This window comes from Cryptomeria japonica, chromosome 5, assembly GCF_030272615.1.
Source record: "Cryptomeria japonica chromosome 5, Sugi_1.0, whole genome shotgun sequence".
In the NCBI taxonomy this organism is placed as follows: domain Eukaryota; kingdom Viridiplantae; phylum Streptophyta; class Pinopsida; order Cupressales; family Cupressaceae; genus Cryptomeria; species Cryptomeria japonica.
Window position 1 is genome coordinate 357,667,053 of NC_081409.1, and position 144,179 is coordinate 357,811,231.

The 144,179-nt window shown below is 38.3% G+C and overlaps 2 protein-coding genes across 2 annotated transcripts; one reads left to right on the forward strand and one right to left on the reverse strand.

Moving 5' to 3' along the window:
- Window positions 1-11,548: 11,548 nt before the first annotated feature.
- Window positions 11,549-11,974, forward strand: LOC131035848 (uncharacterized). The gene has a single exon (XM_057967597.2). It carries the CDS (start codon window positions 11,549-11,551, stop codon window positions 11,972-11,974), a length of 426 nt encoding a protein of 141 aa, XP_057823580.2.
- A 19,369-nt stretch (window positions 11,975-31,343) lies between these two features.
- Window positions 31,344-117,861, reverse strand: LOC131034422 (uncharacterized). Its single transcript, XM_057965904.2, has 3 exons — window positions 116,935-117,861; window positions 32,055-32,327; window positions 31,344-31,844 (listed from the first exon to the last, which is right to left on the reverse strand). Exons 1-3 carry the CDS (start codon window positions 117,553-117,555, stop codon window positions 31,569-31,571), a joined length of 1,170 nt encoding a protein of 389 aa, XP_057821887.2. The 5' UTR covers window positions 117,556-117,861; the 3' UTR covers window positions 31,344-31,568.
- Window positions 117,862-144,179: the final 26,318 nt, after the last annotated feature.

The window sequence follows — 144,179 nt, forward strand, 5'->3', positions numbered from 1 at the left end:
ACTTTCTATTTTTAGAAAGTTCTTATTTTTTAGGGATTTCACCTCTCGGATTGGTCTAGCTTTGCCAAATATCAAACTTACTATTTTTAGTAGTTTCTATTTTTAGTAAGTTTCTATTTTTAGTGTCTTTGCATCCTATTTTGCCCTAATCCTAACATTTCAAAGTACTTACTATTTATAGTAAGTCTATTCCTGGCAGGTTCATCATCAGGCAAGACACCCGACACTAAAGACTGAGCACTCCTAAACATTTCTAAATCCAAAAAACGTGAATAAGCGGGCTAACTGATCGAAAAAATGGCTAAGTGTGGACTCCCCTTCCAGAAGTGGAAAGCATTGAAAATATTCCATGTCTGACAATGAAAAAATCACCTTGATCCAAAATGGTATCCTGATCCGGAAATGTGCAAAAATGGTTAAGTCTGGATAAGAAACCAAGCAAGAATTCATAGGCTAGTGAAATCATGCTAAGGGTGGGGAGGCGCTAAAATGAGGCCATGGAGGAATTTTCCTCTATGGCAATTCTTCCTTGGCATTATGGTTTTGGCACCCAAGAGACAAGGCGGGCACTAGAATGGGGTGGTTGAGGATTTTTCTTCCATCCCCAAATTTCCTTCACCCAAGTGATTTAGCGCCCAAAAGGAAGGGAGAGCGCTCAAGAGACGGTGTGGAGGAATTTCCCACCGCACCAATTTTTCCTCCACCATGCTTGTTTGGAAACTAAGTCTACTTGAGGGCGCTAGGAGGGGGAGTCATGGAAAACTCGTCAAGGTCGGAATTCATTCACTCCTTAGAAATGGCGTTGAGGTTGGAAGAGCTAGGAAAGGGGGGTCATGGAAAAGCAAGAAATTCAAGAAATTCCTCCACCATAGCATTTCAACGCCCAAGTCAGGTGTGTAGTGCCCAAAAGGGAGTGTCATGGAAAAAGTGTTCAAAGGAAAAATTCCTCCATTGCAACATTTTAGCACCCAAGGCCAATTCAGGGTGCCAAACAAACGGGGTAATGGAATTCTATCCACAAGCATAAATTCCTCCACTTAGTAATTTTCACGCCCAAACATGTTGTGGAGCACTAGGAAGAGGTTAGGAAGGAATTCCTTCCGGACATGAATTCCTCTATCACATGAATTCCATGCTCAAGATTGAAGGTTGAATTCCAAGGCATGGAAATTTGAAGTCAAGGAATTTTCCTTCCAAAGAAAATTCCTCCACATGCGCATTCCAACGCCCAAGATTGAAGGTTGAATTCCAAGGCATGGAAATTTGAAGTCAAGGAATTTTCCTTCCAAAGAAAACTCCTCCACAGGGTCATTCCAACGCCTAAGATTGAAGGTTGAATTCCAAGGCATGGAAATTTGAAGTCAAGGATACGAATGAGAAAGGAAAATCCCCTCGAGAAAAAATTCAAAAAATCCTCTTTCAAGCATGAAAATTTGTCCAAATTTCGAGGTGATGATAAAATTGGCCAAGGGAGAGAATTTTCTCCCTCCTAGACCCCAGAATTCAAATTTTAAAAATTCCTAAAAAATAGGAAATGTGGAAAATTGAAAAAAAAATATCCTTCAAGACAAGATGAACTCAAAAACACGGAAAAACTCCTTCAGGATAGAAAATTCTCTCTCCAAAATTTCCAGGCATTCAGGAATTCTTCAGAAGTGAAAAGATTGTTACAAGGCAGGAAAATCTTCCAAAGTATCTTTTGTGAACCCGGAATTGAAATATTCTTGTAAAGGATGAATTGGTGACAAGCAAGGAGAATAATCTTCCAAAGTATCTTTTGTGAACCCGGAATTGAAAGATTCTTGTAAAGGATGAATTGGCGACAAGCAAGGAGAATATTTCGCATTGATGAAGCACAACCCGGAAAATTATAAAGTGCCTATGACAACGGAATTCATTTGCATGGTGAGAATCTTTTGGCTACATGACGTACTGGACCATTCATGGTGGGAATATTTGACTAAGTGGCAGCTGGGTCAACGTATGCTGAAGTAATGGAGCATCTTTTGCATGTAGTCGTATTTAGGAGATAATGGACATTTATAGCAACATGGGCGATTTTTGCATGGAAGAATAGTCATTGCATGTTGGGCGAATTTTAGTGAAGAGTTGGATACCAATTGTAATACGCTGGAATTAATTGTATATGGGCATAATGGGAATTTATTGTTGATTCCCACTTGCATCATGTGTGGGGAATCCTTTAGGGGAAAACCCTAATTAGGGTTTTGCATATAGCCAAGGCATGAAGTGTTACAAGTGTGGTTGTCGTTGCACCAAAAGATCGACTTGTTAATGCCTGATACAGCCACTAGACTTATAGAATCCACAAGAGGTGGTTAAGCCATGTCACAAATTCGAGCGTTGTGTTGCATAGCACAAGGAGACCAGGGTGCACACCTTGCAACAATCCCCCCTAGTGCAAGCGAGGGGTTTGAACCTGTGACCAAGCTCTGATACCACTTGCTACAAGTGTGGTTGTCATTGTAGATGATCATGTAGAGGTGAATGTTCTAGCAAATACCAAAAATGAGGATGCAGTGGATGAGGGTGAAGTAGATGCAGGAAAAGCAGATGAGGTTGAGGATATTCAAAATCCTCCAGTTGAAGCAGAAACAGAGAAGGATGCAGAGAAGAAGAAGGTTGAGGTAAAACAAGAACCCATTCTGGAAGTAAGACACACTACAGGGGTAGTGAAGGGCAATCAAACAATAGATGATCTGGAATTTGTGCAAGGACCAATCAACCTTGCCTCTTTGTCGCCTATCCAAAAGCTTCAACTAGCATCATTTGCTCAAGCTAAAGCCAGTGAAGATCTCTTAAAGTCTCATACTGAATACAGTAAGCTTCTTACTCTGGCATCTAGTGTTCTAGAAAAACTTATGCCCACATTTCAGAAGGATACATCAGACACCCCATTCGGTCAGTTGAAGAGTTTAATCAACTCTGTGGACGGTCCCTTTGAGTCTTTTGAGAAATCTGCTGAAATGAAGGTTTGGAATGAGTTCAATGCAAAAAGGCTCTTGACACTAAAGAGGATGATAATTGATGATAGAGCCTCATTAGATGCTTGTGTTAAGATTGTTCAAGATGCAGTATCTAAATGAGGAAATATTTACAAATAATGCTTATCATTGTCTAAGTTCATTGAGGACATAGAGAAAAAGTATAAGGAGCATGAGGATGAGCTCGCCCGAATATCTCAGTCGGTTGATCCACTGTCAGTCTCTATGAGTAGACATAAGGATCAAGTAATATCATTACTTGAGAAGGTCAGGAGTTTGGGCTATGACAAGGAAAGAATAATTGGCAGAGTTAGTGAACTTTAGAGTCATATTACTCCTAAGTTGGACACTATGTTTAGTGCCTTGACAGATGCTAAGGATGCTCAAGCCAGCAATGAACCAACAGATCTGAAAGCAACAGAGACGCAAGCATATTTGTTCAGTGGGCTTATAACAATTTTAGAATGCCTCAAGAAGGATTGGGATAGCCACTTGGATTCATTGAAGAATACTTCTGCAGATATCTTTAAATTTTTGTAAGGATTGTGTGTATATATGTATATAGCATTTTGACTTGAATTTTGATCCCTACCTTTGCCATTGATGCCAAAGGGGGAGTGTAGAGGAGTGAAAAATGTTGATCTAAGGGGGGGTCTTTGATTTTTGGAGTATTGCAGTATATAGTATTTTGGTTTTGGTTCTGACACTGTCATTTTTCACTAAGTGTTGTCATCAATGCCAAAGGGGGAGATTGTTGGTAAGAGACACTACATAGACGATCAGATGTTGTCATTGATGGCAACTGATATCAAATATTCCATCCACAGTTCATAATTTGTTCATACCGAAAGTGTGATTGAGTTTTAGTAAGGTCCGGTGAGATATAACGGTGTATCCAACAATATGCAGTATTTTCATTGGCGGTTCATTTTGGTTGAATGTTTTATGTTGTAGATCTCGGAGAAGCATTTTGGATGTGTAATCTACTATATTACAGGTTTGTTGCCTTTGGTGATGATTCTTGAGTAAGTTGGAAGATCCGGTGTGCAAGTTTTTGGTTAGAACGGTGTTCATCATTGTGTGGATCTTCTGGATCGATTTTAGTGATCATTTGTGTGTTTGAGGATGTTTAGCCGACATGTGGGAAGCGTCTAGACACTTTTTTTTGGCCTGCATATGCATTTGAGTTCAGATTAAGCCGCCTTGGTATACACATTTCATTTGTGTATGATGCGTTTTTGGCCGACCTGAAGAAGACATAATTTGATGTTGCGGATAAAAGAGCGATTGATATGATCATTTTTTATATCAATGGTTGTGTGAAAAGTGGTATCAAATCTTGGTCACAGTTTCAAACCCATCACTTGTGCTGGGGGGGAGGGGGGGGGGATTGTTGCAAGGTGTGCACCCTTGGTTTCCTTGTGTTGTGCAGCGCAATGCTTGGGTTTGTGACATGGATTCTATAAGTCTAGTGGTTGTATCGGGCATTAACAGGTCGATCTTTTGGTGCGACGGCAACCACACTTGGAACATGAAGCATGTATAAAGGGGTGACCCCCCTCATTTGTAAAGGAGGAGAGATTACTTTTTTGAGATTGTTGCGATAAGTTGTTGAAGCAATTAACTCAATACATTGTTCAATTTGATGGTGTATATTTTTGTTGTTTTATGACTTGCATGGTCTCGCTCTCTTCACTTAGAGTAGATTTTCTTTCAATTGTTAGATGAACGAGATTTGATAAGATTGCTTGCAGTTAAACCATTGCCCATACCTTTTGTTAGTAGCCGATTGTTATTAACTTTGCAAGGTTAGCCTGAGCCTTTTTGTGTAAACTTAATTTTGATCATCGGGTGGACATTATTCTATGATGGTGTTCATTGGTTGTATGAAAAACTCTTGCACAACCTTTGAATATTTCACCATCTTTGTGTAGTTGTACGAAGATTGGCGAAGCAAAGTGCGGTTTGGTTTCACCCAAGAAATCATTGTCTCCTTGTTCTTAGATTTAGATTAGAATTCCCTAAACCCTTTTCTATTTATTTTCTGCATATTTTAAACTCAAAAATCCTAAAAAAGAGCTTGTCATTGATAAATAATCCATGATCGAATTCCTTGAAAGATATGAATTGTTTAAACTTCTTCATGTGTGCATAAGTCCCCTTGGATTACCAACAATCACATCAGCCGACTGAGTCATGCCCATTGCATATAGGAACCTTGGAGTTGATTATTTGAACTTACTACAATCCTACTTTTATCAAGAGAGAGTGAAGCAACTTTATTCTGTGTTAGGCACTGTCATAAAGAAAACATGTTAACAAGAATTGGCACTAGAAGGAGGTCGCATTAAAGAACTTTCATTGAAGAAGAAACCATTTTTTCAAGGAAGAATTATTTAGATGACTCGAAATGGTGTTGCCAGCTAGACGTGAGCATCATGTCCTGCGGCCTGGTTTGGGATTTCACGATCATTAAGAAGATATCATTTCTGGACTAGCTGATCTTACCTCGAAATTGAGCACAAGCCAAACTCAATACAATGAAGATTGTGTTGTGCTACGAGAGGAATGAGAGAAAGTCATAGAGATTGGAGTAGCAATTGAAAGAGACCTCCTTAATCAAAGATTTCTACTTGCTCCACTTTCTTCGTGACGATGATGAATTGAGAAGATGAATTAGAAGATACACGACGGATTGCATTAACTCATTCTCACTTGATAAGCATCAAAGAATTTTGAGGTCCACTCTAGGAATGAGGGAATTACAAGAGTCGAATATTTACTCCTAAGTCAAGACGTGGGAAGAAGGAGGCTTCAACAAGTCAGGATTCACCGAGTGTAGAGGATCTTACTCGTCAATTTCAAACTCCACCACCTCAACGACCAGTGCAAGGAATAGCTCATGCAAGAACAAGGACTTGTTCAAATAGCAACACCAATAGTCGTTCAACAACAACCAATTCAAGCAATGGCTTGGCGTCTAGCAAATGCTTCTCCTCTCGGAGCTTTCATTGCTTATCATGATATGCCTAAGAACCCGAAACATTTTTGTCCCACATTCTATGTTAATGATGTTAATCACACTGCAGAAGAACATATCAAACTATTTGAGGATACTCTCCAGAACAGAGATATCAAAATGAGGATGTTGCCTACAAGTTCTTTCCATATTCATTGGGTGAAGCATTCTAATGGTATATCAATCTGCCCGTAGATTCAATTAGAATCTAGAAACAAATGCAAGATGCATTCTTGTAAAAGTTCAGGTTGTATATTTCTCCAGCAAAGATATATCGGTAGTTCATTGAGGTAAGAAGGCAGGAACGCGAGCCGATTGGCACCTTCAATAATTGATTCCAGAGGGCCTACTCTAGGTTGCGCACACAATATGATGTACAAATAATGAAGCAACCAAAGAAATCTATTATGCAACTTTGGATTGTTTCACTTTCATGTTTGTTCAGTAGGCCAATCCAAACGATTTGAAGGTGGCCTACAATGAAGCTGTTAAAATTGGCCTACGATCACCAGCAACTGCCATAGTGACACCATCTACTTACTTTGGACAAGTTGGCGCAACAAATTATGTTCCTGCTGTCAATTTGGTTCCTGCTCCTACAAATCAATTGGTGCCTCATCCGGGAGCCCCAATGTCACAAGTACAACCACCACAACCAATCTACCTGCAGAACACAACCACTTCATCTAGAACTCAAGAAGAAAAGGATGAGATGGAGGAAATGATTGAGCAAGTTAAGAAGCTATCAACTGAGGTGACTTACCTCGAAAATCAGAACAACCAAATGCAGAGCATGCAGAGGAATTATCAGGCATATCAAGGTGCTAATAGAGGATATCAAAATAATCCTCCTAACCATCAGGAAAACCATCAAGGACATAGTTCTAGACATCAAGACAATAGCTATGGTTTTAAAAATAATAATAATAGTCAAGGATTCCACAAGAGAATGTGGAACACAACACCAAATAATGGGGGTGTGCCTTCCCCGCTGGATAATCCATCACCCTTCGATAACAGGCTAACAGACAAAGTGTTCCTTGCAGAAGCTGCCTTGTCAAGTCGGTGCAGACTTCACAATACAAACCAGTACTCTGAGCTACAATGTCATTAATTCCAAGTAGTTGTTGATATCTTCAGACAGAAAATGAAGAGTTCTGAACTTCCTAAAAATCCTCCAACATTGGGATATGAGATAGTCTCAACGCAAAGATATGATCAAGCCTTAATTATAGAGGATTTCATACTCCCGCCCAAGTTTCAAGATTATATGCCACCATAGGGAAATCAGAGATTCCCACCAGCATCGACAAATGGCCCTGTGGAGGCACCTTATCAAGACCCATCAACAATTTCTCCTTATGAGCCTCTAGTAAAAGATGGATATGTTTCCCCTCCACTAAACAACAGTGTCCTAGTGGAAGCAATAGGTGAGGTTCAAGCATTCCAACGGTTAATTGGAAACGTTGCTCAAAGGCATACTAGAGAAATTATCGAAATCAAGAGCCATTGACTTCATCCATTCCCCTGAATAATTTATTGATGCCTTTGAATCCTAATGCCAATAATGTTCCAAGTCTTCTGAGGGATTCGTCTAAGTATAGACAACAAGTTGTCCCCCAGAATGAAAGAGGACCATCATCCGCTCAGCAAGCAAAAAGGAGACAGCAAGATAATCCTCCTAGAGAGGAACTGAAAAGGTTAAGCTCTTATGTTTTGAAAGAGTTCAAGAAAATTAAAGTGAGCTTACCTCTGTTTGAATTAATGAAGGTTCCTGAGATCAAGGACACCTTATTAGGGAGCTTAACTGAGATTCTCGTGACAAGGAGTATTCCACAAGTACATTGAATATTCAAAGGAATGCACCTAATAACTCTCAACCTAGTCCGACAAAAAATACAAATGTTGTTCAGGATTGGTAGCAAGTGTCCTTCGATGTGTTTGATGCTTTGCAACAGCCTCAAAGCTTTATATGGATGGTGAAAAATTTGTCGGATGCTCTGAAAGAACAGTGCTGCAACAATGGAACGTGCTCCACATAATGGTCCTGTGACAAAGAAAGAAGAAACAATTCACAGAATTAGTGAACCTATGAAACTAGCTTCTACCAATGTCATTCAAGCACAAGCTAGAAACCAGGAAGCTCAGCAAGGAACGAAAAGCCAGGAAATCAATGATACTGGTGATCAAAGAAGAAATCCTGCAATCTTTTACCAAGGAAGAGATGAAACTGCTCCTTTCTTGGTTTCTATCAATATTTTTGCCAAGCTCCTACATAACTGCCTAATAGATTCTAGTGCTCCAACTAATGTAATTCCATTGGGTGTATGTAAAAAGTTGGGATTGATGCCTATCCAAACCAACAAGGTGGTCACCTAACTGGATAAGATAGAAGTACCAATTGTTGGGGAACTAAATAATATCCACATGCAGTTGGTTGTTGACCCAAGGATGCAAAGTTGTATTGACATTTTAATTGTATATATTCTAGATGGGTACGGTATGCTCTTGAGCAGAGATTGGTTAAGAAAGATGGATGGATACATTTCCATTGACTTTTCTCACATGTTGTTGGCCTGGAAAGGAGTCCCTAATCAGATAAAGATTGAGAGCACATCTAGACTCCAACTGATGATCACCAAATATGGCGAAGGGAATGAAATCTTGTTCTTGGAGAATGATTTGGGTACATACAGGCCCAAGGTAGAAGAAGTCTTGATGTTGCATGGTTCAACAAAGGGGGAGCAAATAAAAGAAACACCTGACTCCACCAAGATAGTCATTGAAGATGATCCGGAGGTGCAACCAGGTGGAGGTGAAGATATGTTTCAAAGTTTTAGAGATTTTGTCTTGAAAAGTGTGAAGCAAGATATTGAATTGGGTAGAGGCACCTACGTTGGTGATTTGATGTTACCCAACTAGTGCATAATTCATAATGCTTTTCACTCATAATTTACATGTGGGATGTGCAAGATTTCTATTGAGCATGTTACTAAGATGGTTCCACAAGACCCATCAATGGAGAATGTTGCAAAAACTAGTAATGTTGGAAACATTCTTGAAGAGATAGTGACAGATACTGAACATAGAAAAGGGAGATTTCTCAAGAAGAAAAGAAGAAAGAATTCATTCAGCCATCTAAGGCTCAAATAACTAATCAAGTGTGGACCTTAAGGTTTCATGGATCAAAACCTAAGAGTGGAAATGGAGCTAGTATTGAACGAATTAGTCCAACTGGAGAGGCCTACTTGGTTGCTTATAGACTGCAGTTTCCTTGCACGAACAATGTTGCGGAATATGAATCATTAGTCCATGGATTGCTTCTAGCTATCTTGAAAGGTGTGAAGACTCTGCATGTAATTGGAGATTCAAAAATTGTTGTGTGGCAAGTGAGGAAGTTATATGTTTGTCAAGACAAAAGAGTATGTCGCTACAAAAATAGAGTATGGGATCTTATTGAAAGCTTTGATGCATTCAACATCAAGCCAGTATACAGATCGAGTAACTAGACAGGGAATGCACTGGCACAAGCGGCTAGTTCACTGGAACCTCTTGCTATGGAAGGCTTACAGAGATTCACTTTGACTTCAGTTCCCTTTGTACCCAATAATGTTACAAATTTTCAAGTGTGAATATGATAAGCACATTTTGGACTTCGTCACAAATTTAGATGTGTTTGCCATGAAGATTATTGATGAAGAACTTAAAGAAGCTGAGTTTGATGTCGAAGGGATCATGAACTTTAAAACAAATACCATTCCCCAAGGAATGATAGAGCTAGAAAGAATCTTTGGTCCTGATAGAATGAGCAGAAATCAAACCACATAGGGAAGCGAATGTGAAGCAGTGAACCTGGGGAAAGATGGGCAAGTAAAGAACGTTTTTATTGGGAAGGTTTCCACCCCAAAAGATAAGAAAGGAATTCTAAAGAACATGAAAGAGTTCTTTGATGTCATTGCGTGGGGATATGAATATTTAAAGACTTATGACACTTCCCTCTTCACACATACAATTCCATTGAAGCAAGGAAGCAAACCTTTTCGACAGAGGCAGAGGCCAATGAATCCATTGCTAGAGCCGCTGATATATGAAGAGGTGAAAAAATTGCTCTCGGCAAGGATCGTCTTTCCAATTAGGCACTTGACGTGGGTCACCAACTTAGTTCCGGTGTGAAAGAAGAACAAAGAAATAAGGTTGTGTGTAGACTTCCAGAACTTGAACCGAGCTTCAGAGAAAGACAATTACCCTCTGCCATCCTTGGATGAGGTATTACAAATTGTCAATGGTTCACAGATGATATTGTTCCTAGATAGTTACTACGGGTATATATAATCAGGTCATGGTGGAAGAAGAAGATTGATTAAAGACTACCTTTACCACCAAATGGGGCACTTTCACCTACAGGAGAATGCCATTCGGCCTCATCAATGCTGGAGCCACCTTCCAAAGGGTGATGGGCATTGTATTTCGAGACTTGGTTGGAAAATGCATAATAATTTATATGGATGATTTCACTGTATTTTCCAAGAAAAGAGAAGATCACATTAACGATTTGAGGAAGATCTTCCAAAGGTGTAGAAGGTACGGGATATCTTTAAATCCCAAGAAATGCATGTTTGGTGTTACCAAGGGAAATCTTCTTGGGCATGTTATTTCAAAGAAGGGAATCTCCATTGATCCTAAGCGCATAGAAGCCATCTCCAAGATTGGCTTGCCAGCCAGTCTGAAATCATTCTTTGGCAAGATTAACTTTGTGAGGAAGTTTATTACTGGATTTGTTGAGATCGTGAAACCCTTGAATGATATGTTAAAGAAGGGAACAAAGATTGAGTGGACAGCTCCAACAAGGCGGGCATTCAAAGAGATAAAGCAAGCTATTGTAAATGCCCCAATCCTTGTCACCCCCGATTATTCAAGGCCCTTGTACTTGTACTTCTTTGCTTCAGAGCATACCTGTGCAACAATTCTCACCCAAAGAAGAGATGAAAAGGATGAGCATCCTATTGCATTTATGAGCGCACCACTAAAGGATGTAGAGTTGAGGTATCCCAATGTTGAGAAGTAGGCATATGCTTTAGTAAAGGCTATTAATAAATTCACACATTATCTCTTGAGAAGCAAGGTGTTTGCAATTGTTCCCGATGCGGTTGTGAAAACATTGTTGATGCAGAATGAACTGGGCAAGAGAAGAGGCAAGTGGTTCACCACGATCCAAGAATATGGCATAGAGATACAGCCAATGAAGATAGTTTGTGGTCAAGCTTTAGCTCAGACGATTGCCATGACTGGACTCAGGCTAGTGCAACAAATGTATATCTTAGAAGAAGTATCTCCAGAAGAATGGTATGATGACATTGTGTATTATTTGTTGAATCGTAGATGCCCTCACCATTTGAGCCTCGTATAGAAGAGAGCCTTGAGAATGAAAAGGCAGAAATATATGCTTCAAGGGGTCATTTTGTATAGAAAGAACCATGAGGGGATCTACCTGAGATGTGTTGGGAAGGAAGAAGCTAAGCAAATCATGGAACACTTCCACAACAAGTTTGAAACAAGTCATGGAGGTGGTCTAGCAACTGCACACCAGATTGCAAGAGCAAGATATTATTGGCTAGCATTGTTTAAAGATGCATATGAACATGTGAAGGCATGCCATACATGTCAGGCGGCTGTTATTCATGAAAAGAAACATGCTATGCCACTTCAACCTGGCATTGAAGTGAGGTTGCTTTCTCAATGGGGACTGGATTTCATAGGGATGATCAATCCACCTTCTTATACTCAACATAAATACATCCTTACTGCCATTGATTACTGCACGATATGGTCGGAAGTCCAAGCTTTGAAACTGTGCACAACAGATGTAGTAATCAAGTTTCTGGAAGAGAATATCATTAAAAGGTTACGCGTGCGACAATGGCCCTGCATTCTCATTTATGAAATTTTCTAACTGGGCCTTTGAATGTGGAATCACACTAAAGTTCTTTTTGAATTATTACCCACGGGGTAATGGACTGGCTGAATCAACAAATAAAAATTCTTTGAGCGCGATCAAGAAGTTGTTGGATAAGAATCCTAAGGATTGGCACATGCAGTTGAGGTTTGGTCTTTGGGCAGACAGGACAAGAATGAAGAATTCCTTTGGAACGTCTCCTTACCACTTGGTCTATGGACAAGATCCAGTCTTTTTAGTTCAATTGAGGATCCTGACTTTGCAATTTCTACAGGAATACTTGGATGGCAAAGACAAAGTCCAGACATGTCTCTCCCAGTTGTTGCATCTTGAAGAGAAGCGAGATCAAGCATTGGAAAATTTTGTGAAGCATCAAGGAGTGGTCAAACATTGGTTTCACAAACATGCTAAGATCAAGTGTTTCAGGATTTTTGACTTGGTTTTATATTGGGATAAGGCTCATGAAAGAAGAGGTGATCACGAGAAGTTGGACAAATCGTGGATGCACCCTTATCAGATTTCTGAAACCCTTGGGGATAATGCATTCAAGATGAAGACATTAGCAGGGGAGGATATTCCATTAATGCTCATAAATGGACAATTCCTCAAGCATTATTTCCAGTCGTAGGTTTCCCTCTGGGACCTACTTTGTATTATATTAGATTAGTTTTCCTTTTGGTTTCCCTTTGTTTGTTTTCCATTGTTTTTGGGGTTTTCCCCTTCCTCTTTAGGGTTTTGGTTTGTTTTCATTTTGCTTTGCATTGGGTTTTGGGTTTGGTTTTTGGTTTTCGTCCTTCGGTGCTGGTTTCCCTTGAGCTTGTTCGTTCAAGTGGTTTTGCTTAAGTTTAGGGTTTTGAGTGGCCTGAAATGTTTGGAGTCTCGGTTTGTGAGTGGGTGATGATATTCTCCTTTGCACAAGTTTGTTTGTATTCCACTTATGTTATGTCTTGACACAGGAAACTTGAGATTGTCACGCTTTACACGCCTAATAAATTGCTCTGATTCATTTAGATTTCTTTGGAGAAGTTATGATTGGTGAAAACTTTACATCTTGCTTCAGCGCCATTGAAATCTCCAAACCCATAGTAGGCTTCAGTGCTTACAAGCAAAAGGAATTGACGAAAATAAAATGCAATATCAAAATAATGAAAAGATAAAAGAAATGAAAAGAAATATCAAATTATTGGCTTTGGGAAAAAGCGGATAACTCCATCGAGGGCTATGGATGCCTGGCCGGTAGTGGAGCAATATATGTGGAATTTCATAGACAACCTTGTCGAAGCTATGGACACCTAACTAGTAGCGAGGCAATGTCTCAAATGCTTTTGAAGTATAGATACCATTAGCTTGCCATAACTGATTCTAGGAGTTTTGATGGTCTTATGAGATGGAATTAATTCATATGCACACACTTGAACAATCTCGAATGAAAGCGCTTTTATCCGGGTCCTAGCCCTGAAGTGTTTTTCAACACTTCACTCATGGAGTCACCAAATGGTGTGACCTAATCACTTATCACCACATTCCAAATGGGAACCCCCTACTTTTTAGGCCCTCTCAGTCTTTTGGCTTTTGTTTGTTGGGTCTTTTCACGGCAATCTTGTCAGTCTCCTCATTTTGCAAGTGCTTGAGGGTAAATGTGATCAAGTTTGCAGCTCGTTTGAGCAAATTTGACTAAGTTTGGATAATGTTTTGTTTGTTTTAGGGTTTCATCCTTTAGACTTGGGTTTGAGGCCTTTCCTTTAGGGTTTTGGAAGAATTGAACGTTGCATTGTAATCATGACCCTTTAAGGAACCCACCAGTGAAATTTAAGTGAATTTTGAGCAACATTCTATTTTCAGAAAGTTCCTACCTTTTAGGGATTTCACTGCATCCCAGATTGGTCTAATTTTACCAATCAAACTTACTATTTTAGCAGTTTTTATTTTTAGTAAGTTTCAATTTTTAGTGTCTCTACATCCTGTTTTGCCCTAATCCTCACATTTCTAAATCCGAAAAATGTGAATAAGCAGAGGTTAACTGATCGAAAAATGGTTGTGTGGACTCCCCTTCTAGACGTGGAAAGCACTAAAAATCTTCTAAGTCTAGCAATGAAAAAATAACCTTGATCTAAAATGGCATCCTGATCTGCAAGTGTGCAAAAATGGCTAAAGTCTAGACAAGAAACCAAGCAATAATTCCTAGGCAGTGAAATCATGCTAAGGGTGGGAAGGTGCTAAAATGAGGCCATGGAGGAATTTTCCTCCGTGGCAATTCTTCCTTGGCATTATGGTTTTGGTGCCCAAGAGACAAGGCGAGCGCTAGAATGGGGTGGTGGAGGATTTTTCCTCCACCCCCAAATTTCCTTCACCCAAGTGATTCAGCGCCCAAAAGGAAGGGAGAGCGCTCAAGAGACACCAATTTTTCCTCCACCACACTTATTTGGCGCCCAAGTCCAATTCAAGGCACTAGGAGGGGGGTCATGGAAAACTCGTCAACGTCAAAATTCTTTCACTCCTTCGAAATGGCGCCTAGGTTGGAAGAAGAGTGCATGGAAAGGGGGGTCAAGGAAAAGAAACAAATTCAAGAAATTCCTCCACATTCTCACCAATTTTTCCTCCACCACGCTTATTTGGCACCCAAGTCCAATTCAAGGCACTAGGAGGGGGGTCATGGAAAACTCGTCAACGTCAAAATTCTTTCACTCCTTGGAAATGGCGCCTAGGTTGGAAGAAGAGTGCATGGAAAGGGGGGTCAAGGAAAAGAAACAAATTCAAGAAATTCCTCCACCCTAGCATTTCAGCACCCAAGTCAGGTGTGTAGCGCCCAAAAGGGGGTGTCATGGAAAAATTGTTCAAAGGAAAAATTCCTCCACTGTAGTGTTTTAGCACCCAAGGCCAATTCAGGGTGCCAAACAGAGGGGGTAATGGAATTCTATCCACAAGAATTAAATTCCTCCACTTGGTAATTTTCATGCCCAAACATGTTGTGGAGCACTAGGGAGAGGAGGTTAGCACGGGGGCTTCACTTAGTGAAGCTGGGTTATAGCACGTGCATTCATACTATACTAAAGAATCCCCCTATTTTCAAAAATTATTACCTTAAACTCCTTTTTTGTCACCTCCTCCCAATACACAACCTAAATTAAAAGCCCCCTTATTTTCGCCAAATAATGTATTTTTTCAAAGCTTGAATTAAAAAATCCCCTATTTTCATTGATAGGCAATATTGTTGGTGTAAATAATTATTCATCATGGATATTATTACACTTTACTTAAGTTTACTTAGGAAATGCATTTCATAGTAGTTTGGGTATGAGAAACTTGGGTGTTTGTGCCACATTGGGATAGTGTGTGTAGGAGAATTTCCAACTTTTATGGTGTTGATCTTGTTACTACTTTATCATATCCACTTATTGTGGAGTGATAATTCCACCTTCGGTGGGTGATCCACCTCATGTGGAATATTATATTGTTTCTCCTACCTACCCACACCTATTTCCTACCTACCCTGGTTTCTTATTGAGCCACATGTCATGTTTGTGTGCTCACATATCCATATAGCCTTGCCTATATAAGGAGGCTCATATTCATTGTATGTAATGCTTAATGATCCAGTTGATCATATTTTTCATCTTGATAGAATACAGTTTATTTCTATCATCTATTTTGTTCTCTCTTATTTGTGCTTTCCATTGCCTCTTGATCTTGGCAAAATCTCACATGGTATCAGAGCCATTAGAGTGTCATTGGTTTGCCAATTGAGAGAAATTTGATGTTATTTAGGGTTTGCATTTTGGATCTTTCTATTGTAGGTTATTATTCAAGCTTGATGGATCAAATCCGAGGTTACCATTGGATTGAGAAGGTCCAAGAAAGTCAGTTTTGCCTTTTGTTTCATCCAAAGTGGACTTCGGAGGCCAAATCTAGAGGCATTTGAAGTTTGACGCTGGGGCGGAAATTTTTCAGAAATTATAATTTTGCAGGCAATTTTCAAATAGCGATATCTCACTCATCCGGACTCGTTTCTACGAGCAATTTTTTTTGTTTTGGGGTAGAATTTCATGATCTGTACAGTGGTGCAGAGTTTTTCTAATTTTCGGATACAGGTTTTTCGGAAATCGTGAAATCCCAATTTTTACAACTTTGGAGGCTTCATTTGGGCTCATATGCACTCCTTTTCAGGTGCCATTTTTTTTGAAAGTGCATATTTTTTCATCTACTTTCATAATCTGCCATCTGTTTGCAGTGATTTTAAGTAGAAATAGTACTTTCAGTATTTGGTCATTTTTGGCATATTTAGTACTTGCATTTTGCTTGGATCTCAGTTTAGATCACTAGCAGTATTTGTTGAAGTCTTTTAGATCTCATTTTGAGAAGTTGTAAATTGAAAGCAGAAGTCCACTTTGCCTTTTTTCGCAAGTGGCCCATTATATATGCACTAAGTATAAAGTGCCAAAATCACCATTTTGGGGGGTTTCTTGATTGAGTGAATTTGGGGGGTGTCTCTTGTGCTTTTGTACTCTTGTGTTCCTTCCTTTTTGCTGCTATGGGTTCTTCTAAGTTTCCCCTCTTAACTCCTCATAATTATGCTACTTGGAAAATTGATGCATGGAGTAAACTTATGGAAAAAGGACTAACTCATTACATTGATGGAACTATTGTTGCTCTCGCTAATCCTTAGGTTGATCCAGTTGGTCACTTGGATTGGCTCACTAAAAATATCATGGCAATTGGTACCTTAAGAAAGTATGTATCAAAGGATCTCATTTTTCATATTGAGAAGTGTACTCTAATCAAGAATGCTTGGCAAAAGTTTCAAGACTTGTATGGTCAAGTTGATGAGATTAAGGGATATCAAATTGATAATGATCTCACCATGTTGGATCCCAAGAACTTTGATACTATACAAGATTATGTCACTAAGGCAAATGAGTTGAGGGCACAACTCAAAGATTGTGGCATTGATAAGAAGGATACTCAATTGATATTCAACTTGATAGGCAAGCTTCCACAAGATTATGCAGCATTTGTTTCTAGTTTCCAAACCCATAGGATGACAATGGGTTCAAGCTACACAATGCCTACATTTGATGCTTTCAATGAAATGTTGATGATGGAACAAACTAAGTTGATAAGCATGGGCATTCTTAAGGCTTCTAAGTCTCAAGCATTAGTGGCAAATCAAGGGAACAAAGGAAATCAAGGAAAGGACAACTCAAACAAGAAGAAATGGCAATCAAAGCCTAAGGACAAAGCACCATCTTCTCCACAAAAAGGAGATTCATCCTCTTCTAAGAGGGATAACTCACCAAAGAGGGAGAGAAAGTTTGGTCATGAGGAGCATCGTTGCCATTCTAAGAAGATTGATGAGCTCACACATATCATCAAAAAGCATAACATTGATTTGCCTAATGTCTACAAGAAGGATGATTCATCAACTTCCACTTCCTCACATTCAAAAGGAAAAGGGCAAGCATTCATGGCTTCTACAAGTCGGAACACTCACTCTTTTGGGACAAGAAAAGGAAAAGCTCTATGTGCTACTATCAGTCATGATTGAGAGAGATGGCTACTAGATTCAGGGGCTTCTCATCATATGGCATCTTCGTAGTCTATGTTCTCTACATTTGAGCCTTGCACCATGCCGCAGATATTGATGGTTAATCATACATACATGGATGTGATTGGGAAAGGATCTATTGACATCGGGGATAACTCCTTCAATAATGTGTTGTGTGTACCCCACTTGACAAACAATCTCCTTTCTATCTATCAAATCACACATGGCACAACTAAGAGAGTTGTGGAGTTCACACCTGAGTCAGTTTTCATTAGAGACTTGGAGACTAGAGCTATCATTGCGACTGGGGTGGGTGATCATGCATCTCGATTATACTCCTTTTCAGATTTTGTTGATGATGATGATTTCACATTTGATGATTCTACACATGATGATCACACTTCTTGTGATGGTTCAGTTTTTTAGGAGAACTTTGGGCACTTGAACATGGGGATTCTCACATGTGAACCCGTTCTTGAGTCTTGTATTTCATCTCCTCATACTGATATCACATCACCTATTGCACCTGATGATGCGGATAGTGCGACAGTTTTGCCTTCATGTGATTCAGTGCAGCAGGATATTCATTGTCTTCCAGCTTTAGATTCATGCGATGATTACTTAACAGACATTGCAGGTTTATTTATGGAATCCTACATTGCATATTTGGGAGACATCATTGATGACATTCATCTTCTCTTTGATGAAGGTGATCCTTCTTCGATTGTTGCGAGGGAACACTCTGACCCTCTTGTTCATTCTCTACATGATCATTCTTTCAAGGTTGACATGATTGTGGATACTTATGTACAACAGTTGGAGGAGGTCTCTTTATTTTTTGAGGAGACATGTGAGTCTTTGGGACATGTTCTACATCCATCTCCACTAGATCTTGGAGTGCCTTTTTCAACAGTGTGACACAGTTTACCACCTTTGGAGGGGGTATCTTTCAGCATTGACATGGGGACACTTGAGCGTTTTTCAGAGATTCCTTTCATCATGAGTTTTCTTCATACATCTTCCCTTCATGATTGGGGAGACTTCATGGATACACCTTTGGTTTTGTTTCTTCCTAAGGGGAGGAATATTGTTCGATGTTCATGGAACAGTTTCTTCATACATCGAGCTTCTATCATTGGTGCAGATTCCACATTGAGGGGGGGCTTCCTAGCTTCTCTCCTTCTCTCATACGGGGGGGACTTTTTCCTCACATGGGGTTTTGTTCCTCACATTCTTCTATGAGAGTTCTCTTGTACGTTTTTCATCTCTTTTTTGGGGGAGGGTTTTTTCCCATTGGGTTTTTCTCTCTTTCCCCACTTTGTGAGAGATTTCATTGCATTGGTTTTCATGCATTTGCATTTGTACATGGGCACCTAACATGGCCTAGTAGTTGGGACCCATCTTGCATTGCTTAGTTGCATTGTAGACTTAAGTGCATTCCCCTAAGTTGCACTTAAGGGGGGGTGTTGGTATAAATAATTATTCATCATGGATATTATTACACTTTACTTAAGTTTACTTAGGAAATGCATTTCATAGTAGTTTGGGTATGAGACACTTGGGTGCTTGTGCCACATTGGGATAGTGTGTGTAGGAGAATTTCCACCTTTTATGGTGTTGATCTTGTTACTACTTTATCATATCCACTTATTGTGGAGTGATAATTCCACCTTTGGTGGGTGATCCACCTCATGTGGAATATTATATTGTTTTTTCTACCTACCCACACCTATTTCCTACCTACCCTGGTTTCTTATTGAGCCACATGTCATGTTTGTGTGCTCACATATCCATAGAGCCTTGCCTATATAAGGAGGCTCATATTCATTGTACGTAATGCTTAATGATCCAGTTGATCATATTTTTCATCTTGATAGAATACAGTTTATTTCTATCATCTATTTTGTTCTCTCTTATTTGTGCTTTCCATTGCCTCTTGATCTTGGCAAAATCTCACAAATATATTGTACCCTCATTTTTGGGATACTAAACCCCCCAATATGAATGCACGTGATATAATATTGCCTAACCAGTGAAGCACCCATGGAGGTTAGTAAGGAATTCTTCCAAACATGAATTCCACACCCAAGGTTGAAGGACGAATTCCAAGGCATGGAAATTTGAAGTCAAGAAATTTCCCTTCCAAAGAAAATTCCTCCACAAGGTCATTCTAGCGTCCAAGATTGAAGGTTGAATTCCAAAGCATGAAAATTTGAAGTCAAGGAATTAAAGAAAATTCCTCCATGAGGTCATTCCAACGCCCAAGTTTGAAGGTCAAATTCCAAGGCATGGAAATTTGAAGTCAAGGAAAATTCCTCCACAAGGTCATTCCAACGCCCAAGATTGAAGGTTCAATTCCAAGGCATGGAAATTTTAAGTTGAGGAATTTTCCTTCCAAAGAAAATTCCTCCACAAGGTCATTCTAGCACCCAAGATTGAAGTTTGAATTCCAAGGCATGGAAATTTGAAGTCAAGGAATTTTCCTTCCAAAGAAAATTCCTCCACAGGATCATTCTCGTGCCCAAGATTGAAGGTTGAATTCCAAGGCATGGAAATTTGAAATCAGGGATAAGAATGAGAAAGGAAAACCCCTTCGGGAAAAATTCCTTCAGGAAATTCTCTCTCCAAAATTTCCAGGCATTCAGGAATTTTGTAGAAGTGAAAAGATTGTTCAAGGCAGGAAAATCTTCCTAAGTATCTTTTGTGAATCCAGAATTGAAAGATTCTTGTAAAGGATTAATTGGCAACAAGCAAGGACAATATTCCGCATTAATGAAGCACAACCCGGAAAATTATAAAGTGTCTATGACGGTGGAATCCATTTGCACGGTGAGAATCTTTTTGGCTAGATGACGTAGTGGAGCATTCATGACAGGAATATTTGACCAAGTGGCGGCTGGGTTAATGCATGTTGAAGTAATGGAGCATCTTTTGCACGTAGTCATCGTATTTAGGAGATGGACATTTAGGGCAGCATGAGAAATTTTTGCATGGAGGAATATTCATTGCATGTTGGGCGAATTTTAGTGAAGAGTGGTGCATTTAATGTATTTTGGATAGCAATTGTAATAGGCTAGATTTAATTGTATATGGTCATAATGGGCCTTTATTGTTGATTCCAACCTTGTTGCATCATGTTACCCTAATTAGGGTTTTCAATTTAGTCAAAGCATTAAGTCTATATAAAGGGGTAACCCCCCTCATTTGTAAAGGAGAGATTGCTTTTTTGAGATTGTTCCGATAAGTTGTTGAAGAAGTTCAATTAATACATTGTTCAGATTGATGGTGTATACTTGTGCTTTTTATGACTTGCATGGTCTCGCTCTCTTCACTTAGAGTAGATTTGCTTTCAATTGTTAGATGAATGGGATTTGATGAGATTGCTTGCAGTGAAACCCTTGCTCATACCTTTTGTTAGTACCTGATTGTTATTAACTTTGCAAGGTTAGTCTGGGCCTTTTTATGTGTAAACTTAACTTCGATCATCGGGTGGACATTGTTCTATGATGGTGTTCATTGGCGGTATGAAAAACTCCTACATGACCTTTGAAGATTGCATCATCTTTTTGTAGTTGTACGAAGATTGGCGAAGCAAAGTGCGCTTTGGTTTCACCCAAGCAATCATTGTCTCCTTGTTCTTAGATTTAGATTAGACTTCCCTAAACCCTTTCCTATTTACTTTATGCATATTTTAAACTTAGAAATCCTAAAAAAGAGCTTGTCATTAATAAATCATTCATGATCAAATTCCTTGAAAGATATGAATTATTTAACTTCTTCATGTATGTGTAAGTCCCCTTGGATTACCAACAATCACATCAGTCGACTGAGTCACGTCCATTGCATATAGGAACCTTGGAGTCAATTGTTTGAACTTACTGCAATCTTAGCATACAATCGTACTTTGATCAAAAGAGAGTGAAGTGATTGTTAGACAACTTTATTCTGTGTTAGGCGTTGTCATAAAAAAAACACGCCAACATGTCCATTCTTTCCCATTGGAATAAATTTATTTTAGAAAAAAAAATCATAATTTTAACACTAATTTCTTCTTTTGTATAATTGCCCTCCTGATGCAACAACCAAGGTTTCCACATAGAACCAATGTAGACAAAAAAACCTTGACTAAAGTGTAAGGTTTAGTATTCTATTATATGCAATAATTCTATTTTAGTAAACCTTGGTGTAATGCAATAAAAAGGGAGAACTTATATATGTAATAAATATAAACCAAATTTATAATAAATTACATACATTCATACATATAAATTCTTGCACATGTCTTATAATTGAATCATCATGCTTCATCTATATATGCATATATCACATATATATTTCACACTTCCTTATTCTCACATATATTTACTTCATATTATTCCACACACATTTTGTAATATCCCTTGCTAATTCTGATTGAAAATTTCTGACTAAATGCTCAAAGAATATTGTCAAACAGTTGCCATGAAACTTTTGTACTTGTTGATTGTGGTTTCTCTTTTGATATTCTGATGTATGAGATGATAATATGCTTTCATGGACATATATCAAAGTTTAAAACTAAATGAGAATGCAATGTAACACTTACCACTAACCTTTCAATGACAATGAGTGTCTGAAATTGCATGAAATATGCATCTATAGTTGATAGACATTTAGTCAAACATTTTCAATGCAATCTAATTATGCAATAAGATCATCTACAACAAGTGGCATTATGACAAACAATTGTCATGCAATGTAACAATTGAAGCTATGACCAAATATATTAAGATGCAACCTTATAACCCCTTCATTATTGACTAGAACAAAAAGCTGATTATAATGTCAATATCATTGGCCAAGACTCTTGGCTACAACATAAAAATGCAAACTGGAATTTATGAAGATTAATGGCAGCTGACTACCACTAATTGGTATGCTCTAAAAATGAATATGAAATGCAAGGAAAACCTGGACTAATGAAGTGCCAACCCTTTGGAAGATGAGAAGCCACCAAATAATGATCACAATATGCCTTCAATAAGCCCAATCGAACCTCCCAACTTTTAGCCCCAGTTCTAGTATTTATTGGATTTTAAATAATGTGCACTTAATTTGACCTCTTTCTAGCATGCAAACCCAAGTATGGGCCTTGGGAATGGAGTGCCCAAGCCTAGGAAGTAAAATCACTGCCTTGTGAGGGCCCTATGAGAAAAATCGGCCTCCTCCAATAGTGTTGTTATGAGGTCTGAGAATATATCAGATCTGAAGCTTCTCCAAATTGCTCTCAAATGAAAGTTGATAATGCAATCAGCAAGTTGTAAATCGCCCTCCCTCCTCAGATGAAATGATGACTGCAACAATAATCCAGCTGCTACAATCTTGAAATCCTCAGAATACTATATGCAACAATACTTCGGTTGCTGCAATGACATTTTCTCCAATAAGACACAATAATATATCAGCTATTGTATCCAAAATCGAAGTGCAATAATACCTCATCTATTGCACAAGAAACCCCTTGCAATAGTAGAACAACTATTGCAAGCTTCAGAAACCCTTGTTCTTTCCAACAATGAAGCACCAATGGAAGACTAAAGTATCTTCCTCTCAACTGCAACCCTTCGAAAGAATATTTCACCACCTCAGTTATGCTAATCAATGGGAGGTATCATTCCCAATGACCAATAATGGTAGACACCCTAGTTGGTTCCTTCATAACAAAGAACTCCAAATCAATTATCAAATCCTCGATGATTAGAAGCTTAACGTGACCTTCTTTTATACTTCTTCTCCAACCTTTCAAGAAGCTTCTAGAAATAATATTATTTCACTTAAGTGACTTTTATGATATAATATTAATTTAAGTCACTTTATTAAATTAATTAAATATAAAGTTAACTTTTATTTTTGTTATTTATTTGATAACTTTATAAATAATTAACTTAATATTTTTAATTAAAATAATCAATTAAGCTATCCATTAAGAAATATCATTAATTCGGATAACTTAATCAATTAAATTATTCTGCCTCCAAAAAAATGGGGACATTACACATTTCCATTCTATTCCACACTCTTATCTCCAACTTTTCCCTCTTTATATAGCATTTTTATACTTCTCATAATGCCTTTCCATCATATCCTTTCAATATAACTCTTAATTACCTTATTCCCACAAATTTGCATTTTATTCTATAATATTTTACTCTTTTATAGCTTATTAGGCATATTAAAGGTATTTTAAGGCTATTTTTAAGTGGTATCTAATGGATATATGGGTCTAGAAATTACCCGAATGACATTTTGGTGCCTCGCAATCCTGTATCTTGCCAACAATGCACATAAAGGTAGCGGAATGGAAGCATCTAGCAACTCTAATTTAGATAGGAAATTCAATAATAGCCAACATCTTAGACCATGCCAAAATTGGAAATAAACAACCTTCAATTGACCTCAAGTAGCATTCCATTTAAACAATATTGACATAACATTGTAGAAGCGTTAATAAAATCCAATTACCCAAGTTTAAATTATGAAAAACTCAGCAAAAATCAAAACTAAATGACAATGTTTAAATTATGAAAAACTCAGCAAAAATCAAAACTAAATGACAATGTGCTAATTAAAAATAAATAATGAAGAAACTGTTGATCATCGCCAAATCGAGTGCATGCCGATAAAAACAGCAACTATTCATTATAAAAAATGCTGGCAATAAAATATTGCATTTAACTTTTAAAAAATCTATTTTACGTTCACCTAAGAGGGTTTATATAACAAGCATGTGAATGGTGGTAAAACAGTAGGTATTTTGTTTTGAAGCACGACCTACTATTTTAGGGGCAACCTTGTATTTTTACCTGGAACCTCATTAAGGTGAATCAAAGAAAAAGATACACTACCCCTACCAAAAATTTTAAATCTACCTTTGCTTTTATTAGAATAATACTTAATTATTTATTTAATGCTCAATTATGTAATATTATGTAAATATTTCTAATAAGATCTTTCTGATCTTATTCACAGTTTTTTTTAGAAACTTGTTGTTTTGTACATTTTGTAAATCTTTTTATTGAGCGTATTTGCTCATTGTTAATACAACAATCATTTTGTACCAATTATGTGTTTACATACGCAATTTTTTTTAGAAACTTGGTGTTTTGTACATTTTGTAAATCTTTTTATTGAGCGTATTTGCTCATTGTTAATACAACAATCATTTTTTACCAATTATGTGTTTACATAATATGGTATCAGAGCTTGGTTATTTCGGAATAATTTTTCAATTAAAAATTCGTCATGAATTTTTTAATAGTTTTTTGAAAAATTTATTTGCTTCTTTGAAATCGTGACTTCTGAAAAATTGCGACTGGTGTTTTCTGCTACCTGCGCCTGTGACCTCCCGCGATCTCATTTCTATCGAATTTTTTTTTATTTTATTTTTTAAAAATCGCGATACATCGATTTTTGCATTTCGCAACTTTCTGCGAAAGAGGTTTAGCGACGTTCTATCTGTAGATTTCGCGATTTTTTGTAGCACCCATGTCTACATACGTGGTCAGTCATCTCTTTTTCACTCACGCGATACCAAAATCTGCTATTTTTCACATTTTTGTAGCTCACGATTTTTCGCAATTTGCACGACGTGACCTTTGGCAGATTTTTTCCGACGGTGGCTTGTTTCTCTTCCATGTTTTGGTGCGACGGTTCTATAAACGATGACGGGAATATTTGGGTTCTCTACCTTCTGCAGATTGTTTTTTTGCCATTTTCATCCACCCACGACCTTTCAATTTGCGGCTAGGGTCTTTACGAAAACCCTCTGTTTTTTGTTGCCTTCGGAAATCTGACACCAAATTCCTTCTACGTTTTTCGAGAGCTCAACTGGGTTGTTTTCAAAATTTTGTGGGTGCATCGTTTTTTCGTGCCTTGAATTTTGTGTCAGCGGATTTCAAGTTTGATTTTAGATTCTTTTTGGGTTTTTCGCAAGGATTTTTGAGTTGTCTTCGGATTTTTCTGGGTCAGTCAAAAAAATTTCTCAAAATTTGTGTCAATCGTACTTCATTTGTTTTTTCAAGTATGTGCTTGTATATGCCTCTGTTTTCTGCATTGAGATTTATGCTTTGTATTATGTGCTATCGCCTCTTCTTTGATTTTTGTTTTCCGTGCATTGGAAAACGTGCAAGATGGTGTCATTGACCAACTTGATGTTGGAAGGCAATCAGTGATTCAACGGCAAAAATTATAACACCTAGAAGCAGCGCATGCTGACAATCTTCGAATATCGTCATCTAGATGATCTTGTCTTGGGAAAAGAATCTCATCCTTTTGCAGCTGGAGCCAATCAAGATAAATTTGATGACTGTAATAGGGAAGTTGTCATGCTTCTCAAGCTCTCTGTCACAGATGACCAGCTACCTCAGATTCCTTCTGGCCAATCAGCCTCAGAAATTTGGAAGCATCTGAAGGAGTTGCATGAGACATCCGACAAAAGTTGAGCGTTCTTCTTGAAGAACCAATTGTTCTCCATCATGATGGATGAACGCATGTCCTTACAGGAGCATCTCACGAAAATTAAGGACATTCGAGATCAGCTCGAAGCTATTGGTCGGAAAATGGAAGAAGAGGATATGGTAGTCATAACCCTCAAAAGTCTACCAAAATCCTACGAGCACTTTGTTGAGAGTCAATGTTGATCTGAAATTTCCAGAGTTGTCCACCAAACGTCTGCAGCAGAATCGCTGGAAACAACAGTTTGGTAGTGGTGCCACTTCCTCCTCCTCTGAGCAAGCCTTTGCAGCCAAATCCTTTCACAAGGATAAAGGCAAATTTCAGTCATCTCAGTTCTCTCAGTCGAAGGGCTCTAGTCAGTCACAGGAAGGCTCGAAAAAGAAGAAGGTTCAATGCAATTATTGTCACAAATATGGCCATCTGATTAAGGATTGTCGCAATCAGATAGCTTTCGAACAACGGAAGCAGGGAGGGTCTCAGCCTAAAGCCAATGTCGTTGAGCACACAAAGCAGAAAGAGTTTTCCTTTTACGCCTTCATGGCTAAAAGACCTGCAGACCATGTGAAATCTTCTGCTTGGTATATTGATTCTGGTGCTTCTCGGCATTTCACTCACAAGAGTGATTGGTTTACAGAATTCACTCGCTATATTGATTCAGTTATTTTTGGAGGAGGTGAGGAGTACACAGTTGTCGGCAAGGACAACGTTCAGATACAACCTGGTGGGAGGAATCTCATATTCCTCAATGTGTACTACGTTCCTAGCATGGAACTGCTTTCTCTCCGTGAGTCAAATTATGCGGCATTCTCCTTAGCTTGATGTCATCTTTAGTGCACATAAATGTTCTATTGTTGATCGTGCAACACACACTACAGTTGTTGTTGGTATTGAGGATCATGGTCTTTATAGACTTGTGGATACAGGTGATTCTCTTGAGCATGCCTTCGCAACAAAATTCTCCTCTATCTTATGTCTATGGCATCAGCGATATGGTCACCTGAACATTCATTATCTTGCTCAGCTTGTTCAACAAGATTTAGTACATGGCCTACCTAAAATTCAAACTCAAAATCGACGAGTTTGTGAAGCTTGTCAGGCTAGGAAACAGCACAGGACACCGTTCAAGGATGGTGACTCATGGCGAGCCTATAAGGTACTGCAGTTGGTCCACGTTGATGTATGTGGTCCAATGAATACTACTTATGTTATTGGGTGCAGGTATTTCTTACTTTTTGTTGATGATTACAGTCATAAGATGTGGGTGTACTTTCTTAGGCAGATATCAGATGTGTTTCTTGTATTTCAGAAATTTAAAGCCTTGGTAGAAAAAGAGTCTGGTTGTTCTATTATTACTCTTAGGTCTGATAATGGAGGGGGGGAGTTTTGTTCTACTACTTTCTCCACTTTCTGTGATACACATGGCATAAAACGTCAGTTAACCACACCATACACCCCTCAGCAGAACGACATTGTAGAACGTTGTAACCGCACCATTACAAATGGCTGGGTCTATGTTGGAACACAAAAATGTTCCTAAGAAGTATTAGGCAGAAGCAGTGTTTACTGCAGTTTATCTCCTTAATAGGACTCCCACTCATGTTGTTAAAGGGAAGACTCCTGAAGAAGCCTAGACTGGTCGCAAACCCAAGATCAGCCATTTGAAAGTTTTTGGCTCTCTTGCATATGTTTGGATTTTAGATGCCAAGCGCTCTAAGTTGGATTCCAAGAGTCAGAAGCTCATGTTTACAGGTTACAGTGACAACCATAAGGCCTACCAGCTGATTGATATAGACATTGATCGTCTCATCTTTAGTCGCGATGTTGTCTTTGATGAAGATCGAGGACCATTTCAGCTTTCCTCGTCTGAGCAAAATTCTGAGGATCAGCCTTTGAAGGCTTCTGATTTAGGTGTTTGTCTTCCATTTGGTTCACCTGATGGGAGGGATGATGCATATTATGTATTTGATGATGCACTACCTGAATTTCCTCCGGATGATGCTAATCTTCCACCTATTCCAGATCCTCTTCCACCTCCAGTTCCAGTTCTTCCTCTTCCATCTGATGTTGGCACATCTACTCTCCGGCCTAAGTGGTGGGCTAAGACCATCAGTGATCTTCGTCCTGATGAGCTCATTGAAGGTAGATCTTCCAAATAAGGCAAGCAGCAAAATACAGTTAACTTTGCTCTCATGGCCAACATTCACAGCATTTATGAGCCTCAAACTTGTACCGAAGCAAAAGGGATTCCAAAGTGGGAACAGGCAATGGATGCAAAATGCCAAAGCCTTCTAAAGAACAACACTTGGGTTCTCTCTGATCTTCCTCCAGGGAAGAAACCCATTAGCTACAAATGGGTCTATAAGGTCAAGTATCATGCAGATGGTACCTTAGATAAATACAAGGCTCGATTAGTTGCTCGAGGATTTACACAGCGCGAGGGCATTGATTATGAGGAGACATTTGCTCCTACTCCCAAGATGAGTACCATTCGTCTTCTTCTTGCTATTGTAGCTCAGTTTTGATGGAAAGTCCATTAGATGGATGTTAAGAGTGCCTTCCCCAACGGTGAATTGCAAGAAGAAGTCTACATGACGCAGCCTCTTGGTTTCAAGGTGCTGGCAAAGAACATCAAGTATGTAGACTCGTTAAAGCATTCTATGGACTTAAACAGGCACCTCGAGCATGGTACATTAAGATTGATCAGTACTTGGTTGCTCATGGTTTTCAATGTTGGCCTTCTGACAGTAATTTGTATATCAAACACTCTGGTGATGATATTCTCTTTCTTGTTGTCTATGTGGATGACTTAATCATTACTGGCAGTTCAGCACATTTGATTGCAGAAATCAAACAAGATCTGTGCCAGGATTTTGATATGACAGATTTGGGGATTCTCCATTATTGTTTGGGTGTTGAGGTTTGGCGGACAGATGGTAGCATTTTTATTTCTCAGTCTAAGTATACCAAGAACTTGCTTTACAGGTTTCAAATGCAGGATTGCAAACCTGCTTCCACACCTATGGAGACTGGCTTGAAGTTGTCAACCAAGTTTGATTCTCCTCCTGTAGATGAACCACAATTCAGGCAACTAGTGGGCAGTCTCATCTATCTTATTGCTACTAGACCTAATCTCAGTTTTGCAGTGAGCTACATTTCACGCTTCATGACAGCCCCCAAGGCTAATCATTGGGTAGCAATGAAGCGTGTGTTGCGTTATGTGAAAGGCACCTCTACTTATGGACTTCTTTACACTAGGAGTCATGATCCTAGACTCAGTGGGTTCACAGATTCAGATTGGGCAAGTTCGGTTGATGACAGGAAGTCAACCTTTGGATGTGTTCGATTTGGGATCTAGTGCAATCACTTGGACTAGTAAGAAGCAGCAGGCGGTGGCTCTCTCCTCGACAGAAGCAGAATATCGGGGAGCAGTTAAGGCAACTTGTGAGGCAGTTTGGCTTCGTCGAATGCTTGCGGATATGCAAATATCTCAAGTAGATCTGACTCCCTTGTTCTCTGACAATCAGGGAGTTCTCATACTTTCCAAGAATCCAGTCTTCCATGAAAGAACCAAACATGTAGAGCTTCATTGTCATTACATTCAACAGTTGGTTGAAGACAGATCCATTCAATTGTTGTATGTTCCTACAACAGAGCAGCCAACAGATATTCTCACCAAGCCCCTCAGTCCAGATAAGTTTGTAAAATTCAGGGGGTCTATTGGTGTATTTGATAGATTGAGCATTAAGGGAGGATATTAGAATAAACTTAATTATTTATTTAATGCTCAATTATGTAATATTATGTAAATATTTCTAATAAGATCTTTCTAATCTTATTCGCAGTTTCTTTTTAGAAACTTCTTGTCTTGTACATTTTGTAAATCTTTTTATTAAGCGTAATTGCTCATTGTTAATACAACAATCATTTTTTACCAATTATGTGTTTACATAATAGCTTTGTATTTTTGTCTCTAAGTGTAAAAATAAGCCAAAAAAAGATATATATAAATCAAGTCAAAACTGCTATTTGAAAAACTTGGGCCAAAAATGTGGCAGGTCGTAACTACTCAGGGTTAATTGCAACTTTTTTGGGTATACTGCTACTTTGCTAGTTTAAAAACTTGAGCCGAAAATGTGGCAGGTCATAATTACTCATGGTTAATTGCAAATTTTTAGAGTGTACTGCTACTTTCCCTCAAACTCTCATCACCACCAATCCCCTGTCAACCAGCTTAAATATGGGGTATCCCCAAGAACCAACCAAAAGAGGCAAGTATTTGCCATTGCCATGAAATCAACCACAAGCCTAACTTGGATCAAACAGTCCTAACACAACAAACCGAGCTGCTCCATAAACTCCCAGTCTTCTAGTGAAATCCACTCATAATCAAGGGTGTTTGATTGTGGAAAACCCCTCTAGAGAACTTGAGAAAGGAAGACTACAAAGATCTGTCTCAGTGAAAAAGAAGATGAAGCTCCAATGATTTGGCAATCCAACCATTTTTTGGCCTTTTTGGATGACTTTAATACCTTGTTTCTACGGTTTCTCATTTACTATTTGTAGACTTTCTTGTTAGACTATTATGTTACTGGACTCTACACTCTATCCTAGCATGCTATGCTATTGTCATTAAATATTTTGTCTTATCATTTATGCTTAGGGTGGTGTTTGTGTTATGCTTAATCATTTAGCCCCTTTGCCTCTACTTTGTTTCTCTATAGGGAAATATTTTTGCCATTTTGGGCTCCCTCTTCTGTAGTTTTGTATCTAGCTCCATTAATGGAACTGACTTCTATCAGAAAACACAAGAAATGGTCATTCATAAATTGACTATCCCTTATTTTTTTCTTCTTTAATGTTAGAAGAGCATGAAAAAGAGGAAACAATGCTAATTTGACCCTAAGAAAAACAATTATTTGCATAAAACATGCAAATTTCTAATAATAAACGATCTTGTTTTCTTTTCTAATGGACGAAAGTTTGCAAATCACTCTATATCAGGGCAGCACCACAAAAGGACCAGGTTAAGACATATATCTTTCATACCAAAATCCCTAGACTTCCCAAGCTAAGTGCATATTTGGAAGCTTAAATTCCAATCTAGCTTGATTACACAAATATAAAGTGGAGATATTGTGAACAGCTATGGTAGCTGAGAAATGAATGACAACACCTGTGGAAAATATCAAAACAAGAAATTGTAACTGATCCTTGTACTGGTTATACCAAGAAATAACACACAAGAAAACCAAAAATGCAGGAGACACTTGAACATGTTTACATTAAATTAAGCAGACCCACAAGTAAGAAAACTGCATTAGACAGAAAAAATTTCCAAAGTTAATTGAGGCTTTATTTTTGTAATCACCAAAATTGGACAAAACAGCCAACAAGCATCCATCTTTAGATGGCTCCAAATAAATATTTTCAAAAAAATAAATGAGAAGAAATTATCTAATTCTTCAAAGAAATCAAACAATTTGCAATTTTTGAAGAGGAAGACACTTATTGAGTTCTTCTACAAAGATCAGACTTATCTGCAAAAATCACGTGTCTTTATAAAGTATCCCTTCCTTCCTTTTCAATCTTTTCTATCTCTAGCTGCATCCTATTCTCTTGTTCGACAAGCTCCCTTTGCTTATCCTCCTCCTCTTCTTTCTGGTCTTGATCTTCAAACTCCTTTTCTGAAGCCATTGCCTTCACTATTGGATCTCTAAGCTGAGAAATCAGCCCACCTCCCACTTTGTATTCATCCTCATCTCCGATCAAGAATAACCTTTGATCAGGTCCACTTGCCATGGGGACGTCCACTGCAAGCAGCTTGAAATCATACTGTACAGATATTTCATTTCACTTAAGTAGAATTCAAACAAAATCCATGTCTACAGAATTATGATCCCTTAAGAAAATTGATAGACAAATTTCTATTTGTAATATGAGATCAATAAGTTCCTTGGTAACAAAATTAATTATATTTTAACAGAATATAACTATTCTCTCAGAAAGTTGATTCCTACAAAATCTTAAGAGATTGAAGCAAACCTGTCCTTTCTTTTTCTTCACTTCTACACTAACAAGACCTCTCATTTCTGACCCTTGTATTGGGAATATAAGGAAACAACGCTTGCTGCGCAAGCTGGGCCTGAAGTTTTTGAGGCGGATCCGTCCTCCAGACATAACATATGCCCGCACATCTGTTCCTGTAAGAGGAGCTCCCATAACTTCCAAAATTCCAGCTGATGTATTCAATTTGCGCATTGCAATCCTATAAACTCTATCAGGATTGATTGTATATTTTGCACGTACATAAAGGCCCTGCAAACCATCAACACTACTTCATTGTCTTCCAAAAAACACAGTTATGGCTATGGTCATATTTTTTTCTTGCTTGACAAAGTTTGAGAATGACCAAGAAAACATCAGGAAGAAGAAAATAAAAAGAAAAAGAAGTGGAGAACAACTTTGAATTTGTTAGAATACACAATTTCCCCAAACAGTCTTTATGCCAAAATGCAAAGTTCTAAAAGACAAGTTTGTGCAGCAATCCTATTATTAAACTGCCATTTCTAAATCAACTATAATATTAAATGTATATCACAGTTGGAGAACTGAACTAGCAAAAAGTAATGCAGTGTAATGCACCAGATGCATGTCAAAAACAAAAAGTGATAAATATTGCCTTAAACAAAAAATTTGACAATCAGGATTATGTACACTTGGAGCTTGAAATGGCATTGTATGAGGTTTCTTTATGATTCATGTCATAAGCATCTCTGTAGTGTTTTTTATTACAGAAACTAAACTTGAGATATGGACAAACATAGGCGTCATACATCTTGATCAATTCACTTCAGGAACAGGAAAAGGGAGAAAAGTCAGCATGTTCATTCAATCACACCAAAATAGAGTTCGAAGATTTCCTTTCAAAATGACCGCAGAAACTGCAGTGCACCTATCAGCTAATATACACATAAAGGAACAAAAAAAATTCAGGAAATCAAATTTTTATATTTTTGTTCCTTTGCTTTTAACATAGTTACCAAGAGACCCGTCTCCTACCCCTAGAGACCCGTACCAGCACTGGAGACATCTTGGGAAACTTCTTGACACATAAGGTGCTTATGGCTGCCATCTCTGAAGTCTCCTGACCAAAAAATGACGTATCCTCTTGGGAAACTTAGGGCAAAATGCAATAAAAAGGCAAAAAACAAAGCAAACAAATAAGATAAGCTTGCAGCAAAGCAAAGTCGTAGGGAAATGACTAACACCATTTCGCAGGAAGACAAAAACCCATGCAAAGTTATAGTGATTGGATCTATTGACAGTTTAGACTTTTTGAGAGGACTGATTTCTTATCATTGTAATAGTCTAAAGAGAAATTCCCTTTACTATTTAGCCGACAATATTGAGTGCGCTCAACATCTATATTGCCTTACTTTCACTAAACAATTTAGACTGGCTATGGTATCAGCAAAATAAGCAATTTTAATTTCAATTTTTGTTCAATTTTAAAGTTAATGTTAAACTTTACCACTGTTCTTGTTTTCAAAGTTCTCTGTCATATGTTTTGGAAATTATTAAAATATTTTTTTTTTTAAAAAGGCGTCTCCAAGTAACCCCATCTCCTATTTTTGAAAATTAGTCGTACCAATACCGGCACCAGCCTCCGAAGTCTCCAAGTACCCCCTGTCTTCTGGTAACCTTGGTTTTTAAACATATACAAAAAACTTGGCCACATTGTGGCAATCAAAATCCAGCTTTTGCCAGATAACCCGTAGCTAGCTAAAATTGGGAAAAGCCTTATAGACTAATTTTATACAACTAACTAATCTTTAACCCATCTCTTAATTCTTCAAATTTCCAAGAAATATTTACCAAATCCTAATACAATTTTTTTTTAGATTTACAATGTTGGACCAAACTTCAAAGCATTAATAGTAAAACCTTTGCATTATGATGACCATATTTCTTATTTAGGAAATGGAAAGATGAAAGTTATATGACTCATCTTCAGTAACAAAATTACACCTATAAGGAAAGAAAGAAACTTTAAAAGTTTAACACTTTCAACAAGAGGATATCTCATATCTCTCATTCCATGAAAAGCCCACTAAATAGGCATCAAAATGAACAAAAGAAACATCTATTGAGGGAGAGGACCCAATTGTTGGGCACCCTGTGTTGGCAGGTGCAGGGGAGCACGTTCACTGTGCTCACATGGAGCTACATCAACAAACCAAATTTTTATGGTAGGACTAAAAGCATGCGTCAAAGCTACAATTTTCATTTCAGTCATTTATAATTTTATATTATTTGAGAGACCATTTTTAACATATTTGAAATACAAATAAAAAAAAGTTGGTCTATAACTTGTGCATTGAGTTGTGTTCTTTTATGCACCTATGTGTTATCATATGAATTTTTTTATGCGCCTTGTTGGAAAGAGTATTTTTTATTTAAATAATAGTAATGAGAATAACATCAAAAATCCTTTTTGTCAAAAAGTTCAATACTCTCACAACTCACAAGCTTTGGACACCTGATACAGGAGCAATCCCTGGCCTAAATGTTTTCTAATTGTTTTGTAATAAAATGCAACAGGTTTGGGACACAACATCTCACCCCATTGGAATTCGTTTGTTTTCTTTTAGACAAGTTTTCATATTTGTCATTGTAGGCACTGTCAGCATTTAGTAAGTTATGCAGAAATGAGTTTTGAACATCTTTGTTTATGATTTGGAACAAAAGCTAAACAAAACATTTTACATGTTTCATTCAAATTTCACAAGGGTTTGACCACTGCATACATGTTTTCACCTTGAATCTTGTACAAATTCCTAAGGCTCCTTATTTGAACTTGAGTTTTAACAAAGGTCATGTAGGGACCACATCACACTTGAAGGCTCCCAAATTGCGGTGCATCATGAAAGATAATTTGCACATTACCATTGGGCACACACGTGCTACAAAAGGTGATGCATCCAATTCCAAAACACTAAAGGTCAAATCATTTAACATTGGGAGCATTGATCCTTATTACATTTCCCTAGGCTGATTTTATATGTTTTCATGAGACACATCATTTTAAATCTGCCATATAAAGGAGAGTCCAATGTCATTTGTAGACAAGCAATCTATTAGATAGAATAAGTAGATTAGAGGAAAATTTGAGATAAGGCCAAGATAGAATACAAAAGATCGGGCAGTGCTTTGAGTTTCTGAATTTTGAAAGATCTTATTTGATCTATTTTGTAATCAAATGTCTAAGGCCTCGTATGTTGCAAGCTCATAGAAGTTCTTGTAATCATTGTTTTTGAATCAAAAGACCAATTCTTTGTGTTACATTTTATCATTTTTCTATGTATTTGTGTGTTATTTACTTTAGCTACATTGTTAGATGTCCTTCATTGGACCCACTAACCATGACTATGTCTATCAAAGCTTAGTTTATGAATACTAAAAAAGCATTAGATCATCAAAACTAGTTTGCTAATAAAGATCCTTGGATGGTATCAATGTAATTGTACTCGACATTCTGCATCTTTTAAAGGAGATTGAAAGAAAGTCTTCCAACATTGAGTTGTTGGCTAGAAGATTCCTTGGAATGAATCTTCCAACATTGAATTGTTGGGAAATAATTTATTGGTGAATTGTGAGCTAGTTGTATATAGATTGTTGGTGGTGAGGCAATTTGCATTAGGCATCTTGAACCCAAACCTTGAAATGCCTCCCAAAACGATGGATCAAGGCTGAGGTGTACTCCATATTGGATGACCTTAAGAATTGCTTGAATTGAATAAAATACTTCAGTAATATAAATTTGAATAGTGGATATAATCGTATCTAAACTAGAGGAGATAAGTGGAAGATAGCAATCAAGACAAAACAAGGTTTGTGTGAATGGTTGGTTATACCATTTAAGTTAACAAATGCAGTTGGTACTTTCATGGGGTTGAAGAGTGAGGTATTTAAACCGTATCATAATGAATTTGTTATTATATATTTAGATGATATTTTTACTTTCAGAATAAATAAAGAACATTTGGAACATTTCATATTAGTACTGTAAAAATTAAGAGAAGAAAAATGGTTTATGAATGCAAATAAATAGAGTCTTATAAAAGAATAATTGTTTATTTAAACTTCATTTATTTCTACTAATGAACCAAAGATGGACCTGGAAGAAGTTGGAGTAATTGTTGAATGGTCTACACCTTTGAGTCTTTTTGATGGTCTGGCAAGTTTTTACAAAAAGTTCATAAAAAATTTCGATGGAACATATGCACAAATTATTGAAACTCTGAGGAGAGGTATGAAGGAATTCAAGTGGACCATCGCAGCTGATAAAAGTTTTGAATTGTTGAAGAGGTAACTGAAAAACCTAACGCTAAATTATGCTGGCTCTTTTTTATGAATAAGATAAACTGGCTAACCCCCTTGCAGGATAATCTCTGGGATGTTTTTGCAAGCTGGCCAACTTTGCATCATCAAGCATATTTTGCATGCATCTGGAAAATCGTCCCCACAATGATCATTTGGGGCATTTGATGGGAAAGGAATAAATGCATTTTCAGGAATGAAACCTCAACTCTTCCTCACGTTTTGGAAAATATTGAAATGTCCATCTCAGCACTAGTAAATGCATGTGTGGTAAAATCCAAATCTCCATCTGCATCTTTCATGGATTGGGATTCCAAAATCATTCGAACCTGGAAATATATAAAACTTCCTTTCACAGGTAGTTCATTCCATCCTCCCTAAAAGAAAATCAACATATCTAAAATAAGTTGGATCCCTCCCCCTTCAGGGAAATTTAAGCTTAACTTGACTGAGCAGCCAAGGACAATCCAGGGAAAGCTGGTGGAGGTTGTGTTGTTAGAGATTGCAAAGGTACCGTAATTGCTGCTTCATCATTCAGATTTCCAGATGGCTCCAACAACATGACAGAGGCTCATGCTCTTCTACAGGGGATTTTGATGATCAAGTCACTCCATATCTACAATATAGTAATAGAAGGAGACTCATTGCTGATTATCAATGCTTGTAGAAAGAGAGACCCACGTAACTGGAGTATTCGATATGTTCTTCAGCAAGTTTGGATTATCTTAGATTCTCTAGAGAGTTATGAGCTTCTTCATTGTTATCGGGAGGGAAATTGTCTAGCAGATTGGTTAGCAAATCAAGGGTGTAAACAAACAGTTTCTACTTTTAATTTCTCCCAGTTTAGACTCCTACAAGATCCTGAGGCGTCCACCATCATACGAAGGGATGCTGCAAATATTTAATGATAATCATCTCATTTTTGCAGGGCTTGATATGGGAATTCTATTGGCTTGCTTACAGTGGCTCCTCAAATTCTGTAATTAACTCTTTGGAATTATCTACCAGCATTGCTTGGGGTCATATCTACGGACATGGCACAAGTGATGTCAAGTAGCATCGAGTGGTGTCATCCTGTACCATCATCTGCTAGTTGCCTGAATCCAAGCTGGTTGCCTCGAAAGAAGGATAACCACCGAGATTTCATGTTTAACACCCACACTGCCATCCTCTGGTGATTCCACCACATCATCTCATCCAGGTCGAGCATTTGCAGAAGGGCCCAGTAGAACATGTTGGAGGACACCAGGATAGTTAATCAGCTTCCTTTTGGTCATCCTCCAATTTTGACATGTATATTCAGCTATGGGTGTCTGTAAATTTGTATATCATGGGTCGTTATAAGAGACTGCATAATCTTTTGTGATTGTAAATTGTTCTTATTTCCATAGTCTGTAATTAGCAACCCTGGTAGCTGTTAATCTGGTCTATACGTTGTCCATACATTTTGAGCAGAGCTCTATGTTGAGTCAAATTTTGGCCGGCTTGTGTATCTAGGATTGGGTCTAAGATACTCTCTGGAATTCAGGGGTTTAGCTCTGCTCCCCGTTGATTCTTTTCGTTGTGCCCTAAGTTGGCATTATTTTGTTATTTCATACAATGTATGGATTAAACTGATATATATAAATATATATGCATATTGTGTTTTGCCAAAACAAAAAAAAACTATGTTAGTTTTGTTAGATTTTGACAATTTACTTGAATTTCAAGTTAATTGTGATGCAAGCGGAATTGTGATTGAGCTATTTTAAGTCAAGAAGGAAAACCTATTGCACGCTTTAGTGAGAAAATAAATGATGCCAAGAAGAAATATTTTGTCTATGAACAAGAGCTCTATGCAACTATGCAAGCATTAAAGAAATTGAAATATTATTTGTTGTCAAAGGAATTTGTTTTAAATACTCATCACCATGCACTACAATATCTAAATGGTCAAAGTAAGTTAAGTTCAAAGCCTATGAAAAGGGTTGATTTTTTGTGCAAACTTTTCGTTTGTGTTGAAACATAGATGTAGCATATCCAATAGAGTAGAAGACATAATTTGACTTTGGAAATGAGAATTGAAACTGCTAATTTGAAGAGATGAAGAATTTGTATGAGAATGAAATTGATTTTGCTAAGGCACTACAAGAGAATTAAGTGGTCGGAATATCTAATTCAAAATGATTTGTTGTTTAGAGATAATCAATTGTGCATACCTAATAGTTCAATGAGAGATAATTTGATCAAGGAAAAATAAAGCTGAGGATTGGAAAGACATTTTGGTGGGGTATAAGACATATGTGTTGGTAAGTGAAAATAATTATTGATCTGAGTTGTATATGGATGTTAGAAAATTTGTGTGGAACTAGAGGAATTGTCAAATTAAAAGTAGTAGAGAGACCATGGGATAATGTTAGCATGGAATTTGTGTTAGAATTGCCAAGAACTCAAAGATGAGTTGATTCTATTTTGGTAGTTGTTGATAAAAAAATTTCAATGACAAATTTAATTTCTTGCAATGAAACTAAGGATGTTGTATATGAAGCTGAAATATTTTTCAAAACCTTGTGAGATATTACATGGGTTATCTAAAAACATTATATCAAATAAGAAAATGAAATTTGTTGGTCATTTAGGGAAAACATTGTGAAAGAAGATGAATACAGAATTGAATTTTAGTTCAACATGTCATTCTGGCATGTCCCCGCCAAATCAGATCATAAAAAACTGCATCTTTAAGTAATAAACCCTAGGTGACTGGAGAGGACTAGGAGTAAAAATATAAGAAAAATAATAAATAAATGATAACAATAACAACAACAATTATCTAATAAAGGGACGACTCAATAAAAAATAAATTAAAAAAAAATTTTAAAATCACACTAAATTGTACTAGGCCGACCTGCTTGGTAACTGAATTGAAAACTATATATATATATACTCAGGGTTGACTCCCCCTTGGAGTAATGGCAAAGTAAAAAGCACAAAGGAAATACTGAGGGGGGGGCGGGGGGGGAGGAGAGGGAGGGCAGGGAGGTGTGAATCAGAATTTTGAACTTTTTAATACATGAAACATATAAATCTTTGTGAGAGCAAATAACAAGATGCAAACACTAATTTTCATGTGGAAAACCCTTTCGGGTAAAAGAACCACTGCACACAATAGATTTTATTAATCAAAGGGCACCAACCCAAATTACAAGAGTGAGCCTCACAGAGAGCACCTACTCCCCTAGAAGCACCAACTCCACTCTTTGCATTTACTCAAAAACACTGAAACTTTGAAAAGGACTTCCTATCAAAAACTCAAAACTTTAATCACTAAAACATATATATATATATCAATCCAAGCTTTGTCACAACATGCATTTGATTTCATTATTTATCTATCAACGAATGCTCCCTACACTTGGAAGATAATGCTCAATAGCCAAAAATTTGCTTGACATCTTGTTGATGTGTATTTTGTACACGACCAAACACAGAATAAAATACCTAAAGGTACCTTATCCTCTCTTGAATAAAGTCTCCGAATGCTGAAGATGTCGCGAAAAGGATCAATCGAGATGACTTCAAGGTTCTTTGTTGTAGGATCTCTACGTGTGGATAAGCTCTTTGTGGTATGATGTGATTTGCTGGAATCACAAGGGGACTTACACTTGATGACTCAACGTCTAATTTGCTTTGAATGTTGCTGGAACACAGGATTTTACAGGCTTAGACTTGAAAAAAAAAGGAAAAAAGATGAGGGCGAGGAAAGGATCTAATCCTAACACTAAGAATGTAGGAGCAATGAATGATCTTTGATGAAATTCTAACTAAGTCTTGTTTCGACATCGCAGGACCATCTCCACAAGGTTAGTGCGATCTTCTAAGGAAAGCTTTATGATGTTCAGATCATCACTACAGGCATGGACACCATCAAACTGATGCATATCAATGAAGAAGCGACAATTGAAGTTAAGCTTAAGCTGAATGATTCCAGTTGACTACACAAGGCAAGTCTGCAATCAACAAACTGCTAGTAGTATGGATATACGAATTTCACCATCAATCAAACACATTTCTTCCACTCATCTAATAACATGAAATCAAATCTGAGAAGTATAGAGACCATGCAAATTGTTGAATCGACCCATAGATTTCACCATTTCTTCAATGAAGTTTACAAATCTTTTACAACAACATCTTGGCAACAATCTTTGCCTTCTCTTTCTATTCTACTCTAATTGCTATTCTATCAACTGGCTAATCACCTTCTAAGTACTCTCTATTCACTAACTCTTTTCTATTAGCCTTTACAAAATGAAGAGTCGGGGCTTATATAGTGCCCTTAATACAATTCAATGGCTAAGATCAATTTGAGATCAATGGCCAAGATTCTACAATGAAAACCCTAATTAGGGTTTGTTACAACAAACTCAATTCTGACCAATGAAATAATTGTATTAATTGGACACATGTCTTCTCTGGAAAATTCGACCAATGGATAGCTGGGGTAAGTACATCGAAGTTTGTGCCATCTCCCATGAGTTAGGTACATTGAATTTGGACACGCTGAGGTGGACCAACCCGACTCGAGGAGCGATGACTGGGATGCCACCTTGTCTGACACTTGGTTGATGCCAATTTGATGTTGCTGAGAAGCTAGCCTTAATTAACTCTTCTGAAACTATCTGCTTCTTCAACGAACCCTTGCTCTAACTTCTTTTGTTTTTGATGTGCAGGATGATGATGTACCTCGCCTTGGAATGCTGGATTGGAAGAGGCTATTCCTAATAATGCTTGACGGGAAAAGGTCATCCTTGTCGATGCTAGACGGGAGGATAGATGGAGAAGGTCGTCCTCAATGATGCTGGACTGGAGGAGATCATCCTTGTCCTGGACCGGATCTTCTTTGATGAGAGCCTGCCGACTTGTAGATCCTTCGGGCTTGGGAGTCTCCAGTTGATGCCTACACAAAAATTCCAAAATTAGTCTTTAAGCATTATATCTTAAAGTGTAGAAATCAAGACCTTTCAAGGGTATAACTTAAGATATCAATTTGAAAAAGACATGATAAATCAAGAATCTTACATTTTCAAATTAATTATGAATGGAAATTGGATTTTCAAGACTTAGATTTTACAAAATTGCAATGAGATCACAATAAGTCTTGAATAAGAACTTCAAAAAAAATCTCCATACCTTCCCCTTTGAAAGCCTAACTATAAAACCTTGGAAAATGATGAAAGAAGACCGGATTTTGATGGACAAGGCTTAGATTATAGTCCTCCCTTGGATGAATTACGCCTCCATTAGTCTTCAAAAGAGCTCCACCTTCCACTAGGTTCTCCAAAATCTGGAAATTCGCCTTCAAATACCTTCCAAAATCTGGAAATTATCCTCCAATCTAGCAAGAAATTCGCCTCTCCAATTTGCTCCTCAATTTCGCACTTAGAAGGATGAATGAATGATTTGAAACTTAAAGCAATACTCCCCCATTATATAGAGCGCTCACCCTAATCAACCATGAGGCCAACCTAGCAAATAAGCCTTAAAAAAAAAAAAAAAAAACTAAAAAGGAGGTCGACTTGACAAATAAAGGCAAATAACAAATGTTGAGTGCCCAACTTAATTTTTTTTATTTTCAAAATTAATTTCAATGCCTCCAAGGGGAATTTTTTTAATTTATTTCAAGGCCTAAAAATTAATTTATTAAATTGCCAATGCCTTAATAAATGCGAACTTAATTTATCCTTTCCAAAGGCTTCGAAGTTAGCAATTTTGGGGGATTTGAGGAACATCAATGTTTGATTAAGGCCTCAATGAAGATTGACAATAATTTTGCCCTAGACCCTCAGCAAGGGTCAGGAGCGATTTTCCAAATTAGGCCTTGAATATCCTATTTTTGCAAATTCAAAATATCACCAAGGCACTCCAAATGGCATCTTTTACTAGAGTTTGGGTTTGATTTCACTTGAATTTTGGAAGAAAAGTGCATTTAGGGTTTTTTCGCCCTGGACCCTCGGCAAGGGTCAGGAGCGAATTTTGCAAATTAGACTCAATCCATCATCATCTCTCGTTGAAACTTTGATTTATCACTAGGTAATGTCCTTCCTTATCCATCCCATCCAAGTTTGCCTTGTTTCTGCAAGGTAGAATAAGAGTTTTTCAAATTTTCGCCTTGGGCCCTCAGCAAGGGTCAGGAGTGATTTTTCTTCCCTGGCTTAGAATCATCAAGTTTTGGAAGCAAATCTTCATTCATCATGTTTTTTGAAGGCCATTTTACCCTAGTGCATCCTTGCCTTAGCCAAAACTCAAAGGAAATAGGTTGATTTTGCAATTTTCGCCCTGGGCCCTCAGCAAGGGTCAGGAGCGATTTTGAGTTTTTTGAGCAAATTCTTTCATTCTTTTAGCTCCAAATTATTTCTAAGGCATAACACACATGTCCTTCTCCCATCCAAGTCATAAAAACCAAAATCCAATCTTGAAATGCAAGGAAAATAGGAGGATTTGAATATTTCGCCCTGGACCCTCAGCAAGGGTCAGGAGCGAATTTGCCTTTGGGCATCAAAATTTGCATTTTTAACCATCCAACCCAACTTCAAGGCAATTCAAATGTCATTTCACACCCATGTCTAAGCTTAGTTCGTTCCTGCAAGGCAAAATAGGGGATTTTCAAATTTTCGCCCTGGACCCTCAGCAAGGGTCAGGAGCGACTTTTTGCAATTTTGACTAAAAATCTTCATTTTTCAAACTTGAAACTCCTTCACTACGCAAGACAATGTTCATTTCTCTATTCAATATGCCTTTGATATTTCATTTCAATCAAACCAAGCCAGAAAAGCCTCCTTCCAAGTTTTTCGCCCTAGACCCTCAGCAAGGGTCAAGAGCGAATTTTGCAATTTAGACTCAAAATGTTTCATTTTTCACCTTGAAACCTTTTTGACATTCCAAAACTAAGCAAAAACATCCCCCATAAAATTTTCGCCCTGGATCCTCAGCAAGGGTCAGGAGCGAATTTTAAGTTTTCAACAAAATCCCTCACTTTTTCAAATTGACACTTTCTCAGGTGGGTAAAGGGAGATGTCCTTGTTTCATCTATGTCCAAAACTTGACCTTTTCCATTGCAAGATGAGAGCTATTCAAAATTTCGCCCTAGACCCTCAACAAGGGTCAAGAGCGAAATTCACAATCTAGGCTAAACTGCTCAATCTCTTAGTTTCAAACCACTTCACAGGGCGAGGTAAGATCATTTTCAAGGCCAGGAACAAGGTTTCAAGCTCAAACAAGGTGGCAAATGAAGTTTATAATGAATTTCGCTTTGGACCCTCAGCAAGGGTCAGGAGCGAAATTCCTAATCTTGGCCAAACTCCATCATTTTTTCAAGGTTTTCAAACATTTCCAACTTTCCCTTCAAAATGCCTTGCAAGTCAAAATTTGGTCAAATAAGGCAAGAAATGAATCCTAGATTGATTTTCACCCTAGACCCTCTAGAAGGGTCAGGAGCGAGATTCGCCTTGGACCTCCTGAGAGGGTCAGGAGCGAAATTCGTTTTGGACCCTCAGGAAGGGTCAAAAGCGAAATTTGACTTTTTGAACTCTCCGTCAGGATAATTTTATGGAATATAACATTTAAGTATAAGTGAGAATGTCACTTATACTTTAAGTTATATTCCATATATACTTTCAGGATGTTTGAGAGTGGTTTCAGACCTCCAGGAGCTATATTGCAAAATCTAGTTTTTGGAGGATTTTCAGTTTCCAGACTTAGTCAAATTTCAGGATCAGGACATTCCAGACTTAGCCAAATTTCAGGACATTCCAGACTTAGCCAAATTTCAGGATCAGGACCAGAGAAACGAGAATCGCCCGAAATCGCCCAAACTCGGTGAGTCCGAGTCCGAGTCAGGCCAAACGAGTCCCAGGGGCTCGGACTCGGACTCGGCCAAATCTGGAGAGTAAACTCGCCAGACTCGCCGAGTCCTGAGCCCCAGACTCGGCTACTGGCTGGGTTAATAAAATGACAAAAAAAAAACATTTTAAAAAGTTTTTTTAAAAAGTAATAAGTTTTTTTGGAAGGGCGAAATTTGACATTTTGGTCTCTCCGTCAGGATTATTTTATGGAATATAACATTTAAGTATAAGTGACATTTCCTTATATCTTTCTTCTTTCTTATACTTTAAGTTATATTCCATATATACTGTCAGGATGTTTGAGAGTGGTTTCGGGCCTCCAGGAGTTATATTGCAAAATCTAGTTTTTGGAGGATTCTTCAGTTTTCCAGACTTAGTCAAATTTCAGGATCAGGACATTCCAGACTTAGCCAAATTTCAGGGCATTTGAAGATCAGGATGACATTCCAGACTTTATCACTCACCAACTTGACCTAGCTTGGACCTTCAAGAATGATACTCACCAAGCAAGACCTAATTAGCAACAAGTGCAAAACCAGGCCCTAAGGAAGACTCTCAAAGAAACCCTAATTCAGACTTGTAATAAGTTTTTTTGGCCTCGCGGGGCGCTGCCCCTCGACCTCGCCCTGTATCGCGACAAGAAGCGCGCAAGGGGCGCTGCCCCTTGACCCCACCTTGGGGGCGCTGCCCCCAAACCCCCATCGAAAAATATGGGGGAAACTGTGTCGATAGAAGTAGAGAAAATTTAACCTCCGAGTCTGACATTGATTGGATCGACCAGGTAGATATAGAGGTTGAGACTGTAGCCATGGCAGAGGAGGAGCGGAGAGCACGAGCACAGACAGGAGATTCAGAGGCAGATAGTGACACGGATGTTCCTAATGTTGGTCAGCATGGCATGGTGTCACAGGGAGCGGCTATGGCAGTCGAATCATCCAGGAACTACCTTAGACGCCTTCGCAGGGGGCTGGGGCCGGATGGTGCAGGCTCCTCTGAGCCATAGACTTGTAGTTGTATTTACCTTTGGTATTTGTATGAAACATTTGATGATGATCATATGATGACATGGATTTTTTATTCCATGAGTTTTGTAATATTGTATACATTTGACAATATTTATATATCTATGTTTGTTATTTTCTTCAGCTACAATTTGCGTTTATGCTTATGTGATTGATGTATACTTGTGTATGTAATCAAATGAGCCGAGTTTGATGATGTTATTGTGTCTTTAAGGTGTATTCAATAAAGGGTGTCTGAAACAAGTTTTAAATATTTAAAAATCTCTAAATTTCTTGAGTTTTTCACTATCCCGAGTCCAGCCGAGTCTGGAGCCGAGTCTGACGCCGAGTCCCGAGTCCGAGTCCGAGTTGGCCTTGCCGAGTCCGAGCCGAGTCCGAGTCCCGTTTCTTTGATCAGGACATTCCAGACTTAGCCAAATTTCAGGACATTCCAGACTTCATCACTCACCAACTTGACCTCACTCAAGCAGAACCTGCTATCTAGGTGATCCCCTTGGCGACACTCAAAATGCAAAGGCTAACAAACAAAACCCTAAAAGACCTAGAAAACAAACCCTAGAAAGCAAAAAGCAGGGGTCCCCATTTGCAATGGGGCGATGTGTGAAATGGTCACAACACATCCCTATTGATATCACTCAGCACATCTCTGTATTCCGCTCCTCCCCATTTTATAGCACTCCGCACCTCTTTTCTTTTACCTCTAGACCTTGTCTACCGCACATCACCACATAATGTATTGCTCTGTATTTTTATATATGCTCTGCATTATCTGATTTATACCATATTTCACCCACATACCTGCAATCTTTTAATGTTCGACTATCTTCTATATATTTTTTCTCCGATGCCACTTGTAGACTCTAACACATTTCACACTGCACAAGCCCACTATTTATTCTATCAAGTTCTCACAATAGTCTATACACTCCGCACCTTAAATCTTTAAACTCTGAACGTTATAAGCAAACGACTGCTCAAAAACAATACTCCATTCCCGGAGATGAACGCACTTCAGCCTCACGTTATGCTATACACTATTTTCATCTCCACCACTACAAATTATATGTAGCACAATCTGAAAATAAAGCTGATTCCGTTATAAATAGCCATCACATAACTGAAATTAGCCGCCCCACACACGCACAATACAAGCCTGAAGCTGTTGGAGTAAATAAATGCATACGTGAATTAGCTGACACACATGAAATTCATATAGATTGATCTTTTGAAAACACCTGATGACATGGCATTAAAACTGATTTGGCATAAAAGAAATGAGGTGTACACATTGTCAGCTTAAGCTGACAACCAAGAAGCTTAGACACACAAGCAAGCTGCTCAACCAAGCGAGTAAGCAGCTCAACTAGCCAAGCAAGTTGCCAAGTAACTCAAAAAATGTGATGAATAACCAGTAGCTTAAAGGATATTTCATTCCAATTCTCTTTTCAAAAACTAACCTTTGACATCAATGACAAAATCTACAACACAAAGGACGTGTATTTAAGGGGTAAATAGGTGCGATTGCCTCCAAGCAGGAATCTAATTTTTAATGAGGAGCAGTGATAGAGTTAGAGGGAGGAGCAGCGATTAACTAGGCTAAGAATTAAGCAATATTTAAATAATAATTTAGGGCAGACTGAGTATTGTTTAAGGCAATGGTCAGTGGAGAGGCATCTCCTTTCAATGATGAGAAGACCTTTGGTAAAGTCACACCCCTACGTAGCAATATATGAGGAGAGTCTCCCATTGGAGAAGGGGCATGAAGAAAATACCAAGAATTCAATCTGAAAAGAAGCAGTTATGATCTGATCTGGAAGTAGACAGAGCAGAAATAAGATTGAATACCAATAAAAGGGCCAATCAACAGCAGAAGTAAACATATATGCAGCAAACTGAATTCTGTAATAACATCTTCAATTGTTGTGGGCAAAGTATAAGGTGTTCCAAGAAAGGGACATTACAAGTGGTATCAGAGTGGTGATTCTACCAGCCTGTGAGAACAGCACTATGTAATGTGCCTGAAAATTACTTAGTAAAAGAAACACCCCTGGAAACTTGGATTGCAAAATTACTGATCAAAAGGCTGAAGATAATTGATCAATCAATTTAATTGTAAAACAGGTTTGAAAGGCAAAAACAAATAATAGAGAATTTGTGAGCAGAACACAGAAGATGATTGCAAAGAATGGTAAATGTTTCTACCAAATCTGAAAGAAACGGCAATAACAGAGGCAGAGATTCTAATAGTCTTGGCATCTTCATAAGCTGAGAAATGGATGATACATTTGAACAGAGTGAATCCTCTAAATTCTTTCTAAAGACAGTACAAGTATGACCAGGTTCATTAACAGAGATGAACAAAATTGAAGGTATTAAGTATGATATTTCCTAATTTTTTTGGAAACCATCTCTGTCTATTATGAGACAGAGAGAATAATCTGAGAGAGGAAGACAAAATGGAAAAAAAGTTCACAAAACAACGAGATGAAGACCTAGCTGGTACCAAAGGGTTCAATGAAGATAAAATAAATGAAATGATGGAGCTGTCTATAGATTTTTTAAGAACAAGGGCAAAACGAGTATGATAAATTAATAGTTGAAAATTAAAGGTTTTGAATGTGCATGAAGCCAAAATAAGAAGTATAAATCTGTCCAATTCAGAGGAGGTATAAGCAGGAGAAGACTTCAACATCAGTGAAGCCAGTCCAGTCCTCCCAAAGATAACTAGATTAGGAAAGATTTCAAAGGATTATTTTTAGACTTGGTCTAAAGGTAGCAGCAGCTATCAAAATGACAAGAGTCATAGTGCAAATCATTACTCAAAGATCACAGTTGACACTCATATCATTTGACATCTTGCAAGAGTCCCAAAAAAAGAGGAACTTCATTAAAGAGTGTAGAGGGTTTGAATGAATACATGATCAGCCTATTAGGAGGAAACTGAATCATACTGTCATAATAAGAACCAGCATAGGACAGTCACAATGTTCCAAAGTAGCAAGGATGCATATCAGTTATTGCAGTGAATAAAGATCATTAGGACAATCTTAAATTGTTGAAATAATCAAAGAATCTGGTCTATATGGAAAACTTCAAGAACGTAGTTGCAGACTTATCTTAAAGGCAGAATTGAAAGATAAGATGACAGTCCATAGAACGTGATAGAGAAAGGCCAACCCTGTGTTGCATGGATGTTCCTAACTCTTGTGGGCTGAGAGGCAAATTGATTTCCCCAAGAGATGGATCTGGTCCTGGTTGGATGTTCTTGCCTCTTGTGGGCCAAGTGATAAATTGATTTGCCCAAGAGATGGATCTGATTCTGGTTGGAAGTTCCTGCCTCGTGGGCCAAGTGATAAATTGATTTTCCCAAGAGATGGATCTAGTCCTGGTTGGCCATTCCTGCCTCTTGTGGGCCAAGTAATAAATTGATTTCCTCAAGAGATAGATCTAGTCCTGGTTGGATGTTCTTGCCTCCTGTGGGCCAAGCGATAAATTGATTTCCCCAAGAGATGGATCTCGCTCTGGTTAGGCGTTCCTGCCTCTTGTGGGCCAGGTGATAAATTGATTTCCCCAAGAGATGGATCTAGTCTTCATTGGACATTCTTGCCTCTTGTGGTCCAAGTGATAAATTGATTTCCCCAAGAATGGATCTGGTCCTGGTTGGATGTTCCTACCTATTGTGGGACAAGTGATAAATTGATTTCCTCAAGAGATGGATCTAGTCCTAGTTGGATGTTCCTGGCTCTTGTGGGCCAAGTGATAAATTGAATACCCCAAGGGATGGATCTGTTCCTAGTTGGACGTTCCTGCATCTTGTGGGCCAAGTGATGAATTGATTACCCCAAGGGATGGAACTGGTCATAGTTGGGCCTTCAAGTGATGAATTGATCACCCTAAGGGATAGAACTGGTCATCGTTTGACATTCCTACAACTTGTGGGATGTGAGGCGAATGGCCATGATTTGGATAAGACACGCTTTCGGGCTTAGTTGGGTTGGGCAGTTTATTGGCGCCCTTTCGGATTTCCCATTGAACTAAGCAATGATTTTTTATAGGTTATTTAGCTAGTCATAATGCTTATTGTAATCTACCTGTTCACTATGTCTACATATATTCATGTGTATGCTTCATGTTTTCATGTGTATGCATTGTGTTTAGTTCATGCCTGATGTGTTTCTAGCATGTCTATTCCATGAATCTCTATTATTATTGCTTTGGGCTGATCTACAATATAAGAATAACAAGAGTAAACCAAAAATATATAAATTGCATTTAAGGTCATAGATGTGCATCATGCTTCTAATCCTCATCTTAATCTATGTTAAGATCGCCTATGCTTTAATGCAAAAAGAGATGTCCATACTATTATGCAAACGTTGGGTCAAACAATCAAATAAGGAATACAAATCCCCGAGGATTGGCTTGGGACCTTCATTATTCAGTTCATGAAATAGAAACCTATATTGCTTGAGGACAAGCAATCTTGGGAAGGGCGGACTGTCATGTCCCCACCAAATCAGATCACAAAAAACTGCACCTTTAAGTAATAAACCCTAGGCAACTGGAGAGATAGGGCCAACCTGGAGTAAAGGCATAAGAAAAATAATAAATAAATAATAATAACAACAACAACAATTATCTAATAAGAAGCTGACTCAATAAAAAAAAATCATACTAATTTGTATCAGGGCCGACCTGCTTGCTAACTGAATTGAAAACTATATATAAATATATCCTCAGGGCCAACTCCCCCTTGGAGTATAGCAAAGGACGTGTATTTAAAGGGTAAATAGGTGCAATTTCCTCCAAGCAGGAATATAATTTTTAATGAGCGGCAGTGATAAGAGTTAGAGGGAGGAATAGTGATTAACTAGGCTAAGAATTAAGCAATATTTAAATAATAATTTAGGGCAGACTAAGTATCGTTTAAGTATAATAATTTTTAATGATACTCCCATTGGAGAAGGGGCATGAAGAAAATACCAAGAATCCAATCTGAAAAGAAGCAGTTATGATCTGATCTGGAAGTAGACAGAGCAGAAATAAGATTAAATACCAATAAATGGGCATCAATCAATAGCAGAAGTAAACATATATGCAGCAAACCAAATTCTGTAATAACATCTTCAATTGTTGTGGGCAAAGTATAAGGTGTTCCAAGAAAGGGATATTACACATTCACAAACTAATAAACAGACAAAAGAAGCAAGCAGAGTTTGGGTAAAATATTGATATGTTTGACAAGTGAAAATATAGATAAATGGGATTTAGCATTACTGAAAGTTGAAGTATAGGTAAAACACCATTTGAGAAACTGTATGGACAGAACCTTAAAAATGTTTCAGAATAAAGAGATTGCATTGCAAGTCATATTAAGGGTGTCTTGTCAAAAGATTATGTAGAATATATGAGAAATCTACATGAGGAGGTAAGAGTTAGGTTGGAAAAGACAAATCTAAAGCATATGGAATAACTAAACTTAAAGAGGAGACATAGGAAATATGAGGTAGGGGATGAAGTAAAGGTATATTTTAGAAAGGAGAAATTTCCTACTGAAACATATAACAAGTTAAAAATAAAAATGTTTGGACCTTTTAAAATCATTAGAAAGTTTGATTCAGGAAATGCATATGAAGTGGACTTACCAAAAGACCTTGGTAATATCACCAATGTTTAACATTGCAGATTTGTATAAGTATCATGAAGAATCAAAAATAAACAGGATAGAAACAGATTGGAGAAAATCAGTACTGAGAATGCAAGCAAAAGAGATTGAAGAAATACTAATCAGCAAAATTGGAAGAAGCACTAATGCCTACTGAAGACTCCACATATTATATTCGGCTAAGGTGAACTATTTTTGGTTTACCTCCAGCTGTCCCAAATTAAGGAACTATTTCAAAGTTCCATGGGGTTTGGGGACGTTTCCTCTAGTGGACAGGGGGACGAATCTCGGGGATGGGGGTACTTGTGGCATAATTTTGGGAACATTGGGGTAACGGCAGCGGGGTGGGTGGCCACGTAGCGGTGCTGACATAATACATATAGTACTTGAAAAATTAGTTTTAAAAAGATAAAGATGTATAACATAATAACTAGAGTCTAGTATTCAAATGACAACTGTTAGGATATTAAATATAGGCATCGGAACAAGAATTTTCAATTTTTTTTCATTACATATTAATAATCATCTTAATCACGATCCAATGTTCATCAAAATTACAATCAACTAATCAAGTTATCAAGATTCAACAATGTTAAGTTCAAACTTCAAAAGCAAAATACTAAATAGAAAATAGCACTAGAAGTAGAGTCTAATGACTCTAATCATCCCCAAGCTCCTCGCCAAACTCGTCAATGTCCTCATCACTCAAACTGCTGGACCCCAAATTCTCAAACTCATCTATACCAATACCAACCAGCCCTGTCTCTGTAGCATCATCATCAATCTGTACTAGTTGTTTTGGCTCTACATCCCATCTGGCTGCTAGAATCTCCTTGTATGTAGATGTGTTGCAGTCAATGAGACGCAACGCACTATGTACCACCACAAGCTTCTCTGCCCTCCTAGAAGTAAGCATGTTCCTTTTAGCGGAGTGGATGAAGCTATAAGTAGACCAATTTCTCTCGGCAGACGAAGAACTAGAAACCTAGGACAGCAAACAAATGGCTAGAGTAGTTATCAAAGATTTAGGCCCAAGTATAGTCCACCACAACTTGGGGTCCTCTTGTGACATATTCTCAAGATCTATCTTTGCTACCTTTGAATATCCCCATAGAGTGGCAATTTTTTCCACTCAATATGAATCTAGCTAGTCTCTATAGGAACATACATTTTGTCAACTGCACTAATGAAATCGTCTTTCAGCTCAGGATCCTCTATAGGTGTAACTCTGCCTAACCTTGGCACGTACCACTTCGGTTTCAATGCATAGGCAGCCATGTGTAAGGGAGTGTTGAGCTTCTCCCATCTCCGATGAATGATAGGCTAAATATGCTCATTGTCGAATTGCAATGTAGGGTCCTTCTCTCACACAACAGCCTTCATTTGACCAAGCATAGAATCAATGCACTCATACACCTCTCCAAGGGAAGGTGCATTAGAATCCCTAAATCTAATAACTGTGAAGACTAGAGCAATGATGGAGACAATATATTTGGCATCCGTCCAAAAGAGATCATTCTTCACCACCTCCTTCACCCTCAACCCCTGTTGTGTCTTTGACTTAGGCCACCTATTCCATTTTGCTGTCATAACCATTAGTTGCAATGGCTCTTGCAACTCAAGCATCCTCTCCAAGAGAATAAAGTATGATGCATACCGAGTCTCTACAGGTTTTAGGAATTCCTTCTTGGAGAAGGTCCTAAAGAGTGCATGTGAAGTATGATGGTTGCAGATAAACATCTTCACATCTCTAGCGTCACTAACAGTTGATTTGATCCACTAGATTTTACCATGTCCTTGAGTGCATTATTCATGGCATGCACACAACAAGGAGTCCACCAAATATGTCTATAGGCTGCCTCAATCATCTTCCCTGCTGCTTTACACACATGGGCCGCATTTGTCACTACTTGCACCACATTTTGTGGCCTAACCTCCTCTATAGCATCCTTAAGGATCTGGAACTGAAAATGAGCATCCTTGGTATGCCCTGAACAATCAATAGCCCTAAGGAAATAAGGGCCCGTTGTAAATGTAACCATGATATTGATGAGTGGACGATGCCTAATGTCTGTCCACCCATCCATGACTATGCTGCAACCACTTGTGACCCAAGTTCTCTTCATCTTCTCCATCAAAATATTAATCTTGGAATAGTTTTGATCCAAGATTGTTATCCTCAATTTAGTCTCACCAGGTGGCACATATGATGGTCATGCCCTTATTATCTTTGCCACAGCTTCCTTATAATAAGGAGAGCAGGTCACATGGAATCGAATGCCATTGGCAAAGAAGAGTTTGCCAATGGCATCATCTGCCTCATCTTTTGCTTGCAAATTAAATAAATCAGCCAATTGTTGTGAAGATGGACTAGCCATCTTACGTTTACACCTAGCCTCTGCTGCCCCTAAATTGGATGGAATTGGTGGCCTTTGAGTTTGCAAACTAGAAGAAGAAACTGCAGAAACCTGATAAGCCCTACTCCTGTGTGGCAAAGTACATGATGTAGGCACTTCATCTTCATTGCAGCCCCATAACTTTAACATTTCAGCCCTGTACTTCAAGTTTTTATTCACCTTCTTGCATACTCCTACACCTTTGCCTTGAACAAGAAGGAAGTGAGCATTAGTTCTAGTAATGCTGCCAGACCATTCCAGATTACACAAGTTGCACTTCCACATTCTAGTGCCCCCAGTTGTCCCAGGTTGTGCTGGTACCTTAGATGCAAATTGTTTTAAGGGTGATTTTGGATCAAAGGGACCCTTGGCCCATTTTTTGAGGATTTCAGAAGGCCAGTTGAAATTTCCACTCCCAACAGAACTTGTTTCAGTTTGACTTGCCTTTCCTTCTTTTGTGCTAGGTTCATCGGATGATTCATTTTCACAATGAATCTCAACATCCGCATCTTCACTCATGGTGTTAGAGCTCATTTTGACAGTGATGATGCTGCAACAAACAATGTTTAAAAAAAAAACACAGAAATTTTTCAAGAAAACTATTTTTTTATTTACCAAAGAGCTTAGAAATGTTTGTAAATTTGAATTTTTTGCTTGCTTTATGATGCTGATTATTGATATAATAATATTCAACTTCAAGCAAACAAAAAATTTTCAGCTTCTAAGTTTTTTTTTTCTAATTTTTTTTGTTTCTAATGGTTGCAATTTGGTTCTTAAACAAAAATTTGTTTTTAACTTTTAAGGAATTAAGAATGGCAAATTCCTACCTTCAATCTTGAAGCAAGAATGAAGAAGCTTCCTCTAATCCTCTTCCAAGCTTGCCGATTCAACTTGCAGTCCACCTCCCTAGTTTCCAAGCTAGACCAAATCAGATGTTTTAAGCTTTTTTGTTGTTGCAAATGACTGAAATGAGACTAAATGTCTCTTTTATGAGCTTATTAGTGATTTAGGGCTACGTTTACCAATGCAAAATTGTTTTTTTATTTTTATTTTAAAAACACCTTTTTTGGCTTGCCGTCGCGAGAGACGCCTAGGCGTCTCTTTCCCTGTCGAGGGACATCTAGGCGTCTCTTCTAGGAGAGAGGTCTCTCCCACAAACTTGGACGAAAGAAACGTCTCTTTCGTGGCTGAGAGACGTAGCGGCAGTGGAGGAGTGGTAAAGAGACGTTTTAGACGCATCTCCCCATCCAAGAAACGTCCCCGTCTTGGTAACTCTTGGTTTTTCGGGGGAGACGCATCCCCATGGAACACTGAATTATTTTCAGTTATCTGAGATGTCTTATGCAGGAGCATCCCTGGCCTAAAGCAATTATACATCAGCTGAAAACATTTTCTTTTAATGTTTGTTCATTTTGCAAGTATTTTCAATGTAACCTAGTTGTTTTTCAATAAAGTGTGGCACAATTGGGACACCACATCTTATTGCAATTGCATTTGTTTGTTTCCTTTCAATCAAGCTTCACATTTGTCATCATACACACAGTCAACATTCAGCAGGTTAAGCAGTAGCAAATTTAAAATATCTGTGATTGTCATTTGGAACATAGTCCTCTAGAGCATTTTACATGTTCCATTCAAATTTCATCAGGATCATCTGATCACCACATCCAAGTTTTCATCTCAAGGACCTAAATTGAAATAGGCATTATATAATAGAACTTTTTTTTGGACTTTGTAGCAAACTTTTGAATCTCGCACCAATCCCTAAGGTTTCAAATTTGAACTTAAGTCCTAATAGGGATCATGTTTGGAACCACATTGCATTTGAAGGCTTCCAGCTCAAGGTGCATCATTGAAGACAATCTATACGTTGTCATTGAGCACACATACTACAAAAGGTGATGCATCCAATCCAAGGCCAACTAATGAGCAAATCAATTAATATTTGTTACATTTCCCTAGGTTGATATAATATTTTTTCATGAGGCACATATCATTTTACATCTGCCTATACAAAAGAGAGTTGGGCATCATTTGAGGACTAGGAGTGCATGAGATAGGAATTAGTAAGGAAATTAGAAGAAAATTCTAGATAAGGCCAAGACAAAGGATAGAAGATTGGGCTTGATTTGACAATCTAAATTATTGAAGATCTTATTTGATCTACTTTGTAATCAAACAGCTCAGGCCTAAAATGTTGCAAGCTCATTGAAGCTTCCTTGTAATCATTGTTTATGAATCAATAAATCAGTTCTTTGTGTTACATTCCGTTATTCCCTTACATATTTATGTGTTATTTACTTAAGCTGCACAGTTAGTTAGTCCTTCATTGAAACCACCAATCGTGACTGCATCAACCCTGCCCAACTATTGGGTTCCCTCTCATTAATAGATGAACATTATGCTAACACAATATCAATATAAAGATATTTTCTAATTTAAAGCATGTTATTATGTTTGCTTTGATTTCTCTACAACAAAATAGCAGACTGAATAAGAGCTTGACAAGCTGAAGATTAAGTTCAGACTTAGCACTTGGCAAAAGACTTGATAATGATTTAAGAAAGCCCAAGTTGACTCTGCTTGTTTTCCTCAAAAATAATGTTAAACTTGCAAGTTGGTAAATTCAGGAACATGTGGCTGTGAAAAAAACCTAACTGTTCTACATTCCTAAATTAAGAACACAAAAAAAAGAGGCTTAATGCATAAACTTCTAAAAAAATTATTTCACCAACATTTTATTTCAAGTATGAGAGCATTAACAAACAAGTAGACACAAGTATCTAGTACAGAATTATTAATTATATCACCAACAAATTACATGCTGTGGCTATTCATTTATTCTCCAAATCTATTTGTGAATTCAACAAAAGAAAAATGGTATGAACCTTGTGTCCTCATACAAAAATGTTCGCCCAGCTAATAACATTTCACATATACCTTTACTTCTCCCACATTTTGTTGCAGAAAACACCTCTCAATTGGTAGTGGAAACACACACAACAATTAACAAACCTCATGATGGGAGGCTCTATAGCAACAAAAACAAAAACCCTAACTATGGTGGCAGCTTCTATTGGAGGTTCTTCCTCCTATTTCAATAACAGTGGCTCTGCAGATGATGAACGCAAGGAAGATTAAGCTAAGGGTGAGGAAAATGATTCAGATGATGCTGAGGATGTTTGGGGCCAAGAATGGGTTGAGGAAGAGGACGAGCTGCTCCTAAACATTTTGTTGTAGGCTTGGCGGAAAGAACAAGGGTGTGGGGAAGACGGCAAGCATGAGACTATTCATCAAGGACAAGGCATTGCCCCATTGCCCATCCATAGCTACTTGCAAGGAGGATGTGCCAAACAAAGCAGGAAATGTCCCCAAGGCATCCCCACCTACAAGGGATGTTAGGGGGGGCTCCTTAATGTCCTCAAGAAGGCTAAGGGACACCTCAGCATCCTTGAAACATCTTGAGGATGCCATGGAGTCACCCTACTCAATTGGAAAACTTGGATGCAAAAACTCAGCAAACTCAAAACTTTTGACAAGGCAAAAACTCCTCAAAAAACTCTACAACATAAAAAATTGCTTAAAATTCTTTAGAAACACTTTTTTTTTGCAAAATTCAATTCCAAGATGTATCCAATGAGTCCATAGATGAGTACAAACGTCTTTTCTACACAATTTGATTGATTTGAATGCAAATTGAGTACAAAATTGCATCCTCATATTGAATCCTAATGGCTAATAGCCTAACACAACAGATAGCTAACAAATTAAAATACTAAAACTATAAGTAAATACAACATTTTAAATATTCCTCTTCCCTAATCTATTGAAAACTAGGGGAGAGGTAGAGGTTCTCGTCCTTGGAGTTTGTTGTGGCTCCTCGCTTGGCATGGAAGGCAATGGATCAACCTCCATCCTGGTAGTAGATGTCAATGACTTCTCCTTAGCCTCATCAATGTCATCCAATCCTACATTGCTTGTTGCACCCATGTCCTCTAGTGCCTACCTCTCAAAATTAAGAATCTCATCTTCAATAAACAATGGAAGTTGCTCATCCTACCCTATCCAATCGCTATAAGGATCTATCTCTTCCAAATCAATGGGATCCTCTGATTTGTCCTCTACCCTAAGACAAGGTCATTGAGGCATTATTGAGCTAAATTGTTCCTCTTCTTCATGTGGATGGCCTCAAACAATCTCCAATTGTGCTCATAGTTGGATGCATTACAAGGTTGGCATAATATGCGAAGGGCAAGTCTTTGGAGATTTGGGGTATTTGCACCCCAATTTTTCCACCAAAACTCAACAAAATAAAATATTGAAGAGTTAGAAAGCAAAGTCAAAACATATTTTATCAAATTATCAATAGTTATAAATTTGAAATTTGTAACTCGTAAGATGCATATGAAATTAAGATTCCAAATTTTATGTATGGTCTCTGAGTGATTCTTCCTTAATTAGCTTAGCTTTGAAGAAAAGAGCCTACCCCTTCCAGACCTATAAATTTCCAATTCTTGGGCAATGAGGTCTCTCACCTCAATCTAGGGTGTCATCTTCTAAAGGCATGTTGTAAGGCACTCCATAACCTCTCCATTAGAATTTGAGAAGGCATTTGAATATAAAAAACAAGGGTTGAGGAAGTACCCTTTTGCATGGATGGGTTGGTGGAGTTGATTGTTCCACCTCCTATCAATGACCTCCCATATAGGATCAAATTTGACGTTGTCCCCCTTGTAACAATTTCTAATGGGCTCTTTGGCCCTATCCATGGCCTCATAAATATACCCCATTGGGTTTTCATCCCCATTTACCAAACAAATAACTCTAACCAAGGGCATCACCATCTACAATTTACAAATGCAAAAAGATTAAAATTACAAATTTATAATGAAAGACTCATAAAATATATATATATATATTCAATTTGAATTTAAATTCAAAGTTTTGAAGTTGCCTTCAAAATTATTTTAGCTCTTTGTGCAAAAAGGTTGTCAAGGACTATGCTTGCAACCCTCTCTCAAGGATTCTTTAAATAAGATGAGTCTAGCCATGCTTGACTCACAAACATCTATTTCAAATAAGTAAATGAACCAATAATGCTTTGCGACAATAAGAAAATTGTTGCAAACCTTGTGACAACTAATTTTACCAACTCTTTGTCAGGGGTGTGATCTCTCATCAAATTAAAAACCCAGCGGTGATTTTAGATAACTTTTTTATGCTCCTCGCATCATCTACAACTGGTGTCACCCAATCAAGTTTTCTTATGTCCTCCAAAAGAAGGTCAAGGCATTGTGTTGCGCAAGGTGTACAAAAAAGTGTCTTATGTCTGTCTTGGAGCAATCTCCCAACCGCCGCATATGTTGTTGCATTATAAATTATGATTAGTCCAACATTTTCTATGCCCACCTCTATGACAATTTCCTCCAACATTATGTTGGAGTTTTTGTCATTGATGTCAAAGGTCAGTTGATGAGTTTCCAAAAAGAGATTTGCATTGAAATATCAATTGAGTTGCTTGAGCTACTTGGTTGGCTAGTTGAGCTGCATGGAGTGTCTGGTTGAGCTGCTTGTGTGTCTGGTTGAGCTGATACTGTCAGTTTAAACCAATTGCTTGTCTATATCAGCTGCCTACTTGTCTACTTCACCTGCCGACTTGTGACAAGTCAAATCATGTGCCATGTCATCAATTGGCTTTTCAAAAGGTGTTGAATATATTTAAGGCATCATGTATCTAACGCAGCAAGCATTTGTTAAATATTCTAAAATGAAGTTGATAATATTAGAAGAAGACAATGATTCTTGACTGATTTAGATTGACGGCTTTATTCCTTATCGTGGGCTGTGTTGGATATGGCGGCTATTACTCTATGCGCGTCAGAATTTTTTCTTTGCATTTTTTTTAGTAACGATTCCTTGGACAGCCTTGTGTAATACCTTTATTTTTTTTGTATCGAACAAATCTTCCTTGTGGAGAAAACGTGGTAATAATATCACTTTGACTATTATTTTTTGTTCAAGATAGCTAATGGGACGTGTTGATTACATCTAATAAAAAAGTTGTTACTCTAGACAATTTTGGAGAGTAAGATATTTTTGGTCTGTCACCTTTCTTGGTGGAGATCGTGGCCTGTTATATTATTCCGTGTTTAGTCCACACATTTTCTTGGCTGTGACGTGGATGATGTTTTAACGTTCTTTGAAAATAAGGAATTCGTTTTTGAAGTATGTTGTTGTGGAGTTTGAATATAGTCAGGCAGCAATGATTGTCATGTGCTTGAGACGACATTCCTTGCATCTAGCAAAGTTTGGTATAGATGAACTCTTAAAAAGGGGATGCGATGCTGTTGAAAGCAAGGGGTAGTGCGGGTGTGCGTTGAAATTGAGAATATTCAAGTTACTTTTGTTCATGATCGTATTTCATGAGAATTGTTTCTAGTTTCCATATCTTTATTTTTTGTTTTTCTGGAAAAACTAGATTGCTAATGGCTTGTAGTAGGAGTGGCTTGTTTGCTATCGACCCGTGGACATTCTTGTATCATTTCCAGCAAGCATATCTTTAGGAGGATGGGAATATAGTATTGGTCAACTATGAAGACAAAATATTAAATGGGTCTCTTTTACTCATTCCCTTGTTTGATGGGTATGAAGCCGCAAGATATATTAAGGGTCTCTCTTTTTGGCATGAAAAACCTTCAAAGTGGGTATGGTGATGTATGTGCACTATGAAGGACGTCTTAGCTGGTGAAGTAGTGCAAATAAGGAGCTGGAATTATGCTGAGTGTGTTATTTTTTATTTGAGTGTTGAGTGTATGTTGTTTTCTTAGTTTCAGTGATAATTAAATTTTGTATTTGGGTTGGTGCTCAAATTGAGTTTGGTGCCTCGGTTGACTGGAGTTGGTGCTCTTTGTGAGTTGGTGCTCACTTATGTAATCTAGGTTGGCGCCCATTTTATTTGTTAATGGAAGCTTTCTATGTCGTGGTTTTTCACCCAAAAGGGTTTTCCACAAGAAAATTTGTGTTTGTTTCTTGATGTCTGCTTCCTCTCTACTTTATGAAGTTTCACATATTGAAAAGGTTTTAAAATATAGATTCACCCCCCTCCCCCCCCTCTCAATATTTGGTATCAGAGCAAGATATACCTTTGGAAACAGAGCTTAAAAGCTTGGAGGTTGATCTTGATAGCACACAATGAATGCCAAACAAAACACCCTTGTTTGATAGCTCCAATTATGCTTTCTGGTGTGTTTGAACGGGAGCCTATCTTATGTCCCTTGGCTTTGACATTTGGAACAAAGTGGTGTCAAGCTATACAATCTCTTCAAATCCTCCAACAAATGCTGATGGGAAGAGAGATTTTGAAAGCAATACGAAAGCCATGAATGCAATTTTATGTGGCTTATCGGAGACCAAGTTTGTGAAGGTCGTGCATTGTGAAAAACTCATGCCATGTGGGAAAAACTCCAAAATACATATGAAGGAGATGAAAAGTTAAAAAAGCCAAACTTCAGACTCATAGAATGCAGTTTGAAAGTCTTAGAATGCAGGAAGAAGAGAATGTTGCTGCTTATTTCTTGAGAGTTGATGAAGCTGTAAACTCTCTTAAGGGTTTAAGTGAAAAGGTTGATGACAATATTGTTATTCAGAAAACCTTAAGATCTCTGCCCTTGAGGTTTGATGAAAAAATTTCAGCAATTGAAGACATGGTTGATCTTGACAAGATGACTGTTGACAAGCTTCATGGAATTTTAACAGCCTATGAGATGACGACAAATACTGATTCTTCATCTAAAAGGGAGACAGCCTTCAAAGCTTCAAAGAAAGGTAAAGAAAAGCAACATGTGTCTAGTGAAAGCTCTGAAGAAGAACCTGATTATGAAGAGGCACACTTCATTAGAAAGTTGAAAAAGGGCTCTAGCAAATATAAAGGCAAGCTACCTTTTAAGTGCTTTAACTGTGGCAAGCTAGGACATTTTGCAGCCAAATGTCCATATGAGAAGAATGACGACAGCAGTTATAAAAAAAGCCTAAGTTCAGCAAAAAGAAATACGGGGGAAAGGAAAAGAAAAATCAAAACTTTAAAAGGAGTCTATACTCTAAGGAGGAAAGTTGTTCATTAGATGCTAGTGGAGAGGAGTCTTTAAATGATGAGATTCTATTCATGGCTCTAGAAGAAACTATCACTGAAAATCAAGAAGAAGAAGACTACTTTTGATGAAGAAGAGAAAGAAATTGATCTTGAAAAAGAGCTGATAAGAGCTCTAAATGAACTCAAGAAACTCAGAAAGAAAAATCAGAGCTTGAAGCTACTGTTACAAGAAGGGAATAAAGAAAAAACTATGAAATCTCAAGTTTTAGAGGTGTTGGAACCCTAATTTTTGCAAAAAATTAAGGTTTCCTAGATAAGAAAAAGAGGTAAAAACCCTAAAATTATATTTCACCGTGAGGTCATGATTTAAATTCAGGCAGAGTTTAATACTTTGAATTTTCGCACTATATGTGGGGTAAGTGCGTCTCCCACAAGTGTAGAGCTCAACATATGGTGTTAAAAGAAATTGTGAAGGCAAATTGTCTAAACTTTTATTATTTAAATCAATTTGGTTTAGGTAATAATTCATCCCCAAAGCCAAATCTAAAATCCAAGACTTATGTTATATACATCATTTGATTTAATTATGGAAGACGGAAAATTTAAGCTTGCAGTAAAGCCATATTTTAAATAAAAGAGGATGGAGACTGATATTATTTAATCATTTTTCTAAAAATGATTTAAATACTTAATTACAAGACCATGCAAGAAAATGCATGATTATTTAAATCAGTTAACGATTTAAATAATAATATTATCATATTCCGGTGTTAAAAGGGGTGACATAAAGTTATTTTATGGTTTAAAATACCATTATAATGTTAAACAAACAAATTGCCCCCAAATCATTTTTCAAAAAAATGATTTACAAAATATTACGAAGGTGAATATGTTAAAGAAGGAAAATAAAACATAGTGGGCCTAAAAATAATTCTTAAAAGTTAATGAAATAGTTCATTATACTACATTGCTGTAATAAAAGAATAAATGTGGGTCCTCCAATATATCACATCGCGATTTCGCAGAGAATACCTAGATAAACCCTAGGTTGTGTGTGAAAATGCAAAGAGCACATCTCCATTTCACAAGAAGACTGGAGCTGGTGAAAAGGAAAGCTGTGAAATAGTGAAATGCAAGGGATGGATATTGCTATTTCACAACAAAGTTAGGGTTTCTTGAATTAACGCTAGCGAAATAGCGTATTCTCCCTCCCTATGCAAAATGAAAGCTCTCGAATGGGTTAAAGTCATGCACCAAACATATTGGGTATGCTTCAAAGAAGTGTGAATTCATGAAATGCAACTTTCACAAGATTTGCACAAAATGAATTTGTTTAAAAGGCTCTAGAAATTTTCAAGCAAATGCCATTGGCGGGTGTAAAAACCATTCCACAGCCTCTCCTAACCATCCTCCCAACCTGCAGCAGAATTAGAAGCTTTCAAATGAAGTGTGAATGTCCCCCAAAGCATACTAATGGAGGGATTATTTATCAGTTACAAATTTCGTGCTACGGAATCATAAGACAGAGCACATGAATTATTTGCCAGAATACATCAGAACAGAGATAATCTCGTGGAATGCAATGATTGTTGGATATGCAGCGAATGGAGATACAGAGAGGTTCTTAACTTTTACCATCAAATGCAAATAGCAGACAATGCACGCAGTGTGTTTGATAAAATTCTCAATCGAAGTTGCGTACGTTGGACAGCAACGATTGCTGGGTATACACAGTGTGGACCTGGCAAAGAGGCACTAAAGCTATTTTGAAAAATGCAATCGGCTGATGTAAAAGCTGAATTCCACAAACTCTGCGAACATCCTCCCTGCATGTGCAGATATGGAAGCTTAAATATGAACGATGCTTCAAACAAATGTGATTCCATCGAATGCATTGATTGCAGGTTGCAACAATCGATTTTGTTGATAGGACTTTAGAAACTTTCAGGTGAATGCAATTGAACAATCATAAAACCAAAGCTCACAACCTTCACTGGTATCCTTCCTGTCTATGCCAAAAATGGAGTGTGAACATTCATTAAAGCATTGATAATAAGGATTTTATCGGGTATGAAGTCAAGTGCCACAACTTCTGCTAATGTTCTTCAGCCTGCACAGAAATGGGAGCATTGGAACCAGATATTGGCTTCCATCAAAGGATAGAGGAATTATTTCAAATGCTGAAATTGCAGTTGCCCTCACAGACATGATGCATAATGTGTACAAAACCGATTTGTTGAAAATGAAATAAAACTTTCAAGCGAATGCAATTGGCAACCGTAAAGCCGTATTCCACAACCATTCTAGCGTCCTCGCTGTTTGCGTAAAGTTATAGATATCTGACAAAGTGTGATAGAAGGAAGGCTCTCATAGACTTTCTAAAGTTTCTAAAATCTATTGATACAAATCCACAGCACCAACAGAAAAAAAGTGATCTCACGGTTGCTATAACTGCAAAAAGCGTTCACTGAAAAGATTTAAAACTTTTAGGCAGTTTGAATCCGTAGGTGTAGAGCCAAATTTTACAACCATCTCTAGTGGCTCTCGGCCTGCGCCAAATTGGGAACTTTGAGATAGTATAAAGTATAAGAAAAGGCAGATCTTCTTCTGGCATTGTAGTAGCAATTGTCTTCGCAGACATATACAAGAAATAAGCATGAACAGACCTTGCAAACCTTTTGACAGAGCGCCCTAAATAGATGTCATCTCAACTAAAATGCGCTAGTAGATATGGACGCAAAATGTGGAAGCATAGACACGGCATGTGAACTACTTGATCAAGTGCTTCGAAGGAATGTGATCTCCTGGAATGCAACAATGCACGATATGCACAAACATCCACAAAAGCATAATAGAAGGATGATTTTTGTCAGAAAATATAATTGAGACTTACATGCAAAATTCAGAACCATAAAATGAGTGAAATGATTTGTTTGATAGATTGCATCAAAACAATGACATCTCATTTAAAACAATAATTGCAACCTTTATAGAAGATGAATTTGCTGATAAAGACTTTAGAAGCTTGCAAGTGAATACTACTGGCAATAGTGAACCTATATTTCACAACTTTTCCCAGTATCTTCCGTACTTGTGCCAGAATGGGAAAACATTATAACTTGGACCTGCGGTGGTTGTATGTGTTCTTGGTACATGCATATCATATATGAATGTGGGCTAAGAATTTCCAGAATTACTTTTTTAGTTGGATCTCCAAAATGCTATGACTTATGTTCTCTAAAACATCTATGCAAAAGTGGGCAGAGGTATGAGGTTCAAACAGTAAGAAGATTGATAAAAGAATAGATGTATTTTGAAATGCGATGAACACAGGATCTGCACAAAATATGTTGACAAGTTTTAAAAGCTTTCAAGTTGATGCATTTGATGTATGTAAACCCGAATTCTATAACCTTGCCACTATTCGTTCCTGCCTACGTATGACAATACAGAAACTATGGAACAAGAATGTGCATTCATCAGGGCATTGAGGATTCTATTAAACGTAATACTTGTTGTTGCCACAGTAGACATTTCATGCAAAAAGGTGATGGCGAGGATTGCAGGATGAGTACAATATGATTTGCTGAAAATAAATCTAGGGTTTCCAAAGTATATGGAAGGAGCACAAGGTATTAAGGCACAAAATTAAAGGAAGAAAAATTCTAATGAAAGTGATTTACATTTGGAGGGGTGATGATAGCAGATAATAATATTTGATATGAAATAAATATTCTTCATGGAGAAAAAATTAACTTCACAAAGACAAAGGGATGAGTGAGGCATACGGCAAACTCATCAATCCAAGATAAAAAAATATTTTACCAATAGGGCAAATTCCAGGAAGATATTAAAACTATTGTGATAGTGAGTAATGTCAGGTCAATGAGGAGAGAATGAAGTTCCATTCAAAGAATAATTATTTTTACTCTTCTTTTGTGAAAGTCATTAATAATGATGGGAGAAGTAAAAAATTAACTTGTGACAAAAGTGAAATTCTTTCAAGCGGGTTAAAGGGGAAATGATGATTGTGTACATTTGCATTTTAAATCAAATATAAGATGATTTTGAGTATATGACAAAAGGAAGTAAATTGTTAAAGTCAAACGAAGATATAAATGGAGTATTCAAAAGGAAAAATGAAGACAGTCGGTAATGGTTTTTTATCCAAGTAAATATGCATGTAACAAAACAGATTTCGTAGAGGGGGTGGTTGATTCTTCCATTGGGTGAAATATTTTCACTTAAAGATGCAAATGTCTTTTTACAAAAGCTATCAAAGGAATGTGAATAGGTGAGTGTTCATGTGGAAATATGGTGAAGAGGGAGAATTATTTGAATAATAAAGATAAAATATTGAGTATATGTATTTTTATCACAAAATGTTCTCCACGAAATACGAAAGGCAAAACAGAAAATAGAAGATTATTTTCAGTTGCAATTAAAGCATAAATCATTTATAAATTAGGGATTACAAGTTGTAATGTTAAAATAAACAAAGGGGTGTGACTTTTAATATTCAGGTAAATCCAATACTCTTGTAACAGTCTGAAGCACTCCCTCGTTCTTATAAAAAGGAAATCAGGACCAAAAAGGAAGGGAATTAGATTTAGAATTAGAATTTTTGAGGGATGTCATATATATTTTTAAAATTGTAACATATTATTTCAGAACTATGCCTTATACCTTTAGGGTTTACAAAAGAGAACATACAAAAATAGTTTTGTTCTGAAAATGTTTTCTGCTGCTTATTGTTCTCCAAATTCTGTTCTTCTCAATCTTATGAATCAGTATATCAAGGATATACCTGATTTGTCATTGCACCTTAATGCTCTTGTGTGTTTTATTCAACGGGTCTTTTCAAGGAAGAGTTAAATCCTATTGAAAGAACACTGTGATTTAGAAGGATAAAATTGGATCAGTAAGTACGATTCTGTAATTGGCATACTTGCACGTTTATGCAAAGCATAAACCGAAACAGTGTTGAGCAGTTAGAATTTCAAGCATCGGATGAACAAAGATTCAATATGACTCTGTGGCCCAGGACAAGGCATTGAATCAAACTTTATTTTCAATTAATCAAAGTGTTTATTTTATTTTCAGTTGTAAAGATAGGAGTAGGAGTAGGGAGTCGGATCATATCAAACCTCTATGCCAGTTTGAAATTGATCAAGGAAGAAACACTACGATCATAATGTGCCTAAATATTATTAATTGATTCCAAAAGAATAAAGAATATTTGGAGATAAGGTACACTTGCCTTGGATTAGCAGAGCCAGAAGAGCAGGGAATTGCAACCATATCGGTTCATTTTGTTCGTTGGCCAAAATCATTGTTGAACCTGAGCATAAGGCCTGGCGTACCTTTAAGGTTTAGCAATCTGCAGTTTTGGGAACCAACAAGAGGATGCTGAAAAATTGATAGTTAATTTGAAGTTTTAGATTGAAGAAGCAAAAAGAATAGAAGAAATCAGAAGTCAACTCAAGCTTAAAGAAGAAAACTGTGAGAGACTTGAAGCTGAATTTGCCTCACTCAGAAAGTTAGATAAATCTTCTACATTGTTGAATCATGAGACGATAAATTAGAAAAGTTATATGTCATTGGATGACATCTTAGGCTCACAAAAATTCTCTACTGATAGAGGTGGAATTGGCCTTGAAGAGGGTCAATGTTCTAAATCTACAAAAGATGAACAACAAACATCTAATGGTAATAGCTCAAAGGATTCTCTATCAAAAATCAGAAATAATGCTTGCAAATGGACTCCTATCTCAAGATAAGCACATATGACCAGGTTTAACAATTCTTTCTTTAATGGTTATTGTTATACTTGCAATTATTTTGGACACAAGGCAATCAATTGTAGAGTGTTTGCAAAAAATAATTTCAGACTTATGAATAGGAACTCTTTTGCTTTGAGGAGTTACAATGTTATATGTTATAAGTGTAATAACTTTGGTCATACCGCAAGAGTTTGTAAGGGTGGTATGGCAGATTTCTCTAAGAAGGTTGATACAGAAGACAAAGCAAAGGAGAGTACCAAAGTTTGGAGGAAAAAGGAGAAACAAGTCCTAGAAGAATCTTTGATTGTGCAAACAGCCCTTCTTCCACAAAATGAAAAAGATATATGGTATGCTGACAATGGTTGTTCAAGGCATATGGTTGGAGATAAAAGTAAGATTTTGACTCTCAAGAAAACAAATGGAGGGAAGGTGAGATTTTGTGGTAACTCATCAACAAAAGTAGCAAGTAAAGGCACTCTTGTTTTGAATGATGGTGAAGCAAAAGTTGAAAATGTTTTATATGTAGAAGGTTTGAAACACAATTCGTTAAGTGTAAGTCAGTTATGTGATCAAGGACATAGCTTGGTTTTTTATTCAGATTGTTGTGAAATCAGTAAAGATGGTAAACATATTGCCGATGCAAGTAGGGCAGCTAACAATTTGTACACTCTTGATGATATCAAGAGTGAAACATGTTGTTTGAGTCAACTGGATGAAACATGGCTATGGCATAGGAGATTGAGACACATGAACTTTGATAGTCTTATTCAGATCAGTAGAAAAGAAGTTGTCAGAGATATGCCAAAGTTTACTAAACCTTCAGACATTGTGTGTAAAAAGTGTCGACTTGGCAAACAAACCAGGAAGAGCTTCAACTCAAAGGAGTATTCAAGCACAAAACCTCTTGAGCTGATACACATTGATTTATGTGGACCTACAAGAACTACGAGCTTGCAAGGTGAGAAGTACTTTATGCTCTTAATTGATGATTATTCACATATGACTTGGGTTACATTTTTTAAGGAGAAATCAGAGGCACTTGAGAAGTGTAAGGCTTTTAAAGCATTAGTTGATAATGAGAAAGGTCTAAGAATCAAATGCTTACATTCAAACAATGGAGGAGAGTTCACATCTAATGAGTTCATAAACTTTTGTGAGAAACATGGTATAAAGAGATGCTATTCAACTGCTAGGAAACCTCAACAAAATGGTGTTGTTGAGAGGAAGAATAGATCAATCCAAGAAATGGCTCGTAGCATGATGAATGAGTCTAAGGTAAAAGATTCTTTTTAGAGAGCGGCAGTCCACACTCAACAAAATGGTATAAAGAGACGGTAATCAACTGCTAGGACACCTCAACAAAATGGTGTTGTTGAGAGGAAGAATGGATCAATCCAAGAAATAGCTCGTAGCATGATGAATGAGTCTAAGGTAAAAGATTCTTTTTGGAGAGCGGCAGTCCACACTGTTATTTATATTCAGAATAGAGGGTTGATTAGAGCAAAACATAACAAAACACCATATGAATTGTGGAATGGTAAGGCAGCCTCAGTTAAGTATTTTAAAGTTTTTGGTAGTCCTTGTTACATTAAGAGGGATGAAGACAATCTTGGCAAATTTGATCCCAGGGTTGATGAAGGTATCTTCTTAGGATATTCTTCCAAAAGTAAAGCTTATAAATGTTTTAACAAAAGATTGCACAAGATTGTTGAAAGTGCTAATGTGAAAGTTCATGAGATTTCTAGCACTTGTGATAAGTTGCAAAATTGTGATGATAGTTCTCAAAGAGATGACGTTGAAAGCGCTAATCATCAATCTTCCCCAAGTGTACAAATTGGGATAGCAAATGTTAATTCTGAAAATACATCAGAAAATGTTTAACATGAAGCAGCAAATACACATCTTGATAACGAGGCAGCAGATATTCAGTTTGGGACAGCAGATGTATTAACTGGAAACACACCTACAATTGATCAAAATAAGACCACAATCAGGACTTCTTTGAAGACTTCTTCCAAATTTGTTCAGAAGAATCATCCTATCAATCAAATTTGACAAGAGGACAAACCTAGAGCTACAAGAAAAAATGTAAATTATCTTGAAGATGAAGACATTTCTTTGCTGTCCATGTTTGAGCCTAAGAGTTTTGAGGAGGCAGCTGAAAACAAACACTGGGTGGCAGCCATGAAAGAGGAGTTTGATCAGATTCAAAAGAGTGAAACTTGGGAACTTATCCCAAGGCCCAAAGACAAGAATGTAATAGGTACAAAGTGGTTCTACAAAAACAAGTTGAATGAAGATGGGCAAGTTGTGAGAAACAAGGCAAGGCTTGTGTGCAAAGGTTATGCAAAAGTAGAAGGTATTGACTTTGATGAAACATTTGCTCCTGTTGCACGTTTAGAAGCAATTAGAATGTTCTTAGCTTTTGCTTCTTTCAAAGGTTTTAAGATTTTTCAAATAGATGTCAAATCTACTTTTCTAAATGGTAATTTGAATTAAGTGTACATAGAGCAGCCTGATGGGTTTATCTTATCAGAAGATCAAAACCATGTTTATAAGCTGAAAAGGGCTCTTTATGGCCTTAAACAAGCCCCACGTGCTTGGTATGACAGACTTTATAGTTATCTATAGCAGCAGGGGTTCAAAAGAGGGATAGCGGACAGCAATCTGTATGTTAAGGAAGAAGGTAATCATATGCTGATTGTTGTAGTTTATGTTGATGATCTGATTTTTGGTAGTAATTGTGAAGAAATGTGTCACGTTTTTGCTACCAATATGAAGAAAGAGTTTGAAATGTCCATGTTAGGATAGTTATCTTTCTGTCATGTCCCCATTCCAGACCTAAGCATAGCGGAGGTACACAAAAGGAGCCTGTCGAGTTATAGGCAAGATGGGGGACATTACAATCATCGATCATATTGGAAGTCGCAAATAATTGATAACGATTAGAGAGAAATCAATCATCATAGATAACAAGCATCAACTACAACGAAGCGTTTGATCGCCTTGATCAAATTGAAGAAGCTAGATATATTATGGTTAGAAAAGAATATATATCGATAAGCCATTGAAGATATCAAGTATGATATAATATGCAGATCGAGTATGACAAAGTGATATGAGCATTGATTTAAAGAGAAGACAGCAATTTATATTAGTAAGTAATATCGATTTATGAACAAGACAACTAATCGGATGGTTATCCAAGATGATTAATAAAGAAAGGAGTTGTTAAGTATAAAGACAGAAATTATGTTAGAGATAGTTATATAGTGATTATGATAAGAAGACTAATCGGTATTCCTTGGATTACAAATCAATTGTTATGAAGAGACAAAAGACGTGTCTCTAGGAGGCATCCTATCAATTTGCAAGATATAAGTAGGCAATGAATCTCTCTCAATCGATGATCATTCAGAAACCTTTTATCTGTTATTCATATCCTTCATTGGATCTGATCGTACAGCAGCAGCCTCTTGGTATAATACAGTTGCATTCGTATAAGGTAATAATCAAAGACAACACCAGTATTGCAAGACCATATTGTCAAGATCGGAAACAGCATCACCATTATTGTTGCAATATAATATATATAGATCAGACACAGCAACTCATCACTATAAGTGATACCCTTTTTTAGTTGCATATACATATTGAAGAATCAGACATTGTAGGCCATTCCTAAATTGCACACTCATATCATCATAACAGACATAATAGTGTATTCATAATTGTGCAATCATATCGATATATCCAATTATCATATTATAGATAGCAATGATATTGCCATCAAATATATAATATAAACATTCATCAGTGGTATCATAGATTGTCATTCTTAGTGCTACATAAGATTTTGAGGAAGGAAGTCTCTCTTAGTTGATTTTTCAAGTTATTTGTCCCTATTTCCTAAGTGTTAACTTAAGGGGACATTAAACTTTCTTCCTTGGCTTACAAATTCATCAATCAAAGAAAAGTATTATGTTTACTCCCTACAAAGTATGTTCTTTAACTACCAGAAGTAAGCAGAAACCAGATTTAACCAGGGAGTATACAGCACATGAACAACACAGCATATAGAACTTATAACAACATATGGCAAAATGATATATCTTTATTTCCAACATGTAATGGATACAACAACAGTGATCTCGTTCTCGATACAATATGACATATATATCACCCAGCGGTTGGCTGAGATACCAACCATCGGCAACTACCCACTAACCCCTACGGGAACATTACATTGCTATTTATTTAAAACTAAACATAACAAAGTATTATTTAATGTGGCATATTTGCCGTCTACATCAAACCCTCCCCTCCCCCCCAAAAGAAGTAATCTTCCAAACAACTGAGACAAAATGGGGCTATCAACTAAAGCATTACTAAGAACTGGGAGGGTGAGAAGACGTCCCTGGAGTAGTGGAGGACGCTAAAAGTTGTTGTAGTTGCTTCGTGTGGAGTCGCAGGTCCCGCTCGGCAACAAGTTAGCGTTCCTGAGCTATGTTCACCATATAAACAGCCTCCATCATGTCCTCCTGCTCCAGATGTGTCATTAGTACGACTAGGCACTCCATCTCTCCCACCCCGGTACTTTGCCCCAGTAATAGTGTCTTTTGTTGTCGCACCTCATCCTCCATGGCAGTTTGCAATTTTTTCTCTATTGTTGTCAATTTGGCGTGGAGGGCCAACTCCTTTCTAATGTCCACAACCTCTTCCATGGCAGCCTCTCACACTACCTCAGCCCTACACATCTAATAAAAATTCTCCCTAAAGGAGCTCTCCATGCCATGCAGCATAGGCCCAATTTTTACCTGCCCCTCCATGGCATGCACCTGTCGCCAACTCCCCACCATCTCCTTAGTCTTTGAAGCTGGCCAACCACGCTATGTAAAGTCTCATGCAAACTCCTAGCATTTGCTCCTCATGAAGGTGAGGAGTCTCTCTGCCTTACGTACCAAGCCCACATCCACCTGCTTGACCAGGTCTGCAATCCCACTAGTAACACCAGTCAAATCATCTAACTTGGCCAAGAATTTGCAGATGGATCCAAGTGCATCATGTGGGTCAGGTTTCGACACCTAAATGTTGTCGTCCTCATGGTCTTCCTTCTTTCTACCGGACTCAATACCCATCATCCCTATTTCTCCTACTTGGATGCTTTCAACTTTCATCCTCAATGTCAATGATAGTGTTGTCCTTCTGACTCTCCTCCTTACTGCCATGTTGCTCCGCCACTAGATGTACCTTTGTGGCCACCCCTCCCCCTTCTTGTTGCTAGTACTCTCCAACATGACCACCCTCAACTGTACATGGTGAGGGAGGTAGGGGTGGAGGTAGGGGTTCTTTTGGTGCCACGACGAATCTGCCCAACCAATTGTCCAAGGAGGCATCCACATCTTTTGTTGGTCGATCACCTGGTATTGTTTCGGTAGATGCAACTAGTACGGTAACCGCTAGTACAAGTGTTGCAACTGATGTACGGGGTGCAATAGGTACAATAGATGCATATACGATGCCAGATACGAAAATTGGTACGCTGGCCACCGTAACTCCACTGGCCGGTACAGCACTGGTATGAACATGTTTACTTCCCCATGCAATGGTCACGAGGGTGGCCTACTCCAAACTCTCCGATGTAGTGACTCTCAGGACGGTCACACTGGGTGATATCAAATGTGTTGTCGGGCACAATTGCGCATGTGCAAACATGACGCGGCTCCCACAACCCCTGGGTGCTATAGGGACTTTCTCTGGTATAGTCCCCCTATGTGGCTACCCATTCCCTTCGACAACACCATCTCCGCTCTTAGCCAATATGTCCTCTGACTCCACAGCTTCACCTTCTAGGCTGCGGTGGTCCCCTCTCCTCTCCATGTATGGCTACTCGAAAAGAATTGTCATCACTATCACTCTTGGTCGATGCCACTTCCGCTATATCCTCTTCTTCACCCGCACTTCCTCTTCTACGCCGACATTCGGCTCCAAGTCTCGCAAGTCCTGCCATTCCAGTCGTCTTTTTTTCCTCGGTTGGTCCTCCCCTGAAAGTGTATCCATATACATCTAGTAGAACATCGAAGGTTTATTAGGTTCTACTCTGCTAAGGGGTTGCAACCATCACCAACCATCCAGAGGTAGTTGCGTACGCACGGCATCTAGAAACAACCCAATGGCACGGTGGCCCATGTAAAAGGTCTTATGCTCGAGAGTCAAAAATTCCTTAATCCTCTCCAAAAGCATAGACGCCCAATCATAGATAGTGCCCAATGTAATGCCATTCATCAAGCAGATCATCCATATTGCGATATCCGAAGCTCTACTTGCATCCATTAGCCTACTTTTGATTTGATCCAGAATACATCTCCACTCGGTTGTGGCAATGTAGATTTTCTTCACGCCTCTGTTGTTTGTGTTGCTCCACAACCCCTTCCATTGCTCGTGTGTGAGGTCACTCTGACACACTAACTGCAGCAGTCTGCGCTTTTCCTCCATTTTGCCAAACGGTTTTGCTACCTTCGCTCCTTTGGCTAGAATGCCAAATACTCTGGCAAACTCCCTCAACTCATAAGAAACGGTGATACTATTTCCCTAAAACTCGATCATCAACTGATTAGAATGTCGATCATATCCTGCCACCATTGTCCATAGCACAGGTTCAAACTCTCTCAGGTTGAAGACATGCATTTGAATGGCCTTGTCTACTTCCGCTTTACGCATGGAAGTTCTCAATGGGTAGTCCTCTGGGGCTTCCTACCACCATGTAAGGTAGTCTATGCCAGTGATGCTCTCAAACGTCAAGCTCTCTACTGTCACCTACTCATCCTTTTGTACTCGTAGCCGATTTTTTCTAGTCTTATTGCTACTAGCCATGTTGGAAATGTTCAAATTGAAACCCTTATGTCCTTTATATACCCATTGTTGACCATTACGATCGTTATTGTAACGGTCTCCTTAACCTGGCTTGGATTGCCCACACTTGTCCTCACCATATTATTTTTTTTGTCATACCAATCTATGCCTGCAGGTCGTGTGATTTCTTCTTTATCGCACGGTATAGCTTGTATCCCTCTGTCGTCGTACGGTATTATCTCCTCACCAAATGATTGTGTCTGTACGGCGTACGACGTGATTGTCCCTACTATCCTATCTGCACCTACTATATGGACTCTACAACTCCTCTGATTTGTCGTACGAGCTTCTACCATCCTCTATTGTACAGAATCCCCATGTGCAGACTTCCTCCTTCCACTATGGTGTACGGATATCTTCCGTACAAGCTTTTACTCCTTACCTGTATGGCTTGTACCTACTATACGTTCCGCCAACTTCCCACCGTATGACTTACGATCTACAATTTCCATACGATTTTGCCTTTGAATGTTTTTTGTACGGTTATTGTGGATGTTCTTCGTATAGTGTACGAACTTCATACGGTATTCTACTTCTGAATGCATGAAATTGCCCACGTACAGAATGATCTCTTGACAAGTGTCTAAGGTCACCTCCATACGGATAACTTCTTTCTTCGGTCGATAATTCCCTTTGTTGTACAACCGTACGGCATCGTGTGAATTCCATACAGTACAAGATTTCACCCTTTGACTCCCTTCAAACCTCTGTGGATTCCATATAGCGTACGAATGACCTCCCTGTTGGTTGAAAATCTTGTACACTTGGGGAAATATACAAAATTGTGGTTTCAACCACAGCACACAAGTAAAAACTCTCCTAATTAAGGGAAGGCTCCCCCTATCTAACTACAACCTGGAAAGTAAAATGGGATGGGACAGCAATCTTTCTTCTTTTTTCAAGAAAGACAATATCCTTTTCTCTTCACAGAAAAGGATAGCGATTGAATAACAGCAGTAACCACTTTCAAGTGAAATAAGAGAAAGGAAATGAAGTTTCCTGAAAGCGCAAAGACTTCCGTCACTTCCTTCGGGACGGGACAACAATATCAAGCTCAAAGACTTGACTATTGGAAGTCCTATCTACCCTTTTGCTATACTAAATTTTACAACGAATAAAAGATAATAGCTCAAAGACTGAAATAATCTATTCTTTTAACACAAAGACAAGAACTAGTGCAAGCTCAAAGACTTGCTGCTATTTCTTATCAAACAGTAATTTTTCCTCAAGAATAGACGCAAGCTCAAAGACTTGCTACTCCTTCAAGAGAGTTTCCTATTTTAATTAATCTTCTCTACTTGCAGCTCAAAGACTTCAAATCAGATTGGACTAAGCTCCTTTAGAAATATTTTGCATAGAAGAAATAAAAGATTCAAACCCAAACATGTAGCTCAAAGACTCAAAACTTGAGTAATCCTTCTTTCTTATTCTTCAAAACCTTCAATTCACATACATAAGCTCAAAGACTTCTTGCTGTAAATTTGGCAGAGTTTTTGCTTGCTTTCCAAAAAGATAAAAATTACAATGGACCTCTCAAGTATTTATAGAATAGGAGCCATGAGAAAAAGGTGGGAGGATCCTAACTAACTTGAGAGATTCTCTCAACCACCAAGACTCATTCAATAAATAACTGAGACTTCATTAACTAACTAAGAGTTACTCTAACTAACTAAGACTTATTCCAACTACAGTCCTAATCGGACACAACTTGTAGTTGCCTTACATGTAATTACAGAAGTACAAGTAATGTGTAACTTGCATTTTACATAAATTACTTTTACATGTATCTTGTCAAAACAAAATTACAACTAAGAAATTACAAAAAGAGAGAAGATTCAACTAAGTGCTGAAAAACACTTAAGTTGAACTTTGTGAAGACACGAATCCTTGAAATTTCCAGATGCTTGCTTGTAGTTCCTCGGGATTCGGTTCATGGGTGTTCTTAGCAACAACCATAGTCTTCACAATAGTGTCGTGACAGCGGAGGAGCGCAGAATTGTCTTTATCCAGGATGGACTGGATCTCATGCAAAAAGGCTTGGTGTTTCATCAATGCTTGAATTGAAACTGCCGAGAATTGTTCACTCCTCCATTCACCATGAATCCTCATCTGTAAATCTGCAAGAACCTCTTCTTCTGGAATCAGCTCTCCATCCTGACTTACTATATTGCAAGAGGCCCTTTCACAATGTGAGACAATACCTTGATAAACTTCATCCCGGAATCTCCTTGCATCACTGATCTCTTCGATGAGGGATTTAAGAACAAGAGTCTTGTTTTCCATGAGTTCTTCAAATTCCAAGTACATGACCCTGGAAGAGATGATGGCGTGATCCTGCAGGATATTGAGTTGTTGTTGGGGCATGGTACGCCAGATTGCCAGACTTTTCTCAACACTTTCCAGATTCTTTTTGAAAGTGTTAGAAGTCTGATCCAATTTCTCCTCAATGGTTTCCAGCTTAGACATTATTTGAAAAATGTCTTTTATCACTTGCACGCATTGATCATGAAGCTGATCAATCCAGGAATCCAGTGCTTGTACTTTCTGAGCAGCCCTTTCCACTCCACGAATCGATTCTTGGGAACTAGAAGAACCTATGGAGTTACTCCCTTCAACAGCAGGTTTTGTGATTTTATGAATGGCTGCCATGAGCTGTCGGTTTTCTTCTTCTAGCTTGTTTTTCTTTGCAAGAAGATCATCACACCTTTGCACTAGTGAAGCAACAGAAAACTGAGCATCATGTTTAATGACCTCATGTGTTTGCTTGCCCAATTCTACCCTTGTAACCTTATAATCAGCAGCTGACATTTCATCAAGTGGTTTATCTACAATAGGTTCCACAATTTCAGCTACTTTCATCTTGTTGCTATCAACAGTTACCCTAGAAATAGTCTTCGCCTTCTTAGCAACTTTGGATCTGGACTATTTGAGTTGCTGGCAGTCAAAGGCATCAGGTGAGATCTCTTGCTTCTTTCTTTTCGGGGTGAAAGAACTAAGCCATGGAGGCAAAGTCATCAACTCACTTCCTGTAGCAGCTGTAGGCAAAGGAGAAGCAGTTTCTGTTTGAATTACCGTGGTCACCCTGGGAGGAATATCTGTTTGAATAGCGACCACGGTTTGCTCAGTTACCAATGGACATGAAGATTGCCTCATGAATTCTTCAAAACCAGAAGTGGAAGTATCAATTTCTGATAACTGAATGCAAGTGGGAATATCTTCAGGAACTTTCAACACACTTTCTCGTTGTTGATCAAGAGAAGGCTCGTATGCTGAAATGGGAACTGCATTCTGAGGAGACTCATCAATGAGCAAATCAGGAGGAGAAAGAGGCGTCTCAATGGAAATCGGAGGAATGACCTCGTGAGGCATGTCTGAAACTGGAGACTTAGGCGCATCATCAAATTGTTGCCCCTCTTCTGGATTATCCAGATCGATCACCTGAACATGGAACCGTGATTTCTCCTTCCCACGAGTAGTTGTCTCCTCAGGAGGAAGCACTACTGCACGACTAACTCGTAACTTGATCCTTGTGCCTGAAGATGAAGCACCCTCCTTATTATCAATCTGAATCTCAGACTTCCGTCCAAGAGGCCCTGTAGAATCATCTTCTTTACCAACCTTGATTTTGATAAGTCTAACAGCATTACTTTTCAGCCATGCGTTAGTGTTGGCCAAGATAGGCTGCAATCTGTCAAGAATGGAGACGCACTCCTTGTGTGACCATTGGATCAAAGGAAGTGGAGCTTCCTCAACCCTTCGTGAAGTGTATTCAGGATCAAGTATATGCCCGTCATCGATCATCCCTTGTGGGATATCTGCCAAGTTCAAGTCAACAATTTGCTCAACAGTGAGCCTGCAGTAATCCATCTTCAGAACTTCGGCTTCTGTGCAGAGATCTGCCCAGATGTCTTCAATGCGATGAACATGTACAAAGGATTTCTTGATCTTTTCCTTCATACCTCTATAATCAAAATCAGCTCTAGGTTTGAACCTCTTAAGCTTGATTTCCTGCAATTCAACCTCCATGGCCTTAGCCTTCACAGATGTGACAAGGGAGTATCGACCAATTTTCAATGGATTTGTGCTGGAGATCCCCATTCCAACCTTGTGTCTAGCAGACTGAAGAGTGTGAACGGCCATAATCTGTCTTCCCAACTCCATAAGAATTATCTTATCGGTTGGGTATCTTGGAAGCATGTATGGCTGTCCATCATAGCACCCAATCCTCATGTAGGTGAAGGTGGGAAATTGCAGGAATAAACACCCATACTCAGACACCTTGACCCATGCCTCATCTGATACTCTTTTATTTCTGAGATCCATGTCAAACTGACACATGAAATATCCAAAGAATGCATCTTGGACTCTTCTGAAATGCAGTCTACTAGGTTTCAAAGGCAACTGGTCATAATATTCCCAAACTGGTATAAGCGAGCGATCACCCTTGGTAGAAAGACCTGGAAAGTGTCTAAGTGATGCTGCTAAATATACCAAATAAGAATTCATGAAGAAGGTCATAGTGGTAGGAACCGCTGCAAGTTGTTCGCACAAAGCATCGCTGATGATTTCACCCCATGAAATGTGATGCGACTGCCGTATGAACATGATGAATTGATACATCCATGGCTCAAAGACATTGGAGTGCTCAAGGCCCAACATTCTGCTGAGAAGAGTGATGGTGTCTCCTATCTCCCACTTGAAATCACAACGGTACAACTTTGCCCATCTTGAGAAGGAAGGACGTGGCTCTTGAATCCACCTATTGTTGTGGCGCTTGCAATCTTTTTCTCTTTTCACATAATACTCTGCTGCACTTTCTTTGGTGATTTCCATATAAACAAGTGCAGGAGGTATTTTGAAGACCTTCTCGATTGTATCCGCATCAAGTCGAATTATAGCTTCACCATCATCATTTTTGATGACTCTTGACTCTTTGTCAAAATGATGGGCGCATGCGAGAACAAACTCAGGTTCTAGGGCAGCCACTGGGAAAGAAGATGCATGATGGATATGGCTGTCCAACAACCGCTGCAAGTTGTTATCCTGTGGATCTTCTACCCTGTGAATGAATTCTGCCATATCAACGTGCCCTATTTCTGTGTCCCTGATGCGATCCAATGGAGAAGATACCTGGGAAGGTGTAACCTCATTCTGGTATTTGTCATATTTGTATTTCATTTTCTTTGGAGTTGGCGATGCCGGCAAATCTGACATTGATTGTGAACCTGGAATGCTGTGATGAAGACTTAAAAGAGTTAAGGCCACATCATAATCAGCTGCAAATATCATTCTTTCTTTTTCAAATGGGTAAAACTTTGATCTCTGAATTTCACGGTTTTGTGAGAGGAAGAGGGAAGATATGTAGAAATCGGAAAATCTTGACTTTGACCAATGTCGGATCTTGGGAGAATTTTCGCAAGTATACAAGTTGGAAAGTACATACATGCAATCGGGGTTTTAAAACCCGAATACAAGTACACTTGTAAATTCGAAAATGGAGAAATGGATGAAAAATGGGATTTTGACTTGCGGGAAATGATGGAAATGGAAAGTACGGATATGGGGAACGTGAATGGATAGAAACGGGAATATCCAGGATAGTCATTTTCATGAAAATGGGAAGATCTTTTCAACATGTAATCCGGTTTTCAAAACCCGAATTTGCAAGAGAGGGGTATTTCACACTTTTCAAGCTTGGAATTTTAACCAAAAATGATTAAATTCCTTAACCGTAGGGGAAAAACAAGAATTTCCAGCGAACTTATAATCGAGATTAAAAATCCCGAATACAAGCTAAGATGGAATTTTGAGAAGAATAATGCAATTTAACAATTGCATTTCAAAGGGAAGATTTTTTTTCACGAAAACCAATTTTTAGGGGAAGAACATCACATGCCAAAAAAAAATGCAACAAATAACGAAAAAAGAAGAAAACAAGAAAATAATAAAAAGAAGAGAAGAAAGGAAGAACATACCTTTATTAGAAATGCAAAATGCTTCTCCAACAATGCAATACTTCTTGAGATGAAGAAGCAAAACCGGATTATCAAAATCAAACCGCAATGCCAAACCCTTTACACGTTTTTGCAAGAACGTCTTATATGGAAAAACGTAGTACCAAGCAAGGGCAAAATGTCATGTAAAATGCTTGAATGCTTCTTAAACCTCAACGCCTTGATGCTTCAAGCTAAAACGATCCATGTTCTAGAAGATGCGTGGCATTCAATACTTCTAAAACGCAGCCATAATGTTTCACGTTAGGAAAAAACATGGCACTTGTTGCATAATGGATATGGCATCATTAAATGACTTAAAACTCCTCCCAAACTCCACGCCTAGGTGAGAAAGGGCAAAACGATTTAGGAGTTTGCAATTTGTCAAAGATTTAACCCCTCAAAATGTGGCATTAAAGAAAAACGTGGTTGCTGATTTAGGGCAAAAAACCAGCAAATGTATCCACCAAAAGGCGTGAAAGATGTCTAACAATGCATGAAGATAGGATGCAAACCAAAACGCCTCTTTCCTCCAACAATTTCTCCACAAAATTCGCCTTGAAATGGTCAAAAATCGTTTTTCCCTTGCATTTCGGGTTTTTTGGAGCAAAAGACAAGTTCGATTTGTTCAAAATGAAGCAAATCGGGTCTTAGATAGAAAACAACAAGTTCGATTTTCACTTTTCCCTCTTTCATGCCAAAATCGGGTTTTAAAAGACAAATGACAAGTTTAATTTTTCACTTTTTCATTCATCAAGCCAAAATCGGGTTTTTTGGACAAATGACAAGTTTAAAATTGTCAAAAATGCACTTTTATGTCAAAATCGGGTTTTAGAAGACAAACTGCAAGTTTTAAAAATACTTGTAAGGGGGAAATAAAATCCCTACAACAAGTAAAAAACACTTGCACATATGTAATGGGGATTTAAAATCCCTATTACATGCGAAAACCATTAAAGTAGGGGTTTTTTTGAACAAACTGCAAGTTTACTTGCAGTTGAGCCAAAAAACCCCTATTTTAACTAAAAATGACCAAAAAAACAATAAAAAGATAAAAACATTAAAGGAGAAACTTAAAATAAATTACAAGTGACATATTTAAAACAAAAATGCACATGTAATTGATCAAAAATTCCCCTACAAAGACCATAACAATGAATATCATTAAAACTTGCAGTTTGAAGAAAATTCTCCACCTGCAGTCTGGATTTTAAAACCCGAAATTGAAGGAAAGGCATAGCAAACGAACCCAGAATTGGACGAAATTCAAAACGTAGTTCGAGAATGGACTGAGGATCAAGCCAGTCCAAGGATTAGTCAAAATTCTGCCTCGGGAAGCGTGCCATAGAGTAAAAATTTCAATAGTGGTCCTTCATTTTTTAAAACAAAAATGAGGACAACACTCCCAATTCCTCGAGACAAACCTGCAAATTTTGTACGGAGGCAAATCCGTACGTAACTTCTTTCTTCTGCGAAATCCTGCCAATTCCATACGGTGTGTGGGCTAAGCCTTCTTAAATCCGTACTTGCTCCAATGTTTTCCTTCGCCTCCTACTGCGTGAATGAATTTGGATGGCAAGGTGGGAAGATTTTATAATGAGCTTTTGCCTTCAAGGTTAGGGTTAGGAATTGATATTTTAAGAGCTTTTTATAAAACCCCTTCCTTTCTATTTTATTTAATTTTTCTCCCCTTAACTTTATTATTTCTCTTATTTGCTTTAATTTTTCCATCAATTCTAACCCTTTTTTTTTAATATTTACAACCACCCTTTCTTTTTCTAATTTTAGCATTTTTTCCAAAAAATATTTCCTCCAATATTTTTGTACACCGAAATATTTCAATCATTTTTCAGTAATTATTCCTGACTTTAAATCTTTTTGGCCTACTTTTGCGTGGTTGGATTCCTGGCTTTACTAGATCAATTGTTTTTTTCAATTTCCTAGCTCTTTTCTTCCTGATCCTCCTTCCATAATGCTTCTTCCTCATTCCTTTGGCATTCTCTCTCTTCTGCTTTTTACTAGGCTCCTCTTCATCACTGGTTTCCATCTTTTGTTTTACCCTTGTAGGGTCCTCCTGGGGTCACATTTTTATTTCCGAGTTGTGTCTCCACCAACATGTCTCAGGCAATGTTTAATAACACTCCTAGTCACAACACATTCCAACATATTCGAGGTCGAAAAATTTTGCCTAGTAGGGGTGCTAAGTCGATCCCCTTATACCTCTCGTCCACATATCGACCTCTATACTGCTGATACCATGTTACCTCTTCGCCATTGCTCTACAAAGGTTCGGCTGGGTTAGTTATGATTCTCCAGAGCGAGTTGGAAACGAACATGGGTGGGGGCTCCTCCTCAGCTATGCACTATTTGATCAATTCCTCATTATGACCATCTCTTTCTGCAATGAACACATCATTGGCCTTTACAACCATTTTTTAACATGAACCTGTCGTGACGTATTCACACATCGCCCCATTGAAATGGGGACTCCCTATTTTTTGCTTTCTAGGGTTAGTTTAGTTTGCTTGGTTGCCTGGTCTTGGCTTTTAGTCTTTGCATTGAAGGGTCGCCAGGGGGTTGATTAGGATAGCAGACTCTGCTTGAGTTGAGGTGGGTCAGTAGGTGGTCCAGGTCAAGGTCTCTTTGAAAGCCTTCTCTAGGTCAGACCTTTGCTCTTGTTTCTAGGTTATGTCTTTGAGTTAAGGGAGCGAATGAAGGTTTGTGAGTGAGTATCATCAAGGATTTTCCCTCTGAGGGTTGGAGATTGGTCCAGTTGATGAATGATGAAGCTCTAGGCATATATTGGTATAAAATTGACCTATTTTGCCCTTGGAAATGCCTAACGACCAAACCTAGACTTTGAAATTTGGAAATAAACTTGAGTTCACCTTTGGAGACGTCTTGGATAAGCTTAGACGTGGGAATTTGGGAAAAAGGTCAAGATTTAAGCCTAAAAGACAAATTTCGCTCCTGACCCTTCCAAAGGGTCCAAAGCGAAATTCCTAGATAGGTCCTGTCCTTCCAGGGGTACCTAGGCGAAATGGTTAAAATGCACTTTTCATCACTTTTGAGCCAGGAACTCCTTTAAGGTGGTTTGTTAGCATGTCTTGAGGTAAGAGCAATGTGATTGAGGGAGAAGTTTGAATGTTTGAGTGATATCTAAGGCAAATTCCTCAATTTCGCTCCTGACCCTTCAAAGGGTCCAGAGCGAATTTCCTAATATCTCCCTTCCTGGTCCTAATTTGCATCAGAAAACCTTGTCCTTATGACGTATGAATAGAGAATTGATGTGTGAAACAGAGTGAAGCGAGGAAAAGTGAGGAATTTGTGCAAAAAGCAAAATTTTGCTCCTAACCCTTCCTAAGGGTCCAAGGCAAAAAAATTTCAAGCTCCTGACCCTTCCAAAGGGTCTAGAGCAAAATTCCCCAAAAGACTTATTTCTTCACTAAGGACATTGAATGGTAGTCATGCATGGAAGAGAAAAGGATCAAAGATCAAGTCTAAAGCAAAGATGAGTGAAAAAGGATGAGAATTGAGCCTAATTGAGCAATTTCGCTCCTGACCCTTCCAAAGGGTCCAGAGCAAAATTCCTAGCAAGACTCTTTATTTTGCCTAAGGACCTTGTTTTAAGCTAAATAAATGGCGAATTGACTTGATTATGGTAAGAGGAAATTTGATAAGTCAAGTTCAAGGCAAAGAAAGGAGAAAAGAAGTATGAAATGAGCCTAAGGAAGAATTTCGCTCCTGACCCTTCCAAAGGGTCCAGAGCGAAATTTCTTAAAACACTATTTTCCTCCTTATTCAAGCCAAGATCTTTGTTCCTAGGACATGATGGAGAGAGGATGGATATATACCTGCCTTAAGAGCTGAATGGAAGTGAAAGCAATGATGGATTTGAGGGTAAAAGACAAATTTCGCTCCTGACCCTTCCAAAGGGTCCAAAGCGAATTTTTATAGAATCCTCCCTTTGCTTCAAATTTGAACTAAATTTTGTGCCTTGAAGCCTTAATTAGGATGTCATCATGCCTTGGAAGCAATTGAGGGGGTGAAAAGGTGGGAGAATTAGGCCTAAAATGCAAATTTCGCTCCTAACCCTTCCAAAGGGTCCAGAGGGAAAAAATTTCAAGCTCTTGACCCTTCCAAAGGGTCCAAAGCGAAATTCCTAAAAAATCCTTTTGCTCCCAATTTTGTATCAAGCCTAATGTTGATTGAGGTGGATTGAACTTAGAGGCATCCTTAGGCATGCATTTGAGTAAGTTGTGGTCACAAAATGTGAAGAATTTGTCCTAAAATGCAAATTTTGCTCCTGACCCTTCCAAAGGGTCCAGAGCGAAATTTCCTATAACATCTTTTTGCTCCTTGTTGAGACCAAGATCTTGATTTCTAAGGCATGGTTTGGAAAGAATTGATATGTACTTGCCCTTGAAAGGTGATTTAAGGCAATGAAGTGATAGAATTGAAGCTAAATCACCAATTTCGCTCCTAACCCTTCCAAAGGGTCTAGAGCGAAATTCCTTATAGGTCTTGTCCTTGGCCAGGTCCCAAGCGAAATTTCTTAAAACACTATTTTGCTCCATGTTTGAAACCAAGATTTTGTCCCTATGGCGTAAAATTGATGTATTCTTTCCTTAAGAAGAGATTTGAGGCAAAGAAATTGTGAAAATTGAGCTAAAATGCAAATTTCGCTCCTGACCCTTTCAAAGGGTCCAGAGCGAAATTCCTAGGAGATCTAAAGTTTTGACTAAGTCCTTGAGCAAAGCCCATTCCTAAACAATTTTGGAGGCGAATGATTTGATCTTGGTAAGGTAAGGTTGAAAATGAGGTCTAATTGAGCAACTTTGTCCAATTTCGCTCCTGACCCTTCCAAAGGGTCCAGAGCGAATTTCACTATAGGGCCTATCCCTGGAGAGGATCTTGAGCGAATTTCATTCTAATGCCTTCTTGTTGATGATTTAAGGTGATAAATATCATGTTAGAACAGATATATCATGTATACTTAATCATCCTTTGTTTGTTTTGCAGATTAATAAAATCAAGATGGAGGAGGATCAGGGCTGGACAAAGAGGACCTATTCAAATTCCATCATCATCAAGGACACTTCAAATGCGTGAGAGAGGACTCAAGGTGCTTCTAAAGCATTGGAAGACTTCAAGTGTTCAAGGAGTTGCAAGCTATCCTCAAGATCTTCATTCTACCACATGGAGAAACCACAAGATATCAGAAGAAGGATCTTATAAAACTTCAAAGCGATATGAGCTACCAAAGGAGGAGTGACTTGACCGGGAAGGAGGCTTGATCAAACACATGAGTATCAAAAGAGATATGAGCAGGTACCAGACAAAGTGGCGTCCCAGTCATTGTTCCTCCAGTCAGATAGCTCCACCTCAACATGTCCAGATTCAATGTACCTGACTCACCAATGATGACACAAACTTTGAGGCACCTACCCCTAACATCTATTGGTCCATTCTTATGAAATGTAATTTTCTCATTGGCTAAAGGAGTTTGTTGTAACAAACCCTAATTAGGGTTTTCATCTTGTAATTCTAGTCGTTGATTGTAAACCAATCTGAGTCGTTGAATTGTAAAGAGCTCTCTATATAAGGCTCTAGCTCTTCATTTGTAAGGATTAATAGTTAAGAGTTAGCTAATAAGAGTTAGTGAATAGTCAGTAAAATAGAATAGCAATTAGAGTAGATTAGCAGGAGAAGGCAAGAAATTGTTGCCTAAATTGTAAATGAACTCCATTTTCATTGAAGTTAAAGTGAAATGTGTTCTTTCTTGCAATATGCATGGTTTCTTGTTGAATCTTCAATTTTAGATGGTAGATAATTAGATTGAATGGAGAAAAATTGTTGAATGCACTCGCATGGAATCTGCCTAGTCCAAACCACTAACCTCTTACTGATTGTAAGGACGCCCTGCGTGGTCAACTGGCATCAAATGAGCTTAATCTCGAGTCGTTACGCGTCTACTGTTCATGCATTAACTTGAATGATGATCAGTGTTTGACAATGATGATTTGAACATCTTCAGAGCTACCCTAGAAGATCGCACTGAGCTGGTGTCGAATTGTTCAGTTTGATGGTAAGACCTAGCCCAGTAGTACTCCACCTAGTCGTTCATCCATCTTCTCGCATTCTAGGTCTTAGAGTAGACTTTCTGAGCCCTGTATCTTTTGATATTTCTTTATCTTCCAGCCAGTAGATAGGACTTGAGTTCCAGCAAATCAGACACTCAAGCATTCAGATGTAAGTCCCCTTGTGAATCCAACATAATCACATCAGACCAAATTGAGCTTATCCACACGTAGAGACCCTACATATAAGAACCTTGGAGTCTTCTCGAATGATCCTTAGGCGAAATCTTCAGCATTCGAGGAAACTTTGTTCAAGAGAGGATAAGATACCTTGGTATTTTAAACTATGATTGCATGTGCATAAAAAACACATCAATAGGACCCAAAGTTGCACCATATTCCTCGAGGTCAATCTCCTCCTCTGCATCGTCCTCGGGTTCTTTCTCTTTCATGGCCTCTTCTGCCTTTCGTCATGCTTTGACTTCTTCATCAATTTCATAAGCCAAGCTTGGCGGGTTCCTTCATATGGAGCTTTCTGGTGCTAGTGACCAGCCAACCTCACCCATAAGCCTGGTGTGCCAAAGTACGCATTTGTGAGGTGCTTATGCACCCGCGATACCACAACACCTTCCACCTGTTTCCCCACCATCCTCTCTTCTAGGAAGGTTATAGGGTCAGCCCAGTCCTCATCCGATATGGCTCTCCCTTAATCAATGGATCCTCTTCAAGCATGTTGCTCCTTCTAACTATCCAATCACCTCTTGTGGCATAGCCCAACATATAGATGGCCATAGAAGGGTGCTCTTGTTCTCTATAAATTTTCAAATTTGAGTCGTTTACCGGATCACAAATAGGATTATCGTTCAATGCTGATAGTATTACTGCACCATTCTTGCCAACTTCCCTGATTTTATACGGCCCCAACCAACAAACTCTGAACTTCCCAAGACAAAGTTTGTCACGGTCGTTATATTTTAGTACCCACTATCCTGGTCGAAAGTTCATCTACTACAGGTGTTTGTCATGCCAAAACTTTCGTCGTCGTTGGGCCACCTCTGTTGCCCACTATGTCGTCATTCTCTGTCCATCCAACTTGGTAAGGTTTAGAAGTTTTGTTCCAGCTCTCGGCATCACCCAGGCGACTCTCTACTGCAATCCGTAGGCTCGATATGGTGTATTCTGCTAGTACCACCGCTTCTTGCTCGTACATGAGTTGGAAGGGTGTGTGACCTGTCATCACCTTGTAGATGGTACAATATGCCCAAAGTACTGCTAGAAGCCACTCCTCCCAGTCTTCCTGTTCCACCCCACATGACTTGTAGATAATTGATACAAGAACCTTGTTGGTTGATTCTGCCAAGCTGTTCGCCCAGGGGTAGTACGGACTTGATAGATTGTGGAATATTCTAAATTCAGCCGTCATAGTCCTACTCCTAATTACATGATTCAAAAAATGTACCCCACAGTCACTGGTAATCTAAATTTGAATGTTGAACCTCATGACAATTTGCTTGTAGAGAAATCTTGCCGTATGATGGCGGGATTGTCCAGGAGTGCCCTTGCCTCTGCCCACTTCGTGAGGTACTCAGTGGCGACGACGTACAGCATCTATGCATACTGCTTGCCTTTAGTGGGTAGACAAAGTCGAGGCCCCACCTCTCAAACAGCTCCTGCGGTTGGGAGAGGAACAAGGCATGAAATCCCTCTTCAGTGGCTTACCCACTCTTTGGAATGTATCACAGCCCACAACCCATTCCCAAGAGTTTGTGCAAAGGGTTGGCCACCATAGCCCCGCTAGTAGCACTTTTCGTTTGGTGGTGTTCGGTCCCATGTGGCCTCCAGCAAGTCCTTCATGTGTTTCCTTCAATACGCATAGAATTTCTTCTTGCATCACACATCTCTATAGGATCTAGTCGTGTCCCATCTTGTACAGTCAGCCATTAATCAATTGAAATGTTTTACTTTTCAATGCCAACTTTCGTCATTCACTTGGCGGCATATCCCTCCGAAATGTAGAGGTGGACAAGTACTCGCCAATGTTTTCATACCATGGAGGCAATGCTGCTATCTGGATAAGTGAGCATCCGAGAAGTCTTCATTCACCCCCTCTGGAGGCTCTTCAAACTTGATTCTCGAGAGTTGGTCTGCAATGACATGAGTCTTCCTGGGTCATACGATGATGGTGAAGGTGAACTCCTACAAAAGGAGTATCCACCTCTCACCCTTCCCTGAATGATCGGCTTATTCACTAGGTACATGAGTGCCTGATGGTCCACATAAAATGTGAAGGGTGTTGCCAGTAGGTAGTGTCGAAGCTTTTGTATGATGTACACCATGCCAAGTGCCTCCCTCTTGGTCATACTATAGTTCCTTTCTGCCTTGGAGAGTAGCTGGCTGGCGAAGAAAATTGGGTGGTCTAACCCTTGTATGCCCACTTGTGCCAATGTGGCACCGATGGCATAATTGGAAGCATCCACATGTATGTGGAACTCCTTGTCCCATTCAGAGTACACCAAGATAGGTTCACTTACCAACCGAGACTTGAGTTCCCCAAAATCCTCTTCTTGTTCAGTTCCCCACACGAACGACTCTCCCTTCCATGTGAGATTGTTGAGGGGATAGGAGATCTGTGCAAAGTTCTTAATGGATCTGAGGTAGTAGCCCACATGCCCAAGGAAGGATTTCACCACAGTCATGTCCTCAGGACTCTCCATCGTAATGATGACCTCTACTTTGACGAGATTTGTCTTCAACCCTTCCTTACACACAATGTGGCCAAGTAGCTTTCCTTGGGGTACCATAAATTGACACTTTTTCAAGTTCAAGGCCAACTGTGCCCTTTGGCACCTCTCCATACATTCCTTGAGTGTCGTGAGGTGAGTTCCTTGTGAGTTGTAGATGGACCAATCGTCCAAGAAGGCCTTAAAATTCCCCACCAACATTCTAACAAAAATATGTAATATAATCCGTTGGAAGGTGGCTGGGGCATTATACATGCCAAATGGCATTATATTGTATGCATACACCTTGTCTTCCACCACGAACGTGGTTTTCAGCTTGTCTTCCTCCACAATACTAATCTGGTTATAGCCCGAAAACCTGTCCAAGAATGAATACATTTCATGGCCCGCCTCCTCTTCCAGGATGCTATCAGTGAAAAATATTGGGAAAAGGTCTTTGATGGTAACTGCATTCAAGCACCTGAAATCTACATATATCCGGATCTAATTCACCTCCTTCAGGGAAATAACAATTGTTGACACCCACTCGCTTGTTTCCACTATGAAGATAATGCCAGCTTCTAACATTTTCTCGATCTCCTCATTCACCTTGGCAGCATAGTTCTTGTTCATTCCATAGGGCCTCTTTCATACGGGTTGTGCACCCGGTACGAGAGGTTTTTTATGTACACAAAGTTATAGAAGTACTCCTTTTAAATCTTTGTATGTCCACGTGAAGGTATCTTTGTACTCAAGAAATATCTTGAATGCTTCCGCTTTCGGTATGGGATCTAGTCGTCCCCTACCAAGATCACCTTCGGATTATCCTCCCCCAAGTTTACTTTTTTTATGTTTGGTTCTTTGTACTTGATGGCCTTATCTCTTTCAAACCGATGGGCTAGGGTATCATCCACTTTCGCCATTCCCTCTTTGTACTCTTTGTACTCTGGTGGAAGGTGGTACTTTTCGTACCTTCACCAACCTCTTCAATTTCATTGATTTGTAACATGTTGCACTTGGGTGGAAGACCTCATAGTCCTCCATCTGCCAGTGAAACAGCTTGTTGAGAGAGCTTGTCTCATCCTCTAAGCAACCTTCCATTTCCAGTACCCCCTCGTCATTAGGTTCCATCCTTCTCTTTCCGTCCTCAGAACCCCATTTATAGTCATTAGAGTAATTAAAGTCTAAGTCGAAGGACGCCAACTCTTCACTTACAGCCTGATTCTTCAGATCAATGACATACATCTGTCCTTTGCTCTTGATGGAGTGTGTATTTCTTTTCCAATTATGGTTTGCCTTGGTGGCAATCAGCTAGCCCCTTCCGAGGAGGGCATCGTACACCTTCTTCTCAAGTTGAATGACCGCGAAGTTGAGGAAGAAGTGTTGAGTACCAATACTGACCTTCTGTGCCATGAGTGTCCCAAGCGGCTTAATGTCGTGTTGATCAACACCTACCAATTGGAAGGTTTGTGGCCAGAGTGTTGGCTTACCCAATCCCTTAAATGTCTCCTCCGACAACACATTCACTCTGGACCCTTCATCGACAATGGTATTAGTCAACTTCTGCCCCGTTATTTCCATTTCGACCACAGCAGGCTTCCTTCCGATGCTTACAGTTAATAGCATGGGATCAATGGCAGAGTCACCGAGTGACTTCACCATTAGCTTCTTCGTCCATTCACAATGCTCCTGGCTAGCTATCTCTTCACCAACCACGTTGGTGATGGCCATCTTCAATTAAGGCATGGTTTGTAGGAGGTCTGATACCCTTACGGCATCATGTGAGACCCTTCTTTCTTCTGCCATCGCCCATTCAATGTCCATCTTCGCCTCTTGAAGTCACTCTTTTTTTGTACGGGGACCAGGATATAGTGCCTTCTTGGTCTGGAGCCTAGTAATCGCCAGTACTTCCTCGTCTAGCTCTTCCACGTCTAGCATGTTTACTCCCTTTTGCTTCGGGCAATCGGTGTTCTCATGATTTCCTGGTCCACACCATTTGCATAGCCACCATGCGTTGTTGCTTTGGCCATTTTGGCAGTCCCGCGTGAAGTGACCCCATTCATTGCAACTACGGCATCGGATCATGGGTCTACCCTTCGCGTCATAATGTATTCTCCTTCATGGGTATTGTTATTGTTCTTATTCCCTCGCCTGTTGTTTCGTTACCCCCCAGGAGATGCATTGGAGTTGGCAAGGGGTTTGGGAGGTGTGGTCGAGGGGTTGTTTGTTCCCCTTGTGTGAAGAGCACTTGTGTGCTCCTTGTTTTTAAGTTGTACAAGCACTCCTAAATGGAGTGTCCCAGTGCCTGGCAGATGTCACAAAATGATTTCTTCAGGCAAGTGCCCTTGGTATGGCCTTCCACCTTGCAATCAATGCAACACAATTACTTACTCTACTTGACACTCTCCTTTTCTGCCTTCAACTCCATCATCCGCAACATGTCTCTTTGAAGAGCTTGTACGATATTAGACTCTCTGTCGCTACTTTCCACCACACTATCATCATGGATGATCCTTTTCTTCCCTTTGGATGTTTTACTCTCACTCTCAATGTCCATCGCCCAGTTGTAAGCCTCGGCATGCAAAGGCAAAGGGACAACTTTCATTTTCCTCCTAAGGGATGGAGCGAGTCCTTCCATGAAGCACCTCTTCTTCAATCCATCAGTCGATTGGTGTTCCATCTTGTTTAACAACTCTTTGAGCCTATGGTTGTAAGCACGTACACTCTCATTTTTACCCTGCCTGGTATTATTTTTTAGATCAATCCATCCCGCCTTGTTCTTAGCGTTGAGGTATGTGTACCAGTCAATGGCAATTCCCCAAAGGGTGGCAGGAAATGCCTTCAACCAATAATCCTAGTCATCTTGGCCATTCGCCTTCTATATCATTATACATGTCTTACAATGTCGTGCAGGGTCCTCCGATCCATCTATTGTGAACTTCGGGAGTTTTTGCCTCTCTGCATTATTCTGGTTGTGCAACATTGTCCTTGCTTGGAAAGCATTGTGTGTTCGACCAGATTAGATCGTCCTACTCTTTGCGTCCAAGTGCCTCTCTTGCACTCTCGGCCACGCGTGAGCTCTCTACGTGTCCACCGTCTGCGTCTTCCGTACCTTGGTCACCTTCGTTTCTTCTTCCCAGAGTCTTTGGCTCAGACCCTCCTATTCTTGATTGCTCCACAAGGGACAGCTTCCCAATTCGGTACAAGTTGGTTTCAAAGATTTCAGCAACCTCCGCTTTGAGGTTTCGTGCCTCCTCTTCGTCACGTACGGAGTGTACGAATGAGCTATTCTCAGATTCGGTTCCAAAGTTGTCACTAGAAGTAGGGTGTGTGGCCTAGTCGGCAAGATCTTCCTCCACTACATCTGGAATTGGTAGGTTCCTCACAACCTCTACCAACTTGTTCCACGTACACAGTCTTCGCCTCTCCCGACTACGGCTTCTACTCACACTCCTACTTCTCGTTGGACTCTTTAAACCTTCAAGGATTTCTCTTAACCGTCGTCTCCTTTCACTTTGTTCTCTCGGGCGGAGAGATCTTTGTACCGATGTTTCTCCCTATTCCTGAGTGTTTCTAGTACGTTGATCTTTGTTTGGACGTAGGGGCATTAATTGTCGTGGATACGACGTCTGCTCGCATCTCACTCCTCTTCCTCCCTATAGGTCCTCTCTTCATATCTTTGCAGTATCTATTGTCGACATCCTTCTCGGTTGCTTTCCTCCCATTGGCCTTGCAGTTCAATCAGATTCCATGCAAACAACTTTGGAAGACTTCTGAGTAGATCGAAGACAGCAGTGTTCATTGTGAGTTCGCCACGCATCATGCCTTCAGGGACCGCTCTCTCTTGAGCTTCCCTCTGCACGTACTAAGTGACTGAAACCTCCCATAGGTCTACCAAGTCTTTCGTCAATTGATCCTCCCGTACTTCCACCTATGTCACTTCTTCTTGGGTGTCACTTTCGGTTAGCAGTAATTGTTGTTGGAATGGTTGGCCCACTATGCGTGCCTACCGCTTTCCACCATATTGATCTCTAAGTTTGTATCGGCAACAGTGCCAAAATGTTTACTCCCTACGGGGTATGTTCTTTAACTACCAGAAGTAAGTTGAAGCAAGAAGTAAGCAAGAAGTATACAGCACATGAACAACACAACATATAGAACTTATAACATATGGCAAAATGATATATCTTTATTTCCAGCATGTAATGGATACAACAATAGCAATCCCATTCCCGATACAATATTACATATATATACCACCAGACAGTTGGCTAAGATACCAGCCATTGGCAACTACCCACTAACCCCTACGAGAACATTACATTGCCATTTATTTAAAACTAAACATGACAAAGTATTATTTCACGTGGCATATTTGTCGTCTACATATTTTTATTTCCCAAACTAAGTATATTAGAGAAATGCTGAAAAGATTTAAGATGGAGGATTGCAATCCAGTGAGCACACCTATGGTGACAGGATGTAAACTTAGTAAAGATGATGAGTCTCTGGATGCTAATCAAAGACTTTACAAGTCAATGATAGGGAGTTTATTATATGTTACAGCTACTAGACCTAAAATTATGCAAGATGTTGGTTATGTTGCTAGATTTCAGGCTACTCCTAAGGATACTCATGTTCATGCAGTTAAGAGGATCTTCAAGTATCTTAAGGGTACTATGGATTATGGACTCTAGTATCCAAAAGGTAATGATTTTACACTCACAACTTATAATGATGCAAATTGGGGTGGTTTGGTGGATGATAGGAAGAGCACGAGTGCAGGTGCATTGTTCCTAGGTGGTTGTCATGTTTCTTGGTTAAGTAAAAAGCAGCATCTACTTCCTTGTCTAGAGCTGCAACGGAGCATAATGCAGCAGTGTCATGTTGTGCACAAGTTCTTTGGATGAAGCAGACATTGAGGGATATTAAGGTACAATTTAATCATCCTATATCTATTTTTTGTGATAGCACGAGTGCCATTAATATTTCTAAGAATTTTGTTATGCACTCTAGGGCTAAACATATTCCAGTTAAGTATCATTTTCTGAGAGAACAAGTTACTAATCAGTAGGTTAAGCTGGAATTTGTTTCAACTAAAGAGCAGATTGCAATTTTGTTTACCAAACCTTTGCCAAGAGATGCTTTTTGAGCTATTTGGTTGGCTGGCTGAGCTGCTTGTGTGTCTGGTTGAGCTGGTTGACTGTCAACTTAAGGTGGTTGCTTGTCTATGTCAGTTGCCTACTTGTCTACTTCACCTGCTGACTTGTGACAAGTCAGATCATGTGCCATATCGTCAGTTGTAGTTTCAAAAGGTGTTGAATATATTTAAGGCATCGTGTATTTAAGGCAGCAAGCCTTTGTTAAAGATTCTAGAATGAAGTTGATAATATTAGAAGAAGACAACGATTCTTGACTGTTTTAATTGACAGCTTAATCCTTATTCATGGGCTGCATTGGATATGGTGGCTATTCCTCTACAAATGTCAGAACTTTTTCTTGGCATTTTTATTAATAAAGATTCCTTAGACAGCCTTGTGTAACGCCTTTATTTATTTCTATATCGAACAGATCATCCTTGTGGAGAAAAAATGGTAATAATATCACTTTGACTATCATTTTTTGTTCAAGACTGCTAATGGGACATGTTGATTGACATCTGATAAAGCTGTTGTTACTCTAGACGATTTTGGAGAATAAGATATTTTTGGTCTGTCGCCTTTCTTGGTGGAGATCGTGGGCTGTTATATTATTCCGTGTTTAGTCCACACGTTTTCTTGGCTGTGACGTGGATGATGTTTTAATGTTCTTTGAAAATAAGGAATTTGTTTTTGAAGTATGTTGTTGTAAAGTTTGAATATAGTCAGGCGGCAATGATTGGCATGTGGTTGAGACAACATTCCTTGCATCTGGCGAAGTTTAGTATAGACAAACTCTTAAAAAGGGGATGCGATGTTGTTGAAAGGCGGGGGTAGTGCAAGTGTGCGATGAAATTGAGAATATTCAAGTTACTTCTGTTCATGATCGTATTTCATGAGAATTATTTATAGTTTCCATATCTTTATTTTTTGGTTTTTTGGAAAAACTAGATTGCTAACAGCTTGTAGGAGTAGTTTGTTTTCTATCAGCCTGTGGACATTCTTGTATCATTTCCAGCGAGCATATCTTCAAGAGGATGGGAATATAGTATTGGTCAACTATGAAGACACAGAATATTAAATGGGTCTCTTTTACTCATTCCCTTGTTTGATGGGTATGAAGCTGCAAGATATATTTCAGGTCTCTCTTTTTGGCATGAAAAACCTTCAAAGTGGGTATGGTGATGTATGTGCTCTATGAAGGACGCCTTAGCTGGTGAAGTAGTGCAAATAAGGAGCTGGAATTATGCTAGGTGTGTTATTTTTTATTTGAAGTGTTGGGTGTATGTTGTTTTCTTAGTTTCAGTGATAATTATATTTTGTATTTGGGTTGGTGCTCTTTGTGAGTTGGTGCTCACTTATGTAATTTAGGTTGGTGCCCATTTTATTTGTTAATGGAAGCTTTGTATGCCGTGGTTTTTCTCTCTAAGGGTTTTCCACGAGAAAATTTGTATTTGTGTCTTGATGTCTCCTTCCTCTTCACTTTATGAAGTTTCACATATTGAAAAGGTTTTAAAATACTGATTCACCCCCCCCCCCACCCACCCTCAGTATTTTTTGTGCTCTTCACATTAGACACAATGTTTCTACATTTTTTACTTTGTTAGAGGCATCCACCGATTTTTTAAAAATCACCTCACCATTTGAAGCTACCACAAAATTGATATGGTGCATTTTTTCCCATTTATCCACCCATCCAAAAGAATAGTGCAGCCATATTTTCTCCATTCCTTCTTTTGTTCTTCCACTAATTGCCTTGCCCTTTCGATTGCATTCACAAACAACCTACAAGTACAAAGTGAAAGTACGAAATTTTAATTTTTAAACCAAAAAAATAGCCTAAATTCAACATAAATTACAATAAGTATAAAACCTCCCACTCAAGTCTTTACGAGGTGCCTTGTAGCCTTTTCCCATAACAGTCAATGCAATTACCAAATTCTCCCAATAAGGACTACTCACTACATTGAAAGGAATGTTGTTGAAGTAACAAAATTCAACACATGCCATATCTACATGCTCATGCACCTCCTAGTTCCACCCTGTAGCTTCCAATAATGGTTGCGCTCCAAGTGTATTTCTTGACACAAAAAACTATGAGGCGTGTGTGTAGGTGTAGATGCTAGCACTCTACTTGAAGTAGATGAAGTGGACGTCAATGTGCTTTGGATGCATGGTCCACGAAGAGAGCCCCCTATGCCTTGACATCTTGTATCTTCATCTAATTCTAGTAGCACTCCATGACCATGACCACCAATTATGGATGCTACTATCGTTGTCCTTGTCTTCTCCCTTTGCAATTTTTTATCTATTACGACTACAAATAGGGCATTCATCTCTCTTTATATCTCTTCAGTGTTCCCATAACAGGGCTTGGCATCACAATGAGTAATGCTTGCAAAATGGTATTTGAGGCAATTTATGCCTCCATGATGCACTTTCTAACATTTTAAACAAATAACTGACCCAAGCATCGGTCCTGCACGACGTATTTCCAAGCAGTGTCTCTAGATCCAAGAGGACAAGTGCCTATAATCGGTGGTGGCACCAATTGGATGGAACCCAAGGCTAAACCTAATCCAGAAGCTTCTCTATTTGCCCCTATATGATGTATTTAACCTACAAATACAAAGTAAATGCACAAAATTTTAATTTTTAAATTAAAAAATTAACCTAAATTTCAACATAATCACTAAAAATCAGTATACAATTAGTTTAAATCAATTATTAGTTTAAATAGGTAAAAATTAATACACTCACAAGATTCTAAACATTTTTTTCCCAAAAAAAAGGTTAAAATCAAAAAAATAAGTTGTGTATGCAAAAAATAGTGAATTCATTTTAAAAATCAGAAAAAAATCATCAAAAACTATAGTGAATCCAATTTTTTGGAATTTAAATACAAAAATACAACTTAGTTTTAGCCCATGATGAATTTTTTTTTACCTAGATGTTGGTTTTTGCAGCCCAAATGAAGAAAAATGTTAGAAAAAAAAACAAAAAATGAAAATCTCACATGTGCTTTTTGTTAAAATTATAGCATCGACAAATAAAGAATCAACAATGAAATATATCAGTTTACCACCTCACTATTAATTATCATGATTGAATAAAGCATGCTTTCGATCTGCATTAATTAATATCATATTGATTTCATTATCGATCGAGTAATGATCGATCAACATTGCTTACATTGTATATACGTTGAATACCTTTCTTATCGGCATATTAAACATATGTTAATGACTACTTAACTAATAGTAAGTGGCCGTTCATAAAACGGTATTCATAATACTGTTTAAGTGCCATCGATGAGGAGGCACGTCTTGAGCGGACATGCCTCCACTTTGTGCAGACATGTCCACTCAAGACATGCCCCCCCGATACAAGTATATATGCAGACCCGATAAGGCAATATTGAGCAAAAAAAATCGAACATTCTCAGCCTTGTTTGGACCTGCAAAACACAGTCTTCATTAGAATCATAAATCACATAAATTCAGAAATATTAATTACAATCTATCAACTATCAAATCTGAGAGGAGTACGATCTGCATTTACATGGTATCAAAGCCAGGTTAAGGAGGATCCAAGTAGCGATCGAACTTGAGATATTCAGATTTAAATCTAAGTACATCACATTCCTCTATGGCGAGTGTAATCAGATTCGAAGATAGGCTAGAAGGAGGAAACAACTTCTCATCATGGAAGTTCAGGATTATGATGATATTAAAAGAGAATAAAGTTGAGTCATTTGTGAAAGAAAATAAAGCAGAACTAGAGAATGATCCCGAGAAGACAACATGGATTGAAGGAAATGAAAAGGCCATGAAAATCATAGTTGATGGAGTTAGAGATCATATCGTGCCAATCTTGACAAAACATGAGACCGCATATCATATGTTTAAGTCACTTGAAAGCACATACGAAATAAATAATTCTAGTAGGACCTTGGCTCTAAAGAGAGAAATCAATCATATAACTTATAAGTATGAAGAAAGGAGAATCTATCAACGCATACTTTATGAGAATATCTGCACTAAGGGATCAGCTATCAACACTTGGATATCAGATTGAAAGTAAGGAGCTAACACTTATTGCCTTAGATGGTCTACCAAATTCCTGGGAGACATTTGTTCAAGGCATTAGTGCAAGGTCTAAATTTCCAAAGTTTGACCGGCTAAGATCAGACTGCCTTCAAGAGGAATCGAGATAGACAAAGAAAGGATTCAATCAGAAGAACGTAGATGAAGATCTCCATGTCTTGAATGCTAATTCTCACAAGAAAGGAAAGAAGAAGCACTTCAAGAAGAGGAAAAGCCACCATGGGAAGGGTTCATCCAAGAAAGATGTTTCACAAATCCAATGTTTCAGATGCGGTCAGTATGGGCACTATGTAGTCAGATGTCCTAATAGAACAAAGCAACAAGCATCATTTGCCAAAGTAGGAAAGTCTAAGACAGAGCATGAATCCGAGAAATATGTATTCTACTATGCACTTTCAAACCAAGTATCAAATAAATCCAACACTTGGGTTATAGATAGTGGATCATCAAGACACATCACTGGGTTCAGGGAACTCTTAGACTCCATGGTAGAAGAAACTGATGAGGAAGTGACAATTGGAGATGACTCTACACATCCAGTCAGAGGTGTTGGAACATGTATCATCAAATTGAAGTCCGGTATCTCTATTCAACTCACCGGAGTATTGTTTGTACCAGGTATCAAGAGGAACTTGGTTTCCATATCTGCACTTGACGACAATGGATATAGGGTTACCTTCATGGATAGTAAAGTGTTGGCATGGCCAAAGAACTCTACTATTAAGAAGGCTCAAACCATAGGTTATAGACAAGGATATCTATATAAATTATGTACTGAGCCAAATCTTGCCCTAATTCATGAAATTGCAGACTCTAATGAAATATGGCATAGGCGATTAGGACACCCCCATTTCCGTGCCCTATCTTCTATGGAAAAACTAGTCACAGGTTTACCCAAACTCAAACAATATCATTCAAGGGCATGCAAGGGGTGTGCCTTAGGGAAAAACACAAAAGGGTCTTTCCAAAGTAGTTCTAGTAAAACAAATGATGTATTAGAATTAGTCCACTCAGATTTATGTGGACCCATGTCTGTACCTTCTTTAGGGGGTTTCTTATATTATGTAATTTTTGTTGATGACTTCTCTAGAAAGACCTGGATCTATTTCCTCAAATGTAAAGAATCTGAGGAGATCCTTAGAAGGTTTAAGGAATTCAAATCCCTTACAGAAAACTCTTATGGGAGGAAAGTTATAACATTAAGGACAGACAATGGGAGAGAATACACATCAGATATTTTTAAAGAATTTTGTAAAAATGATGGGATTAAGTGAGAGTTCACTGTACCCTACAACCCTCAACAAAACGGAGTTGCTGAAAGGAAAAATAGAACCATTGTAGAAGTTGCTAGGGCAATGTTACTTGATCAAAACATAGAAACATCACTTTGGGCAGAAGCCTCTAGTACTGTTGTTTACATACAGAACAGATGTCCTCACTCCCATATTGATGACAAAACTCCTGAAGAAGCTTTCACTGGTGTAAAACCAGACATCAGTCACTTGAGGATATTTGGTTGTCCTGTCTACATTCATGTGCCCAAAGAGAAAAGAACTAAGCTAGAACCTTCTGGGAGAAAAGGTATTTTTGTAGGCTATAGTGAAACCTCCAAAGCTTATAGAATATATGTGCCTGGTCAAAGACAGATTGAACTAAGTAGAGATGTAATTTTTGAGGAAGACATAGCTTTTAAAAGAGCTAGAAATTCTATTGAGTCAGAAATTCAAACTTCCCCCATAGACCTAGAAGAGGATCATGCCCCTGAGATTCAGAGGGAGTACCCTGAGGAAGATAGTAAAGAAGAACAAATCCAATCATTGGAAAATCCTAAGAAGAGACCACTCTGAGCTACTAAGACAATGAAAGAAGCAAAGACTTATGCAGCTCCGTCAGGGACTTTTAGAGAGAGTAAAAGACCTAAGAGATTCTCTAGTTATGTAGCTTTGATGAGTGAATTCATCAAATCAGAACCTGCTAATGTTACAGAAGCTCTCCAGCACCAACTATGGAAGCATGCCATGACAGAGGAGTATCAATCCATCTTGAAAAATGATGTGAGGGAGATAGTACCTAGGCCAAAAGAGAAATATGTTGTTTCTTCCAAGTGGCTATTCAAAATCAAGCATGTTGTAGATGGCAGTATAGAAAAACACAAAGCAAGATTTGTAGCCAGAGGTTTTTCACAAAAGGAGGGAATTGATTATGAAGAAAATTTTGCACCAGTTGCTCGCTATACCTCAGTCAGAGCAGTTCTAGCCATTGCAGCAGCCAAAGGATGGAAAGTCCATCAAATGGATGTAAAAATTGCATTCTTAAATGGGACTACTGAAGAAGAGGTCTACTTAGAGCAACCTAAAGGATTCGACATCCACAATACAGAGTCACATGTGTGTAAATTGAAGAAAGCCCTGTATGGACTTAAGTAGGCTCCCAGAGCCTGGTATGAAAGAATTGGCAATTACCTCATGGGATTAGGTTTCTCGAAAAACGATGCAGACCCAAATCTCTACTTCAAGAAAATCAAAGGTGATATTTTAATATTAATATTATATGTTGATGATCTATTGATTACAGGAGTGGATCACCTTATTGATCAGTGTAAGAAGGATCTAGCCTTAGAGTTTGACATGAAGGACTTAGGTCTATTGTGTTGATACATGATAGCCTCGGTAAGATAAATGATTGAATGAGAGATAATAAGAGATAAATGAAGTCTCTCATTCAATCATCTATCTCATCGATAGACTATGATAAGACTTCATTTATCATTCCTTTGTCTGATGATTATTATAACTACTCCTCTATATGTTATTTTCGGTTTTTCTTATACCAATAATGATGATCGTATGCATGATCATTTAAACTTATGTTGATATTCACACATACGATCTTGTTGTGATCATATTCCTCGATTTATATATATATAACCTTGCAAACAAATCCCGATTAATATCGGGTTCTTAACCAATGCTTAAATACTGATTAACATCGGTTATAAATCGTAATGCACAAAACACCGATTGGTATCGGTTAACTACGGTTATGGTTTGAAGAGGCACGATCAAGTAATATCTTGATCGGTCATGTCTAATAGACATGACCGATCAAGGTATTGCTTGATCCCCTTTGGTTGCATATACATATATATTGATCGGTGAATGTTGGAAGATCATCGAAATTTATTAATGCTCTTTCTCCATCTGCAACATACCATATAATAAACAGATTTATTATATAGTTAATTGACAATTAAATGAAAGATACAATAACATCATATATCTTGATCATTGAATAGAAAATTGAAAACATTTACATATTGCACTACTTCTTTGGATTAGAAGTCTGGCAGAAATCAGATGGCATTATTCTGAATCAAGGGAAGTACACCCTTGATATATTGAAGAGATTTGGAATGATGAATTGTAGATCTATGTCATCTCCCATGGAAACAAATCTTCATAAATTGAAGGAAGCAGCAGCAGATTCTCAATTAGTAGATCCAACTCTCTACAGGCAGATGATTGGATCTTTGATGTACTTGGTCAACACCAGACCAGATATCTGTTATGTTGTGAATGCTTTGAGTCAATTTATGTGTGAGCCCAAGGAGATACATCTTGTTGTCGTGAAGCATATAATGAGGTACCTTCAAGGTACCCTTAATTATGGTCTCAAATATGGAAAGGTTGATTTAAATCTTCATGGATTCACAAATTTAGATTGGGCTGGAAGTGTGACCGATCGGAAAAGCACCTCAGGATGTTGCTTCAGTTTAGGATCGGCTATGATATCATGGATAAGCAGAAAACAATCTTCAGTGGCTCAGAGAAAAACAGAAGCCGAATACATTGCAGCTTCTATGGCTGCAAGAGAAGCAGTATGGCTCAGAAAACTACTTGTGGGATTATTTGGTGAGCCTCTGAAACCTACTATTATCCACTGTGATAATCAGAGTTGTATTAAGCTTTCAGTGAATCCAGTATTTCATGATAGATCTAAGCATATCGAGATTCCTTATCACTATGTGAGAGACATGGTAGAAAGGAATGTAATCTAGTTGGAGTATATCAGTACAGGAGATCAGACAGCAGACATACTTACCAAACCTCTCTCCATAGTGAAAGTTGAACACTTCAGAAAGAGTCTTGGTATGATTGAAATGTAAGTATTATATCTATCTGTACTAATATATAAGATGTTTAATGTGTAAACTTCTTTTGTCATATGTGTGGCTCTATGACTTTATGGGCCCCACCCCCTGTGTACATTTCTGAAAGGTGACGATCTTTTAGATAATGAGCACTTGTATTTGACACTATAAGGTGACAATCTTATAATGTTCAGTAGATTGATATCATGTGACTTGATATCATTATTCATGGATTTGTCATGATTTGTTATGGTAGACATTATGTGACTTAATGTCAGTGCACATACCATAACTAGGATATATGAGGAGAATGTAATGTTCTTGAGTATATTATATCCTTTAGTATCATGAGACAGGTGATACTTCATATCACGAGATTAGGTGATATACCTTATCACAAGATTAGGTGATAACTCTTATCACGAGTTATGTGATAGCTATTAGTATGGTAATGTACTCTCAGAGTTCATTATAATATTCTTACTCTTTATCTTCCCTAGCTAAGAGGGAGTGTTAAAATTATAGCATCGACAGATAAAGAATCAACAATGAAATATATCAGTTTACCACCTCACTATTTAATTATCATGATCGAATAAAGAATGCTTTCGATCTGCATGAATTAATATCATATTGATTTCATTATCGATCAAGTAATGATCGATCAACATTGCTTACATTGTATATACGTTGAATACCTTTCTTATCGGCATATTAAACATATGTTAGTGACTACTTAGCTAATAGTAAGTGACCGTTCATAAAACGGTATTCATAATATTGTTTAAGTGCCATCGATGAGGAGGCCCGTCTTGAGCGGACATGCCTCCACTTTGTGGAGACACGTCCACTCAAGACATGCCCCCCCGATACAAGTATATATGCAAACCCAATAAGGCAATATTGAGCAAAAAAAATTGAACATTCTCAGCCTTGTTTGGACCTGCAAAACACAATCTTCATTAGAATTATAAATCACATATATTCAGAAATATTAATTACAATCTATCAACTATCAAATCTGAGAGGAGTACGATTTGCATTTACAGCTTTAAATTTTCCTTCAAAATTCGCCTAAACACCCTTTTCAATATTCTCTCATAGATGCCAAAATGTTGTGAATGTTGTGTTTGAAGGCAAAAAATGTGTTGGAGGATTTTGTAAAGCTCAATCACTATTTCAGAGCCATGTTTTAATGTTTTGGGGTCTTTTCTTGACCCAACCTATGGTTTATACGTCACTTGTGGGTTTTTCTCTTGAACTCACCAAATTTCTTGCAAGTAATTGCCAAAATTTAGTGAGTACTTGCAAAAAACTTGACAATATTTTCTAGCGAGTTTCTCACTCAAAAACTCGCAATGAGAATGTTACAACAAATTTTTTGGTGAGTCTTCCAACTATGACCATGCTAAACAAAGTATCTCTCTGTCATGATAATAGTTTTGGTTTGTGTCAAAGCTTTGAACAAACAAACAGCATAATGACATGTACAAATGGTTGACCTTGGAAGAAAAGCCTAAGTTGCCAGACCAAATCATGGGCAGGCATGGGTATGTGGATTTGGTATGCTAGTACAACAATTTTTGGGCGTGTTAAAAACAGAGAAAAATCATTAACATATAAATATTTGCAGCTTAAAAATTAAATTAAAATTCAAAATACCACATCTGGACCAAATTTATTAGTATATCCAAGAAAAAAAAATTATTAAATTTGAATAATCAATAATAGAATCTACAATTTTATATTTAATTAATTAAATATGTTTATTTTGAATTTTAAACAAAACATAATATAGATAAAAATATAATCTGAATATAAATGAGAAGATAGATTTTCGATAATGCAAATATATATCTACAAATGAATTTATGCCTTACAATCTTAAATTATTGGAGCTCCTTTAGTAAATGCTTTTTAGCAAGAGAAAAACAAGAAAACCAGCAACATTCAAAATGAAATAACTCAGCATTTTCAAGGTCATCTAGTACCACACAGTTTTTACACATTACAAGCTTCTTTGTTCTCTAACAAAAGCCCTTGTTGATGTATACACAAAAGCCAATAACAAGAATGAGAGGGTTTTTCTAGTCAGAGTAGCCGGAAACTCCTTTGTCCCTCCCTGGGCACACGTATCCCCGTACCCGTTCCCATATCCAAAACGAATATGTATCCAATACAGCTCAGATACATGTCAAATATTGTACTTACGTGTGCCCAAAAAACCTTGATTTCCAACCATGCTAGATACTATGTGATTTGATTTTTAAAAAATTTGACGTAAATATTCCTAAATTTAATTTTTTAACAAAACCTACACCAAATGAGAAAGACAAATAAAATGTTTTTCTATTTCAGTGACCCAATTTTTGGGTAATCTTCCAATGCAACTCTACTATTTTTTGCATATTGTAAAATGTTAAATCAACTTATCATTATTTATGTAGCAATTGTGTGTTTATATTGCTTTTGAAGTAATGAAAATCTCCTCGAATAACTTAGAAAACTGTGTTGAATATGTGTATGTGTTTTTTATGAATGACGTATCCAGCCGTATCCATATTGGGGGTCTTAAAAAATGGTTGTATCCATATCCGATACCGTATCCGTATTTGTATCCATATTCATGTCCATGCAAATTTGTTTCTAGTGAATACATTGTGTTTTATGGAAAACAATTAAAACCTTAACACATTTTCAACAATCATCCTATAATTGCCCTGGAATCACCTTGACACAATTAGAATCACCTAGATACATACAGGGAAGATTCCAAATTAATCTAAGTGAAAAAAATTGTGCCCTACTTGAATGAATTGTACCCAAAAAAGCAACATAGACTATTTAAACAACTGTTATCATTTTTGTTTACTCGAACGCATGCTCCCTTATCTTAACTATGGGAAATTGATGATCAAATAGTTCTTGATTCGTACATCACCAACACCTTGGTCTTAGGTAGAGAGAGGAGGAAGCGGTAAGGTTGGTGTGGTGGTGGATCTTATCAGATTTTTTATTAATATCTGTGAGTTTCTCCTAACTGATATAAGGAGTTTCTAAAAAAATTGAAGAAAATAGATAAAAAACATCCAAGAACAACAATACTCCAACAACTACAGTCCTCATCATTTAGACCAATCAAATTTCTCAACTTCACCACTAGTTCTTTGAAGAATGAAGATTTTGGTGTTGGAGAAAATATTGTGATAAAATTTAAAAAATTATCAAAAATGTTATGCAGTGTGAAGGTCAATGTGGTCTCCAAGGTCTTAATTTGGGCTTGGTGTCAGGGGCTTTGTCCCTTGACTTCATTCGGGATTATGTACCTAGACCTCCATGGGGGTCATTGCCCCTTTACCATCACTCTGGTTTTAAAAAGCAAAAGGTAAAATTTATTTTAGGTCCATTGTTTTTATATGTAAAACACATTGAATATGTGTGTATGTGTGTGTGTGTATACCTTACCTTTCCACTCCCATATCTAGGTCCACAGTTACCCCATCCCTGAAATCCATCCCCCCATTCCAAAACTTGAACACTAAAAAAAGCTCACAAGCCTCCTTGAAAATAAAGGCACAGATCAAGCACTTTGGGTATAGTATTCAACACTTGCACCAATGAATGGGATGGACTAAGCCACCTCCTATTATATGATAAATTATCATACTGAAATTTCATTATTAGCCTTGCCTCATAACAGATTGAGTTCATTTTGTAATTTTTACAAGGAACTGACTCGAATGATGGATCAGGAATTGAACCAAAGCAGGCTGTTAATTCATTTCATTCCATTTCATACTCAAATGCTTATTTGATTTTTTTTCAATCTTTCTCCAATTCTGTCTGATGATGGAATGGTAGAGGAAGCAGTGGTTGAGGCATGACAAAGAAGAGAGGTGGACTTTGGTGGAGTGGTTTCAGATGTACAGTTGAAGACTATATTATATGCTAAAATGGAAAACACAATGGATATGATACAGAGCTAGGAAAAAAATGAATAGGGTATACAAGGATCAAATGTACAAGTTCTTCAGCGGAGGCTGAATTCATGGAGAATACACCAGAGCTGGATGTAGAGAAAGCCTTATGCATGGGGGCATTCACTGGGATTTTGAGGACAAGTGATTCTATCCAGTGCAGTGATTCTGGGGACCACAAAAAGCAAAGAAACAAGACTTGGACTCGGCGCGGACTCGGCAAGGCTGACCCCGCTCGGGACTCGGCAAAAAATCGACAGGACTCGGCAAAAACTCGGCAGAACTCGGCAAAAAAACCAATTTCTAGTGATTTTTGCCTAGAGCAAGTCGGGTCAGCCTTGCCGATTCCAAGCCACCCAGGACTCGGTGAGGGTCACTCGGCCCGTGACTCGCCGAGTTTTGGCGAGTCATGGCGAGTCACAGAACTCTGACAAAAAGGAAAGAAGGAAACTGGAGAGATCCTATGAAATTTCCCTGGCGAAGAAGAAATCCCAGGCATGCCAATGTCATTGAATTCTCCGTGGGGTCATTTTGAGGGCCTTCACAACATTATACCAAATTTGTGAAATATGTTAGAGACTTGCAGGGTTTGACATACAAGGAAACATTATTTTGCTTACATCTGGTCCTGTCTCTGTTCATCAAGTTCTGCTGTCTTACCATGTTAGGAAAGGTCCAAGACTGGGTAGGAAAAAGATGGTTATCTGGTGGTATGTCCCATATCTATTCACTATAGATGGTCCCGATGTGCAGAACACAATTGAGATCAGAGATCTTTTTGATGTCTTCAATAATCTCATCATGCCACAGAAGATATAAAAGACCATCATTAACTTTCACAAACAGAGCTAAATAAGGTGGAGGTGGTATTGAGGTCACAAGGCGACTTTTTAAGGACTGGAATAGCAAAAACAGGCTCAAGTTCTATGCAAGTGACAAGGGACCATCTGGTGGAGGAGGCAGGATAGCTACAAGAATGCAGGGGAACAAGGGCTTGAGTATCGTGACTGATTGTGTGCACAGATAACATGATGTTTGAGATGTAGTGAATGGCATTTAATCCTACTCAATTTCCTAAGTGGTAGGGCCTGTTTTATATTTAGAATTATATCATCCAATGAGCCTCATTTGAAAATTGTAATGTCACTTTCTAGAAAATTTCTTATTTTTGCCTAAAACAATATTTTTAATTCTAAAATGATAATTGCACTTATATTTATAAATACAGCTTAAATTAAAATCATGGATTTTATTATAACATTCAACTTTTCAATTTGGCATATTCTGTCTATAATCTTATCTTGATTTTCTGCAGTGTTTGTTCTTCCAATTTGCCGCTATTTTTCTTTAAATGTTGTTCTTGATATCAAGACAAGTTATGGGTTTTCGTCCAATAAGTTGATAGGAGAAATTAAGGTTTTTCATCCTTAAATCTCTTAATTTTTCCTTGGAGGGTTTGTGTGCTCTTTGGCTGTAATATTTATTTGCGCAGTCGCATAATAATTTCTTCCAATTGATGCCTTCTTCTCATGGAATGATCTCCCACATTTATCTTCTTTTTAAAAGAGCCACAGCCTTTCTTACACCATCGCTACTCTTGAAAACATAATTTAATTTTAATTAATTATTTTTACTAACGAAACTTTCTAGTATTTTATTTGGTGCCTCTTTTCAATTGCCTAGTTGCTGGAAATGGCTGGCTATTAATGCTGCAATTGGTAGAAATTTGGCAGGGCCAAGACAAAAATACACATGCTTATAGAGTTATAGTGAGTAGATGGTTTGCGAGATAGTATCTCTGGGTGCTACTAGTTTACTGCAAAGCTGAAATACAAGAATTATAGAAAATTAATTGACTATTTCAATGTGGCACAGATATGGAGTTGAAGCCAAGCATGTAGTCGTTAAGCTGAATTTTATTGAGACTAATTCAGTTACAGTAACAGACCCTGATATTGGGGTGCTATTTAGGCTTAAATGCCTTGTTATGATTTTTCAATATTCATGCAGAGATAAAGGAACTGTTATCAACCTTCATTTATCTATAAAAAATTTATGACACGGATTTTAATCTAAGAATGAATCAATTATGAGGAGCACCACTGAGATCACGGTGAAGGGAAGCACAATTTCTTATTGAAAGGTAACAGTCTCAAGAGGGTCCAATATCTAAATGTAACAACAAATATGTTGGTGTTCGAAATAAGCCACACCCGGACCAATGATGGACTGGTCCAAGAGGGGCCAATAGCTCAGTGGTAGAGCACTCCAGTAGCGTATGGAAGGTCCTAGGTTCGAGTCCTAGCTGGTCCATGTCTCAACATGGTATCAGAGCCAGGTCCAGGCTAGGAGCCCCAAGCACACGAGAGGTGTGGCTTAAGGGGGGGTGTTGGTGTTGGAAATAAGCCACACCCGGACCGATGATGGACTGGTCCAAGAGGGGCCAGTAGCTCAGTGATAGAGCACTCCAGCAGCGTATGGAAGGTCCTAGGTTCGAGTCCTAGCTGGTCCATGTCTCAACAAAATATCCTAAATGTGATTGAAGTTGACAATGAGACCAACTCTCATGCCTTCCTCCTTAAGAAGCAATTTAAGTGGGCTGCAACAGCTGGATGTCTTTGTCATGGAGGCCAGCCCTTACCACCATATTTGATATATGACATAAAAATCACACACCATTAAAAAATAATCACAATTGAGAAAATTGGCTTGCAGACCAGAAAACATATTTCAATCTTGAATAAACTGGTAAATTGTACCTATGAACTCGGATGATAAAAAGTGCATGACCTTTCTGTAGTCTTTGTGCTTGGGAATACTCAATTCCCTTAATAAAGTACTAAGCATCAAATTCTAGATTATAATCAAATCAGATATCATTGTGTTGTAAAAAGAAAAAAATGGGACATGAAATAAGTTAATAACCCGTTGCATACAAATAAAACATAGAAGACTAAATATAAAGAGGTATATCATTTGGAAAACTAGTGTAAGGTAGGACTCATCATTGACTTTAAGACAGATACATAACAATTAGTACTCCATTACAGTTTGTTCCAAATGAATATAATCCTAGACTGAACAAATTTAACCAGGTTGGCAAGGTACACAATATTATTGTTACATCCCTCTTTTTCACAGATATTTTGCTATGTTTGATTTGCAATGTTATGTTATGGTTAAACAATGTTTATATTAAACAGTGGTTCAAGATTTCCTTTGAAAAATGATTTCATTTTGACAGTTAGTGAAATTATGATTAGTTCTTTATACATATATATTCATACATGCTTGAATGTTAATGAGATTTCAGGCCAACTACATTCTTATGACCAAGTGGTCGCAAATAACTCATCGTCCTCCAAGAAGGGAGGGGTAGACCGTAGTATCATCAAGTAGAGGGTGCAAATAGATGAAGAGTCGAGTTGCCATTTGAGTCACTTAAGCTTGTAAGTATTAGCCATGTCTCGAGATGTAGTGCCTAGGGTTGTGAAGTTGTGATCTAGGTTTCTAGTTTGTCAAGCCCTAGAATGACGGTTGAGTCGTTAGGGTTTCCTTCTTAAATGTGAACTTGAACTTTTAACATTGACACAAGCTTTCATATAACTAAGTTCAAGTTAAGCAATTGATCAGTTAAATCTTTGGGGTCTTTTGCTCTAAATCTAATTAATAATATAATACATATATGATATGTATATATGAGAATAATGTGTGTGTGTGTGTGTCACATAGTTATGATAGCACAAGTATACATATAAATATACATAAGCATATATGTACAAGATATTTATATATATACATAATCAAATATGTATTACCCTTGTAAAGCTTAATAAATCAATTTGAAATCATTCCTTTTTATCATGATATATCGGCAGAATGGCCATATTATAATAAAATGAATTTCTCATACTTTTGGTGGTGCCTTGGATGATAAGCAAACTACCACCTATCCATTTCGTGAGGAAATTATATTCCAGCCCAGCTAAAGTGGGTGGAATAAAATGAAATTCTCTTAAAAAAAATGGAATTCATATAACAGTTTTTTAAATTAAAATGAAAGAGGAGCTTTTTGAGCTCTGCATTCTTATAAGGTAAAGGGGGTTTGGGAAAACGATTTATCAACTCCTCTTTTAATCTACATCAACTGAAGTGGAAGAAAAACGAACTGTTCATAAGGAAACAGAACAGAATTGGTGGAGACTCAGCTCGAAGGTTGACTAAGAGCTACAGCTGCAACCAACGTTGCTTGTCAGGCAAGTAGCTTGTGTTAGTATGTTTGGAAGGCATTTGTCTATCCTGCAAATACAAATTGGTGCATTCATTAAGCTTAGTTTGAACAAAAATAGGAAAACTCTTTCATGACCAGAACATGAGGTCAAATGCACTCTATCTCGTATTCTTTAAGTTTCATTTTAGCTCAAACATATAAGGGTACTGTTCGAAATAGCAGATTTTTCTTGTACAAAGAAATTCCATACATATTGCAGCCATTTTCGTTTCAGCTCTGGTTAAGAGTGGATTGAATAAGAATTTGGTCTTTTTAAGACTTCATTCAAGGAACTCCGAACTTTTTCTTTAAGAATTTAAAACTGAGAATTCAACTTCAAACCGTATCATAAGGGTGGAGGCTGTCATTAGCAAAAGACTTCTGTTCTGACTTGAAGATATGAAACATATAACAAGAATACAATTACCAGTCGGGTTGTAGAGGTGAAAAACAAGTTTCAGAAACTGTAGATAACTTTATCATGCATTTAAATCAGAATAATATGAATTGGGAAGAATGTTATGACAACGATACTGGTGTCTCATTGTTCTATTGACAAGTCATAAAGGAAGAGTCGAATTGAGATTAAAACAGCTCTGAAAAGTTTTAGCAAAACTCATGCATTATTAATATGAGGTTGCAGACCACCATAAAGTATACTTGAATGTAGAAGCTTGGTTATGCAGAATATCTACTTGGGTTTGGAAACCCTAATGTTGAATAAAACCAATAATATGAAGTAATATTCATTATAAGACATTTGAGCTGTAGGCACATGCACATATACATGTAAGAGCAAGGATTGCAAGTATTTGTACACGTGCATGGTGTCTATCAGCTTCATGCAACTATTTGATTTCTAGTAAGAATATGATAATTTGTATACCAGAATGGAAGTAGTCCATGCTTCATGTAACAACAAAAGATTGCACCAAAGTTGGTCAAGAGATAACTATAAAGTACAAAGACAAGTATGTCCTCCATATCCCTTGCTAGTTGCTAGTATGCAGCTTAGCATGTAAATGACCTAGTCTATGTCAAAAAGACAAAACCCAAGTAATGTGGTACTAGCCGAATAGGGTGGTGAACATTGGCTGCACGTTCAATTGTGCTTGCAACTATAAAAACCTTTGGCCAAGGTGGCACAATGCTTTGCAAGTGTTTGTCAGTTCACATGATTCAGATACATTCCCTAGTCAGAAGTCATGCTAGTTAGGAGGTAGGTCTAATGTGTGACCGACTAGAGTCGTGTAGGGTCAAAACGCGGGGCTCAGATGGCATTAGATCTAACATTTGTTTACACCCTCATGAAGGGTAGGGCCGCTTCTAGTAGGAATATGTGCGGGGGACCGCCAGGTCTGTGGTTGGAGGTATATGGTCTCAATGATACTTCCCCTCTAGGTAGATTGCGATGTTTCTTAAAGATTCAGAATGGAATCCAATTGTTGTAGACCCTAAACTTCTCTTTGCACTTTACTTAAATATTGTACAATGTTAAGAGTTAGAAACATTGACTTGTTATACGAATATGTATTCATTATTGGATTAAAGAATTGTTATTAATTGCTTTATAGAAAAGTTAAAGTTTCATTTCTTTCTTCAAAAAAAAAAGCTTTATGATTTGTTCATCTATTGATTATGAAATGTATAGTTTGCATTCTTTTCTTGCTATAGGATTAGCATGTTACAATTATGTAGCAGATTTTACAGTTTAACACTGCAGAATTACAAACTACTTATTTAATTATGATATCATTATTTTGTGTAGAGAATATTCACAACAATGGCAAAAATCTCATTTTTTCCTTAGCATTTTGTGGATTCTTGCTCACTGCTAAGTGTTTTGAAGCCTTTGGAGGAATGGAGAAACCTATACCATTGATTACCTTTAATCTAAAAGCACAAGGAAGTTTGCTATCTGACAACAAGATGTTATCCAAGAGAAGTCAAAGCATGTTGACACATCACTAATGTGTCATGTCCCCTTTCTAGAGTGGACATCAGAGACAGAGGAGTTGGCCTATCATTGGAGTCTTGTAGGCTAGCAGAGGTTGATTGGGACTCATTCAATGCATATAGTGACTGGATTTTGGCTTTACAGGCAGTTTGGAGCTAGTTTGGAGCAGTTCCTAGATTTTAGGAGATATCCCTAAATTTTAGGAGGTCGTGACAGTTGCCAGTCGTGAGGTTATTCATGACCTTTCAGATGGTTTCAATTTCAAGAGATTTGGGTGCGTTTCCTAGTTTCTAGGAGCATCCCTAGATTTTAGGGATGAGACTGTCAGTTGATCCATGATTTCCGACATCAGTCACAAATAGGTGACAGGTTCAGTTTCAGGCTTTTGGTGTGTTTCGAGCTTTCTGTAGCTATTTGGGTTATATTTTTAATATATTTAAATATTTCCTAAGTTAGCGTTTTAATATTTTAAATAAGGCTATGTCTATAGCCATTTCGGAGTAATAAGGGGTTTTTGGCTTCATCTGGATTCGTATGCCCATGTGTTATAGCTCGTTGGAAAGGTCTTGAACTTTTCTAAATGATTTTCACTTGCCAAGGTCCTTTTGGCGCTTGGAGTTATTTTATATTGAAAAAGTAGTGTTTTTTCTATACTTGGGCGCCCAATATTGGGAAATATGACTTTATATTAAAGCGCATTTTTCATACATCTTTAGGGTTCGATTTGGAAGGAAAGAGATATAAGGAGAAGGAAACCTAATTTCTCATTATCTTTTGCATATTGAAAACTTGTTTGGTGCGATTTTGCTCTGGTAGAGCAATTCTTCAATCTGGGACGCAAACCCCATGATTGGTACTGGCTGGGACGTAGCCCTCAGCTATTGATTGGCAATGGATTCTTTTGGCATTGGCATTATTGGTCAGAGTGTATGCGCTATTCCTCGTGGAGATTCAAATTGCTTGGTGAGGGTTTCAGCAGGGTGGTTGAATTTCCCAGCTGGGGCGTGATTGTTTCAGCGTGATGCCACCATTACAGCAGGTACACTATACGCTGGAAGTGGTGAAGACTTTCATTCAGCCATAGCTGGTGTTCTTGGTTTGTGTTCATCATCTACCCTTCAGTTGGTGCCATTATTGGATGTAAGCACATCCCCAGTGCGTACGGAATAATCTGGATATTATAAATCAGAAATCTGCCTGGTACGATTTGTATCAATTCTGATTTAATTGAATGTTCTTACTTGTTTCAGTTTCTTTCCTTATTTGCTGTTCTTTATTCATTACTTGCTTATATATCCAAAGAAAAGGAAAAGAAACCAAACATTCTGCAACTTCTCTCTATTCTGTAAGACCATCAGAAAAATCACAGGAAAATATAGTTTATTATTTTAAAAATTACAGCAGATCAGCAAGGGCATCATCAGGGATCTTTCATAATGGCAGGCCTGCAATAACTTTACTTTACCATTCAAACCTGAGTGGACTTCATCAATGGCAAGACCACATATCTACTGTTAATAGTTTTTGGCCAAGGAGACTTCTAACAACATGTCATACATAGCCCAATCAGGAAGAAAAAGTTAGCAGGAAACGACAGATTCGCCATATCATCTCAGATCCAACAGCCCATGAATCATGATTGATGAAGAAAATATTGCAACTGTTTCCAAATGCGACAAGGTGCACAAACAAGATTTTGAACACGGAAGGATTTGAAAGACAGTTAAACAACTTTGATCAACAGTTGGACATACAACAAACCTTCTGTCATGTCCCCTTTTGTAGACTAAAAAATTAATAATATTATTTAAGTTGCACTTGGTAATTTCTAATTTTAGAGGCAACTTAATAATATTATTTTAATTAAAATAAAAAGTGTTTTTAAACCCTGGTACTAAAATAAAAAGTATTTTTAAATACTTGAAGGGGAATTTAAATCCAAGGGCCCAATTTGGAAAGGTATATCAGGGAGGCGCCTAGCTTCATTTTATTATTCAAATTATTCTTTTGGCATCCAATTTTCAGATTTGAGCAATTTGTTTAATCGAAGGCATCCAAAGATTAAAAAACTTGGTTTGTACAATTGTGTGAGATTAAGAGGACAAAAACCCTCTTGGATTTCCAATCTTGGGATCGAGAGTGAAAACCCTTGTTTCCAATCTTGGGTGATTCCATCCGAGGATCACAATTGTGCTGGTTTGTTGAGAAGATATTTTCAGTTTGCTACTGTGCCACTAGGTGGCACTACACTGCTGCTAAAGTGTTATTGCTGATTTTGAAGGTTCCAACTAAGATTCCAGCAAATAAATGACTTGGGTTTGCAAGCAAATTTCAATATTTTGTTGCCATGTCATATTTGAAGATCCCTATATTTCTTTTCAGATTTTTTGATAAATCTTTGCACATCATATAGAGCTGGATCTGAGTTGTTTTAGTCAACCCTAGCTGAGCACCACATTGGGAGAGAGAAATTCAGTCATTCTAAGTATTAGATAAGTAATACCAGCTGCTAGTTACATTATATCAGTCATTCAACATAAGCGACCAGCCTATTGGAGTGAAGCACAATCATTTCTAAGAAGATATCAATACATATCCGCAGCTATATAAATTATGGCAACATCATTTAGAGGGCAGGTCTAGCAACATTAGTTGCTATTCCACACTTGCCATCAAAAAAATCTACATAATTCAGCCTAGCGGCATCCCTTGCAAGGGTAAAGATGACAATAAATTGCTGTTCCAGCCTAGTGCCACCATTGGAAGAATAAATTGGATAATATATTACTGTTTCAGCGCTATTTCCAGCAGATCTGCATCTTTTCCAGCTGATTACAGCTTTTTCCAGCACTGTGTGGCCAGCCATACACCTCCAAGTAGCAGCTGTACCATTAATACCTCACTCACCAACTTATATTTGCTGTTTATAAACATTTCAGGGTCTTAACTAGATCTGACTTACAGTTTTCCAGCAGGGTACAGCATTCTGTGAGTGCAGAAATAATTTGTAAATTCTTATTTGTACTTTCCAGCAAATTTTCAGTGGCCATACTGTTCGAATAGATAATATTGGAAGATTATTTGGCTGTCCCAATTCAAAATTGTCTTCATCTAACATTCTAGGGTTTTATTACATAAATCAGCAAGGTTTGATGTTGTTTATTGCAATCATGGATTGACATCTGCAATTTAAGGATTTTGAAAAGTGTGATCAGAATTTAATTTGCTATTTGGTTTCATTTCCTTTCAAGAAAAATCAGCAAAAGATTGCATGTTTCCGATTGGGGGACATTACACCTTCCTACACCATCCTAACCATAGGCAGTTGTAGAGATCAAATTAAATTGGAATTATTTGCCTTCTCCCTCGCTTTGCCAGGCAACAGTCAAAGGAAATTCTTCCACTGCCTAAGCTTGGTGCCTTGGATGTTTTGGGGAGGACTTCAATTAGTTGTTAAGAGTCTATTTTCTATAAAAAAGGAGCCTTGTGATCATTTATAACGAGATTTGGCTTTATAAACTCAAGCTTGACGCCTTGTGTACAATTTTATTTCTCCGTTTACTTTTTTTTTAGATCTAGAGGAACCTCTGATTCTGTGTCCAAGAATTTATTGGCTTTTCATTATATGAATCAATGCAACTATTTTGATATATTCAATATACTAAGTTGAAATTCTTGTTATCCTAATTCTGAAAGTTATTCATGAATAAATTGTCTTTTCCATTGCCAGGATCATGCTCTGATTTAGTTTCTATATACAATTGTTTGGTATATTGAAAGCACCGTAAGAGATTGACAAGGAAACGTTTGTTCTAGCGTACTGCCTCATTTGATTTTCAGTCATTTACTTTCAGCATTTACTCATTTTTGCTTTGTCAAAATAAGCCTTAAGCTAGAATAGATAAGGAGCCGGCCTCTTAATCTTGAAGATTGTCATACAGATCAATCTCATATCTATATAGACTTTCCATGCATGGTGCAGGTTGTTGCAATACAAATCCAGGCATCAATACTTTGCACTTACAAAATCTTGCTCCGTAGTCATAAAACTTTACAAATTATCATCAGATATGAGTTTAAATCGCCTAACAAGCAACAAAACACGTAATGTAGCTTTTGCAAACTCTAGTGGATGGATTGAGGACTGTTCCATGAGTTTCAAATTTTATTTTCATGAGTCTTTGTGTTTGATTTCAGGCAAAATTGATGGCCCAGTTAACAGTTTCTATTTTTGCCTGCTGTAGGTGTTGGGCCTTTTCTTGGACTCCTATGTAACACCTTTAGGTTGCTTTCGATGTAATCACATTATCAATGACCTTTTTTTATTAAAATATATTCATATTATCAAAGAAAAAACCATAAAATCTCAATCAAATTAAGAGCTGAGACATGAAAATCGCATACCCCAAAGGCCACCATTGCAGTTGCAAGGGCAAGGAATCCATACTTTGCCATTCCTTCAGACAGTTCCACAAAAGTGCTTGCAACTCCAAACATAAGTCTCCACAGAACAAAACATACAACAACCCCCACGGCCCCTACCAACACCAAAGAATTCCTCTTACAGAACGCCTCCACCTGAAGTCCTACGGCTTCTCTGTATCTATTAAAATTAGCCTTAACAGCATTAAGTGGCTTATCAAACAACCCCTTAGGAACCTGAATCTTCTGAGTAGCAGCGCCAATATTAGAATTCGCTGCTGACGTGTTCTTTCTTGATGTCTGCTTCAGCTTCATTGCCACAGAATTCCATTTCTCTGTCAAGGTTTCTGTAGACAACAGCCTGCGATCAATTTGAGAGATTTTTTGTTGGAGAGAGGCTGATGGGCACTGAACCTCCACAGTTCTTCGAATTAAGGGTTTAGTATAATTTGGCCCCAGATTTCCATATGACCGTGAGTGTAAATGGAATGGGTATTGATTTCCGGATTGAAAAAGGTAATGGGTATGCTTGTTTGTGATATTGGTGTGCATCCAGAGGGTACGTAGGCCTCTAACGAGGGTTTTACATGATTTTTCTGCCATGTTTTTAGCTGAATATCAGCTCCCACATTTCATATTACAAAGGAGATTTCTATCAATTGATATAGATTAGAAATCATATGCGATCTGTCTCGATCTTATTGAAATCTTACATATGAAAGTCTGCAACAAAACTCTGAAATCTTCATTTTGATGCTGTCATTTTTAAACCAAAAGCTTAGTGCCTGCAAGTATTGTGTTTTCTATTGGAATATAGCGAACGCCGCTAAATTTAGCGGTTTATGGCAATGGAAGGGGCTAAATATAACGGGCGACGGAAAAGCAATCAAGCCCAGCCCGCAAGGGTTAAATCTGTAGATATAGTAACAACTAGCAGTCTCACGAGCAGATTTTTTTGCATTTGTACGTCATTAAGAAGGCAATTAAGAGGATCCAATGAGTAGAAATCATGTAAAAAATTGTTCTGATTAGGTGGTGTTGTTTTGTATGGAGAATAGACGGTTCCGAAAATTTTGATTTATTTTTCATACATTTGTGCAGCATATAAGGTTAGTTGGTAAGTTATTTAGCAAATGATGTTTGTGCAATAAAGGTGTCAATGGAGAAGTGATAGCTTCAAATCAACTATGCATTTACTTGGAGGATCCAAAAACAAACTTTAAATTAAGAAGATGATCAAGTTGATAATGTTATGTTTGCAAATGGAGAGAGGAAGATAGGAGAGATGAGGATAAAAGAGGGAGAGATATAGGGTGCAAAAGTGAAAGAGAGGGGTAAGGGGGGAGAGAGAGAGATGGAGATGGAGATGGAGATGGAGAGAAGAAAGAGATAAATATATGGAGAGGGAGATAGAGGGGGATATATAATGATAAAAATAGAGAAGTAAGTAATATTTAGAGAGAGGTGGAGAGGGGGAAGATATAAAGGTAGAGAGGGATGGAGAGATAATGAGGTAGAGATAGAGGGAGAGATGAAAAAATAAATATAGAAAGATAGAGCCAGAGAGTCAAAGATATATAGATATAGATGTCTAAGAACAAAGAGGGAGATAAATGAATGGATGGAGAGAGGGAGACATGTTTAGAGAGATAGAGGGGGAGAGAAAGATACAGGTAAATATGAAGATAGAATATGTGTGTGTGTGTGTGTGTGTGTAGAGAGAGAGAGAGGTGTTAGATCGCTCTTGTGCCCTAATATTTTGATATGTTTTAGTGCACTGATATATGATGTTCTATACTGTTGAACAATGATTCATAATGCATATGTGAATGATTTTGTTTAAAATCACTGAGTCTAAATGAGCTATTTAATCACGTTTAAGCATGTTAAAGTTAATGATGAGATTTTGGACTAATTACATTATTTTGACTAGTGGATGTAAGGAATTCATTATCCTTCGAGAAGGGAGGGAAAATATCATCAAGAATGGGAGGTAAGCAAGTTGAGCAATCAAAATTGTCATCTGGGTCTCCAAACCTGTAAGTGTGGCTCTGTCATGTTTTCTAGAACAAGCCTAGTATTGTGGAGTTGTGCCCTAGGTATCTAATTAAGTTGATTCAAGATTGTAATGGCTCAAGGCCATGCTCATTTGAGTGAGCAACTTCATTATATCAAATATATATCTTTTGCAGTAAACTTTATTATGCCCATACTCCTTAATAAGGCGGCAGACTCAAGTGAGTAGCCATGAATTTCATAAGCTTGGAAGAATGCAACTTGGCACCTAACATTAAGGGGGTTGTCGTTATTTTGCAAATATTATAAAGAACTTCTTCTCATCATATAAAGTTGAATAAGGCTATCACCACTAGCTTATCCTAGAAAATTAATAAAACTCACAAATGTGAGTGAATATATCTTCCCCACCAAAATGAATTGTGGAATGAATAAAAATTCAACCAAATTTAACTTAATTCATGTAACTACTTAGAATGAGTTACAGAAAACGATAAGTATTTGGAATCCATTCGATAAAAAGAGAAAGAAGCAAGCAAGCATTACGATTTTGGAAAATACTAGAAGTAAAAATTGTACGAATTGCTCTACATATTTGGAAGGAAAAGAATGCAGTGATTACTTGCAACGATTAGTGATGGCTAGAAGGAAGGGTTGGAACTCGGAGTTCATCCTCCGCTTGTTTACAAGATTAAGTTTAGGTTACGTAATTAGCGCTTCATTGTTTGAATTTGAAAGACTTTATTTCCAGTTGGAATCAATTGTTTTAAAATTTAAGAGCTGCCATAATAAAGGCAATAAGTTTCCTAAGTTTAAAATTTATCTTTACCTTTTATTTTTAAGAATAATCTGTAAAAAGCATTAAGCCATAAATAATAGGAATGTACCTAGCTGATTCTTCATTGAATTAGTAGAAAATTAAAATGAATAGAAGTTGATTAAGAACTCTAAATTTTATATTCCAAACTCTACAAAGAGTAGATATGAACTCTGGAAAATAATACAATAAATAATGGTAACCCTCTCTTGTTGAAGGAGCAGACAAGGCTCATGGCAGCCTAAGAAAATAGTCTGTGACTTACCTAAAAATGGAAACGAGGTTAGAACCAATCTGTATTACCTAATATATTCCACTTTGAAGGAAAGTATGGAGTTACCTTGTATTGTTAAGAATGGTTGAGAAAGTTATAGTAATCTATAAAAAGCATTAAGACATAAATAGCAGGAATGCACCTAGCTGATTCTTCCTTGAATTAGTAGAAAATTAAAATGAATAGAAGTTGATTAAGAACTCTAAATTTTATATTCCAAACTCTACAAAGAGGAGATATGAACTCTGGAAAACAATGCAATAAATAATGGTAACCCTCTCTTGTTGAAGGAGTAGACAAGGCTCATGGCATCCTGAGAAAATAGTCTATGACTTACCTGAAAATGGAAACGAGGTTAGAACCAATACGTATTACCTAAGACATTCCATTTAAAAGGAAAGTATGGAGTTAAACATAATGGAAACATAAAATGAAATAGAAAATCCAAGAAAGAATTACGTCAAGGAGTCATATCAGACATAATGTATACAATTCTTTACTCGTGTTGTGCAACATAAATCATTATTTGAATAGAGATATTAATAGTGAGCAATTGATTAAGACTCAATTCCCATAATCATGAGTAGGCATGTAATATGCTACTCATGATTGTGGGTATGAAGCTAATAATGCATAAACAACATAAATGCAAGTCAAAAATTATGACCTTAAAATGCAAAGGTAGAAGACATTTAGTCCCGACAAAACAAGTTACACCAAGTATGGTACAATTAAACTCAGTGTCAGTGTACCTCTAGGTTATGTCGGTATGTTGTTAGCATAAGAGACTACCTTGTTGTTCAGAAAGACAAAACTTATTTGAAGATTCTAACTGAGTAGGGTGGTGGATAAGACAACGCGTTTATTCGTTTATATAAATAAGAAAACCTTTGGTCAAGGTCAGTTCACATGGTCCAGATACACCACCTAGTCAGAGGCCATGCTAGTTACGAGATTCCTATGGTGTGTGTCCAACTAGAGTAGTGTAGGGTCAAAACACCAATCTCAAATGATAATAGATTGATTAACCATCTTATACCCTTGTGAAGGGCAAGGCTGCTTCTAGTAGGAAGATGTGTGGGTGACTGCTAGATCAATGGTTGGGTGGTAAATCACCTTGATGATATTTTCCCTTCGATCAAATACTTGGGATCATTAACAAGTTTAGAATGAAACTCTAAAGTTTTAAATTATAAACTCTTCTTGTACCTATTAAAATGAAAATATGTTAGAGTAATTTGTTTTCACTTGTTACTTCATGATGTTAGTGTTATCCCAATTTGGAAATATTGTGGTAACCCTATAACTTTTTGGCCCAGTTTTAGTTAAAATTCTCTATACGTGTTTTTTGTGATGATTCTATCACCTAGTGTGTGGTTGTCATTTAGGTTTTCCTATATTTCCTCTCCTTTTAAGTTTTAGGTGTTAATCGAGACTATAAACCTGATTTATACCATTTTTGCCTTCAAATGCAAATCGGGTTCATAGACCCAATTTACACCTCCTCTTTATGTTTTTCCTTTTGCACTAAGGTGCAAATTGAGTTCATGAACCCAAAACGCACCTTGACCTAGCCATAAGTGCAAATCGAGTTCATGAACCCAATTTGCACCTATTAATTGCACTTTGTGTTGGATTTAATGTCTCCTCTGTCGATTTGATTTATGACTTTTCTATTTCTTTTTTAATCTTTTCGGCTTGCATTATTTTTTGTTGGTCTATCATTTTGCTTGAGGGTGAATTCGTGGAGCATTCTTCTCCTCCAAAATTGCAAGGTTTCATTCAAGTTTTCACTGGTGAGTTTCTTTTCCATATCTTTTCTTATTGTTTTCATCTTTTTGCTTGTGTGCCCTATTTGGGTCGCCTTTCCCTTTCCAATCTCTTTTCCTTGGCTTAGCACAGTCAAGTTCTGCAAACCCTAGCCAAATTATGTTATTTGTTAGGTGGTGTTCGGATTTAAAAATCTTGAATACACCATTTCTCATTTTATTTTTACCTCAAATACTTGGTGGTATTCAGGTTGGTGAACCCGAATCCCACAATTGTATGGTGGTATTCGGGTTCATCAATCTAAATACCATTTTATTTTATCACCAATTTGCCCCTTTTTTTTTGTATGGTGGTGTTTGGGTTTAACGTGTAAATGGTATTGTTTGGGTTTGTAAACCCGAATAGCACTATGTTCCTTTATCATTGCAATGGCATTTGTGTATGGTGGTGTTCAGGTTTACTGACTTGAATAACACCATTTACACATGGTGTTGTTTGAGTCTGTAAAATTGAATAGCACCATGACTTATCCTTGCCAAATTCTTGTGTGGTGGTGTTTGGGTTTGCAAACCTGAACCACACCATACCAGTGGTGTTGTTCGGGTTTACAAACACGAAACTCACCACCATGTGCCACCTTTCTTGGCATTGGTCGCTTCTATAGGTCCGACTTACATAATGTTATTTCTTTATAGGTGTAGTTTGGACCTATTGACCTAACCTACACCTATTATATCCAATGCACTATTAAGGTGTAGTTCAAACCCATACATCTGATCTACACTAATGTTTAACCTAGGTGTAGTTCGGGTCTGTAGGTTCGAACTACACCCTGTTTTGTTCTTCCCTTTTCAATATGCAATTTGGTTCTATGAACCTGAACTACACCTTTGATCCACACTTAGCCTTAAGTATAAATTGGGTCTACGAACCTGAATTACACCAAATGCACACACATGTAAATAGGGTTCGTAGGCCTAATTTATACTTGTTCTACCATGATACAATGAGGGTTTTTGTAACCTAAATTACACATACATGATCCTATTCAATTCTGATGATCAAGATGGTTGATGAATGTTCTTCTCAAGTACTAATTATTTCTCTATGCTACAGTGTTATTCTCGTATACTTGATAGAACCATCTCCAAGCAAGAAGACCATGAAGTTCAAGAAGCAAGATCTGCATCCAATCTTCTAATCTTCATTTGTGTCCTCAAATATTGATAGTATAAGGGATACTGACATAGGTCATGTGGAGCTAGTAGAATTTATCAAAAGGATCAATCAACTACCTTCATATTATAAGATGGAGCCTACTATCAATAGTGGTATTCATTTGGTTTCAACATTTCCAATGTCAGCTCAGGATCCTGAATTTATTCTTGCAGTCTATTACTGCGTCATTTATTCCTCATGATAAGAGTGAGTCATCCTTTAAGATTTTCAGTTGGAGTCCTAATCTTTCTTGTGATACCTCAGTTCAAGTCCTTAGTACGTCTGTAAATCTTTTTTCAATCATAAAAGTCAAGTTTAGATAATTGGTTGAACTCTGTGAACACGTTGAACCATTTTGAACCGGGTTCAATAGGTTCTATTTATGGTGAAAATGGATACAATAATAACAATGATATTGAAAGGCTAAATGAATTCAACCACAAAACCCTAGCCTAACAACAACAAAGATCCACCATAACATATGAAGATTACCTAAGACAATGCAAATCAAACGAAATCACAAAGATTATACCATCACATGTCCAATAGGGTTTGGATCTCCATTCTTCCTATCTCCATTGACCTTGCTTGATATATTTTCTCTCAGATTTTATGTGCACAAGAGCTCAACAAAGAACGGAATGTGGCTGCAAGTAGGATCGCATATGCCAAGTAGTCAAATTGATCAAGTAGTTAGGTAGTTAGGGTTTGATAATGAAGGAAGCATCTCCTTATATAGAAGACACAATATGAAATGGAGGGATAAGATTGAGAGGTGTAAAAGGAGGTCGGCTATGATTAGAGGGTAGGTAAAAGAAATAATAAAATAATGAAAGGGGTAGGTAGTGTATGAATTAAGAGATGAATGACATGTGTCATGGGTAGAAAAGGTTAATGAATTAATTAAATAAATAAAGATTTATTTAATTAATAGAAGAAGTGGGATCCATTAAATAAATAAGATATTTATTTAATTTAGGAAAAGGATAATTTAAATAAATAAATGTATTTATTTAAATGAGAAATAAGGTTAGAAGAGGATAAATGAATTAATTAAATAAATAAAGATTTATTTAATTAATAGATGAATTAGGCTAAAGTAATTAAATAAATAAAGATATTCATTTAATTAGATTGGACAATTTTAGGTATCTACATTTTGCCCCTCTTTGAGACAATGCGGCTTGTCGCGTTGTTTCAAAGAAGATAAGATGAACTGATATAGAGTTGCCCCAAGATGGAAATGATATGCCCACTTGAAAGATTGGATGAAAATGTCTGAAAATATTGCAGACAATCTCTCGATAAGAGAGAAATGCTAGAATGGACTCACTGGATAGAGTGACAGAGTCACGGGATAATGAAGACTGACATAGGAGACTAGGGCTAGGGTAGTCTATAAGATAGACCACGAGGGGAAAACATCCTCATTGTCATCCACACATCCAAGAGATCAGAGTGCAGAGCGAGATAGAGCAACAACAGTCAGCAGCGATGGCTTTGGTTCACAAATTCGACCGCATTCGCCGATATCAGAGGCCAACAAAGGCAGGAGAGCCGGTAAGTACCACAAAACCTCCTTGTACTTTGATGCATTTATTGTTGTCATTAATGCATACTAGGTAATGTAATAAATGCACTTAGAATATGGTCCAAAAAATGTCAAAAACGTGTAGGCGCGTCTGCGTTGGTGCTAGGCGCGTCTATGCTCGCTAGGCGCATCTGTGTTTGTGCCAGGCACGTCTGTGCTGGAAAAGGCGTCTGTGCAGATTGCGGTCGTGTCTGCGCTGTGTAGGCGCGTCTGTGTTAGGCAGACACGTTTGTGTCTTGCAGGCGCGTCTATGCAGAGCATAGGCACGTCTGTGTAAAACAGGCGCGTTTATGCAGTCTCTAAGCGCGTTTATGTCATGAAGGCGTGTTTATGTCTTCAAGGTCAAATTGACAGTTTTGTGATGAACATACGCTGTCGATTAGATAAGCTGTTGAGAGGATACACTCAAGCAGGTCCTCTAGGGAAGACTAGAATAGCAAATAGGGTCAGGATTGACAATTCTATGATAGAACATACGTTGCCAATTAGGAAACTACTCAAGAGGATTCACTCAAGCATAGGCCCTAGGATAAGATAGATCAAGGCACTTTGTGATGAATAGTGAGTACCAAGATATAGTACTTTGTGATGAACAGGGAGTACTAAAATATGAGCAGCACTTTGTGATGAACAGGGAGTGCAAATGTGAGCAGCACTTTGTGATGAACAGGGAGTGCCCAATGTGCGCAACACTTTGTGATGAACAGGGAGTGCCAAACACATAGTACTTTGTGATGAATAGGGAGTACCACTAGGATAGAAGCAACACTTTGTGATGAACAGTGAGTGTTACTAGGATACAGTACCATATGCACTTAGATAAAAAGTAGCATTTTGTGATGAACAATGAATGCCACTATGACTGACATGATTGATTTGCTTGACTGCAGGAGTATTTGTCTATGCTGGAGTCACGGGAGAGATTCCCATCGACTCAAAGGTTGCGACCTGAGTTGACGTTCAAGGATAGAGCTGCTATTGAGGCTATGGGTCTAAGACATATTCTGTATGCGCCTAAGTTTCGAGCGAACATGGGATTGCTGACTGCACTGGCGGAGAGGTGGCACTCCGAGACTTGCACGTTTCATTTGTCGATGCGTGAGATGACAGTCACCCTGGAGGATGTGTACCGGATTCTGAGGATACCGATCGATGGGGAGTTGATTCCCTACGATCGAGATGGAGACAGGGATGCCCTTAGATGAGTGTTCTAGGATCCGGGACTGGAGATGAGGGTGGGACATGTGGCATGGGATACCATGGCACAGACCGGATTGGCGCTACCAGCAGTGGTAGGAGGAGCGATCAGTGGGTTCTTGTGTCCGGATAGAGCGACACGAGGGTTGGTTGTGGGTTGGGGGAGCACATTGGAGACACTGGTGACACAACACGCCAGATATGCCTGGGGACCGTGTGTGCTGGCACACCTATATTATGAGCTTCATAAGTTTGTGTACCATGGATCAATAGGATTGGGCTGCGGGGTCACATTGTTATAGGTGTGGGCCTATGAGCATCTACCAGTGACACGACTGATACATTTCAGGGGCAGAGGTCACGGACGCAGTTTCGTGCATTTGTATGATATGATCACCTCGCAGCCACGGATTGGCAGGTTGGAGTACTGGCGGCAGGCTATAGATGAGATTGATACAGTTATATGGAGGTCGTACCTGGGATGCGAACAGTGGGAGGATGATGTAGTAGAGCTACCCTACACCTTTTGGAGTAGGTATCTGATTGGGTGGACGCCCTATGTACTGGAGAGGCAGCTAGTTGACAGGGTGGGCAGGCAGTTTGGCAGGATCCAACGGATGCCATGGGGTTCAGGCATGTACGCGCGGACGGTCAAGGATCAAGCGCAGTTTGGGCCGTTGCTATCATATGATCAGGTTATTACACAGCCAGTGGAGATGATGCCCTTACCCTGGGACATATGGCCAGAGATCGAGGATGCCGACATGGATGCAGAGTACACAACATATTGGGTCGAGCATCCATTCCCACGCCTGATAGATCTAGGAGAGCTACTAGCTGGAGATGGTGGTGGGGATGGTGATGATGATGGAGATGATGGGGGGAGAGGCCGACAGAGGAGGCGGGGTGCAGTTGGAGAGAGGAGGGTGGCGTCGCGGAGGGAGGGTAGAGAGGATAGACAGGTTCGGATTGTGAGGGGTCACAGTGGATTACCGCTACAGGTGCCAGCAACACAGGGTCCCAGACAGGTGCAGGGACAGGGACAAAGGCAGGGATAAGTACAGGTACAGCCACCAGTACAGGCATAGGCATAGGGGCAGGCACCCGTATAGGGGGAGCCACAGGCAGAGGTACAGGGGGCCGAGGCGGAGGAGGATGAGTTGACTGAGCTGAGGTAGATCTGCTAGGGACAGGTAGATGAGATTCAAGACCTGGAGAGGGAGAGGGATAGACTCAAGAGGTGGCTCAGAGATACTGAGCGAGAGCAGGACCAGGACATTCAGCGCTACACAGAGGCTGAGATAGCACTGAGGGCTGGGAGGCAGGAGGCAGAGGACACAAGGGCTGGATATGTCTATGTCCTGCAGGCAGGGGAGGAGATTGCCTACTGGTGGGATCTCTATTATGGTGCAGTGCCAGCTGATCAGCGGGCGAGGAGCTTCCATAGACCATCGCGAATAGCGACAGCTACGGGAGGGAGCCAGAGGAGACAGGCGTCTAGTGGTGGGGTTATGGGTTCTCCACCACCACTAGATAGAGGGGACAAGAGGGATGATCCAAGGGCGGGTCCTTTTAGGGCTCAGACTCCGTCGAGGCCAGGTGGCTCCGAGGGAGGGAGTTCATCATAGCCGTAGAGGGCTCCCTATGTATCAGTATTGTATCATTTTTGTATGATGATGTAGACACCTTCGGGTGATTGTAGCCATATGATTTTGACATCATTGTATCATGACACTTTATATATATATATATATATATATATGAGATGATTCATTTTTGCGGCCACTATATGCGTGTGCACTTGTGTGATGAGATGTTCTTATGTGATGCTTATGATATGGATGCAAATATGTACATAATGAAATGCAATATTTTTGTTCTTTTATATTTTTATATGTTATGCCAATGCAAATGTGAATGTATGAAATGCAGATGAATATGATAATGCAAATGTAAATTGTGCTAACAAGTGTTGTGTGTAGGATGTGATGCAGTTGTGATATCTATATGTATGTATGAAATGCTTATATGTGGTAATGTAGGTGCAACTACATGAAATGCAAATGTTTTTGGTGTGTCATTATACTCAGTCATGTGATAGCAGGCTACGCGGACTCGAGAAGGACGATGGAAGTCAATCAAGAAAGGGGGATGGAAGACAGAAAATATGAAAGTGAAAGAGCTTCTTGTGCATTATCATCATTGAGCTTTATTATGGCAAGTAGGTTATGACAATCGAGGCATATGTTCGACCCAGAAAGTCATTGTACCTATTTGCATGGAGATAAGACAGTCATAAATAAGGAATGCCCCAGTTCATACTAGACTCACAATGTCCTCATATCCTTGGACAAGTCATAGCATTACTAAGAGACAATCCACAGACAACAAATACAAATAGGTGACGATACCCCATCCTTGCCTTTCTAGTCAAAGACATCCTAGAGATAAAATCTCTAGTCAGAGACATCTTGGAAAAGCTAAAAGACATGTCACCAAAAAAAATAAAAATCAAAAGAAAACCAAGACTCGACACCAACATCCACTGTAGTCCTCAAATTTAGTGTCTCTTGTCACTTTTATAAGTCTTATTTGATTGTGGTCACAATGTTTACTTTCACAGAAAGGATAGATAGCACTGAACCATATGTTGTCTGAGTCTGTTGAAAGATTTGATTTGTTGAAGCCCATTGTTGTTGTTGTGTCTCATCTGAAACTGACTGAATCCATGAAATTGATACTTTATTGCAGAGAAGATGAAACTTTATTGTGGATCGGCGATGCAACTGTTGCTTCTTTATTGTGGATTGTGCGCGGATAGAATGAAGGAAGCTGGAAGAAACTGTACTCCTCGAAACATGTGATATTCTCAGTTCCACACCCATCATTAGATGTAGGATTTGCCTTAGCCACAGATAGGATCTGATTTATTATGAATGGAAAGGGAGGTGTAAAGGGAGGTTTATTATGAATGGCTAACCAATCTTGGGTAGATCAATAACAAGTCATGATGGGAATGGGTAAGTTTATTATGAATGGACAGGTTGTGAGTGTGTGCAAAGTGAAAGGATGAAAGTGAATCCTGAAGGAGGGAGGAGCAATGTCTCTACACATGGCGCCAGTGACCCATTTTTCACCATGGTACTTGCCCAGGGCGCCACCGAAGTGGTTTTCACTGTTGGACGAAATTATTTCTCTTTACTTTTTTTGATTTTTCAATGTTTTTTTGTGTCACAAGGCACATGTTTGCCAGGTTTTCACCAAGTAATGGTTTTTTTTTGTTTTATAATTTTTTTGTATTTTTGAATTTTTTGAATTTTTTTTGTATTTTTGAATTTTTTTTTTTTTTTGTATTTTTTGAATTAGGATACTCTGAAGAGCTATGTGTAAAACCTACGAAGGTGCATGTTGTTGATAGGATCCTCCAAAGGTTCACCTTCTGTAGTTGAGAGCTGATATGCCCCAGATCCATATGCTACTGTAATGATGTAAGGACCAAGCCAATTTGGTTCGAACTTGCCCCTCTTCTCTCTGTCTTGCTGATTTTTTGGGTTTTCTCTGAAAACCAAATCACCTACCTCAAATGTGCGAGGCTTGACTTTGTGATTGTAGCTGCGACTCATTCGTTGTTGGTAAGCCTTGAGATGATTAAAAGCAGTTTGTCTTCGTTCATCCAGTAGTTCAAGTTCTTGTAAGCGAGAGACCCTATAGTCTTCATCACTGATAATGTTTTGCAAAGAGACCCATAAAGAGGGTAGCTTGACCTCAATAGGCAAGATGGCTTCAACGCCGTAGACAAGTGAATAGGGTGTAGCTCCTGTAGGTGTGCAGACACTTGTGCGGTATGCCCAAAGTGCAAGATTAAGTTGGATATGCCAATTACGACCAGCATCGTCGATTGTCTTTTTTAAGATTTTAAGGATTGTTTTATTAGACGCTTCAGCTTGACCGTTACCTTGGGGGTAATATGGCGTGGAGAAACGATGAGAAATATGGAAGCGATCACAGAGTTCACAAACATCCTGATTTTTGAAGGGACGCCCATTATCAGTGATAATGGAAACAGGAATACCGTATCGACAAATGATATAGTTGAGGATGAACGTAGCAATCTGTTTTCCAGTGACTTGTGTAAGAGGCACAACTTCAATCCATTTTGTGAAATACTCTGTGGCAATGATAATGAATTTATGACCATTGGAAGGAGGGTGAATCTTGCCTATGAGATCGAGTCCCCATTGACAAAAGGGCTAAGGAGACGCAATTGGTTGAAGTTCTTGCGCTGGCGCATGGATGATGTCTCCATGAATTTGACATTGCTTACATTTCTTGACAAACTGATATGAGTCTTTTTCCATATTGGGCCAGTAATATCCAGTCTTGATGAGTTTCTTGGCTAAGGTAGGACCACTAGAATGTGGACCACATATCCCTTCATGTACTTCACATAACGCAATCTGAGCTTCATCGCTTTCTAAACATCTAAGAAGAGTGCCATCTAGACCTCGCCGGTATAGGATATTAGCTAAAATGACGTATCGAGAAGATTGGCGAATGAAAGTGCGATGTTGGTTATTGGATAGATCAGGAGGTAGAGTATTGTCACGAAGGTATGTGAAAATGGAACCATATAACTGGGACTCGGGACCGATGACACATATCATCTCAGTAGGAGTGATTTCATATGAAGGAACCAAAAGATTATCCACCAAGAACTCGTAGTGGGTCTCATTCGGAGGTAGATCGATCAGTGAAGCAATTGTAGCCATGGCATCTGCGGCTCGATTCTGCTCTCTTGGTATCTGCTCAAAGTCTATCTTTGTGAAATGTTGTTTCAGGTCATCCACCATTTTTTTGTAAGGCATTAATTTTTCATCCTTTGTTTGGTAATCATCAGTTGCTTGACGGATTACAAGTTGAGAGTCCCCAAAAACACGAAGTTCCTGGATCTTCCATTGAACTGCAATCTGTAATCCAGTTGTTAATGCCTCATATTCCGCTATATTATTAGTGCAAGGAAATGATAAGCGGTATGATTTTGGTATAGAATCCCCTTGAGGAGTTATAAAGAGGATGCCAGCTCTTGCCCCATACTGTGTGTATGAGCCGTCGAAGTACAGTTGCCATGGCTTTGCATGTGACATTGTTAAAATGGATTCATCTGGAAATTCTGAACTTAGAGGAACATCATCTATCATGGGAGCATCTGCTAATTGATCTGTGATGGCTTGTCCTTTTATTGCTTTTCTGTCCACATACTCGATGTCGAACTCACTCAGGATCATTACCCATTTGGCTAGTCACCCAGTAAGTGTTGCTTTATTGAGAAGGTGTTTCAATGGATCGATTCTTGCAACCAACTTAGTCTTATGAGTGAGCATGTAATGTCGTAATTTCTGCGAAGCAAAGACCATAGTGAGACATGCACACTCAATTGGTGTGTAGTTTAGCTTATATCCCACCAATGTGCAACTGATATAGTATACTGCTTTTTCTTTGCCCTCAGCAATTTGTTGTGCTACGAGTGCCCCCAGTGCTGTTGGAGTAGCTGATATGTATAGTAACAAAGGCTGATCTGGAATTGGTGGCATCAAAACTGGTGGATTCAAAAGATAATCTTTGAGTGTCTGGAAAGTCTGTTGACAGTTATCATCCCATTTGAATTTGATGTTTTTATGTAGCAAGTGCTGAAAAGGATTACACTTATCTGCAAGTTGCGTTATGAATCTTCGTATGGACTAGAGTCTCCCTTGTAAAGACTGAAGTTGACTGATATTTCTTGGTGGTTGCATCTCCAGGATGGCCTTGACTTTTGCTGGATCAGCTTCGATTCCTCTTTTTGATACAATGAATCCTAGGAGCTTCCCGGAGGTTACTGCAAAGACACATTTCTTGGGGTTTAATCTTACTTTGTATTTTTCCAACCGATCAAAGACAACTGAAAGTATGTCCAAATGTGTATTTTTGTCTATTGATTTGCCCAAGAGGTCATCAACATAATCTTCCACAGTTACGTGCATGAGATCGTGAAAGATAGTAGTCATGGCTCTTTGATATGTAGCGCCTGCATTTTTTAGCCCAAAAGGCATGACATTCCAACAGAAAGCTCCCCAAGGACAAGTGAATGATGTTTTGTGTTGATCCTCAGACGCGATCTTTATTTGATTATAACTAGAGAATCCATCCATCAACGATAACATTTCATGACCTGCTGTGAGATCTACAATCAAATCTATGTTTGGTAATGGGAAGTCATCCTTAGGACAAGATTTGTTGATGTCTTTGAAATCTGTACATATTCTGATGCTACGATCTAGTTTACTGACCGGCACTAAGTTGGAGATCCATTCAGGATAATCAACTGGATGTATGAATCCGACATCCAATAATTTCTCAAGTTCTACTTTGACTAGTAATGCCACTTGTGGATGCATCTTTCTTAATTTCTATTTCACTAGTTTTGCCCCTGGTTTAATGTCAAATGATGCATTACCAAATCCAGATCTAATCCAGGCATATCAGCGTATGACCATGCAAAGTTGATTTGTCATTCTTTGAAGAAACTTATGAATTTTGACCTTTCTGACTCCGTCAAAGATTGGGCCAGGAATATGTTGTGTGGAACCTCTTCTGTACCAATGTTTGTTTTGATAGTCTCCTCTACCAACATGCATGACTTTTCCTCATATCATGCTAGGAGAATGTCGAGCCTTCCATCTTCGGGTGCCTCAGAGAGGTTTTTGCCCTCAGATATGTCCTTTCTTTTTACTTTTTTGGGGTCAGACAACGCCACAGTGTGGTTTTCGCCATAAGACCCTTGGTTTGTTCTTATTTTCACATTTTTGCGACTGGAAGGTCCGACGCCCTCACCAAAATATGCCACACTATTGAGTTCTATAGTGTATCCTGCTTTATGGTCCCCAGAGGGAAGATCATCTCGTATGCCAAGATAATCAATAAAAGCTTCATCATTTTGGAATGTGTCAAACTGTGCAGGTCCTTCATGATCCCAGTCAATGAGTTGGTGGTGAACAAGGGGAAGGCCTTTAATGTCTTCGAAGTTAGCGGGGCTAAGAGTGAAGATGCAGTTATATTCGGGTATGTCAAGGTGATTATCGAGGCCATCGTTGGCACTCTCCTCATCAGTCTCGATCGCGAATGAATCCAAATTATCATCACTAGTAGCGCATTCTGGGACAGGTGTTCTCATCCTATGTGATTTCAACCTAGGACCTTGAGAGAAGGACTGTGTGGAATCCTCATGGGTTGTTTCTTGACCAACTTTGAATCTTTTATAAAATTCCTCTTCTTCTGTGGGTTCATCTGGCTCTCTGAATGTCTCGATGAGCTCGTAGTCACTGGAGGATTTATCTGAACCCCATTCCCATTCGTTGGAGTCTGTGGAATAGCGATCCTCTTGTTGAATTTTGGCAGCTTTGATTTGTAAGGCTTCTTCTGTCCTTTGAGTGTGGACCTTGGAAGTTAGGAAACCAAGTCCCTTCGAGCGTTCCCTTTTGAATGTCAATTCAGGTTGTAAAGGTCCAATGATGCCTTCCTTTCGTAACCCAAGAGGGCTTTTTCCATCATACCCAAATTTTTGTAGTATCTTGAAACCTTTGCCATAATTCTCACATGGTAGACTGATATGATCTTGTGTATCATCTTCAAGGTCTTTGTAAAGCATTTTGTATAAGTCTTCCTCTTCCAGTTCACCCCATCTGTGAAAGGTAGTAGGGTCCCATTTGAGTACAATGATGGATACTTGCTTGTTAGGATGTGGTCTTCCATATTCTTTTGGTGAACTCATGACTTGTTGTAAGTACATGGTCTGATTTAAAGTGTATTCGCCCATGCCCTTGTCCTGAAATTTGCCTTTAAGCTCACCTTGTTTTGATGTCGAAGGTTTTAATGACTCAGGATCAATATATGCCGAAGAAGGAACAGCTTCGTGATTACTAGGAATGATGGTCTCAGTTTTTGATCTCATGTTATTGCAGTATATGAACAGATTAGGATCACTGTTAATTGTTACCTCCACTCCATTGTGAGGAAACTTAATGCATTGGTGATATGTAGATGGGACTGCCCTCATTTCATGAATCCAAGGATGCCCTAGCAATATGTTGTAAGTGAGATCTAGATCTAGGACTTGACAAACCACATCCTTCGTAACTGGCCCAACTCTGAGAGGTAAGGTGACTGTGCCTTTAGATGAACGCTCTTCATCATCATATGCCTTGATGGTAATTTTGTTTGTAGAATTCACAGCTTTATCAGAATATCCCAATTATTTAATAGTGTTCAATGTACAAATGTTTAGACCAGCTCCTCCATCTATCTGGACTCGTTTTATTCGATGTTTGTGTATGAAGGCTTCAATGTGTAATGGTGCATTATGTGGTTGGCTCACGGAGGCGTCGTCGGCTTTTGTGAATGTAAGAGAGTATGGAATGGAAAGGTATCCTACCATGGCTTGAAACTGGTCCACGTTCAGATCAGTAGGAACAGAAGTGTCTCTCAAGATTTTGTCAAGAATGGCTTTATGTGCGGGGGATATGCGCAAGAGTTCAAGTATGGAGATGAGCGCGGGTGTCTTCCCTAACTGTTCTACAAGGTCATACTCAGGCTTAGTTGATGAAGAAGTGGTGTTTTTGGCTGGAGCACCTTGCAAAGTGAATTTACCTCGACGAGTTGTAACATTACATTCAGAGGTAGGTTCGGAAGAAGATCCAACACCTTTTAGGATAATCTTGGGTCTCCAGGTAGAATTCTTAGGGTTTGTGTCCTTGATGATAATGGTAGAGACGTAATTGTCCATCGAAATGTGATTGATAGTTGAATCATAGTTGTAGGATGCTTTGGTATAGTTGGTTTGGTCATATGTGGCTTTAGCTTTTCCCTTGTCATGCTTTGGGATCCTTAAACATCTCATGTTCTTGATTGGATGAATGTCCTTCAATCTCAGTGTCACCCCTATTAATAAGATCTTGTATGATGTTCTTCAGTCGATGACAATTTCCTGTTTTATGACCCTTGCTCTTATGAAATTCACAATATTCATCATCATTCCACCAATTTGGTTTAACCTTTGGTTCATATGGAGGAAAATCTGGAATAGTGATTACCTTGTTTGCCACTAGCTTTTTGAAAACTGACTCAAGTGGTTCTCCCAATGGAGTGTACTTCCTTCGTGATTTAGAAGTTGTTTGAGTATTCACCTGATTTGATCTAGAAAAAATGAATTTGGGTCGCACTGTATTGGCATCAACAACACCATCATTGACTGTGTTCTTGTTTTTATTCCAAAATCTTGGCTTGTCTTTTCCTTTAAAGTCATCTTTGTTTTCCTTGAATATCTTAATGACTCCTTGTTCAATTAGGACTTTTTTTGTCGCTAAGCCTTTTTTAATGACGTCCTTGAAGGTGGACAAACAAGCTTTCCTTAGATCATAGCCAATGTCTTTGTTAACATTTTGGGTGAACATTTCTACCATTTGTTTTTGTGGAATTTCACAAGAGCATCTGCTGGCTAGATTCCTCCATCTTTGTAAAAATGATGCAAAAGACTCTCCCTCTTTTTGCTTGGTGTTGCACAAAGTAGTGACTGATATGTCTGTCTCTATGTTGTAGGAAAAATGTTGAATAAATGCCTCTGCTAAGTCACCCCATGACTTAATACCAGGTGGAAGTTGGGAGAACCATTCCATAGCTTGATCACCTAAGCTTTGTGGGAATAATCTCATCAAATATGTCTCTTCTACTGCTACCTCAATGCAAGCTGTGAAAAACTATCTTATGTGTGCCTTAGGATCCCCTTTTCCTCTATACTTATCAAACTTAGGTGTCACAAAGTGTGTAGGAAATGGAGCCATTGGAATGTTTTTGTCAAATGGATAGGGACATATGTCTCTCATTGTGTATGTTGGCTTTGGTGTATTTATGTCCTCCATTTTCTTTTATAAGTCCCTAATTTGTTGCTCCAAAGTGTTCTTAGGTGGAGATTGACTTCTTGGACCATACCCTATGCTTGAGGCACCAATTGGAGGAGGAGTATGTTGCATATATGGATGATATTGATCATACACATGTTCATATGGAGGAGGTCTATAGTGATGCTGCATATATGGACCACTTGGTATAGATTCATGTTGAGGAATGAAATATCTATTTTGTCCATGTATACCATACTCTACAAGCATGTCATGTTCTAATGTGTTGCCCCCAAATTTGACACGGGGTTTCCTTGTGTCCAAATTTTGAGCATGCCTTTGGATATCCAATTGCTTTGGTGGTTGGTCCGGAGCATTGATATGTGATTGAGCATATTTCTCTGCATAAGACTTCCATAATGGTCTGTGAAGGTGAGTATCATATGCTTGACCATATGTATGTGGGACCTCTGGTTTTTGAAACAAAGATGATGGTGATTCAGGCACAAGTCTTCTATTGCCTCCACTATTAGGCCTCCTTTGATCCATGTTGGAGTGAGGTTGTTGCAAAGGCCTATGTTCCATTATTTGAGACATGTCAAAATCATGAGGTATCTTGGCTCCACTTTGTGCCATCATTTGTAAGAAGTATTGTCTATCCCTCCTCATTATTTCCTCAACCAGTCGATTGAAACGGGGATCCATAATGGATTCTTCCACATCTGCTGAATGTACTAAAAAGTTGTCCATATCATCATTGTGTGTATCATTGTTGTTTGTAGTGTCCATGTTCTCAACATTTGGAATGTTTCTATAGGCATCCATGTCAGGTAATGTAGTATGATCAGAATTGAAAAAGATATCATTGTCATACTCATAAGAGCAATGATGGACTGTGTGAGACCCAAAGACAGGCTGAATGCTAGATGAAAACCTGGAGAAATAACCTAGGAAGCTCAAGAATTCCAAAATTGACTGTGTTTGTTTGCTGGACTGTAAAAGTTTTTCAATTCTGAACACAGACGTGCCTATATACTTCACAGACGCGATTTCCTAACACAGACGTGGTTCTGTTTAACATAGACACTATTCTGAGATTTTTTTGTAAATTGCAATGTTGATTCTGGAAACATAGACGCATTTCTGCCCTTCACAGACGCGGTTATACAACACAGACGCTATTATGTCAGACACAGACGCGTTTATGTGAAATTTGTGCAATTTTTTCCAATCTGTGAAGTCATTTTTGTTGTGACCAAATCTGATTGTTTGACTGTTTTTCGTGATAAGAGGACACGGTGTTGATGAAGACCCAATGTTTGCAAGTGTCTAGACTCAAAATGACTCCAAGAAAAGTGTGTTGTTTGATGTAAAAATGTTTTGCATACACTTGAAGACACAAAAGACACAATGTTTTGCTATTTGGTCTTGAATGTTTTGAATGTTTAAAATAAGTCAAGCACAATTCTTATGGCTAGCCAAGACAATAGTTGTTGATCCCACATGGGGTTTTACCCCCGAGGCTACGCTATTCAGAGTGGATACTTAGATGCTTGACCTCACTGGCTCCACCCTCGGCACTCACTTCTCGGGTCAACCAAGCATCAATCCCCACGAAAACTCCCCATGGTGAACTTTGTATCTCTACTAAGAACCATATGTGTGTGGGCCGCTACCAGAGGTTCAACCTCCTGCCTCAACAACTAGAAGGATTTGGGCTTCTAAAACAAAAAGGTGCTAGTAAGGGCATCCGCTCGTGTGGCCATACATGCAGCACTTTCAGCTCTGTAAATATAGAAGGCTCCCAGCCGGTAGGGTTTATGCCTTACAACTGATCAAATAAATTTGATCAAACGGGTTTATGGGGAGACATAGTGTCGGTATGAACTAATCAACACACGTTATTCATAGTTTTCACTATGAATACAATTATTTATAGTGGTTTGGAAGAAGATGACTTTTCTTTTGCTACCACTTTGGTCATTCTCTTCTCACTAGTAGTCCTAATGACCACACGGGAAGATAGACCCTCTAAAGATTAAACAAAAAGAGCCTATTGCTCAAGACACAAAAGACAATGATTCAATTTTAGTGCACCAATTGAAATGTTTGCTAGTCTATTGAAAACAAAGCACACAATAAAAAAAATCAAAAACCCTTGCCAAGGACCTGCAACAAATATTTGTTAGTAGTTTGGATTGTTTGAAATAATCACCCCTTCCTGCAAGCACACAAGTTAGGTAAATTTTAAATCGAAAAGACTTTGTGAAACTAGGGGCCTTCAACAAAACGGTTTTGCTTTCAAGACAAACTGCACCAATTTTGTTAGCTAGATCTAAAGATGTTAGCTCAAAATAAACCAGATCTGAAACATTAAATGACCAAAAACTAAATCAATAAAACCCAAAAAAATGAAATCAATGCACACAGACGCAGTTACCCCAGACATAGACGCGACTCTCTGACGCAGACGCGGCTCCAGAACCCAGACGCGACTTTTGGACACAGACGCGTCTAAAAACACCGCAGACGCGACTGAGGAACATAAATGCAGTTTTCGAAATCTGCAAAATAAAATACTATCGAGGACATAGACGCGATTCCAGATGTCACAGATGCGGCAGAAAATCAAAAATGCGACCCGAAAGTACGCATGCACGAAAATACCAAAATGTTGTCGAAAATGTCAGATCTGCAACTTCAAGACACAAAATCTGCAACAAAATGTTAAATGCAAAAGGGACAAGAGTCCCACCGAGCGTGCCAAAATGTATATGGTGAAAATGGATACAATAATAATAACGATATTGAAAGGCTAAATGAATTCAACCACAAAACCCTAGCCTAACAACAACAAAGATCCACCATAACATATGAAGATTACCCAAGACAATGCAAATCAAACAAAATCACAAAGATTATACCATCACATGTCCAATAGGGTTTAGATCTTCATTCTTCCTATCTCCATTGATATTGCTTGATATATTTGCTCTTAGATTTTATGTGCACAAGAGCTCAACAAAGAACGGAATGTGGTTGCAAGTAGGATCGCATATGCCAAGTAGTCAAATTGATCAAGTAGTTAGATAGTTGGGGTTTGATAATGAAGGAAGCATCTCCTTATATAGAAGACACAATATGAAATGGAGGGATAAGATTGAGAGGTGTAAAAGGAGGTTGGCTATGATTAGAGGGTAGGTAAAAGAAATAATAAAAGAATAAAAGAGGTAGGTAGTGTATGAATTAAGAGATGAATGACATGTGTCATGGGTAGAAAAGGTTAATGAATTAATTAAATAAATAAAGATTTATTTAATTAATAGAAGAAGTGGGATCCATTAAATAAATAAGATATTTATTTAATTTAGGAAAAGGATAATTTAAATAAATAAATGTATTTATTTAAATGAGAAATAAGGTTAGAAGAGGATAAATGAATTAATTAAATAAATAAAGATTTATTTAATTAATAGATGAATTAGGCTAAAGTAATTAAATAAATAAAGATATTTATTTAATTAGATTGGACAATTTTAGGTGTCTATAGGTTCATTTAGGTTCCATAGGTTCCTAGGTGTTCAAGGAGGTTTTTCATACTAATATTTTCTTTAAGTGTCTTGCAGTGGCTCTCTAAAAGTTTCTTGTTTGGTGATATGTTACTTTATTTCTCTCCGGGTTTTGAACTCATTGAACTAAGTTCAAGAGGTTCAAACATGTTCAACATGTTCAATATAGCACAAGTGGTCAGCAACTTGATATTATTTGTTTTCTCGGCAAAATTCTCCTTGAGCGCGGCATACATCTTGAACTACTTGAATGCCCATGAAGTCTGTTCAGGATGTTCATATCTGTTTGAAGTTGGTGGGTCCCGCAGGTTTTAATGATTTGATGGTGCAATCATTGCCAAATATGAGGAGGCAGAACCATGTCTTAAGTGACGTCAATCCTTGGTTTTTCGAAGTAAGTAATCATTTCGGGAACTGGCGGTTACTTCAAAAACACCGCCATGCATTCAATGCATGCGTGCGATGTCTAATCCACAAACTCAACACACTCGGACTGAAAATTGGAATTATTGCATTCAATGTTCCGGTATCATTGCCTTCAATAATAAGGTATGAAAGATTGTTAGTGCTCCGCATTTGTTCCTCGCTGCTGTGTCTTTGTTTTTCCTGGATAGGAGTCTTGTTTGCTGCTAGTCATTGTCTGGTTGTTCAACTGTGAAGGTGAGTCTTTTTCTTGTCCTCTCCAGTGGTTTTTTGCTTGCATTTTGTCTCTTACAAAAAGTTTTTCTATAACTGATTTAGGCTTATTGTTTAAAATTATGAAGTCCACACTACATTTGTTTGGGAACGTTTTTAGCCTGGCATCCACTGAACCCATAGTTAGCGATACTGCCCTAAAAGGGGAAAACCTTGAGGTGTTGAAAGAGAGGGTGTTCAAGGGAATTGAAAAGTCTTTTGGTGTGGAGATTTTGAGTAGCGGTCTTGTAGAAGCCGCAGCTTTTGCCCCAGCCATTCCTTGCCCATAATTGATTCGGGAGTGTATTGCTAGATACGACCCAGTGTCTGAAACCATTAGGAGAGACAATGGTGAAACCCTTCTCACCATAAATCATGAAGTAATTTCCTCAATCTTCAAGATACCTGATTACCAGTTCTCCAACTTTTCCCCTGCTCAGTCAATCACCGAGTTCAACGCAGACAGAACCGGACACCGTAACAATGTAGCAAAACTCTAGTTGAAGGTTTCTCAAAGAGGTGGTTCCAGGTTACACAAGAATCCTAGTAAGAATCACATGTTGCCTCACATTCATGATGTAATGCTTTTGTTGCACCAAGCCAGAGGATCCACTGAAGCTTATAGCTTCGACGACTGGATTTATTGCTATGTGCAGCTAGTTTTAGAAGGGAAGCAATATTTGGATTGGGCTGAATTGATTGCTGATTCAATGAGAGAACAACTAAGTTTGGCTAAACAGTTCAAACATAACTTCTTTATGTTTTTATATCTCTTGTATTGTTTGGCTTGTGTTAAGGAGTTGGTTGGAATACCAAAACTGCTCACTGAGGAGGATGTTCCCGTATATGAGTTATATCCCATGCTGCAAAAGGATAAAGCTTTATAGGATTTCAGAAGGGTGCACAATGCTTTTCTGGGTGATTTGTGTCATGAATTGAAGAATATGAAAGCCAAAAGAATCTCTGAAGATGCAAAGACTTTGATAAAGAGGTTTGGTAGTTTTTATATCTAGTTTCCAAGCTTCTGTTACATACGGGTAGGCAGCTTTGAAGAGGAGCCCTTCAAGCTCCCTCACTTCTATTCAGATTGCTTTGTTCTAGCGGAGATATGCAGGCAACTAACCTCTGTAATCAAAAAGCACAGCTCAGGGACAAATGGGAAGGTCATTTTCCCATCCAATTGGGTGTGTTGTCCTACAGTTCAATGTCCGACGCTTTGAGTATAGGAGCAGACCTCAGGAATTTCAATTTTTCCCTGTATCCTGAAAGGAAAGGTTTTGATAATAAGGGATTTTCCCAAAGTCTTGGTCTAATGCCATAGCTTCCCATGCCATAGTTAGAGGATTTTTGGGGATTGTACAGATGAACTTGAAGTATTCAAAAGGGGAAACATGAGATTGGTGTTAGAACAAGTTATTTCATTGCAGATAAAGTTGGATACTAAGGGGCTCGAAGAGGATCATCTAGAGTTATTCGAACCAGGGTACTTAGCCCGTGCAGAAGTTGAAATGCCTCCAATTAACTGGGATGAGGAAGAGAAAGATGATATACAATTAAGGACCAAAGGATTTTTGGAAAGGATCGCAGCGTGGGTGGCCAATAAGAAAGTAATGAAATCAAGCGTTAAGTCTAATTTTGTGAGAAGTAATAAGGATCCTCTACCTTCACCAAAGCGTCTTTCTAACAATGCTTCTATGCCTGTTCGTATAGGTAAGGATAACAAGTCGCCCCAGCTTAGACATAGGTCTAATTCAACTTTGGATTTTTGTACTCCTCGGCATACCCGGTCCCGAAGTGCCGCTCAAAGAAAGATGGATCAGGCAAAGGATATAGGGGTGCAAGATACCATTCCCGATGCCCAGATATTTGAAATTGAAGACTTGGACGACGATGTTGCTAGTGCCCTGGATTCTCATATGGTGACTGTGGCTATGATGCCACCTTCCAAGATGATCGAAGGAACCACTGGTTCCAATGCAACTCCTAAGTGGTTGACCACCTCGGTGAACAAAAAATGAAGTTTTCTTCCTGTGACTATTCCGATTCAGGAAATGGTCGTAAAATACACAGAGAATAATCCAAAGCCGAAAAGGTTCAAGACTGCCGCTCACCTGGACAATGATGAGGGAATTGGAAAATGGGTTGCTGAAATCACCTCGTATAAACCCAAGGATGAAAACAAGGAGGCTAGCCCTGATGATTTCGAGATCACAAAGGTGGAATTGGGAAACATGAGTAGAGACACAGACAATCATTTCTTTCAGGTATCGGAAAAGAAAATGCTCACTAGGTCGAAGAAGGATGGGTGAGAAAAGAGAGAACTAAAGCGACACATAAACGTTCTGGCCCAGTTCATCAATAGTATTGGTTGCCTTGGGGCACTCCCAATATCTCATGCTACAGAGAACTTTGACCCAACTTCGCCGGAAAATAAAAAGCTAATGAGCCAAGTTCAACGGACTAAGAGTATTGCTGAAGCTGTGGAGAAATGGATTGAGGGAATAATCAAGGATGGCGAGAAGTACATTACCGACTCTCGGAGGCTATGCGATGAAATACAGGGCCTTATTGCCGAAGTTCAAAATCAGCTTGTGTTGTGGGAGAAGGAGGAGCACAAATGGCAGAATATCTTGCCTTTGTTTGCCAAAATAGAAGAATATGGAGTTACCAGGTTTTTGACAGAACACTCAATCAAGCTGGTGGCGGATGAATGTTAGCTTTTTGTGCTAAAGAAAACCATAATGTGGCGAGTGCTTACCTTCAAGTCTGTGATCACCGATGCAAAGACCTCTGTTTAGGAACTCCAGGATCTCCAGTGCAGTATAGTTAATGATAACAAGGTGGTTAACCCTGACCATGATTGGCAGTTGGGAAGTTGCGGGTTGAGCACACAAGATGCAATCAGGTCTTTCCGGATGAACATGGAGAAGATCAAGGCCAAGGGTAATTTCACTCTGGAAGATATAACTAGGGTGGCTAGGATTGAGTCTATGACTTTCATTGGAAATGATCAACTGCCGAAACATTCCGAAAAGATGGTGAAGCACCGGTGGAATAAGGAGGCGGCAAAGGCGAAGCTCAACGCGATGAAAGTTCCGAACCAATCCATTGTTCAAGAACTCACAACCGCTCACGACGCTCGTGAAAGCAGAGAGGATGATGATGATGGAAAAGTGGCATAATGCATTGATTTAGGCCCGGTTCCCTTTATTCTTGTAATTTCTCATGGTTATGCAAAGACTTCGGGACATCTATCCCAAAATACTTCTTGTTGGTTTCATAATTGTTTACGGGGGAGGTCGAGTTTTTAGGGAGACCTCCCCTGTTCTAAAACTATAAATTAAGGAAAGATAGATAGTATAGGGGTTAGATTTTGTGACCAATTTTTGGTTTTTCCCTCTGTTTTATGTATTTTTTGTTTTGTAGAAGGAAGAATCAGACTGCTAAATCTGGAATGGAAAAGATTTATACATGTATTTTCGTGCCTTTGTTGCATAAGAATATATATATAGAATGATCATACTGTTCTTGGGAGAAGGAAAATCTGTGTGTTTTGAATCTGTGTAGATACATGTCTTTGCATATGTTTATCTAATCAAATAACAGTAAGGATATTTCCATTACAGAAAATTCTTCTTCTTCTGATATTCCTTCCTTTGAGTGTTTGTTTACTTCTAGAGAAGATTCATGTTTGAAGACATATTTAGTTTCTTAAATCTGTTCATTCTTTATTAAACATGTGGAAATGGTGTACTGAACTTTGTTTCAGTTGCTGTCATCTCATATATTGAAAAGATAGGAAAAATTGCTTTCTTCTTTTTAGGAAACATGTGTGAAATATCGGCCTCTCATCCAAGAATGAAGTAGGTAGCCTTACATGCTTTCGGGTTAAAAGATGCTATTCAAATTAAATAGTTTAAAGCATTCCTTGAAAAACTGAGATAGGGAGTTGTACCTATGAAAAATTCAGAGGGAAGTGATTTATACAACACTTACCCAACTGTTTAGTGAAACACTTGTCCTTAAAATAAGGCGACATAGTTCAAAATTGATCATTTTAAAAAAGGGACAAATCTGTTCACTAATACAGTCACAAATCACTTCGATCTTGTTAGCAGAAGTGTGAAAGATACTAGCAGTAAAAAGCTTATCAGGATTGATGAGGACTTTC

Bases quoted from the DNA above. Each gene is read 5' to 3' on its own strand.
- LOC131035848 (XM_057967597.2), top strand. From the start codon at position 11,549: ATGGAACACTTCCACAACAAGTTTGAAACAAGTCATGGAGGTGGTCTA.
- LOC131034422 (XM_057965904.2), bottom strand. From the start codon at position 117,555: ATGGCAGAAAAATCATGTAAAACCCTCGTTAGAGGCCTACGTACCCTC. The intron at 32,328-116,934 runs GTATGCGATTTT...GATGGTTTGCAG, and splicing joins CTGCAATGGTGGCCTTTGGG to GGCCTTTATGTACGTGCAAA. The intron at 31,845-32,054 runs GTTTGCTTCAAT...ATATCTGTACAG, and splicing joins TGAAGAAAAAGAAAGGACAG to TATGATTTCAAGCTGCTTGC.